The sequence below is a fragment of the Alnus glutinosa genome, chromosome 5 (genome assembly GCF_958979055.1).
Source record: "Alnus glutinosa chromosome 5, dhAlnGlut1.1, whole genome shotgun sequence".
NCBI lineage: Eukaryota > Viridiplantae > Streptophyta > Magnoliopsida > Fagales > Betulaceae > Alnus > Alnus glutinosa.
This window is the reverse complement of record NC_084890.1, coordinates 14904478-15024254: the sequence shown is the minus strand read 5'-3', so window position 1 is coordinate 15024254 and position 119777 is coordinate 14904478. Positions and strand designations below refer to the sequence as shown.

The following is a 119777-nucleotide window of genomic DNA, read 5'->3' as shown; positions in this document are numbered from 1 at the left end:
CACGTCCGGACACTGTCCAGCATTTCAGAATATTCCAGTGTTCAGTTCGAATACGGAAAGGAGTTATAACAAAGACCGTCGAAACGCTTGGCCAAGCCATCCGGACGTGGACCTGATAAGGATATAAATTGCGCTGTTTCTGAAAGGCGATCACAGAAGATAGTCTGGACATGGCTAACTTCCGTCTGGACGCTCGACAGCTAGAGTATGAATTTCAGCAGATTTTGGTTTTTTGCAAGCCTATAAATAGAGGGCCCTAGGCATGTAAATTGTATGAATTCTGTATCAAATTTCATAGTGCTTAGAGAGGGTGTTTAGGGAGAATCGAAGATCCGCTAGCTCTCAAGCCCTTATCGGTGTGTGCTCAATAGTTCGTGTGAAGTCTCTCTTAGGGATCGACCCTAAGGTAAAGGAATCCATTGAAGACACCTTTAAGTAGGAGACTTGGTTGGGAAGCTTTCACGATGGGCTTCATGTCAGAGTTAAAGGTATGACTACTGCATAAGGATATATGAGTATGAGTGTCTTGCAACTAGCTTTGTTTTTAGTATAGTGGATATCTTGGGTTTGGCTGCCCCGGAGTGGTTTTTCTCTTCATAGAGTTTCCACTTCGTTAACAAATATCTTGTCTTCTTTATATTCTACATTTAAGATATTTTGTTACACACAAACACACACACTTGTGTTAGTTTGTGATTGGCCTCATTCTGTGTTTGGACAAAATCACTTGTTTGTAAAGATGCTTTTATCAGGGATTCCACACTATTCAGAGTGATGTCAGAAGATTCTACACGATTTTCAAGACATAAGTTTTTTTCAGAGTCAGCCGTCCGGACGATCATGCCATCCCGACCGGACGCCCATCTGTCCACTATTCCATCCATCCGGACAACATGCCATACCGTCCAGACGCCAGTTAGACCAAGAATCATCCGTACGGACGACGTGCATTTTCCGTCCGAACCTCTACTGTAGCGAGAAGCTACTGTTCCAGCCTGTATCCATCCAGACGTCTCAGCAGCCCATCTGGACACCTCTCAATGATCGATCAGCTTCAGATTCTTTCCAAATTCAGAATAAGGGAAGATTGATATACCCGTCCGGACGATGTGGTTTCCTGTCCGGACGCGCTCATATATAAGGTAAGAATCGTAATTCAAATATCACCGTCCAGACGTCAGTCAGCCTTGGTCTAGACGCGCGTGCAACTAATATGGAAATTGTCGATTCGACTTCAACCGTTCGGACGCCTGCCCCTTATGGTCTGGAGACGCGCATAGTAGATATGGAAATTGCGTGTTAAAGTTCAGCCGTCCAGATGCTCATCCCCTATGGTCCGGACGCGCGAACCCTTATATGGAAGTTACTTGCAGCGGACATGCTACCGTCCGGACGACAGTGTCTCATTGTCCGGACGCGGCTCTTAAACATGAAAGATTTTCAGCGAAATTCTTAGAAAATCCTGTCGCATTGTTGTCCGTCCGGACGGTCCAGGTTCACCGTCCGGACGGCGTCCGTACATATTACAGCAGTCACCCATTCTGAACCTTAGCCTATAAATAGAGGCCCTTGGGCAATGAGAACTGCAAGAATTCGGTATTGAATTCCACAAGTGCTCAGAGAAGTTATTTTGAAGATTGTTGAGCTGATTTAGTTTCCTTTGAAGCCATTACAAGTGTGTTGTTGCTGCACTACAATTGAAGTCTATCTTAGGGGTTGGCTCTAAGGTAAAGGATTCCATTGAAGACCCCTTCTGGTAGGAGACCTTGTTGGGAAGCGTTTGTGTTGGGTTACACGTTAGAGAGCAAGGTACGACCATTGCATTGGGTCTTTGTCTTCTGAATAGTGGATATCTTGGGTTTGGCTGCCTCAGAGTGGTTTTTCTCTTAATTGAGTTTCCACTTCGTCAACAAAAATCTCTGTGTCATTTAATTTCCGCATTATTATTTTTTTTGACACTTTGTGCACACACTTGCTATTTATTTTAGAATTCAATATTTATTTTCAATTTATATTCCACATATTGATATTTTGTTACACGTTACACACACGATTAAATTAGAAGTCTCTTTATTTTTCAACAGAGCTATGAATGCCATATGCCTAACACTTTCACCATTAGAATTCTCAAGAATTTCTAATTGTAAAACTGCTCAGGAAGCATGGGAGATCCTAGAAACTACATATGAAGGAACTAAATTGGTTAAATCTGCTAAACTTCAAATGTTAGTTTCTCAATTTGAAAGAATTAGGATATTGGAAGATGAGACATTTATTGAGTTTTATGACAAAATAAAAGATATTCGTAATTCTATGATTAATCTTGAAAAGAAGGCTTCATATGCTAAACTCATCAAGAAAATTTTGCGATCTCTTCTTGAAAGATTCAGGATCAAAGTAACTACCATTGAAGAGAGGAGAGACCTTGACACTATGAAAATTGCAGAGCTCGTTGGCTCTCTGCAGACCTATGAATTTTCTTTGCCTCAACATAAAAAAAACAAGTCCATTGCTCTCAAAACTATTATAAAAGAGACAAATGACTCATCTGATGAGGAATCAATGGATGAAGAAAACCTGGCCTTGATTGTTAGGAAGTTAAATAGGCTTTTCAAAAGGGAAAAGAACCTTCATGGCATCCAATGCCATGAGTGTAGGGGCTATGGTCACATTCAGGCTAAATGTGCAAATTTACAAGGTAATGCTTTCAATGTTACTTTACGTGATGAATCTGACAGTAATAAGATTGATGAGACTTATGGAAAAGACTTAAATTTCTTAGCTTTTGTTGTTTCATATGACAGTCCTTATGAGCCCAATAATTATTATTCTAAAAATAGTGACTCAAAAGAAAAAATGAGCTTCAGATCGTCGATCTACAATAAGTTGTTTGTGAAATATTCTGAATTGAGAGATCTAAACAAATAGTATGTGAAAAGGATTAATGATTGTGAAACTGAAAGAAGCAAATTGATTGAAAATGTAAGTTTCTAGAAGATGAATTGAGTGAATCAAAGAGTAATTTGAAAAAAATTTCTAATGATAAGCTTGTTGAAATGCTAAATGATTAGAAGTGTTCTTCTTACAAATCTGGCTTAGGCTTTGATAAATTTGCTGCATCTTCTTCACATGATGCTTCTACTTCTAGAACTGTCTTTGTTAAGCCTGAAATATCTGAGACTCATGTTGCTTGTTTGGATAAAGGTAAAAATGTCATTGTTCATAACCATGTAAAAGTTGAATTTAAAATACCTGTCAAGAAGCATTCTAAGTCTAGATGCATTCCTACTTGTCATCACTATAGTATCATTGGTCATACTCGACCACAGTGTCTTCAGATTCACTCTCAAAGACCTTGGACTAAAAAGAATGATCCTAAGAAAGGTAAAGCTGGTGCAAGGCCTTCCCTGTCTAAATTTGTTCCTCCATATAAGAGACAACCTTCTCAAAGGTTTGTCCGTACTTGCCATCATTGTGGCTTAATTGGTCATAACCGATCTAACTGTTTCTCGCTGAAATCCCATAAGCATAAGAATGATAATCTTCATCTTAGGAATAATTATAAGGGTTTGTGCAATATGATGAGGGTTGTTTTGACTAGATTAGATAAGTTGGACAAGGGTCACAACACTGCTACTAGGATCATTGTTCTTGTTTATCCTAGAACATGTCAGGTTCTATGCATTGCATCTTGTTGATATTGCCTTAGTGTTTTGCATATGCTTTGCATCCAGTCTTGAGTATCTCTTGTGTTGATCTTAGTTTCTTTATCTCTTTGCTTCTAATGGTTTGATCATGTTTAAGAGAACAGCTAGCAGGTCTAACATTGTTTTTAGAGGTATTCTAATAATGTCCAAGCTAGTGATGAGGTGAAAGAAAAAGTACGTTAGGTGGCTACTTTTCTATTTTGATTGGGTTTTAGGTGATATTAAATCTCTTGATGGAGGCAGGTTTGAGCTTCTTAAGGAAAACCCTTATTGGTTGTGACATGTCCTAAACATGTCGTCTCACATGCTAAGAATAGACTTCATTGTACTTGTCAGTCTTAATCTCTAAGCATGTTCTTTTTTCTTTTTTATAAAAAAAGAAAAAAAGAAAAAAAAAAGGAGATACAGATAGTTTATTTTTTGGGTTAAATACAATTCACCCCCCCCCCCCCCCCCCAAAAGTTGTCACTCATTTTCAATTTGGCTACTAAAGTTTGAAATTTGCAATGTGCCCACCTAAAGTTTCCAAAATTTTCAATTTAGCCATTGTCTGTTTTGACCGTCAAACCATACGGAATTTTGACTATGTACGTGTCACGTGACTTTTTTTACACAAATATGTCTGTTTTACCCTCACTCCAAAACGACGTTGTTTTTCCTTTTAAGGGGTGAGTTGAAAATTCTAGAAACTTTGTGGGGGCATATTACAAATTTATATATATATATATATATATATAAAATGGGGTGGCTTGGCCACCCGCTGCCCTTGGGGGAGGTCGTGGCCACCCTTAGGGGTTGCCGGGGGTGGTGCGCGGCCACCCCCAAGTGCCGAGGTGGCCTTTGGGCCACCCAAAAGGTCTTTTAGGGGTGGCCTAAAGGCCACCTCAATCCCCTGGGGGAGGCCACAACCACCCTTAGAGGTTGTCGGGGGTGGCGCGTGGCCATGCCAAGGTGCCAAGGGTGGTCGTGTGCCACCCCCAGCGGTGGGGGGTGGCCTTTGGGCCACTCCTAGAACCCTTTTAGGGGTTGCCCGAAGGTCACCCCCAATCCCTAGGGGGGCACATTGCAAATTTTTAAACTTTGGTAGTTAAATTGAAAATGGGTGACAACTTTGGGGGGGGGGGGGTAAATTGTATTTAACCTTATTTTTTTATTATTATTATTTTGACAGCTTATCAAATATCTCATGCCTTTTTTAACTGATATCTTAGTCTCTGTGCTTTGTTGAAATATCTTTACATATATATTTGAGATGATTTAGTTTGATATCTGCTTAATTTTTCTGCTACATCTGAAGGTTGATAGTTCATTCCTCTCATGCTATTGCTTTTATGCACTATCAAAGCTCCCTTAAGATTATTATTACTATTATTATTTTCTGGTTATAATCTGGATATCCTTTTTAGAGAATTTTTAGTGTGTTAGTCAAATTGACCAACTCGCTAGTTGAACCTAGAACCTAAAAATTCTAGCATTCTTTCTGGGTTACAACACCAAGAATGAAAGCAATAAATTCTCAGGAAAATATGGATATAAAAAGTCCACTGCTGAATATTATCTGAAAAGTTTCTTACACTTGTCCCTATAGAAAAAGTTAGTGACCAAATCATTGCAAAAATAGACTGTCACTAACGAACTAAGTAAAAGAAAAGTGTTGTTTCTTAGGTGGAGTGTATCAGATGAGGGTGACTAGTCCCTAGTAAAATAGAATTTGACTTTTGACTTGTAATACTTTATATTTTCTTGTCAGACAGTTCAATTGCTATTACCAAATTGGTGTTCTATTTGCTTTTTGGCTAGCTTTCACACATTACACGCATGACATGAGTTGAGTGAATCCTTTGGGTTTGGCTTATTGCAGAGAAACTTTGCTCATGGTTACTTACATCTCATATATATGTTTGGTTATTTTTCCTTGCTATTTGACTGTCTTCTCAGTTTTAAATACATGCATGTTTTGGGGGCTCTCATTGAAAAATTTCTTCTTTTTTTTTCCCTTAAAAAAAATGGTTAAACACCTTATTGGTACTTGTAGTTTGGAAACTTTATTTTTTGCCCCTGTGCTTTCATTCGTATCATAAATAATACCTGTGGTTTGGGAAACGACAGAATTGGTACCTCCGTTAGTTTTTCCGTCCAAAAGCTAACAGTTTACCACATCAGCACCACATAACACCCCTAAGACCATGACAAATGTCCCGCTTGCCACGTCAGATGACACATATGCGTCCTGTCAACCCACTAGACGAGAATCACCGAACTGAAATACGAGGGAAATTTATTTTTATAATTTTGAAAGTTTTTTCCTTACTTGCCAATTTCTTTACCCACAGTATTTATATCGGAGCCCTAATTTCCACAGATTGTCGATCTTCCCTCACCCAAACTCTCACATATCAACTCGGCCGAATCTTTGCATCTTCTCTTTGCAACTCGGCCGGATTTTCCCACTTTATCTCCGCTGGACCTACACAAGTCGGAGTCTGAAACTACTCACTCTTGCCAGTTGGAAGCTGATTTTTCAGAACCTAATCTACTCTCTCGACCCTATGACTGAAGATCGAACCCTAAATCAAAGGTATTTTCTGGAGCACCATATTTTGAACAAAGTATACAGCTTTTGCAAAACAAACTTCACCCAAGAAGTTTTATATAGCTTTTGCTTGATTTTTGGTTATTGGGCAAAGTATTGGGTTCAGAGAAATAAACACTTTTTGATGTTTAGGAAAATAATACAATTGGGGTAGGGCCTTCTAGCACATGTTTTTCGTCATTTGTTGGGCAAAGAAAAAAGTCCCCACTTTTGTATGTTCAAAAACCAGTTCCGTTTGCCCCCTTTGGTTTTACACATGCACATGTCTTTGTCTTTTTTTATTGCAAATGTCTTTTTCTTTGTCTTTGTCTTTGTCTATTACAGTTCTGTTTTGGGGTCAGACATCATGTGTTGCTGTCCACAAAAGATATAAAATGAAATTCCCTCGATTTTTCAACAAAATTCTAGCTTAGTGCACATTGAATATCTAGATTTTGGTTGAACTATTTTTTAAGACATCATTAACTTTATGAAAGGTCCCTAATATCATGTGATTAATTAAATAGACTAAGTTGAAAAAAATTCTTCTAACTTAATTTAGAGGAAAACTGAAGCAATCTATTACCATTCAATTATGTTGATCATTATTTAAAAAAAAAAAAAAAAAAAATTATGTTGATCATTGGCCACAAGCCTCCAACAATATCTTTTTAATCTTCATTTGCTTAGGTTCTTTTCTTAAATTTTAGATTGTGCATCCTTGTTAATAAAGTATTTGGGGGTAATCATTGTCTTCTTGGAAGTTCACAGTCTCTTTTTCATTGAAAGGGTAGGTTCATATTTGTGCTATGTGGGGTTGACTGTCTGGTTGTTAAAAATTCATTTTGTTTTATCTTACAATGAGCTTGAACAAGCCAATAATGTGGTCCCTAATATCATGGTGCAGTATTTCTAACTTCTTTTAGCTTCTCATGAATGGAAGTCCTAGACATTATATATGCATATGGTCCAACGAATAATAGGATAGTACAAATAGAAAATTCATATAGCTATCATGGGACAATCTAAGAGCACAACACTTATCAACACACAGTAACACTTAGCAACACTTATCAGCACACAGTAAGGGTCAACCATTATCAACACTGTACTTTGTGCATTGTGTGCATTGTATTCTAGTTATGAGTTTGACTATTCTCTTTGTTTACTAAAATGGTGCAGAAATGGATGATCAACTTTTTGATCTCATAATTTACCACCATGGGTCACTGAGTGAACCCAGGATGGCATATGTTGGAGGAGGCATTATGACAATAGAGAATGTGGATACAGACCAGTGGTGCTTTTGGCACTTGACCAATATGGAAATTTACTTGGGATACAAGTACAATGATATTCCTACGCTGTACTTGTAATGTCCGGGACATTATCTAATAATTAAAGTATAAAATTTGTGTAAATAATTGATAGAAGTTAATTTAGTGTCATTAAAAATGCAAGAGAATATTTTTAAAGTCCAAAGAAAAGAAAAGAAAATAGAAGAATAGAAAGTAATATAACAGAAAGAAAATAAGAACATACAAAATAGTAGGAAATAAATAATTGGTAAATAAAGTGACAAATTAACTAAACAAAAGAAAGAGTAAATAATAAAAAAAAAAAATGGGGGCGGAGAATATGATATAATAGAAAGATTAAACAAAATGAATGTAGTGCAATGATGGCTGTCGGCCAATATGGGAAAGAGGAGAAGAGTTAGGTGTAAAATAATCAAACTAAAATGACAAAAGAAATGTGAAAGAAATTAGGTGAAGAATAGTCAAAGTATAAGACAAGGGAGATAAAAAGCAAAACTGGATGGCTAAAGAAATCATGGCTGAACGACCATTTTGAACAAAAAGGCCGGATGGCCTTTGATGTTACACCCCTGGCGCATTATCAAGAGGCATGCATCTGGACGGAATACTGCACCGTCCGGATGGCTCTGCATTATATGCGGTAGAGAGCCTTTCTTCTCGGCATTTCCCGGAATCCAAAAGCTCTCTCTTGATTTCTCTTTGGTTTTTCACGCAAATTGATCCACAAAGATCCAACCATCCAAACTAAAATCCGATTTCGGAAACGTGATCTACGAGGCCCGATCTACGTTTCTACCGATCTTTTTGGGGTAAATCGCTAAACTTGTATTTTTGAGATTTTTGGTTAAATCTTGAGAAATATGAGTTTAATCTAGTGTTTTATTTAGGTGTTGGGTTATTTGGAGCTTGCAAAGATCCCCCAAACACTGGACATTGTTTGGGTAAGTTTCTTAGAACCCTAATTTATGGGTATTTAGTTTAATTGGTGTCTTGTGGATTTAACCCTATGATTTTCTTATGAGTTAATGTTATTTTAAATACGTTAGTGTTTATGTTAGTGGGTTAATATTTATTATGATTAGGTTAGTGAGTATGATTTGAGAGTTATTGTTATTGTGGTTAGACAACATTATTATATTATGGGTTAGTGAAAATAAATTTTGAGAGTGTTTAATAGGGGTATATGTTAGAATGTGGTTTTGGTGTCTAACCCTAAACTAATGTTTTGGATTAGTGGGATTGTAGTTAAATTAGTAAATAAGGTTTACGGATGTGTGTTTGGAACCCTTAAAATATTATGGGTTTTTCAACGGTTTAGCCTTGAGTGATTCAAGCACTAATTAGAGTGTTAAATTATTTAGAGTGCTAAATGGTGCAATGTGTTATTCCATAGTGATGCATTGCAAGGTGATGCCTAGGAAACCTAGTGCTTAAATCCACGCAATCAAGGTGAGTATTCTACTCACTAAGAAATATTATTTTCATATATTAATGAATTGCAAAATATATATGTTGTTTTATAAATTCGAACCAACTAAATGTTGAATATATCTGTTTAAAATGATTTTACTACTTTCGAGTATGTTGAACTTATCAATGATATTTTGAATAATTGTATATTGTATGTGGAGTGTGGAATGAATTGTGTGATTGGGTGCTGTGGTTGGGAATTTTGAATATTGTAATTGGTGTTTGAAATTTGGTGTTGTGACATGTTTGTGGATTTTGGGGATGTTATCACAAATTCTTTTGGAACATATTGTATTGGGGCGTGGTTACATAATCTTAGGGAATACTCGAGCCAGGGGCTCTACAACTTGAGTCCGGGACTCGGATTCTTGAGTCAGGGACCCTGCAACTCGAGCCTGGGGCTCTTCGGTGATTTGAGTCAGGGACTCAGTTTTTTGAGCCAGGGGCTTTGGGGACATTGCATATGCATACATGTATCATGGTCTGTTTGTGTGTGCTGTTTTTATGATATGTATATTTCTATCAACTAGTTGCATGATTTAAAGGCATTAAGCTTTAATTTACTTCAATGTCTACGCTACCAGTTTGGGTGATGTAAGTGTCCTTTGGTAGGTAGGTGGCATGTCATTTGTTCTTCAGTAAAGACGTGCTTGCATATTAGATTTTCACTCTAGTGCTCGCATGATTGACTGTTGTTCAAAGGCACGAAGCTGTAATGCTCTTGACACAAAGTTACTTACATTTGGCAATGCTGGATCTTTGTATTGCTGAGTAAGATGCCATTGATTTGTGCTTTGATGTACTTAGTTATTTACGCTACTGGATGGGGTATCATAGTGTTTTGGGAGCAGGTAGTAGGATTACCGTTGGTTCATCAACAAGACGTTCTTGTATATTAGGGTCTTACCCTAATACTTGCATGATCAACTATTGTATCGTTGGCATGAAGTCGTATTGCCCTGAGGCATGTAGTTATCATGTTTGGCAACATTGGGTCTTTGTACATTTGAGCCACCAATTACAAAAGAATTATAGTAGGTAAGGATGTATGTAGTTGTTTCTAACAACAGAACTTTTATGTATAATCTCAGCTGTGTAGTATGCTTTAAATGTTTCTGTTAGTTTTATTAGTCTCATTCTGTGTATGGACAAAAACACTTGTATGTAAAAGATGCTGTAAACAGGGATTCCACTATTTAGAGTGATGTCAGAAGATTCTGCCTGTAAGTCAGAAGAATTCAAGTTCCCTATCAGCCGTCCGGACGATCGAGCCATCCCGTCCGGACGCCCATCTGTTCCAACCATCTGGACGATATGCCATACCGTCCGGATCCTATACTGTATCGAGAAGCTTCTGTACCAGCTTGCATACGTCCGGACGTCTCAGCAGCCCGTCCGGACGACCTTCAGTGATCGACCAGCTTCAGATTATTTCCAAGTTCAGAATAAGGGAAGATCGATACATCCGTCTGGACAATGTTGGTGTCCCGTTCGGACGCGCATCTCCATAAGGCAAGAATCGCAATTCAAATATCACGGTCCGGACGTCAGTCAGCCTTGGTCTGGACGCGCGTGCAACTAATATGGAATTGTTGATTCGACTTCAACCGTCCCGGCGCATGGTCCGGACGCGCGCATAACTGATATGGAAATTGCGTGTTGAAGAATTGCCGTCCGGACGTGCGAAGCCTTATATGGAAATTACTTGCAGCGGACGTGCGACCGTTCGGACGTTAGTGTCTCACCGTCCGAACGTTAGTGTCTCACCGTCCGGACGCGGCTCTTAAACAGGAAAGATTTTCAGCTAAATTTTTGGAAAATCCTGTTGCACAGTTGTCCGTCCGGACGGCTCAGGTTCACCGTTCGGATGGTGTCCGTACATATTACAGCAGTCACCCATTCTACACCTCAGCCTATAAATAGAGGCCCCTGGGCATTGAGAACTGCAAGAATTCGGTATTGAATTCCACAAGAGCTCAAAGAAGTTCAAGATCCATCTGAAGCCGTTACAAGTGTGCTGCGCTACATCTGAAGTCTATCTTAGAGGTCGGCTCTAAGGTAAAGGATTCCATTGAAGACCCCTTCAGGTAGGAGACCTGGTTGGGAGGCGTTCGTGTTGGGTTACACGTTAGAGAGCATGATACGACCACTACATCAGGGATATGTGAGTGTTACTGCTTTGTATCTAGCTTTGTCTTCTGAATAGTGGATATCCTGGTTTTGGCTGCCCCGGAGTGGTTTTTCTCTTAATTGAGTTTCCACTTCGTCAACAAAATATTTGTCTCCTTTAATTCCGCATTTCATATTTTGTTGCACACACTTTACACACACTTGTCTTATTTTAGAAGTCAATTTCGATTTTCAATTGGTATCAGAGCTTGGTACACTCTGAGAAGATTAATTTCTTGAGTGTCATTTAGTTTTGACTTCTATTTGCTACTATGTCTCAAACTCTTAATTCTGTTCCTACCTTCGATGGTACGAACTATGGCTATTAGAAAGCTCGGATGCGGTTCTTTTTAAAATCTATTGACTGTTGGAGTATTGTTGAAACTGGTTGGACTAAACCAGAGGATACAACCCTCGAGACAGTCCCTTTGAAAAATGCCCGACTTTCCAATGATAAAGCCCTCCATGCTCTATGCCAAGCACTTTCTCCTTCTGAATTCGCCAAAATTTCAAACTGCGAATCAACCAAAGAAGCATGGAAAATATTGGAAACAACATATGAAGGCACGAAACTTGTTAAATCTGCCAAACTTCAAATGTTGATTTCAAGATATGAAGAAATTAAGATGTTGGAAGAAGAGACCTTTGGAGAGTTTTACTCCAAGATGAGTGACCTGAGGAACTCCATGGTGAGTCTTGGGACACCTATCTTAGATGTAAAATTCATCCGAAAGATTCTAAGATCTTTGCCTGGGCGTTTCAGAATCAAGGTGACCACCATTGAAGAAAGCAAGGATCTTGAGGAGATGAAGATTGAAGAGCTGGTGGGATCTCTTCAAACATATGAGCTGTCTCTGCCCCCAGTCAAGAAGTTGAAGACCATTGCTCTAAAGACTTCCAAGAAGAAGGTAGAAGCATCATCTGAAGATGACTCTGAGGATGAAGAAAAGGATGTGGCTATGTTAGCCAAAAATTTCAGAAGACTGATGAAGGATGATCGGTTTAAGAAGTTTTCTGAAAGAGTAAAGAAATCTCCCAGAGAAGCTAAACTTGAGGAAGAAGATAAGAAAGATCCCAGAGGACCCAGATGTTTTGAATGCTCAGGCTTTGGGCATATCTAGGCCGATTGCGGGAATCTTAAAAAGGGCAAGGGGAAAGCATACAATGTGACTCTCAGTGATGAGTCAGAAGAAGAAGCTCCAGAGTCTGAAAAATTTCTGGCCTTTGTAGCCCCACATGTTGAAGAAGAAGACTCGTATTACTCGGAGCATAGCGATAATGAGGAAGAGCTCAAGGAGGCCTACAAGACACTCTACATAGAGTATGAGAAGCTGAGGGAAGGCCGAAAGCAACACCTTAATGATCTGAATAGTTTGCAGACCGAGAAGAGTTCATTGCTGCTTGAAGTACAAGAGCTCGAGGAAAAGCTACTAGAGACGCAGCTCCAGCTAGAGAGAGTCACTGTTGAGAAGTTGACTCGTATGCTGTCTATCCAGAAGAGCCCAAATGACAAGACTGGCCTCGGGTATGTAGCTCCCTCTTCTGATGTTCCTTCTTCCTCAAAGACTGTGTTTGTGAAACCTACAGTCCTAGAGCCTCCTCCCACTATTGAAGATAAAAAGAAGGAAAAGGTCAACGATGATGGTCTAGGCACTCAGGAGCCTCATTCCATCAGAAGACCTCCCATTTGCCATCAGTGTGGTCTCAGTGGGCATGTTTGCCCTCAGTGCTCCCTCCTGAAAGCACAAAAGGCCAAAGCCAAGACAGAAGTGCCCAAACAAGCTCGTTATGGCACTAGACATGTAGTACAGCATCAGACTCCATGGCATCAGGCATCTTACCAAGCACCATGGGGACAAGCACCAAGGCATCAGTATCAAGCCCCTTGGTCTCATGCTCCTCAGCATCAGCGGCCTCAGTAGTGGTTTGTACCAGCCAATCATAGTGGCACCTACAAGAGCAAACCCAAGCAGTTTAGAAGGCCTCAGAAGATGAAAGAACAGCAATACTCAAGTGAGCCTCCTATCTGGATGCAGAACATGATGGGTGGATGATGCAGTCCTGCCAGCAACCACCCACTAGAAGGCAGGCTTGGGTCGAGAAGGACAATCACCCCATGAGGGGGAACCGACGCACCTAGCAGATTCGGGTGTTTATGCCTAGGATTTGGTTCCTAATCCTATGGCATCAGGTTTGATTGCTTATCTTAACTTGATACATCTTTATATCCAATCTAGGAACCAGTTGTGTTTGCCCCCTATGTCTCTTGAGAGAACTTTCCAGGTATTTCTTTTAACCTTTTTCTCTTCAATTTTTTTTTAAAATTGTTAGAATGTTGGTTTCTTTAGGAATATTTGTGTCTATAAAGAGCTTAGATCTGCCATATTGGGTTTATTTGTGTTGATGTTTTTAGGACTAAATTTTGATTTTTATGATCTTATTGTTAAGCAAGTTCTTTAAACTGCTATTACTCTGTCCAATTTTTACCTAACAAGAATATTTTTTTTGGATTATTTGTTTTTGGCAAAATTCTTGTTGGCTCTTTTGCAGCATCATGTCTGCAATCAGTTCCCAGTGAAGGGTTCGACAGAGGACAGAGGAAGAAAGAAGTGCAGTCCAAGCCAAAATTATGGACCGCAATGTCATTGCTGAGCGGAATGTGGTCCGTGCCGACATCATGGTGCCTCCATTGGATAGTATCTATGAAACTATCCAGACCTATCACTGGGGCTACCTCTACATTTGTGCCTGCATTGTTCTCACCATGCTGGTCAGGCTGTTTATGCCAATATGGAGGTAGGTTCAAGATGATGACCGTGGGGTGGTACTACAGTCCACTGTTGATGGCCACATTATCACTGTTGATCCCCAGATCATCAGTCACTTCACTGGGGTACTTGTTCTTGATTTACCCGGCAGTCCATACAATGAGGTGGTGCTACCTCCCTCCCTAGATGAGCTTCGAGAGTTCTTCCATGCCGTTCCACAAGGAGAAGAGCGTGCTACCACCATCCGGATCGGCGCATTGTCTCCCTCTCATCGCTTACTGGCCAAGATAGTGCAACACAACCTATGGCCAGTTGCCAGGCACAGTGATCTGACTTTGAAGAAGGCCCAGTTTGTGTATGCCATTCACCTCCGCTTGCCATTCTGCCTGTGCAATCATATTATGATTGTGATGTTGGAGGCTCGTGATGAGCATCATACCTGTCTCCCATTTGGCTGCCTGCTCACTCAGATCATTCTTCAGTCCGGCATCATCATTACTGGAGAGCCCAAGATGAAGATTCAGTAGCCCATTAGCAAACAGACATTGATGAAGTCAAATGCACAGCTGCGGAGAGAGGATTCTGATGATGACATGCCTGCCGCCATGCCAGTTGCTTTTCTAGACATGGCTTCATCCTCTCATACCGTCCCGCCGTCTGAGCCAGAGGTCAATGTTTCTCAGATTATGGAGGCCCTTGCTGCCCTTCAGGGGGGATGAGCAATATGCAGGTGACTATGTCCACCATGCAGCAGTCCATCACGTCTATGCAGCTGGAAGTGAGGTCCATCAACAAGCGGGTGGAGCAGACCCATTTGGACATTTAGGAGTGCCTCCAAGCCCATCATCCGGATAGCAGTGATGATGAGGCTGTAGCTCCTAGGACTGCACGTCGAGCTCCCAGGACTACACCTATGGCAGAGGATGTTTGAGTTTCCCTCTGTTTTATTTTACTTGTTGTTTCTTTTTGAGACTTTTTGGTTTATTTTTATGTTGTTCTGTTAAACACTTGGATTTGTATTACTCTGTTTACCCGGGTCCTTCTGAGACCATTAGGGGGAGTAATTTTTATTTTTTTATTTTATTACTCTGTTTTACCCTTTGTCCCTTTGTGACAAAAAGGGGGAGTAATTTTTGATTTCGACCGGGAATGTATTTCCAAACCGGTCAAGTGTTTTTTGTCCTAGAATGGCCAAAGGGGGAGTTTGTTAGTTTTATTGGCCTCATTCTGTGTATGGACAAAAACACTTGTGTGTAAAAGATGCTGTAAAGAGGGATTCCACTATTCAGAGTGATGTTAGAAGATTCTGCCTGCAAGTCAGAAGAATTCAAGTTCCCTGTCAGCCGTCCAGACGATCGAGCCATCCCGTCTGGACGCCCATCTGTTCCAGCCGTCCGGACGACCTTCAGTGATCGACCAGCTTCAGATTCTTTCCAAGTTCAGAATAAGGGAAGATCGATACATCCATCCGGACGATGTTGGTGTCCAGTCCGGACGCGCGTCTCCATAAGGCAAGAATCGCAATTCAAATATCATGGTCCGGACTTCAGTCAGCCTTGGTCCGGACACGCGTGCAACTAATATGGAAATTGTCGATTCGACTTCAACCATCGGGACGCCTGCCCTTCATGGTTCGGACGCGCGCATAACTGATATGGAGATTGCGTGTTGAAGAATTGCTGTCCGGACGTTCATCCCCCTTGGTCCGGACGCGCGAAGCCTTATATGGAAATTACTTGCAGTGGACGTGCGACCGTCCGGACGTCAGTGTCTCACCGTCAGGACGTGGCTCTTAAACAGATTTTCAGCGAAATTTTCGAAAAATCCTGTCGCACAGTTGTCCGTCCGGACGGCTCAGGTTCACCGTCCGGATGGCGTCCGTACATATGACAGCAGTTGACCATTCTGCACCTCAGCCTATAAATAGAGGCCCCTGGGCATTGAGAACTGCAAGAATTCGGTATTGAATTTTGCAAGAGCTCAGAGAAGTTCAAGATCCCTCTGAAGCCGTTACAAGTGTGCTGCGCTACATCTGAAGTCTACAAGTACAATGAAGAGGTCAATGAAGAGATACATGATCTTACTAATAACCATGATTTCATGACTATGCTCAGAGGGCTACTAGATGGTTGCAACAAGAAGCTACATCCATTTGTGGGCTGATGAGTGCCAAATATTGCAAATGTGGACCCTTTAATTTGTATTTACTAAACCTTTAGTTTTGTTATTTTCTAATGTTTTTGGTTAGTTTTGGTATTTTAGTATTTTGCAGGTCATCGAGAGAAAACAATAGCTTTAAGGTGAAAGAAAACACACTTTGAGAAGGCCTAGATGATGTGGTTATGCTTAACTAAATCAAGGAGGTGACTAAATTGGAATTTCTCTAATTAGAGTCAAAATTGGATTGGACTAAATTTTAGATTCTGCATATGTCATAGTATTTGGCCATAACTTTCAGCTCAAGTATCAGATTAAGATGAATCTGTTAGTTTGTAATTGGCCACATTCTGTTGGACAATTCTTTGTAAAGATGCTTTTTATCAGGGATTCCGCTATTCAGAAGTGTCTCCAGAAGATTGTGCACAGTTTGCAAGTCAAAAATTTTGGTTCCCTGCTAGCCATCCGGACGACGTGTCATCCTGTCCAGACGCCCAACTGTCCAATGCATCAGCCGTCCGGACAACATGTCAAATCGTCCGGACGCCCATCAGACTAAAGCTTCATCCATCTGGACGACGTGGATTCCCGTCGGGACCTTCCTCTGTGTCGAGAAGCTTCGAACTGCTCCAGCTTGCATCCGTCCAGACGATTCAGCAGCTCGTCCAGAGGATCCTCATTGTTCGAATCAAGCCTCATGATTTCTTTCCAAAACACAAATATGGGATGATTGCTGCAACCGTCCGGACGACATAGATTCCCATCCAGACGCGCTCATCCATAAGGCAAGTATCGCAATTCAAATCCAGACGTCCGGAAGCCAGTTAGCATGGTTCGAACGCGCATGCATCAAATATGGAAATTACGTGCAACAGATCAGCCGTCCGGAAGACCATCTTCCTGGTCTGGACGCGCGAAGCCTCTATATGGAAATTACTTGCAGCGAACATGCGATCGTCCGGACGACAGGGCATCACCGTCCGGGTGCGGCTCTCAAAAGGGAATGATCTTTAGCGAAATTTTTGGAATTTCGGTCGCACAGTTGTCCATCCGGAAGGCGCCCAGTTTTAATCATCTAGACGCTCATTTGACCTGTCAGCCTAGAAATAGAGGCCCCTATGCTTGAGAACAGCAAGAATTCGGTATTGAAATCCACTAGTGCTTAGAGAGCTATATTGTGAGTTTATTGAGCTGAGTTGATCTCTCTGAAGTCGTTGTTGTGTGTGCTGTTGCTGCGCTTTACTTGAAGTCTATTTTAGGGGTTGGCCTTAAGGTAAAGGATTCCATTGAAAACCCCTTCAGGTAGGAGACCTGGTTGGGAGGCGTTCGTGTTGGGTTACACGTTAGAGAGCAAGGTACGACCACTGCATCAAGGGTATGTGAGTGTTACTACTTTGTATCTAGTCTTGTCTTCTGAATAGTGGATATCCTAGGTTTCGCTGCCCTGGAGTGATTTTTCTCATATTGAGTTTTCCACTTCGTTAACAAAAATTCTTGTGTTATTTATTTTCTGCATTGTTATTTTGCTAGCACTTTGTGCACATACTTGCTTTATATTAGAAGTCAATTTGTATTTTTCAGAATCAACTGGCGTTGGAAAGCTAACTCAAAATAATATAAATAATTGTGAAATAGGATTTTCCTAATTCGGACGGCTACTATGCCAAGAGTGTCCTGCAATATAAGAACGCAAATCTGGACGAATTCTATTCCGATTTATACTATGATTGCTTATAAATTTGACTAGGAGATTGAAGTCCGATTTTTCTAGAAATTTTAAGGCTTTTAGGGTTTGTTTTCTCTCTATAAATTGGCATCTAAGCCTCAATAAGAGGGAGGAGTTAGAGACCATAAATATTTTCTTTTTAGTTTAGTTTTTCTTTAGGGTAGGTATTCTTTTCAATAATCATGTGTAGCTAGATTTTCAACTAAGGTTGAGAATGAAGCCTCACCATTGAAGAGCAACAATATTTTCATGTAAGTTTATACTATTCGATTTTATGAGTTTTTGATTTCTAATTGTTCTACTTCAATTCAATTCTAGAGATGATTCTTGGATATCTATTGTGATTTACGGATACATGTGATGATTTGAGATAATTTCATTTAATTGATTCCTTGGGTTTTTATTTATCAAAACGTTGGATATTCATTGTGTTTTGTTCTACGGATACATTTGATGATTTGGTTTAAACCAGATATCTTTTGTGATTTGTGTAAAGAACGGATTCATTGAATGATTTAATGATTTTTTGAAGCATAAAATTTGTATGGTGAGAACTTCGGATGTGTATTAATGAATATGAGAATATGTTGCTATGATTTGGTAGGTGTGGATTTCAAAACCTTAGTATCTTTTGTTTTGTTTTATTTTATTTATGTTTTTCTTTTATTTATCAAAATCAAACCTTTTTTGGAACTAGGTTAAGATTTAATTAGTTTAGAAATAAATTTTGTTTTCAAAAACACAATTCTCTGTGGGATCGACCTCGCACTTGCAATCCATTAACTGCAAACGATTTGTGCACTTGCGAGTACAATTAAAATTCACATCATGGACCATGAAGCAGAAGTACCGGTTGAACCAGTTCCTATTGAAGTGGTCCAGTCAATGCTGCTTTTATCTCAGTCTCATTCAGAGGTTGAGATAAACAATGACGAGAATGTCTTATAGCAGCAAGCAGTGCAGCCAGGGCAGTAGTGCAACCACCACATCAGCAACCCCAGTAGCCACCATGACAGCCACCTGATGAGAAGGAGGAGGATGAGGAAGCCTTTGAGTTGAGTGATTTTGAAGTAACGGACTATGAGGAAGAGGACATCTTTGTAGGTAAAGATAACGATGTTATACGCAAAGCTAGGGAGGATACAAACAAATGGTTTCGCATGTGGGATAAAGTGGGGACATCAAATATTGGAGTTGATGACATAAATAACCCAGATGAGGAGTCTTATGACAATGACAACTTTGAAAGTTTAGACACTAAAGAAGAAGACAGTGAAGGGTCACCTAAATGAGCTAGGAGGAGATACTCAGAATGGAAGCCCAAGCGGGACTTGAAAGACAAAGTGGAGTTGAAAGTAGGGTTGAATTTTTCCAACCCCACTGAATTTAAGGAAGCGTTACAACTATTTGCGGTGTAGAATCCCTTCGATTATAAGTATATGCACAACGAGAAAAAGTGGGTCTCCGCCTTTTGCAAGAGAAAATGTGGATGGAAAATACATGCGTCTTGGTCGAATTGTAAAAAATGTTTCCAGATCAAGACTTTCAATGCAGAGCATAACTGTGGCAGCCACTGCCATAACAAGAGGGCAACAATCAAGTGGGCTGCACATCGATATGTGGACACTTTTCGGGACCAGAGAGATTTTAAAGCCAAAGCGTTGAAGGAAATGATAAAAATGGATTACAATGTTGAGCTGCCACTAGGGGTGTAAACGAGGTGAGCTACTCGTGAGCTTATTCGAGATCGGCTCGAATAAACTCGACTCGTGCTCGAATCGATTATTAAATGAGCTACTCGTGAACATGAAATTAGGCTCGATTATTAAACGATGCAAACTCATATAAACTCATCTCAACTCGATTAAAGCTTGTGAACCCGCTCGTATGAGGATCGATTCGTTTATTAAGGCACGACTCATGTGTGTGTGTGTGTATATATATATATATATATTGTAGCAAATAACAATGGTCAATATATATTAAGTAATAATAAATAATTGGTTATATGTATATTAAATAGTAAAAGTGAATAAAAACAATACTTAATCTATTAATCATATGATCTAATTAAATTCAGATACTTAATTTGCCAGTCATATTATTCATGTAATATAATAGCTTTATATAATCATATAATAATATAACATTGTGCCATATGACATATAATCACTATATCAGTTAAATATGATTATATGTTCAAGTATTATCATTAGATACTTAAGAAACATTAGATCACGTGATTCAAAATATAAGATCATATAATCAAATGATAATACTTAGATCGTATAATCATATGATATATGTACTATCAATACATAGTTATGAATTATGATAATTATGACTCATAATGATCATACTTATCACAGATAATCTCATAAGTCATATAATATGATTCATATATACATATACATATACAGCTTAAGCTATAAGTATACAAATTCATACTAATAAAATGATTGGGTATCTAGCTAATTAGTTACAAAGATTAAGTATGATTTAAAATTCTAAGCATCTCACCATTCTTAATCATACTTAAATACAATGGTTAGCTATATAGATTACATATGTAAGTATGAATTCACATTAATCATATGATATAATGACAATTTCAAAACTTAATAACATTATTCATATACAATAACAATGATTATGGTTATGATTATGATTAATTGAAATCACCAATGTATTAATTATAACCACGAATAAAGTATTGTCATTATAATTTATATCATATGATTTTTATGATTATATATATTATGATTATAATTTAGACCCCATTATCATATAATCTAACATTGTGTTATATAATCATTAAATAATATGATCTAAGTATTATCATTAGATTAAAAAAGAAAAGTATCATTAGATACATAGGACCATATAATATTATATAATAATTATCATTGTTAATGTTATTAACTTAATATATGTTAGTTAATATTTATATTGACTATTTTTACAATTTTCTATCATTAGCTACTTAAGAATCGTTTGATCACATGATTTAAGTTATAAGATGAAATGATAATATAAAAATAATTTTTTTTTTTTTTCTTTTTTTGTTTTTTTTTTTTTTTTTTTTTTTTTTTTTTTTTTTTTTTTTGAGATTATACGATACAATCATTAGATATGTATTAAGTATGTAAGGGTGCGTTTGGAATTGCGATTTCGTAGATAATAAGTGCGATTTTAAACCAAATCGCAAAACATAAATCGTTTGGGAACTGCATTTTTAAAAATTGCGATTTGAAATCGTAGAAAATATGTTTTTTCAAATCGCAGGCAAGATGATGTTTTTTTGAAAACGCAGAATTTTAAAGGCTAATTTGCGATTTTAAAGGCTAAACTACGATTTTGCCAAATGCTTAACTGCGTTTTTAAAAATCATTTTTTCAAATCGCACATTTTAAAATCGTTATTTTAAATCGCACTTTTTGAAATCACAAACCCAAACAGACCCTAAGTATATAGAATAAGTATCTAAGTATATAAATGAAGTGATAAGGATTAGAATCACCAATATGTTAATTATAATCACAAATTAAGTATTATCATAAATATTATTAGTAGAATTTAAATCATATGATTATATGTATTATCATTGAAATTTAGATCACATGATCATATGATTTAACATTGTGCTATATAATCATTAGATCATATGATCTCAATATTATCATTAGACCAAAAGAAAGTATTATTATTAGATACATATGACCATATGATTATATAATAATTATCATTGTTAATGTTATTAACTTAGTATATGTTAGTTAATTTTATATGGACTACTATTACAATTTTTCTTATCATTAATTATTTAGGAATCCTTAAATCATATGATTTAAGATCTAAGCTAAAATGATAATACATTTTTGTTCGAAATCATATGATAATATTTAGATCATATTATATGATAAATCCAGCACATTTAGGCCCACATAGAAACAGAACTAAACTTAGAAAATAGGTGTAATTAAAATGTCATGACAATTTAATGTGATTAAGTATTTGCTGTCAATTACAAGAAAGAATTAATGATAATTCAATAAAAATGCACTATTAAGATGCATAGTTTAGAAACAATTTGCTTTCTTGAACTACGGAAATGTCATAACATTCAACAACTTTATATACTTTTCTTTGGAAAAAGAATTAAATATATATTTTTGAGCTTAATAATAATCAATTCATTAACAGAAATTCCTCGTAGATGCCAAAGTGGGTAATTATTAAGCTAAAGTTTGAAACCTAAAAATTTTGTTTATTAGAAGAAAATGGTTTGACTTGGAAAAGAAAAAAAAATTGAATTCACAATGCAGGCCCATCGTTACTCTTCTTTTTTAATTTATTTATTTTTAATAATCATTACTCAACTTTCATGCCACCATCATTACTCTACCCTCTCTTGATTTGAATAGACTAAATAGTTATTGCTATACTTTCACCGTGTCAGACAAAGCAAGTGAAAATATTCAAATTTGATTTTGGTGCAGGTTTTTGATAGGACACGAATGACTTTCCACGGTTGATTAAAACTTTTCTTTTTTTCTAATCCATGTGGACCGTCGATCTAGTGAAGCGGGGTACAGCTATAAAGGCAGGAAAATGCATAGCTGCTTCTACGTCCATGAAATGTCTACATGATGACTTGATCCAACGGTGCACATTGAGTCATCATCTCGAACATTTTAATTGAAGGTCAATATTGCATCGATGACTGATGTGGCTTCGATTTCTCCAAACGACTTAACACAAGTGAATTTTATATGAGTTGGGATGCTGGAACGCGCAAAAAAATCGTGTGAGGTGGATGTCCAATGGGCTCGACGTAGTGGGAAGTGATGAACGACTGGATTTGTTTGGCAAATCTGGTCTTACAAAACAACGGCCTTGAATGAATTCAGTAAGCCCACGTGGACAAGTCTTTCACCCTTATGCGTTGCACTAAAAAGAAGCTGCCTTTCAACCCAAACATGGACTTTATTTTCTCGCTTGGTTTTCTTTCATACTTTATTTTTCTCAAAGCTACCAGACCCTTCTTTGTTTCTCCCATTCTCACCATTTTCTCACACATGGTAACAACTCTTCATTTGCAAGTTACAATGTCTCTGACACTGCCTTCTTTCTTATTCTGAACATTGTACATCACTATCTACAGTACACAACCATGACTATGCCCACAACTCTATTTCTTATTCACAGTGTAATGTCAGTTACACGCCCCTGGGCTTGTGGTGCGCAACGAACTGTGCTTTTTATGGGGTTGACAGTGGCCATACGTAGGAGTGCTCTGTGTGCTCGGTGTTATCCAGTGGACTGAGGAGGAGCTGCAGTCGTGCGGTGCTGATCTACAAGCCGAGCTCAAGCCGAGTACTCGAGCTCGAGCTCAGCCAAAATGATCGAGCTCGAGCTCGGCCAAAATGATCGAGCTCGATCTCGATCTCGCACAGGGATTTCACCATGACGAGCCGAGCTCGAACACATATTGGAGGCTCATGTCAAGCTCGAGCCAGACAAAAAAAAAAAAGGAGATCGGCTCGTTTACACCCCTAGCTGCCACCGTACGAAGAAAATGGCAATTGACATTCTGGATGGAAGAGATGGTGAGCAGTATAAGCACACCAAAGAGTATGCCAATGCATTACTATAGTGGAATTTGGGTTGCTCAACATACATTCAGAGGGATGGAGTGTTCTTCCAAGAGATGTATGTTTCGTTGGTAGCTTGTAAGCAAGGCTTCTTGGCCGGATGTAGGCCAATGATATGTGTGGATGCATGTTTTATGAAGGGAAAATGGGGTGTCCAATTGCATACAGACATTTCCCCGGATGAAAATGATGATATTTACCCGATTGCATATGCGATATGCGAGACCAAGACGAGGGACACATGGGCATGGTTCTTGAGAATATTTTTGGATGATATTGGGTATCAACGTGAGCACATGTGGTCATTCATGTCCGACAGACACAAGGTAATATTTAATGCAATTGTCTTATGATCATTTACATATTACCAACATTATTTTAATGTCATTTTTGCTAAAACAGGGGCTGCTCGATGCTCTGGATGATTTGAAGCCTAGCCTAGAGCACATATATTGTGTGAAGCATTTGCATGCAAATTTCAAGAGCAAAGGATTTAAGGGAAAATAGTTCAAGGATGCAATGTGGGATGCAGCTAGGGCACCCAACGAGATACAAATCAAGTACTACCTCTCTGAGATTAGAGGTATGGACGAAAGAGCATACACTTACCTTGAGAAAGTAGACCCAAAGATGTGGTCATGACATGCATTCAGAATCAGCAGCTACAGTGACATCTTAAACAACATTACTGAGAGTTTTAATGCATGGGTGTAGGAAGCAAGAGACAAACTGATTCTGACTTGCATGAAGACCATAAGGCAGCAAGTAATGAATCGGTTCGATCAGAAAAGGGTTGGAGCAGCAACTTCAACAAATATCATTTGCCTTAAGATCGTGAAAAAGTTAGAGAGAAACAAGAAAGAGGCTAATGACTGATGTTAGTTTTTGTGTTGGATGCATTCTGTTGGACAAAATCACTTCTATGTAATGTTGCTGCTTTCATAGGGATGATGTTTTATTCAGAGTTTACACTTCAGTTATAAGCTTCAAGAAGACTCTGTGCAGAATTCAAATCAGTCAGTTCAGGTCCTTTGCATCCGTCCGGACGACGTGGTCTTCCGTCCGGACCCTCATATGTCAAAGCATCATCTGTCCGGACGACGAGAGAACTCTTCGTCCCGACGCCCATCAGTGTCTAGAAACTTCGAATTGTTCAAGATTGCATCTGTCCGGACGTAATGGCAAACCGTCCGGCCGCTATTCAATGTTCGAGAAGAATTCGGCGTTCAAGTGCATCCATCCGGACGACGTGGCAATACATTCCGGACGCCATTCAATGTTCGACAAGTAATAGGGTTTTTGTCTCAGACACATATATGGGAAGCCAGCTACAACCGTCCGGACAATGTGTACTCCCGTCCGGACACTAACCTTGATAAAGCAAGTTGTGCAGAAGAAGTTCAACCGTCCGGACATCAGACTCCATGGTTCGGACCCTCAAACCTTATTATGGAAATTGCGCGTAGCGAAAGTGCAACCGTCCGGATGCTAGGGCAACACCGTCCAATATTTTGATCTTAACTTTCTACTCAAATATCAGATTGGGACGAAATTGGCGTCATTGGAAAGCTAACAAAAAATGATGCAAATTGGTAGTCCAGACGGCCACTAGAAACATTCAGACAGCCCTCCGTCCAGACGGAAAGGTAGTAGCGTTCGGAAGGCCCTGCCAAAAATGAGAATTTTTCAAAATTGCTTTTCAGACACAAAAATAGTTGCTCGTCCGGATGCCCAAGTCTGCTGTCTGGACGTGTATGCCAGAGACTTCGATTCTAACTAGAACTAGGGCTTCTAAAGCCTATAAATAAGAGGCTCTAGGCATTTATTTTGTATAGAATTCGGTGGTGACTTCCTTATAGCTTAGAGATGGTGTTTAGGGAAATATTGAAGATCTGCTAACTCTCTAGCTTTTGCCAGTGTGCGATTTGATCAGTTGTGAAGTCTACCGTAGGGGTTGGCCCTAAGGTAAAGGATTCCATTGAAGACCCCTTTCAGGTAGGAGACCTGGTTGGGAGGCGTTCGTACTGGGTTACACGTTAGAGTTCAACGTACGACCACTGCATTAGGGGTATGTGAGTGCTACTGCTTTGTAACTAGCTTTGTCTTCTGAATAATGGATATCCTAGGTTTGGCTGCCTCGGAGTGGTTTTTCTCTTAATTGAGTTTCCACTTCGTCAACAAAATATTTGTCTCCTTTAATTTCCACATTTTAATATTTTGTTGCACACTGTTCACACACATTTGTTAAATTAGAAGTCATTTAATTTTTCAATTGGTATTAGAGCAGGTACACTCCGTTTAAATGATTTAATTCCTGAGTGTGATCCTTATCTCTTTGTGACTTCTATTTTTTTATTACACCTTTTATCATGGATTTCTCTCAGTTATCTAAAGAAAATTATGATATTGAGCTCTCCAAAGTTTTTGCTAAATTTGATAAAATTGTTTCTCAAAAAGAGCTAAAAAATGTGAAGCAATAAAACTTTGATTGTTCAGTTATCTGAATCACATGCTTTGATTGACTATTTGAAATCTGAGAATACCATGCTATTTAACATTATTAATACACTTGAGAATAAATTAAAGGAATCTGAAAATCTCTTGAAAAAATTCTCAAGTGATAATTTGAAAAGCATGTTGTGTATTCATTCAGATATTTCTAACAAGCTTGATTTCTGCTGATTTAAGTACTTCTACTTCACATGCTTCTGATTCTGAATTAGATTCTGTTAATATTAAGCCTGTGATAGTAGATGCAGCTTGTTCTGAAAATTCTTGCTTAAATAACTATGTGAAGCCTAACTCCAAGGATTCGGGAACACAAGGTAAGTTTGTTCCTATTTGTCATCATTGTGGGAAGGTTGGTCATATTAGACCAAAGTGTTATCTGTTAAAATCCCACGGACCTTGGAAGAAGCAGGAGGATTCCAGAAAAAGGCTTTCTTGAGAAAACCTCTTCAGATAAATATGTTCCACCCCATAGGAGGCGTATATCTCAAAGAGGTAAGGACTTTGTTATTTGTGAAAATGCTAATCTTAAATTTGCAGAGCCCTTCAAGAAGCATTTCAGCAAACAAAGTCAACTTACCTACTATCATTGTGGTGTCTTTGGACATATTAGGCCACACTGTCCTCAGATATGACATCAGCAGCCTCGAATTAGTAAAACAGAGTAAAAGACAAGTCTAGCTCTAAACCTTCCAAGCCTCATCATGCTTTTCGGCAACAACGGCATTATCCTCAAAAGGATTCTCCCTCATGCCATCACTGTGGTAAGTATGGCCACATCAAAGCCGAATGCTTCAAAGTGAAGCCTCACAAGCCCAAGAAGAATCAGACCAATGAAGGGCTTGTCAACATGATGAAGAATGTCCTAGTCAGACTGATCAATTGGGACATGACTCACACCCCTACCTCACAGGTAGAGAAGGTATGGGTAAGGAAGGATGAGACCATTCACCCCTTGAGGGGGAGTTGACTCACCTAGTAGGTGATGTCTCCCATGCCTAGGATTTTGGTTCCTATATCCTAGTGCATGTCAGATATTTTTTGGGGATGACAGTTAAAGCACGTCGGGCGGCTGCTTTTCTGTCTTGGTATTTCTAAACCTCTCTCATTGAGGACAGGTTTGAATTTACCTTACATGCTGGGCCTAGATGTTATTTCCTTTTCCATCAGCATGTTCTTGTTGTTTTTCTGTCTCATTTTTCAACCAAAAAATAAAAAATAAAAATTGGGGGCGGAATTTTATTTTTTTTCTCTTGATAGCTTTTCAGATATTGCATGTGTTTTTTCCTGATATCTCAGTTCATTGTGTATTGATTAAATATGCTTATATATGATTGAGAGTTTATCCATGATATCTGCTAAGTTTTCCTGTTGCATCTTAATGATAGATAGTTACTTTCCTCATGCGATGAAAATGTGCACTATCCAAGGCTCTCCTAAGGTACATCATTTTCTTCTCTGACTTCTTGCTTCTGAAAATTCTAATGAGAGAGATGTTTTTGATTAGATGGTCAAATTGATCAAAATACTAGTTGAACCTAAAACCTAAAAATTCTGGCACTCTCTAGGTTGCAGCATCAAAAGAATCAAGCAGTTACTATTATGAATTTTGTACTTATATTCACTACTTCTGTGCTGAAATAATTCTTGTCCTTCATGGTGCAAGTAAAATTTTAGCTTATCCTTCATGGTACAAGTAAAACAATTAGGTGCTAGGCCCTAGTAATTAATAAGGTTTGACTTTTGACTGATCTTTCATTGATTTTATCTCTTGTCTAGAAAATCTAGTTGCTTTTTGTCATATCAGTTAAATTCATACCTTTTGGGAAAAGTCTTCACACACACACACACACACACGCATTGCATGAGTTGAGTAATCTATTTAAAATTCCTATCTGCAGGAAAATTTGTGCTTATTGAATACTTAACTCTCATTTATATCTTTGCATATTTTTGCAATGCTATTTGACTGTTTTATCAGTTTATTATACATGCGTGTTCTGAAGCTAACTTTAGGAAAAAATATTTTTCTGCAAATTTTTCTCCAGTTTCAGATTTTCAGTGTGAAGCGTCCAGACGGACCTATTCTTACGTCCGGACGAGTGCAATCTTGCTGTACGCTGTCCTAGCAGTAGCCGCTCGGATGGTTAAGTGACATGTCCGGACGGGATCTCTAGAGGAATATGTCGTCTAGCACCTCCTAGCACAATATCTGACAGATGGATCCTTTGGAAAACTGACCGTTGTTGAAGTCGGATGTTCAAATTCCAAACGTCTCAGGATTAAGATGAGCTTTTTCCCCTAACTCATGCAGAGCTTTCCGTAGCATTCCCTCAGATCTTTATCAGTTAGAAGTTCAGTGGTGAATCTCCTCATTTATCTTGCAGACAAGTTGCTTAGAGGGTGTCAATCTACGGATAACCAGTTTCAAGCTTTGCAAAACAAGAGATTGAAGGTTTTTAGTCCATAGTTCCCGGCTTCCTGAGCTAGAAGCCAAAGTAGTACAAATCCAGCTTTTTATATAGATTTCTGTCCATTACTTTATTTCAGTCGATCAGCAGGATTTGGTACTTGGAGGATTTTTGTTCCTCTCTTTTAGGCGACTTGCAGACTCTTCTTTATTTTCCTATTGTTTTGGATTTTAGAACGTTTTTGTCTGTGGATATTATTACTGTGTTTACCTTTGTCCTTCAGAGACACTTAGGGGGAGTAATTTTTGTATAGTTTTTCTTCTTACTCTGTTTTACCCTTTGTCCTTTTGTGACAAAAAAGGGGGGAGTAATTTTTGATTGGACCGTGATTGTATTTTTAACCGGTCAAGTGATTTTTGTCCCAGAATGGCCAAAGGCGGAGTTTGATAGTTTTTGTGTTGGTTGCATTCTGTTGGACAAAATCACTTCTATGTAATGTTGCTGCTTTCACAGGGATGCTGTTTTATTCAAAGTCTACACTTCAGTTATGAGCTTCAAGAAGACTCTGTGCAGAATTCAAATTAGTCAATTCAGTTCCTTTGTATCTGTCCGGACGACGTGGTCTTCCTTCCGGATGCTCATTTGTCAAAGCATCATCCGTCTGGACGACGAGAACTTTCCGTCTGGACGACCATCAATGTCTAGAAACTTTGAACTGTTCAAGATTGCATCTGTCTGGACGTAATGGAAAACTGTTCGGCTGCTATTCAGAGTTCAAGAAGAATCCAGTGTTCAAGTGCATCCGTTCGGACAACGTGGCAATATTGTCCGGACTCCATTCAGTTTTCGACAAGTAATAGGGTTTCTGTCTCAGATACAGATATGGGAAGACAGTTGCAACCGTCTTGACGATGTGTTTTCCAGTCCAAACGCTATCCTTGATAAGGCAAGTCATGCAGAAAATGTTCAATCGTCCGGATGTCAAACTCCATGGTCCGGACGCTCAGACCTTACTATGGAAATTGCTTGCAGCGGAAATGCAACCGTCCAGACGCTAGGGCAACACCGTCCGGACACCCTCTGATATTTTGATCATAACTTTCTACTCAAATATCGGATTGAGATGAAATTAGTGTCATTAGAAAGCTAACAAAAAATAATGCAAATTGATAGTTTGGTCGGCCACTAGAAACGTTCGGAAGGCCCTATATCCAGATGGAAAGATAGTAGCATCCAGACGGCCTTGCCAAAATTCGAGAATTTTTCAGAATTGCTTTTCAGACACTGAAATAGTTGCTTGTCCGGACGCCCAAGTCTGCCGTCCGAACGCGCGTACCAGAGACTCTGATTCTGACTAGAATTAGGGCTTCTAATGCCTATAAATAAGAAGCTCTAGGTATGCATTTTGTACAAAATTTGGTGGTGAATTCCTTATAGCTTAGAGAGGGTGTTTAGGGAGATATTGAAGATTTGCTAGCTCTCTAGCTTTTGCCAGTGTGTGATTTGATCAGCTGTGAAGTCTATCTTAGGGGTTGGCCCTAAGGTAAATGATTCCATTGAAGACCCCTTCAGGTAGGAGACCTGGTTGGGAGGCGTTTGTGTTGGGTTATTACACGTTAGAGTTCAAGGTACGACTATTGCATCAAGTGTATGTGAGTGCTACTGCTTTGTAAATAGCTTTGTCTTCTGAATAATGGATATCCTGGGTTTGGCTGCCCCGGAGTGGTTTTTCTCTTAATTAAGTGTCCTCTTCGTCAACAAAAATATTTTTCTCTTTTAATTTCCGCATTTAATATTTTGTTGTACACTGTTCACACACACTTGTTAAATTAGAAGTCATTTAATTTTTCAACCAAAAATAAATAATGACTTCTAAATTACCAAGTGTATGTTCGTGTGCAACAAAATGTCTTAAATGTGGAAAATAAAAGAGACAAGATATTTGTTGACGAAGTGAAAACTCTGTGAAGATAAAAATCACTCCGGGGCAGCCAAACCTAGGATATCCACTATACAGAAGACAAAGCTAGTTACAAGACACTTGTACTCACATACCTCTAATGCAGTAGTCATACCTTTAACTCTAACACGAAACCCATTGTGAACGCTTCCCAACCAAGTCTTCTACTTGAAGGGGTCTTTAATGGAATCTTTTACCTTAGGGTCAACCCCTAAGATAGACTTCACACGAAACAAAGAGCACACACTGGCAACGGCTAGAGAGCTAGTGGATCTTCAATTCTCCCTAAACACCCTCTCTAAGCACTATGGAATTCTATACTGAATTCATATAAATAACAAGCCTAGAGCCATCTATTTACAGGCTTCAAAAAATCTAATTCTAGACGAATTCAGACTTTGGCTATGGAGCGTCCGGACGGTCTTCTGTAACCACCTTTCCAGAATAGTGCAATTCTTCCCAAAGCAGGACCACGTCCGGATGGCTTGGCTGAGTGTCCGGACGGTCTTCATGGTCACTCCTTTCCGCATCCGTAAAGGGAACCAAGAATATTCTAGAATGCTAGGTAGCGCCCGGCGTGTTGCCACGTATCCCAGACGTCTTACAAAAACTTCCCAAACAGTGTCGACTAAAACCTAACTCTATGTAGAACTTGGAATAGGTTGACCTAGCTTCCGAACGGTGTTGCTCTGATGTCCGAACGTCTTCAATGCTGAAGCTTCTAGACACTACGGGGTGTCTGGATGCCTTCAAAGGCCCGTCTGGATGGTTGCACAAGAACCGGTTGATTTGACTTGGAAATTGCATGGAATCTTCATTGACATCTTCTAGAAACTTGTGACCAATTACATGGCTTGGAATGAGCACTACCCATATAACTTGAAGATTTTGAATAAAACCGATAATCCTGTTAAAAAGAAACCGTTACATAAAGTGTTTTTCTCAACCAGAATGTTGCCAAATATAAAATACTAACAAACTCCCCATTTGGCCATTATGGGACAAAAATCACTTGACCGGTTTGGAAATACATTCCTGGTCCAAAAATAAAAAATACTCTCCCTTTTTGTCTTAAAGGGACAAAGGGTAAACAGAGTATTCAGAGAAAAACCATAACCAAACATTTCCAAAGAAACAAACAAAGGAAGATAACAAGGTTAGGGCTTCAACAAGAATTCAGCACACATATGTATCTAAACCTTAGAAAACAGTTAGATAGCTTGTCAAAAATACACAAACATATAAAGAAAAGTCAAGTAATCAATGAGCATAAATTTCCCCGCAGATAGAAATTTTTCAATTGTCAACTTAACTCATGCAATGCATATGTGTGTGAAGACTTTCTCAATAAGGTATGATCTTCGCTGATATAATTTAAAGTAACTAAATTTTCTAAATAAGAGAGAAATTCATAGTTAGATCAATCAAAAGTCAAACCTTATCTTACTAAGGCCTAGACACCCTCATCTGATACTCTCCCCTAAGAAGCAGCACTAATTTTCTTTTTACTTGCACCATGAAGGACAAGATATAAAGCTGAGTTAACACAGAAGCAATGAATTTATTCATATAACAATGAGCTCAGAAGTATAACTGCTTGTTTCTTTTTGGTGCTGCAACCTAGAGAGGAAGCCAAAATTTCTGGGGCTAGGTTCAACTAGCGAGTTGATCAATTTGACTATCTTAGCAACAAAAAAAAAAATCTCTTAGAAGAATTTTCAGAAGTAGAAAATTAGAGATAAAAAATGTACCTTAGGAGCCTTGGATAGTGGACATTTTCATCATATGAGAAAAACAACTATCTAATACAGATGCAGTAGGAAAACTTAGCACAAATTAGACTTAGAATCTCAATAGTATGTAGGCATACTCTATCAAAGCACAAATAACTGAGATAACAGATAAAGATCCATGAGATAGCTAAAAGACTAAGAAGAAAAACCTTGCATCTTACCCCCCCCCCCCCCCTTTTTGTTAAAAAAAGAAAAAAAGAAAAAAAAAATCAACATGCATAAAAGGAAAAGAAAAGACAATCAGTCCAAGTATGTAGGGTAAAGGCAAACCTGAGCTCAGGGAGAGAGGTTTACCTATACCAAGACAGAAAAGCAGTCGCTCGACGTGCTTTGTCTGTCATCCCTATGAAATACCTGCAGAAATTTCTCAAGACAACAAGAGAATCTATATAGGGATAGACAAAATGGTTCCATAAAAAATATGCAAAGCATGCACTGGATATGACAATATAAAAGATGCAATGCAAGTGTAACAGACATCCACAAGGATTTAGGAACCACAATTCTAGGCATGTGTGACCTCACCTACTAGGTGGGTCCGCTTCCTCTTGGGAAGTGAGTGTGCCTATCCTATCCTCCATCCTTCAGTTGCAGTTCCATATATCTGGTCAAGCTTTGCATAAAATAGCCAGCAATGGGCAATTCTTCTTAGGATGGATCCTTTTTAGGCATCTGTGGCTTTTCCTCATGATGCTGAGTTTTGTTCTTCTTTTGCAACCAATCATGTTTTACAGGAACAAACCTTTGCTGTTGTCGCTGATGCCTTGGAGCAAGATATCTTGCATGAGGTCCAGAATTTCTAGGTGGGTCCTTCTGAGGCTGAGGACCCCTGGGTCTGACATGACTATTAACTCCACATTGGTGACATATGGGAGTTTTGTGCACTGGTAGAGCATACCTTGATAGTTTCCTCTGAGCCTGATGCTTCCTAGAAGGTCTGGTGCTAGTAGAATCTTTCTTTGGCAACTCCTTCTTCACTTTAGACCTCTGAACAAGTACGTGTGGCCACTTGGGTCGGATGTGGCCACTCAACCCACAGTGATGGTAAATAGGGACAAACTTTTGAGTGGGTTGTCTCGCATGTGGAGGAACATATTTTGTCTTGGAATGTTCTTCAACATCTTTTTCGTTCTTAGGAGCATAATTCTTATTCCAAGTTCTTGGGAATTTTAACTAGCCACAATTTGGTCTAATATGTCCCACCATCCCACAATGATGACATGTAGGTAGGCTTCTCTCTTTAGAATGCTTAGCTTTCGTAGGTGTAGTATTATCATTCTCACAAGAAACCATAATAGCCTTACCTTTGTCATTCTAAAGCTTTGAACCTAATGACTTTACAAACACAGTTCTGGAAGTAGAAGCAATGTTGAAGGAATCAGTAGCTACATACCCGAGACCAGTTTTGTTAGATGAGCACTTTTGACCTGTCAACATCTGAGCTAGCTTGTTGTCTGAGAACTTCTCCAACTGTAACTGTGCATCCATCAGTTTATCTTCCAAGTCCGTGATCTTCTGAAGTAATGTGTCTCTTTCTGTCTTCATAGTGTTCATCTTCATCACCTTCTTCTGATGACTCTCTCAGCTTCATGAGTTCCATGTACAAGACAAAATATTCCTCTTTTAGTTTTTTGTCACTGTGCTCAATGTAGTGAAGATCATCCTGGTCTTCATGTGGAGCCACACTGGCTAGAAAATTCTCAGGAGATTCTTCTTCTTTCTCAGACTCATCACTGAGAGTTGCAATGTAGGCCTTCCCTTTAGCTTGCTTAAGATTTGCACATTCAGTTCTCATGTGCCGAAAGCCGGAGCACTCACAACATCTATGACCTCTAGGATCCTCCTTTTTTTCTTCTGGCTCGTCTTCACTGGGAGTTTCCCTCAGTCCTTCGATGAATTTATTAGTCTTCATCAATTTATTGATCCTGTCGGCAATCATGGCTAATTCATATTCTTCTTCATTGTCTGAGTCTTCATCAGAGGAGACTCTGCTTTTAGTCGTTTTGAAGGCCATCCCCTTTGCTTTCTTGACTGGGGGTAGGGAATACTCATAAGTTTGAAGAGATTCCACCAACTCTTCAATCTTCATAGAATCTAAGTCCTTGCTTTCTTCAATGGAAGTCACTTTGATCCTGAAATGCTCTAGCAAAGACCTTAGAATCTTTTTGATAAGTTTTAAATCAGAGACCCTCTTCCCAAGACTCACCATCGAGTTTCTCAAGTCGTTGATCCTGGTGTAAAACTCACTGAATGTCTCATTCTCTAACATCTTAATTTTTTCAAATCTAGAGATCAACATCTGGAGCTTGGCAGATTTAACAAGTTTGGTGCCCTCATATGTTGTTTCTAAGATTTTCTGTGCTTCTTTAGCGGATTCACAATTTGAAATTCTTGCGAATTCAATTGGGGAAAGCGCTTGACATAGAGCATGGAGGGCTTTATCATTGGAAAGTCGTGCACTATTTTGAGCAACAGATAGTTTGGCAGTTGTAGCCTTTTGTTTAATCCAACTAGTTTCTACAATTTGCCAAACATCAATCGATTTTAAAAAGAAGCACATACAAGCTTTCCAATACCCATAATTCGTGCCACCAAAGGCAGGAATGCAATGAAGAGATTGAGACATTATAAAAATTAAAAAAAATTAAAAAAAAATAGAAGTAAAAAAGATCACACTTAAGAAATAAATCTTAAACAGAGTGTACCAAGCTTTGATACCAATTGAAAATAAATAATGACTTCTAAATTACCAAGTGTGTGTTCGTTTGCAGCAAAATATCTTAAATGCGGAAAATAAAAGAGACAAGATATTTGTTGACGAAGTGAAAACTCTGTAAAGAGAAAAACCACTCCGGGGCAGCAAAACTCAGGATATCCACTATATCGAAGACAAAGCTACTTATAAGACAGTCATACTCCCATACCTCTGATACAGTAGTCATACCTTTAACTCTAACATAAAGCCCATCGTGAATGCTTCCCAACCAAGTCTCTTACTTTAAGGGGTCTTCAATGAAATCCTTTACCTTAGGACTTACCCCTAAGATAGACTTCACACGAAACAAAGAGCACACACTGGCAACGGCTAGAGAGCTAGCGGATCTTCAATTCTCCCTAAACACCCTCTCTAAGCACTATGGAATTCTAGACTGAATTCATACAAATAACAAGCCTAGAGCCATTTATTTATAGGCTTCAGAAAACCTAATTCTAGACAAATTCAAACTCTTGTTGTGGAGCGTCCAGACAGTAACTTACCCTCGTCCAGACGGTCTTCTGTGACCGTCTTTCTAGAATAGCACAATTCTTCCCAAAGCAGGACCACGTCCGGACGGCTTGGCCAAGCATCCAGACGGTCTTCACTGTCACTCCTTTTCACGTTCGTAAAGGGAACCTAGAATATTCTGGAATGTTGGGTACCGTCCAGACGTGTTGCCACGTCGTCTGGACGTCTTGCAGAAACTTCCCAAACAGTGTCAACTGAAATCCAACTCTGCGTAGAACTTGGAGTTGCTTGACCTAGCGTCTGAACGGTGTTGCTCTGACGTCCAGATGTCTTCAACACTGAAGCTTCTAGACATTGCGGGGCGTTCGGACGCCTTCTAAGGCCCGTCTGGACGGTTGCACAGGAACCGGTTGATCTGACTTGAAAATTGTATGGAATCTTCATGGACATCTTTTAGAAACTTATGACCAATCACATGGCTTGAAATGAGCACTGTCCATATAACTTGAAGACTCTGAATAAAACCGATAATCCTGTTAAAAAGCAACCGTTACATAAAGTGTTTTTGTCAACCAGAATGTTGACAAATACAAAACACTAATAATGACTACATATGTCACTGGAGCAATGAATTGCAATTTGAGGTTGACCATAGCCATGAGGCTCGGAGGGTAGTGAATCTGGAAACATGAACATGTGGATGTGGTTTTTGGTATTTTAACGGTATTCCCTGCCCGCATGCAATCACAGTCATATACCGAAATAAACAATACCCTGAGAGTTATGTTAGTAAATGGTACTTAATGGAGCCATACAGACTGTCCAATGCCTCCGGTATTAATACCATGCCAGAACCTAATGAGTAGCCTGTTGACCATGATGTGGATCCTATAGAGCCACCTATACCAAAGAAACAATGCGGTAGGCAAAGAAAACTGAGAAAAAAAGGACCTGAGGAGAATGCGCTAGATGAGAGTGTTAAGGTAACTCGCAAGGGGTATGATATACGCTGTGGAAACTGTGGTGAAAAAGGCCACAATGCAGGAGTTGTTGCCAACCAGAAAATCCAAATAGGAAGAAGTATGCGAAAAGGGTTAGGAAGCTGAAGCCAACTGTTGTAAGTTTCTTTTTTTCCTTATGGAATAACCATAATTTGATTTACAATAGAATGTTAACATTTGGGTCAATTTGATGTGTTTGTTTATATTATGTGGCAGGGAGGACCCTCTGAGACGGTGTCGCCCCCTAGAACAACCGAAAATATAGACATGGTTGGTTAGTAATCGAGGGAAATCCCACATAGTACAAGCAAACCGATAAGATGAAGATCAATGTGGGTCTCTGATCTATACATGGGGAAATGGTGAGCTTCTCATAAAGTTTGTAATGGACCTGATGTCCTTTTAATTTTCCTTTAATGCCTTTTATTAATTAGTTGATGGTGTTGCAGCTTGGGAGATCACAACCAACGGAACAAAGTAAAAGTGCCAACCAGCAGGATGTGGAAGTTAATACACAATCCTGAGAAGATGTGTAATGTAATGTGTTTGAGACATTAACATTGGGTCACTTTTTTGTTCATGAAGTGGCCACTTTTTGATGTATAGACAGGGCCCTTATTATTGTCAATGTTTTTCATCATCTTTGTTGTTCATGAAGTGGTTAAGTCAATTGATGTAACTTTCGATGTATAGATAGGGTTGGATGGATGTAAATTCTTAAACAGAGTAATTTTTTATGTATAGATTGGGTTGGATGATTTGGTCTTTTTTTTTTCTTTTTTCTTTTTTTCTTTTTTTATGAAGGGTTGAATTGTTACACATGTTATTTTGTGTTGCAAAAAATTGGTACTTAATGGAGTTTTGTGTTTTGGTCATTTTTTGTTTATGAAGGGTTACATTTTGATACAAACCAAGCATACCAAACACACCAAACATTGATTGTGTACAAATGTACCATTTATGAAACAATTATAAAACTAAGGTACCATTTGTGATACAATTATAAAACCAATGTACCATTTGTGATATTTATTAAAACCACAGGCAAAACATTAAATTTATTTTGTGGTTTATTTTGGGTTATATCAGTTGGCCACACATATTATTTTGTGTTGAGAATTGTTACACGTGTTATTTTGTGTTTTGGTCATTTTTGTTTATGAAGGGTTGAATTGTTGTCAACTGGTTATTTTGATACATAACAGGCATATTTGATACACAACAGTTGTACAAGTTATTTTGATACAAACCAGGCATACCAAACACACCAAACATTGATTGTGTGTGACAACCCTTTTTTTTTTTTTCTTTTTTTTTTTTTGTATAAAACATTTATAAAACATAAAAAGGTCATCACAATGGCACGACTACGTGTCGCTCAGCCAACATACGTACATGCTCCAAATCATGTACCTGATATTTAGAGTAATATCTAACAGGGGAATAATTATAACACTAAAACTCATAACAGAAAGCGTATCTAAAAATACATGTGGTCCATACAAAAGAGCCATATATCTGTCTAATTGTTTAAGGCTTACAATTATCCACTAATACAAAAGAATGGCTACACAAAAGAATATGTGACACCTATGTCACTAGCCATATACAAAATACCCCAAAAGAGTGAACTCCATAGTCCAACTCATTATGATTGTCGCGGTGTGCTTCAATCGTAATATCCCAAATACGCAGCTACGAGGTCCTCCTCTAAGTCAGGTGTGCCTGCAGTCAAAGGGACATCATCTATACGGTTGTGGGGGTTTGCCACATCTATATAGGTAAAATGATGAGTTCACCGCCTCAGTACATAATACCGAGACCTCAGCGATATTAAACTAACTGAGTTTTTGCAAAGAACCGACTTTTTCCTTTCTAGTCTCGCGTATAACAGCTACCAATTTATAAACTTTTGTTTGAAAACTCCCATAGTTGATATAGCGAACACCGACTATCAGAAAATATTTAAAACATACAATGAAGTTGGACTCATACGTAGATGTTCCAATGGCTTGGATGCAACCACGTATACACCCACTTACAATAAAACTTTTATGTTGGTAGCTCAAATGCACAAAGATCTAATGTTATTAACTATGATATCACCGTGCCTCAGGGCATTACAACTTCATGTCTATGGCACATAGTTGTCCATGCGGTTACTAGAGTACAACTCTGATATCCAAGCACTTCTTACTGATGTACCACGACAATCCATCTACCTACTCCCAAGTCACACTGATATCGTAACCAATAGCGTCACAACCAAGTACACCAAGCTTAAAACATGCCATCTCGCTCTTTAGTACAAGCTTACTATCATTTTCCGAATATGATTAAAACCGAATCCTAGGGCATTACAACTTCATGTCTATGACAATCCATTTACCTACTCCCAGGACACTATATTACTCATACCGAACAATGACAATACCCTTGTACGTCCAAGCTCAATGTTCTTAAATCATGCAACTAGATGATATCAATATACATAAGCTCTTTTCCATTAAAAATCTTAGGCATATTAATACGTCTAGCATAAAAACTACAATATTCTATAATATTCTATATCATGAAAACATCACACAATTTAAATCATGCTATATATGCTATGCATGCTGATATGCTACTGTTAAACTGCTGAACTGAACTGTTACTGGGCTGCTATTGTGTTACTGCTGGGTTACTGTATGCTTTATGCTCTATGCTACATGCTCTGTGCTTGACAAGTAAATATTGCCTTACTGTATCATCCTGATAAATCATTTTGCTAAACAATTCAATACTTCATCCAAATCATGCAACACACAATACTAGATTCTGAAACTATCATTGATATATTTGAACATACTCTAAAGTACTCAAATCGAGCAAAACAAATATATTCAACATACAGTTGGTTTGGATTTATAAAACAACATATATATTTTGTAATCCTATAATATATAAAAATAACAGTTTTTCAGTGAGTAAAATATCACATGACTGCTTATACCCAACACTAACAAGTCCTAGGTTCAATCCACAAAGTGCCGCTGTACATAATATATTGCATCCATTTAGTTTCTATCAAATAATTACACTAATTTTCACTTTGAATTGCTTACTGACTATTTTACCCATCAATTGCCTAAACTCATACTTAGCAATATTCCTAGGCTTATAAATAAAACTCCAAATTTATACAAATTACCAACATTAAAACCTAACCCCACAAATATTTATTTTTTACAAAACCCATGGTTAATTTGGGGTTAATCATCACTATCACCACAATTAGCCCATAAATTAACAATCTAATTTTAAATAATTACAAACCTCAAATTAATTTAATCCATCAAATTAGGGTTTCCCTAAACTTAACCCCAATAACAATATTATTAACTCAATGGCCTTTACTAAGGGTTAATCTCATAAAATCTCACAAATATCAAATACCCAAAAATTAAGGCTTGAGGAAAAGCTTACCCAAATTCACCAAACCTCAACCCAAAGTTTGGGTTGCCTCAAGTAAGCTCCAATAAGCTCAAATACCTAAAGAATATAGAGGATTAAACTCATATTTAGGATTTTACCCAAAAATCACAAAATTGTGAGTTTAGTGTTTTACCTTAAAACAATCGGTAAGAACGTAGATCCGAGTGCAAGAATCATGTTTCCGAAAACGGATTGAAGATTCGACCGTTTGATCTTCGTAGATCACAATTTTTCTTCTTGTGGGACTAAGAGCTCACTCCTCCTTTCTTTTTCCTTTTCTTTTCTGTTCTATCCAAGAGAGGCGATCTGCCTCTTTTCTTTTCTTCCTGAGGGACGCACATCTGTGCGCCACCTCACTTTTTTTTTTTCTTTAATAAAGAGGCAGACGCCTCTTTTAGATGAAGGGTCTTACAACCTTTCATTTCTTTTTAAGGCATGCGTCTCACCTTATTTATTATTATTTTTTATTTCTTATTTTCTTTACGTAATTTCTATCCTCTTTCTTTTTCTTTTCTTTTTTTTTTTCTAATTCTTTTCTTTTTTTTAGACTTTAAAAATATTCTGTTGTATTTTATTTTCTTGGCTACAATTTACAAGTCTATAGGATCAAAATAAAACATTTTGTTTTATTTTGCCACACCAAGTAGACTTATTTTTATTTTTGTCCTAATAAACCCATTAAATATTTTCTAGGACATTACATTGTGTACAAAAGTACCATTTGTTGTACAATTACAAAACTAAGGTACCATTTGTGGTACAATTATAAAACCAATGTACCATTTGTGGTATTTATTAAAACCATAGGGGTCAAAACATTAAATTTATTTTGTGGGTTATTTAGGGTTATATCAGTTGGCCACACATATTATTTTGTGTTGAGAATTGTTATACATGTTATATTGTGTTTTGGTCATTTTTTGTTTATGAAGGATTGAATTGTTGTCAATAGGTTATTTTGATATACAACAGACATATGTCAAACTACAAGCCATTTAATAAGTCCAAGGTAAAACATGGAATTAATAAACCCACAGGGGGGGTTCAAAGTTACATAATTCACATACAACCATAGGGGGCAAACACATAAAATTAATAAAGCCACAGGGGGAGTTCAAAGTTACATAATTCACATATCTATGTCAAACTACATGTCATTTACTAAGTCCAACCATAGCAACCAACAACATTGTATACCATGACAACAACAAAGTATACATGAAAAATTTCTCCCTTGCCCGTCATTTTCCTTCTTTAGACACTTGATGATTTCCATGTGTTTATCATCCCCCTTCTACAATTGCTTAACCCTTTCCATGCAACTGTCATTTTCATTCTCCAACTCTTTAATCCTTGCCATGCATCTGCCATTCTCATCCTCCAAGTCATTAACCTTCTTCGTAATCTCAGCTAAGACCTCCATAGCCCTTGCACAAGTTGGTTTGTCTAGCCATCTTAAAACTCGGCTTACAACTTTTGTCTATATGTTGAAGTATATCAAAGCAGTCAGTAAGAAGACACTCAAATTATCTACTGGAAGTACTTCGATCATAAAACTACTCACTTTTGGATCATAGGTGGTGCAGCCCCAAAATCTTCTTCTAGGGTTTTCCGTAATCCAAGATGTCTTCAATGGTGCAGGTAAATCGCAAAAACAAACATAGGACATCTCAACATAGCCCACCGGCGAAGATCTAGATGATGACTTCGTTAGATTCAAAAAACCAAAAAAAAAAAAATTTAAATTAGATCCAACCGAAACAAAATGTCAACAAATTTTTTTAAAAAATAAAATAAAATGATCTAAATCCAACCTTGTCTAAACCACGGAAAACTTCATTCCCTTTCGAATCTCGTAGGTGACTTGATTTCATCTCGTGAGGGAGTTTAGATGGAATAATTGGCCTGATCTGCTTTAAATTTGGGATTTGGTTTGGGGAGAAACGGTCGTTTGGAGCTAGTTAGGGTTCGACGATTTTTGCCATTTTGGGGGAATGTCGACTGAAGAACAGCTAATCGGCCTGATCTGCTAAAGATTCTGTGTTTGGTTTGGGGAGAAATGGTCGGCTGGAGTTGGGGTTAGGGTTCGATCATTATCGGGATTTTGGTTGCTAAGAGGCGAGGAAGACGCTTGATTTTGGTTTACGTGGATTTTTGGTAAATTATATGAAATTGATTCAACACTTAGGATTAATGACGTGGTAAGCGTAACAGGTGTCGCAGTCTTAGGGTTGTTATGTGGCGCTGATGTGGCAAGCCATTAGTTTTTGGACGGAAAAACTAAAAGAGGTATCAATTCCGTCTTTTCCCAAACCACAGGTATCATCTGTGATACAAATGAAAACACAGGGGACAAAAAATAAAGTTTCCAAACTACAGGTACCAATAAGGTGTTTTACCCTTTAAAAAAAAAAAAAAAATTGTTTGTGGTGTGCCTGGATGGCTGTTTAGTGTGTTAGTTTTTGTTTAAATTGCCCCTCCCTTTCATTGCTTTGTTGTTATTGTGTTGTTTTTCTTGGATATTGGATCATACATTGAGTGGGAGAATTTTATTTTATTTTATTTTATTTTTTATTTTTAAAAAAAATCTATTCAATTCTGCATATCATGTGTTCTATTATTCATGGTGTTGCATTTCATGCATGGGTCATTGTTTTGGTTTGTTTTTATTGTTGGCTTCTGTGTTTGATCATTCTTTTGGAACCCTTTGTTATTTCGTGACAAAAGGGAGGAGAATGTTTGAATTACTTTGATAGGGGAAGTAATTACTTTGATGATTTTTGATGTTGTACATTCAATGACCCATCTTTATGTTAATCTGAGTTTTACTACTTCAAATCTCTATGCGTTTAATAATTTGTTCATATTTCAGAGAACAAGTTAGACTCAGAATTTCATATAAATTTATGTTGGGCTTTGGGTTTTAATTGTTTTTTACTTGAGCTTTTTATTGTAATTGGGTTTTTTCACCGAATTGCCAAATGGGCAGTTTGTTGGGTTTTTAGTATTGGCAAATTCGGTGTCAAAACTTATTTGTTTTATTCAAGAAATGAAAGAGTCAAGTGAGAAGAATATTGCAGAATATTAATTAAGAAAGGAAATAGCCAAATAAGAAGAATATTGTAAAATATTAATCATGAAAGGAAAGAGCTGACTAAGGAGAGTATTACAGAATATTAATCAAGAAAGGAAAGAGCAGTGATCTGGAAAATATTCTACATAATTATTTGTTCCTAAATTTTCAAATTTTCTTCAAGATGTTCGGACAGCTAGAAGCCGTGTTTGGACATGATTGACAGTAAGTCTATGTTCTCAACATGTCCGGACATCCCAGCGTACGCAAGTCACAATAAAGTCTTGTTCTCTCACATGTCCGGACAGCCCAGTGAATGCAACTTCCAGAAAGAACCTGTTCTACAAGATGTTCGGACACTCAATACAAGATAGCGAACACAGAAAGGTTTTTCTTGCAGATGTCTGGACACTAGGGCAACATGTCCAGACACGCTTCACAGAAAGTTTACTTTCTGATATATGTCCGGACATGTGATAGACATGTCCAGACACCGCCGCCTAGGAAACTGTTCCTAACTTATTTTAGGATTTCCATAGCCTATTTAAAGGGGCTCCTAGGCAGTGTTTCTTTAAGAATTCCAGTAGAGATTCCATTGTGCTAAGAGAAGGATTATTAGGCATAAATAGTTATATGTATCTCTTTTAAAGTGTTTCATGTATTTGGCGTTCAACCATTGAAGTCTGACTGGAAAGGAGCTCTAGTTAAGGAAGATCAATTGAAGAATTCTTCAGACGGGTCTGGGGGAGAGGCAGACAAGTAGACGCTTATTAGAACTTAAGAGAGTGACTACTGTAAATGGTTGTGGGTACGAACTTCTTGTAATTAGCTATTTCTTCTGATAATTGATTTCCTGAGTTTGGCTACCCCAAAATGGTTTTTCTCTTTAATGCAAAGAGTTTCCACTTCGTAACCAAATATCTGTGTTATTTATCTTTACTGCTTTGCATATTTGGTAATCTGTTTGGTTAAGGTTGCATAGGAGTCTATATTTATTATTAGAAATATTTTAGACAAAACATATCTGCCCATAAGAGATGAATCGTGAGGATGAGCCCAAGATAGGCTGTCATCATGCTCAAGATTTGACTACCAAATCTTAGGGGTAAAGCTTCGAGATCGGATTGTGCAGAGTCCAGATAAGAGAGGTTGAGAGAAAGCCTACAAATAATGAGGCTTAGAGAGATTTGTGAGAGAAAGGCAGATCAACTCGCATTGAACGTGGGGTGTGGGTGGTTGAGAGCATTAAACTCTTTGAGTCTGTTGAGATCTATTTGAGAAACTGAAGAGGCAAAGAGTCAAACTATGTTGAACTAGCTGAACTATGCGTGAAATATATATATATATATATATATATGAAAAGCCTCAATCCATTTAGGGATATGCATCCCATGCGATCCAAGCCACACAATCAAGAGTTTGGCTTTTCAAGAACTATTTGAGAAACGGAAGAGGCAATTAAGACTCCTAAAGAACAAGCATGATTCGCGTGAAAAAGAATTGATTCTGCCTTAACTCCTTGAGCAACGTGTGGGGTATGGTGCAAGATGAAATTTAGTTTACCAAGTGGTAATTAGTCTAAATATATGTTGCCAAATGCCAATCAATTACATGATTGAAAATTATAAGTCCTGTGGACTGTTCTACTTCTACATCCTTTGGAAGAAGTTGAAACTTGTGAAAGTTAGAAAGGCTTGTCTTCTAAAATAGATACTTATATGTTGCTATAATTTTATTTACTTATCAACTTATACATTACTATATAAATTAATGTGTGTGTGTGTGTATCTATATATATGAACGAGCACATTGAGCCAAGTTGCTTCTACGAGCTTTGTTCAAGAGCTTACCTCGAGTAGAGCCGAGTATCAACATGTTCAACTCATTTATTAAACTAGCTTAGCAAAATGTTCAGGCTCTATTTAAGTAAATGAACCGATCTCAAGCCAAGCTAATTTGAGAATGTTCACGAGTAGCTTTGCTCACTTACAGTCCTAAGACTAACAATTTTTGGCATGACAAACTCAACATAAATTCAATACAAAATTAAAAAGTTAGAATTAGGGGTTTGACTTATTTAATAAAATGGACTGAGTTATGATTGACCTAGCCTTATATCCATACATTGACATGATTTGAACTTGACACACAAACACGAATTAACACCATACGTAGAGGTGGCCATATAGGGGTTTTGTTTTGTTTGTTTAATAACTAATTCAATAACACGTTATGGAGTGGATTTACATGACAATCTTTCCATCAATAATGAGAAAGAAAACCTTAATAAATCCCCAAAATATTGGTCTTAATTTCATAAAATTGAGAATTTGGGTGTTAATATCAAAACAAGGTAAAAGACCAAAATTAGAGACATAATAATTTTCGTTTGAGAAAAAAGAAAAAGGGGGTCCGTTTATTTAATAAGCGGGTAACGATCCAAATGGGAAGTGAGTTCTCTCGCTCATCAGGCCATATCTTTTGTCCTTACTTCAAAATCCATCATCCATGGCTGCAATAGCTTCCTTTTCTCTACTGCGGTACTCTCTCTCTCTCTCTCTCTCTCTCAATTTTATTTCTAATGCAAAAAGCAATGTGATGTATGGGTTTGGTTTGGTTGGTTGGAAGCACAGAAGCTTTGCCGCAACCACTGCAAGAGCTTTTCTGACTGTGAAGCCTCCCTCCACCGTCTCTTCCGCTTGTCTCCTTCCTCTTCGCTCTCGCAGGTATTATCATTCATGCACTCTTCTCTTATTATAAACGTATGTGGGATTTTTGTTATTCTCATTCTCCAACTGGGTCTGCATTCTCTTGTAGTCGTTTTTTCTAAATTGTAAAAATATTCACGCAAAGGAGCTCTCTTTTATATGATTCGTACATATTCACGCCAGGTTTCGGTTTTCTTCTGGGGTCTGATTGCTTCAAGGAATTGAAGTTATGGAATAGAATGACTGTTGTATCCCAATTCTCTTGGGATTGGAATTATAACAGAATTATGATTCTAATCGTTTGGATGGGACAAAATCAGATTACGGAAGCGAAAATTTGATTCAATTCACATCTGAATTCTCTGAATGTGTATATTTTCTCCCTTTATGGCTTGATTAATAATAAAGGAATTATTTGTACATAGCGATTCCCCAGATGGAAATCTTTCTTCTTCGGAAATGTGTGCGCAATAAAAGAGCATATTTAGCTAGCAGTCCTGAAAAACCAACGATTTCTCCCCACCCAGGCATAATTGCTGTTTTGGACAATTTGCATGTTTAAGATATATCTCATACATACTTATCAAAAAAAAAAAAAAAAAAAAAAAGATATATCTCATACCCACAACCACATTGCAATTTCTCCAATATGGGCGCACTCCTCATTTTGAAGTGTCTATGTTACATTATGACAGTGCAGCATGTTGCATTTCTTGACCATGGTTTGAATCAGACAAGTTACTTTCTTGGTGTTTAAAGCATCTAACATGTTTCTATATGAATGTTCTATTACTTTTGTGAAAAGGGTTGTATATTTCACATGTAAGAAGGATCTGCTGGTTGATGCTGAGCCATTCCAATCTCAAAATTGATTGTTTACATTGATGTTGTAGTTAATGTGTTATTCTGGCTCTTTATTCCATAAAATAGACAACCGGTGTTGTGCATCATCAGAAAAGGAAACTATCTTCTCAATCTTTATTCCTGAACAAACCTTAAATGGAACTTGAAGCTATTTTTTTTTTTTTTTTTTTTTAAAAAAAAAGGCCTGATTGTGGGCAAGTTGTTGCACCTGAAGAGCAGATCATTCTAATTGTTGCAAAGACCCCTGAGTTGAGGATCTAGTCTGAGGGGGACAATCAAATGCCTTACATGATGGACAAGAGCAATGCATCTGCCATTTCTAATCTTGAGATCAAATAAAATGGTTAGCTATTTTGGTTGGACACAATTAATCGAGTTAAATTACCTGTAATACGGATAGCTTTTTTAATTTTTAGTGTTACTCTGCTGAAATTTACAGTATTCTTAGAGAAGTATATTGAAACAGATACTTCTGCATTAGCTGCTCAAAATCCAAGTCTTCTATTGGTTTTATTACAATAAATGATAGTTTATTTCACTGGTCTGAAGCGGTGGAGATGAAATCTGAATTGTCTAAGTGGGTAATCTTATCTTGAAGAGATACTTTGAATTTGTGTTTGTAAATTAAATAGCTATCAACATTTATTCTAAGGATTTCCCTAGCTCTGTATACTTTGAATTTGAGTCTAAAATTTTTATTTTTCCTGTGGTTCTAACAACTATTGCGATTGGTATAAATGTCTCTAAAATCTTGTTTACTTATTATTGGCCTATGTTTTCTAGATTGCAGTTTAATGCTAGTGCTACAAACAATGAAGAGGCTGCTGCCAGAGAATCTGCAGCCAATGCTGACAGTGGAGCTCCAACCATGTACCATCCCTTGTGACATAGTAACACTGGTTTGATCTCGCATTGAAGTCATAGCATGCCATTTCTGTCTTTTTCATGAATTTTGGTAGTCAAGATTTGAAATTTATTGGCATATAAAAATATTTATAGGTAATAATGTGTTTGTGTGTGCGTGCATGTGTATCTAGGAGATGCTCAAAAGATTGAGAGAGTTGTAGAATTTGCAGTGGGACTCTGTTACAATGTACAAATGGATGGACAATTTTTTCAGATATATTATAAATCATTTATGATGAAGAAAGTCTTTGAGGAAATAGTCCATGTACACAAGTATTTTTTAAGTTTGAAATGCCAAGAAAATAAAAAGTGTTTTTTTTTCCCTCCAAATAACATTTAAACATAGGATAAGACTTGAGCATCCAAGAATATTTCACTTTAACCGTAGAAAAACCTCAGCATCTACTATGATAACATGAAGGACTTTGGAGCACCTACCACGATAAGATCAAAGACTTGGGATCAGGACAAAGTGTCAATTTAGTGAAGAAGTTCCTGAATTTTGTCTTATATCAATTAAACCATAACTACATTGTTATTTTCATAAAAATCTGTTTACTTGTCTTAGAAGTTATTAAAACGGTTCAAAGATACTAAATTTTTTTAGATTATCTACACTTGAATGAAGTCAATAAAGTCAGGCCAAAAAGAAGAAATATGAAGTTAATTAAGGGAATGAGCAGAATCTCATTTATACTATAACATGTAACACTGTGTATTGGATCATAATTGGTGCAAAATATGCAGGAGTATGAGTTTCTTCCTTTCTTTCAGATTTGACAAGATCATAGCTAAGGAAATCCCTTCAAGCATTGTTTATGAGGATGATAAGGTCCTAGCATTTCGGGACATCAATCCAGAGGCTCCTGTGCATGTTTTAGTCGTTCCAAAGTTTAGGGATGGATTGACACAGCTTGGGAAGGTCATTGTTTTGTCTTTTTATTCTGTTTCTACATTTGTGAGCATCAGCGACCTTCAGATGGGTGCAGTAAATCTTTCTTTCCTGAGATTTCTGTCTGGTTATGTGTGATTGTACTCTCTGTGATATCAGACTTAGATCTTCTGCCATAATTCACCTTTCCAATACAGCAAAGGTTTCCTATTGGAAAATGCAGATTACTGGTTTAATTCCATGTTATGCACCACCATCTTCTTCCCGAGTGTATATGACTCTATATCTGTATCCTAGGTATAGCTAATGATTGAAGTATCAGTATGCTCCATTGCTTAATAGATAGTATGACCTATCTGTATTAAGGATTGAATATATTTGACCTTATATTAGCCAAGTGCCTAATAAGGCCTGCTCTGATGGTTAACCACTTTGACAACTGAAAGAGGGGTATTCATAGATTATTAGCTTATCTATAGGTTTCTACTTCTGGTTCTGGATATTTATATAAGACAAATTAAAACTACGATTTCAGAGCTGTTAGATCTGGTTTTATAAAGCAAAATTGTCAAATCCTTTACTTTTTCTTCTCTTTCAGTAAAGAAAGATTGTGACTATATGCTCTTACATCTTTTCATGTAAATAGTAAAATAAATGTCATTGCGTCTTTAAAACTGTAGTTCAATGTGTCAATACATGGGATTGTCATAGCACTCATTGGACAAAATTTCCATGGTATTTGCTGATTATGTTGTAAAGACATCACAAATTATGCAGTCTGGGCAAAAGCTCAGACTGCATAAACTTGTCTACAAGTCCAACATAACTTGTGTTAAAGCAAATATGCTAACAATTGCAATTCCAAAATTAATTTAAGAAATTCTAGAATAAGTGCATATGCTTTCTTTTTGTTAGTATGCGATTGAATATTTCTGTCAAAATTCCGTCTATACATATTTATGAGTCAATCCTGGAAGCAAATCTTAACCAGAGTTTTGTGAACTTTTTTTTCTTCTAGGCTATTAACATTCATTGTGTTGCCTAAATTTTGAATCCATCTATTTTTTAGGTCAGCAATTCTGAGATCTTAGTGTTGCACTTCATATTTAATTTAAATAACAAGACCCGCCATGATAATTGCATAAGACCATTACCAATTACAGGCTTGTTTTGCTTTGAAATGTTGTAATGGAGGCTGCTGCCCTATTGCCTTCTTCTTCTTTACCTCTATGGCATTTCTTGTCCGTTAAAAGGAGTTCATGGAATATCAACTAGGGTTCTAATTTAATGTCATGAGGTATAGTGAAGAAGTCACTCCTATCTTCTTCTGAGTGCTATTTTTTTATTTATAATATTACTTTGACGTTGATTTCTATATTGTCAGTCTGAAGCAAGGCATGGGGAGATTCTGGGGCAGCTTCTCTATGCTGCGAAAATAGTGGCGGAGAAAGAAGGTATCCTTGATGGGTTTCGCGTTGTCATAAACAGTGGTCCGGATGCCTGTAAGCTATAACCCCAATCTGTATAGTTTCTCTCTACATCTCCTTTTAAGTTGTGCAATGCATAATTATCTTTGTGCTCTCTCTCTCTCTCTCTCTATAACCCCAGGTCAATCTGTTTATCATCTCCACTTGCATGTCTTGGGTGGGAGACAGATGAAATGGCCGCCTGGTTGAAGATTTGAAAAGCTTCCATGTTAAAACTTCAGATTCGTTCCATGCTTCTCTGGGTGACCTCACAACCTTAGAAGATCTGGACCTAAAAACTAGAAGAGTTAATAAATAGAGGGTTTTCATTAAGGACTATGTACTGCCCGTCTATATGGCCCTAATAGAATTGAATGGGAAAAATGGTCTTGAGTAGCCTGCCACTAGTTGGGACATGAGGCTTTGTTGAGTTGGATATATTGTGCTTTAAAGCATTTTTAAGTTTATTCTTTATTTTATCTTTTCTAATTGAATAAGGAAAAATGGTTATAGAGGAGGATCATTTCTACTCCTTATTCAAAAGGAAGAAGAATTGGATAATCCTACAAACGAAAAAGGGGTGGACTCTCCAACAATAGACCCAAAACAAACTAAAACAGTGCGGAAATAATTACAAAGGGTAAAAAATTGGCCAAACAAATAACCCGATCTTCTCAAGGGGTCGCATAAGGCGGTTCCAGGAACTAAAAAGGTATAGATTAAGGCAAGCTTATTTGTACTTCCACTTTCGAACAACAACAACAACAACCACTTCCACTTTCGAACAACAACAACAACAACCACTAGAAGGAGACTAAAGTGGTAAAAAAACTGTTAAGAGTCTGAATCTAGGACTGCAGAAAAGAGAGGCACTAATACAAATTTAAATATAAGAGTTTCCCCTAAAAAGAGACAATAACCCAAGTAACATAAAAATAAATAAATAAATAAAAAGCAGCAAAAAACCCAAAACAAAGCAAGAACCGGGATTGGTGGAGCGAAGAAAAGCACCGGCGCAAGAGGTCCACATGCCAGCATGAGAGATCCACGTGCCGGAGTGGAGCGTGAGAGACGCTCGCGTGGGTGGCAAAACAAGACGCGATTGGTGACGTTGGGAAGCTAGAGCGCGATGAGAGCAGTGGAGTGGCGCGTGGGATGCCAAGGCTATCGGAGGAATGTAGATCTAGCTTTGAAAAAACCAAATTTAAGAGCTTCGAAACCGGCCACCAATGCGAGGGAGAAACCAGCGAACGTGGAGGAGGAAGAGAGTAGTACAGTGGAAAAGCCAAGACCTCGAGGTTGCGTAGTCGAGCAGAATAAGTCTACGAAACAACGGATAAAACCTCATAAGAGGTGAGAATTGAAGAGTTAGGGAAACCTCTAGGTAGAAAGCAACATAAGCAAAAATATTCATAAAGGAATGAAGACAGGAAGAAGAGAGGAGGGAAGAGATGAGGTCCTTCCCTCCTCCATGAGCCGCCTGAAACAAAGACGAAAGAAAATTAGTAAGGAGAGAGAACAGAGTATTTTGAAAGACAAGCAAATTTGACTCACTTAAGTTTATTCCCTCGTGTAATTTACAATCTAGGGATGCTTCAGGGAGTAAGCACAAGCAGGAATCTGCTTCCAATGGCTCATAGGATGCTCTGAATCCGTTTGCTTGGTTTGAGGCATTGTGGTTGACAGTATAACCTCTCATTTTTAGTAAGTTAATGAAAAAGAAAACCTTGTGATCATGAAGTTCTTGGTCCTTTTTGTGCATGTGAGCTTACAATAAGCGGGTAAATGCTGCCATTTTACCTGTTGCACAATAATTATGTGTTTTTTTTTTTGTGCCAACATAAATATAAAAAATGAGGAACAGCAACCATGGCCCTGTTGGTTGCTTAGTTTGTATAGTGATCGTTAGTTTTCTCTTTGCCACTTAAATTTGTGTCCATTAACAATGATATTATATATCCAGCAGCCTCGCCTACCTTGACGTGGATGCCAATGAAATCACGATACATGCTCCTCGTCTGTGATTAGGGTTACCGAGTCAAAAACTCAATCTTTGTGCTGAAGAGTTGACAGATTCCATCGGTTTTGAGGATGATGAAACCTCCTAGAATGTAGATGCTGTAAAATCCATCCATTGCTTGTTATTCTGATGAGAAAACTTTCTGGTTCTTCTTTCTTGTCAGTAATCCTACTTATGTGTCTACCAAGGTTTCAACACACACACACACACACACACACACACACACATATATATATATATATATATATATATATAATAGTAATTGTATGAAAAATTCTTGAGTAAACACGCAATTTGAAAATATTCAATTTTTTTTTTTAAAAAAAAAAAAAAAAATTAACTGCTTGAGTTTTTGCTTATTGAAATAGATTCCTCTGTGAGTTTTCTGTCCAAGTTTTCTATAGACCGTTAGTGTAACATCCCGAGAAATTAATTAACTGGTAATTAACTTCATGGTTCGTTTCACAGACTCAAGGATCTCTGCTCCATGAAAAAGATAATACTACGCAGCGGAAACTTAAAATATTTAATTAACATTAATTACAACTAGAGCATCTACCAAAAGTTGTTACATGAACTAAAATACACTATACGTATTATCAATAAAAAAGATCAAAACGAAACTTTAATACACAATCAAGCCTAAAATGCTAAACCTATAACATAACCCAAAAGTACTAATTATCATGAGTGGCCTTCAAAATCCTGCAATCAGTTCTCAAGTATAATAAAATTGGTATCACTACGCCAAATGGCCGCATTAGCCTCGAGATCCAACTCGAATCCAACATCTAAAGGTAGTCCAACTATAAAACAACACATGTTTCATATGTGAAAAAGACCTAAGTATAAGCCCACGACTTAGTGAGTAATAATACACATTGTGACAGGTTATTATGTAACAAACTCAGTTAATTATAAATCACATACAAAAATGAAATGTTACAGTTTATCATTTGACAATGTCATCATGGATGCAATTTAGATACAATATATGTTGTAATAAGATAATCATGTCATAGCTCAGCATCATATGGTCTACCTAGCATATTAACCATTTTCCGGCAAGGTTGGCGCTATCCTGATGGACCTGTAATACAACACCAGTGCCTCAGATATGTACACTACTATCATATACTAGCAGTCCAACAAAGTTGGCCTATGCTATATATCAGCAAAGTCATAGCTGTGACCCACATTCAAGCATGATGCACTAGTCATAAAAACAATCATTGGATCCAAGGCTAAATATAAAAATACATATTTGACCATAGGGTTAACCTGTATAGTATGCCCATAACCGTTATTCTGCATATACTGGTGTACCATGCCATATGATGCAATTTAATATTCACCATCTTTACATGCATACTTTTTTATAAACTCAGCATTCCCATTATCTTATTATTTATCACTCATTTTCACAAATAGAGTTCACAATAATCAAAAGTGTATTTGACGTAAGTTGTAAACATGCATGTTTGGTATACAAAATAATCATGCTATGTGGGAAAAATAATAATAAGTATTCGTGTGAGTTTTTTACTCACTTGTATCGTAGGGCTCCTCCGTAAAGTTCTTTTAGGGCTCCACAACCTCAAAATCTGAGAAAAACATGTCATTAGTCATAATCCCGAGTTAAAACTAATTCCACGCTCTAATAAGGTAGATATTTTGCCTGACCCAAGAACATTTGGAACTCAAGGATTGAATGTTCGAGATATGATCGATGCTCCAACGTTCGAAACATGAGGAACGATGAAGTATGAGGATCGAACGTTCGGCCAGGGAGATCGAACTTTTGTTCCTGGTAGAAACTTTAGTTTTGAACCCAAACTTAACCAAACTACTCTAAGCAAATCCTACGGTCTTAACAATACTATTAATACGGTCCTAAGCCATAATAACTCGTCATGCAAGAATTACCACATTTAAAACATCAAAACGCTAAACCTAAAACTAAACTAGCATGAAGGTCATTATAATGGCAAGAGGATTAAACCTACGGTTAAAAGCCACAAAAACAAATTGACAGCATAAGGACTATAAAATAAACAAGTTTAAGCTAAAATGATTATCTCCTTAGAGCAAGAATGCCTTCCTCTCAAGCACTCCCATACACTCTCACTAGAGTAACATAGGCTCAAAGGGGCGGAAATACATAAAATAAATGAAGGGGGTAGGGTATATATAGGGATGAAATCATAGAGAATAAGAATGAATTGATTCCATTTGTCAAACGTTCGGTCTACAAGGTCAAACGTTTGTGTACTATTTATGGTTACACGAACGTTTGTTGTACGATTCAATCGTTCGACATACACACCAAAGGCGTGAGATGTACCTTCTGACACCCAATACACTATGTCATTGAACGTTCAAGATAGGAAAAACGATCGTTTGTGATCGATCGTTCAGTGTGCATGGCAAACTTTTGGATTTCCAACATTGAACGTTCGAAATTAAGGTTTGACTTGAACGTTCGGCTATCCCACTTCAAATGTTCGACCATGAACAAAAGTAAACATGAATCCTAACGTAACATAGAAGAATAAGAATGGGGTAATTACATTTTCCCCCCATCAACTACCAGCCATTGTCAACATGCCCCTATTAACTGACACCTCGACCAAAAGAGAGCATCCAACTACCAACTTTACACACTTTGCCCCCTTCCGTCAAGGAATTCCGTTAACTTGGACGGAATATTCCATTTTTTGGCGTTAATTTTGGTTTAAAGACCAAAATGCCCTCTAACAGTAATTAATAAAAAAAATATTAAAATTAATATGTTTAAAAAAGTTGAGGGCATTTATGTCTTTTTACGAATTAAACTGACGGAAGGGGGCAAAGTGTGTAAAGTTGGTAGTTGAATGATCTCTTTTGGTCGAGGTGTCAGTTCATGGGGGCATGTTGACAATGGCTGGTAGTTGATGGGGAAAAAGGATAATTACCCCAATAAGAAATATAAACAATAATGTAAAAACAATTACCCATGATGATCCAAAATCATCACAAGGACAATTTAATAGTGACGACAGTTTATATCTCTTTAGTTAATTCTTTTTATAAGCTTATAGGATCCATAATCAACTTAATAAAATCAAGGAATAACTTCACAAAAGGGTATCGAACTATATGCCGTTTTGAGAAAAAGATATTGAACTATCAAACATCTCAAACTAATATATTAAGTTTCCAACGTCTCATGTAAAGGTACTCCGTTATCGAACTATACGCCGTTTTGCGAAAAAGGTACTGAACTATCAAACATCTCAAACTAGTGTATCTAAGTTACCAAACGTCTCACGTAAGGGTACTTCGTTAGGATTTGCTGTTAATCCTGCAAAAATTCCTAAAATACTTTTTTTTTAGCCAAAAAAAAAAAAAAGCAAAGATATGCTAGGATTTAGATTTTTGTCAGAATTTAACAGAATTTGCAAAAATACCCATACTTGAATATTTGAAAATTTTTATAAAAATTTTTCAAAAACTAAACACATGGTTATTTTAGAAATTTTTGCAAGATTTAACAGCAAATTCTAACGGAGTACCCTTAAATGAGACATTTGGAAACTTAGATACACTAGTTTGAGACGTTTGATAGTTCAGTACCCTTTTCTCAAAACGGCGTATAATTCAATACCCTTTTATGAAGTTATCCATAAAATCAAAGAACAAATCTAAATATCAAAGAAAGAACATAAGTGTACTATAGGTTATTCTCTCGAAAGCTTTTCTTTTTGAAATCATATCGTTAGAGTTTTGAACTCTAAATAGTAAAGTAACACAAAATGCTTCTTTGAGAACACCTATGGAGCACTTTTACGTACAAAATACGTATCAAATTATTTTTAGAAGAAAACCTCGACTTTCACTCCAAAGTGGCCGAATATGTGCTTGGATAAGAGGAGCAGTTTTTTTATCACTAAACTACTAGGTTAGGCCGTGTAAAGGCAATAGAGAAACACATCCTATCCTTCTTATGATTGTTGGACAGTAGCTAGGAAGCAAGGCAGAATGTTTTTACTAAAAAAGGAATAAGCTGGACAAGAAGGGTGGAAGAGAAAAGCAAGGAGAACTTGCATGGATATTGACTAGCCTTTGTAAAAATGAAAGTCCTAAGCTTGGTATGATATTTATAGAATTAAAATCAAGCTGAATGGAGAGCAAAACACATGGCCAGCTGCTAGAAAAAGTAAGAAAAGGAAGCTTCCTCCTTTGAAAGTTTAGGCAAGGCTACCAAAAAGTCTCTATAACTAGGAGTCCAAACCAGCATAGTTGCCCGCCATGCATGGGTCATTTAATTAATTTTGTAGATTATTCGACAATTAGATCATTTAAGATCTCGATTTTTGGTAAAAAAGTCAACTTTCACCGAATTGAACGGACTTAAGTGACAACTATTTATTTACTAAATTGAGTTTATATATTCCTAAAAACATATTTGTCATGTCCAAATTTAGAAATAAATCGTTAATCAAAAAGTGTCATTTGGCGACCAAATAATCAAACTTAAGTCTAAAAAGTCAACTAGTGAACTTTTCACGAAATTTCATTATATAATAAATATTTTAATTGTGAGTATAACAGGCTTTGATTTGACTTAATCTAAGTTCGTTTGACCTATTTTGGTCGAATCAAAATTTTAAGCTCAAAAATCAACTTAGGTCGACAAAGGCAAAGACATCTCTAAAAACAACTTTAAAAGCTTATTAACATTGTTTTCTTAAAAATATTAATAAGTTCTATAGTGAATATAAGAACTTTCAATTTCCCCGGCTTTACATGCATAATAGATGAAAAAAAAATAAAATTGTGATTTGAGTGGTAATGTGGAAGCTGGGTAAGGAAGAATCGTTCCTATACCAATTGTAAGGGATTTACTTTATCAGTGTTGTTTTTAGGGTAATATCCATTGGTTTTTTATTTTTTATTTTTTTTAATAGAAATTGATCCAATGACTTAGGCACCCAATAATATATATATATATTAAAGAGATCTTTGTTTTTTATTATATTTTGTAATGAATAAAATTATTAATTATAAAAAGATTAACGGCAAAAAATAATTTCAAATGCCAAAAGATCAATAATTTTTGTTAAAAATGTTTTACGGTGAACTATTTTACGTCCGACATCAAAACAAAGTCTTGATGTAATTGGAATGAACATTTGACTACGTGGGCCAACGCCACTCCCACACTCTCTATTACACTTTTCCTGTTTTGACACGAAAATCATTATTAAATTTTGAATTCAATGATAATTTTTAGGGTTAAATACCCCAGAGGTATCTGAGTTTTACGTAATTTTAAATTTAGTACCTCAGTTTCATTTCGTATCACAAGTAGTACCTGAATTTGGAAGAAAAAAACCCTAGGTAGTACCTGTCAGATTTCTCGTCCAAATTTCAACTTCTCGCCACGTGTCAACCGCTGAGGTTGACACGTGGCACTACATAAAAAAAAATTAAAAATTAAAAATTACAAAATTAAAAAAATGATTAAAATTAAAAAAAAATGAAAAAAAAAGAGGGGTGGCAGAGCCACCCCCCTTGGCCACCATGGGGGTGGCCGGCCACCCCCTTGGCCGGTCTGGAAATAAAATAATTTGAAGGGTTTTGGCCCTAGGGGGTGGCCGGACTGGGGGTGGCCAAACCACCCCCGTGGCCCTAGGGGGTGGTTCGGCCACCCCCTAGGGCCAAAACCCTTCAAATTTTTTTTTTTTTTTTTTTTTTTTTTTTTTTTTTCAACTGTGGGGTGGCCGAATAGGGGGTGGTTCGGCCACCCCAGACCGGCCAGACCGGCCAAGGGGGTGGCTGGGCCACCTCCTTGGCCAAAATGGGGGTGGCCGGCCACCCCCATGGTGGCCAAGGGGGGTGGCTCAGCCACCCCTCTTTTTTTTTTTTTTTTTTTTTTTCTTTTTTTTTTTTTTTAATTTTAATCATTTTTTTAATTTTGTAATTTTTAATTTTTTTATGTGGTGCCACGTGTCAACCTCAGCGGTTGACACGTGGCGAGAAGTTGAAATTTAGACGAGAAATCTGACAGGTACTACCTAGGGTTTTTTTCTTCCAAATTCAGGTACTACCTGTGATACGAAATGAAACTGAGGTACTAAATTTAAAAACACGTAAAATTCAGGTACCTCTAGAGTATTTAACCCTAATTTTTATTGTCGTGTGAAGGAGAAGGAGTGGGAGTAAGTGTAATAGCATTTCTCAAATGAGATGGATGAGATATTCATCAAGCCAATATGGCTACAAGCAATACATAAAGATACAAAATGAATGAAACAAACTCAGCTTACTCATTGACGCAATAAAAAACAGTAGAGGTGGTATAAAAGAATAAATGATTATAGAGATCTTTTTTATTCTCTACAATGTACAAATGAATTATAAATCTGAGTATTAGTATAATTTACTAGATGCCGAGTCTCTTATTCAATAACAAAGAACAAGAATCTACAACATCTGCGACAATTGACAAAGCTCTAGTACCCCCAAAGGAAAAGTGGGGGAAGGAAAGATGGGTATTATCACAACTATTCGGATTCGAGCCAAACTTTGCTTCAAGCATTCCTCAGTCTTTCATGGAAACAGCAGAGAATCCTCCAGGCTGGCATCACCTGTTTTCTAGGTATATGTTCCAAAATCATCGACTAAAGTAGCTTCATAAGGTGGTGTCTGTCCCACTCTGGTTCGAACAAACGCAAGAGCAGTCTGGCTCAGTTTGTTCCCTCCTGACAAGCCGCTTTTCCCGATTAATCATCAATTTGATTAAGGGTAGCTTCTGCGAGACTTGGCGCCAGATTTCGTTCACCGTTCCATTTGGCTGTCCATATTCAAAGTAATGTTTCACCTGAATCACATATTTTAGATTAACAATATTAGACTTGGTAATCTTACATTACCTGTGAATTTTGATCACTCAACAGATAAAGTGAACCTAAAAATAGAATATCCCTTTCCACCAAACATCGCGACGACTTAAAGTTCATCATAATACCCATCTCTTTTACACAAACAACAGTAACCAAAAGCTTGTTTCCTTCTAATAAGATTATCAATATTCAGATATTCTGCAGCATAGTAGTCAAGCAAAGAGAGTAACCAATGCTCTTCATCCCTTTCCAATTAACTGCTGACAAAGGGAAACCTAAAACCACATAAAAAGGGGACACATCAAACCAAATCTTAGTTGACAAATTATCCCCCCATACCATCCGATCTATCCAAATAGTTAGCCACCATCGCTATGTACAAAGTTCAAAAATTCTTCTCTTCAACATCTATACAGTCCCTTCACATCATCAAAAAATTCTCCTGCTCCTATCCTTCCTAATAAACCACAAGGATCACAATAGAATGCTCAAGGCGAATATCACTGCTATGCATAGAGAACATAGTTAAAAGTATGAGTACACCGGGGTTTGGTTAGTCAACCCAAGAAAAGCACTGTTAAAAATGAGTAGGAATGGCTTTTTTTTTTCCCAAAAAAAGAAAAAAAGAAGCTAAATCGCACCTCAAGAAGAAGTTCCTTTCCTAATACGTGCTACAAGAATCCTTGTGTAAGCAATGTGGCTAGGACTGATTCAAAACTGTATCAAAAAGTAAAATATAACTAAGCTCCATATTAGTACATGTTTCATGATTACATATGTTCCATTATTTTAAGTGTCATTATTTTTCCATAATCACAAAATAATAATAATAATAATAATTATTATTATTATTATTATAGGTTAGCAAAGAAGTTTATAAAAAGCGTAAATGCGCCCTTAAGCATACAGGAAGTATACAAAAAGGACACCAAAACAGGAAAAAATAAGGAAGAGAGGAAAAACACCCACAAAACCTAAATAGTGGAGGAAACCCAAACACCCCAACATAAGTAGCCCACAAAACCCCGAGACTATTACATCACAGCAGAGGCCCTCTTGCCTTATCCTTGGCATCATAATTAATCGCGCACTCTAAATTCTTCACCTCACAACTTTCTTTAAACTTAGAAGTGAAGATTGAAGCCTTTTGATGCTGCTCCACACAAAATTCTTAAAATAAATCCAGAACATCTTCACAATCTCATGCAATAAACACATTCTAATACTTAGTAGAATAATAGCTTTACCTAGCTTTCAATTTTTCGCTCCTTTTCTTTTTCTTTAATATATTAATTTTTGCTACTTATCTTTGTCTATTACAAAACATTAATTCCTTACTAGATTAGACTGGGCTTTATAAATGATTTTAGAGAATTCTAATTGAAGTGATAGCACAGATGTGACTAACATTTGTCCTGGGTCGTTACACGGACAATGGTCTTACATAAGATCTCTTATTTTCTATTTATCAGTCATTTTCAATTGAATAACTAAATAAACATTAGTTTAGTAATACTTATAAAAAAAAACACAGTTTAGTAACCGAATGTGCAATCATTAACAACACATTTAAAAACCCTAAATTCCTTGTTTTGTCATTAAAAGGTTTTAAAAGAGTCTAGAGTTCTTTCAAATAAAAAGCTAAAAAAACAAAATAACTAAAAAAGGATTCAATTCAAGGGGGTTGAGTGTATTCTTCTTCATGTATTCTATCATGCAATACACTCATTTCAAATACACCTATAATACACGTATTGTAATGGACAAAAAGTGAATTATATTGTAAGATACTAACTTATGCTAGCACTAACATGAATACACGAGTAACACAAAAAAGATGCTTACAACAATGATTAAATACATAAAGCTCAGGTTAAAACCAATGCATAGAGGAAGACCATATGCAATAAATAAAAAAGGGAAAATGGAAAATAAGCAAAAAACGCAATATTGTACACAAAAAATATGCAAATTACTAACCTCTTTCAGCTCTCTCTGATATTCCAGAATACTCTCACTGGTTACTGATCTCAGTGTTGAAATTAAGAATCCAGGTTTAAGAGCAGAGGCGGTATCTACAAATATTGCAATCTTTCTATAGTCTATAACATCTTCAAAAGGCAATTCAATTTTGTCACTGACTATCACTGGAACACACAAGCTAACTATAGAATCAAAGAGTCGGCAGGCTGATGGAGTATCACCAGCAGGGTTTAAACAGAATTTAGATGTATGCATCCCCCGTGTGGCAGCACGTCGATTCTCTCTGGATTGTGTTCCATGTCTTACTATGACATCCTCTTCATTTTCAAGTAGTTGGAAAAGCAAATCACGAATTTTTCCTCCCTGCAAACGCAAAAGAGGCCCCCAATAGAAAATATTGGATCAGAAAGATAAAGTGTGTTAAACAATGATTCTCACTCATTAAAAACTCTTAAAAACCTAGCATATGCATATAATGGTATCAGAGTATAACATGTCCCAGAAATATAGATAACTACAAATCAAGCCAATTATCCAGATTACAGTGAGAAAGAAAGAGGTGACAGTTGAGAGGTGAAAACAGTCAATACAGGGTTTTCTAAACGACAGAGGTTCTTTCTTTCTTTTTCTTTTTTTTTTTCTTTTTTTTTTTGAGTGAACGACACTTAGGGTTAGGTTAGGGTTCACCTCTAAAGATGTATATATATTGAAGTGGGGGTCGGGGTTAGGTTTGGTTGGTTTTCCAACCCTATAAAACTGGGTTCCGATGCAACCCTATTTTTTACCTGACCCTAACAAAAACAGACCGAGTTTGGTCAGTTTCAGTCTGGTGCAGTTGGGCAGGTCAGGTCTTTTGCTTTTACAAACAGCCCTAGTTGTAGGTTACTGAATAACATCCATACTCAATTTGCATTTTTTCCTTCAGTTATACCTTCTTAAGAATCTTGAGCCCCATCGGTCATGAAAATCGCACTTACCTTGCTGAAAAATAACAGAGACCATACATGAAATTAAGTAACTCTCATTTTTAACATTTGATTCAAGTAGATTCAACTCCACCACCTACACTTTTTTGATAAGTAATATAAACCAATCTCATTGAAAGTGTAAGGCGCCCATTAGTACGCTGAGAGTATACAAAAGAAACACCTAAGTAGAAAGAGAAAAACAATCAAGATGACATGATAGGAAAGAAGTGCAAATTTCTCTTCATATGATCAAGATTTGATTTACATGTATTTCTCTGTGTTTGGGATTTTACAATAGACGTTTAATTCTGTAGTAAATGAGCTATGTAGAATGCCATTTCTAAACCTCTGTTTAATTCTATAATATCAATCTGAATCATGAATATTTATGCAACCACAGAACATCTACAAAAGACTACTCCTAACCACTTCCAGTGAAATAAAACGCAGGCTGAAGTTTGTCTCCAACTTCTCTTCAGTTCCTTCCACTTCCACCCTGCTTAAAACATGGGAAGCACCTCCATTTATTTATTCAAATTCTCTGCTATTTACTTCCCATTACTTCTTTTAATCCAAAGACTATAAGAGAATTTCTTGAGAAAAAGATTTGATTACAAGACGAGCACACAACCAGTAGTAATACCTTGCAAAATACAATTGTAAAAGCGCTTTTAACCCTTAAAAGTGGGCTTTCTCACTTTTTCAAGATAATCATGTTTCTACTTATTAGCCATTTTCAAAAAGTAAGGTTCCCTAATAAATTTAGGACCTTTGAGTTTTAAAACCAGACGGTTAACAATCAACAGTATTGAACTCCTGGAAAGATAAAATAACATTAGTTAAAAAAGAAAATTGTTAAGCCATCGTTTTCATGGGTGCAATCTTAAATCTTTCTTTGCACCTAGAAGACTCAATCCATCTCTTAAGGAAAGAAGGGGTAAAAATGGAAGAGGCAAGTTCTTTGCTTTTTACATAACAAAGTGAAGCGGTTACATTACGCAAGGAAGGATGGGAGCATGTGACACCCCGGACCCATATTGGGAAGATGAGTAGCACACATAAAGAGTAAGTAGTTTATAAGAGATGCTCATGGGTACTAAGTCTCACATTGTTTACTTACTAGGTGATTTTGGACTTTATACAAGTGATTCTGGGGAAATTCCAAATTGAATAATTCTTTCGGAGTGATAACGCATATGTGACTAGCGATTTTTCATGGGTCGTTATAAATGATAATCAGAGCCACCTAGTGATACTAGGTGGTACTGTCAGCACCTCATGACGTGGCCCTGATGAGAGAGTCAGAGGTTGAAAGGGGGAGATTGTGACACTCCGGTCCCATATTGAAACGATAAGTAGCCCACATAGAGAATGAGTGATTTATAAGACATGCTCATGGGTGGTAAGTTCCACATTGCTTACTTCCTAGGTGAAACAGAGCTTTATAAATGATTTTAGGGAAGTTTCAAATTAACTAGTCATTTTGAGATGACAGAGCAAATGTGGCTAGTGCTTTGCCTTGGATTGTTACAAAACCCAACTTATAGCCTTATACTACCTCTTAATCTATTGGTGATTCCAGTGGAAGTACACATCTAACCCATGTCAGTGTTGTGCCACGGGTTATAAACTCTCCTTGAGGAAGAATTCTAGCCTCATTTCTCTTATCATGTATAGATATGAATAAAACAAACAAGACATCCTTTGAGATCTAGGTATTCTCCCATATATGAATACACAATCTTTTAGATTTGGAGTTAACCATGCAGGAGATACATGAGAGGGCTGCGTCAGATTGGAAGTCCCATATCAACTAACTATCTGAACATAAAAATAATTAAAAAATTTTATAGTATTTCCTCCTGTTTCTGCTTTTTTAGAAAACAAAAAATGTATAAAGTGTGCACTTTCACAAAGTTTAAAACTAATATATATACTAATATACCTACATTTACCCTTTGAAAAACCAACAAAGAGCAAAACAGATTACACATATTCAAATGTCTTACACTCCCATTGCGGCATCACTCACCAACTTATTACTTATTATGACACATCATCTCGGGCATAAGATAATCAAGTGAAAGTAAAGTGCAAAAGAACATTCCAAACATACCCACAGCGAAAATATTCGCAAGCAACATTTCAAGTATACTACAAAATCAACAGCAACAATCTTAACAAACACTCTTAAACAGTAAGCTAATCAATTTTGCATTACCTCTTTGCGATATCGAGCACCCATGAAGAACAACGTCGTCTTCCGTTTGTCGACGCCCAGATCGCCGTTATAAGTACTGATCCGGTGCGAGTACGGCAAGATCAGGTCCTTGACCAGCGACGCCTGGTCCATCTTCAACCGCCCGAAATCCGAAACCAACAAAATGCTGTTCTTAATCCTATCGATCGCTCTGTACAAAGCGTTTGGGTCCTGGGCTATGATCACGTGGTCCCGCCCATTGTTCTTCTTCCAATACTCCTGTTCCTCCAGCCAATCCACCAAGGCATCCTGATTCTCCTCGTCGCTGTACAGAGCCCGGGCCCGGTCCTGAGATGGCCGGGCCGGGTTTACGATCAGGCTCAAGGACGAGAAGTACGGCACATAGAACAGGTCCGCTTCGTCAGGGTCCAGAACTCTGACGACGGGCGATCCGACACGCTCCGATTCGGGTCGGATCAGATCCGAGAACAAGTACCACTCCGCCATGTGCTGGTGGCCAGGGTACTTGAGCAGCGTCACGTCGTCAACGGGTCGACCACCACGGGCCATGGAATGATGCTCGATGACGCCGTGCGTGAACCTCCTGGGCAGATCGTAGAGGTAGACTTTCAAACGCGGAGCTGATTTTCCTGGGAAGTTTTGCATATTTTCCCGAGAAAATTCGCCTCGTCGAGACAATTCATCGATGGAAGCGGAATTCGCGTAGTTGAAGGGGAGAGTGGTCTTGGAGGAAAAGGAGGAGAAAGAGTTGGCGGGGCTGAGGAAGGTGTTGAGCAAGGCGTAGACGATGAGGATGATGAGGATGGTGGCTAGGGTTTGCTTCAACAGCGACGATTTCCGCGCCATTCCGGAAATGAGGGTTAGGGTTTGGGTTTGCGTTTGCGTTTGGTTTTGGAAGGCATTGGAAGAGGAGAGAGGAGGTGGTGAAGTGGGTTTGGATCGCTTGGCATGGGGTCGTCCGCTCATGGTTTGGGGTACACGATACTAGCGTGCGCCTGAGGTGGAGGGTACTAACATGCGCTTGGGGCGGAGGGTACGAATTTATTGCCTTATTTGGAAGTGGCTTTGAGCAAAAAGATGGAAGTGGAGGATTGATTTTAGGAAACTTGTATAATGAATATAAAAGAAATTTTGATTTAGATGTACAAAATAATTGATCATAAAAGAATAAAAACGTGGGGGAGATTGTCAGATTCTAATGAATTCCCTTAATTGTTGATTGATGTTTGTGGGGATATGGGAATTTTGTGCAATAGAATGAGATAACAACCGTATTAATAGCGATTCAGTACAGAGAAATAAAAGTTTGATGGTAATTTAGTTAATTTTATAGAAAAGGAAGCTAACAGTATTAATAGCAATTCAGTGCAGAGAACAGCTTTAATTAATTGATTACTGATATTAATCAAATGTAGTTGCACACCATATTTGCGTGAGGGGTGGGTTTTTTTTTTTTTTTTTTTTAATTATTTGAAAATCTTTCACCTCTCCTTTCTATTTAGGAATTTTTTTTTAATGATTAAAAAGTATGATTGATGTGATATAAAGTTGAAATAATTTATATAAAAAAAAAAATTGTATTGTAGTGAGATTTTTTATTTAAAAAGTAATAAAAAATTATTGATGTGATATAAAAAGTGAAAAAGTTAAGAATATTTTGAAGTTGATGTTTTTTTGGGAGAAATAAAAATAAGGAAAGGGGAGAGGAAAGTAAATTTCAAACGAGGCTAAGTGTTTTTGCGATCATAACCTTAAAGTTCAAAAACTTTCAAAGTATATCCCCATATTTTAGTTCTTTTTAATTTTCATCTTCTTCTTTTTTTGCTTTTTTAAATACCCAAAGTGCCTTCCCTTTGAAATAGAAAAAAAAATGGTGATCTTAAAAATAAATAAAGATTTAACAATTGGTAGTGGGTAATGAAAAGATGAAGACTAATTATGATATTGATTTTTTATCCCAAATTTTTGTAAGAATTTCATCAAAAGAGAATAGAAGTGATATAAAAGAGTGGTTGAGAGAGGTAGCCCACCTCTAGACGTGAATGACTTCTTGATCGACTCCAGCTTGTTTCAGCTAGATGGAGCAGCCTCGTAGCTGATTTATTTCTTCCCTTTAGTGTATGAAACAATAGTTTATTTTGTCTTGTTTTATTTTGACTGTGGGATGGCAACTTTTACTTTCTTTTTTGCTGTGTTTGCAAATTTAGATGATTTTAATTGGGTTATGACATTTTCATTTATAATTTTTTTCTTTTTATAAAACTGAAATTTCGAGGACGAAATTTTTGTAAGGAGAGTATAATGTAATATCAAAAAAACAAAAAACATAACAAGTAACTAAATCTCATATATATATATATATATGAAAATCATCCTCATTTGTTGGGTTTAGGATTCTTGTACTAAACTAACATAGAGAGGCCCAAAATTCTTCAAATTATCTTACTACTATTAGATATGTTACCTGGACAAAGTAATATATTATTTTCATTCAAGTTGTTTATTAAACAAATCAAACTCGAATTGAACTTATACAAATCAAGCATAAACAACTCAATTAATTTATTGTCCTAATTTTTAAATGGAAAAAGCTTCGCTTTATATATATATATATATAGAGGCATTTTTATAATCATATCTTTATAGTTTAAAAATTTGTAATGTCATTATTCCATGTTTTAGTACCTTTTAATTATACCCTTACTGTTTGAGTTTTGGGTTAAAGTAAAAGGTAAACATGTGAAATATTTCTTATACTCATGTAAAACTTATAAAAATACAAAATTATTCTAATTAAACTAATAATATTTTTTTTTTTTAAATGAAACCCTCGGTTAAGTAACTCATTGATTTTTTTATTTTATTTTATTTTATTTTTAAACAAAGGTATTTTGGTGTTTTCCATTAAAATTTAATAAAAAGATTCTAATAAAATGGTATAATTAAAAAAAGCTAAAATATAAATTACCGACATTACAAATTCTTATAATTTATTGCAAAAGTTCGTACACTTTAAGGAAAGCAAAGTTCACATTTTGTTTTTTTGTTTAAAGGTAATTAACTACTTTTTTTTCTTTTTTGGGATGAATTAGGTACCTAACGTTTTCACAATCAAGCCAGACAACGAAGGACCTCCTTCTCAAGGGACCCAAATATTTTAAATACCTCCTCGAAATAAGAAGCAATCCACCTCCGTCTCTGTCCTTTCCACTGCACGTTGTGTACGTGGGCGCCACCGACACTATCCTCAGAGCCAGAACCACCATGCTCTTCAAAACCTTGCGGAAAATCCCAGAGTTGAGCAACATGTCATTACCAGAAGATGAACAAGGAGCGGAAGGCATGGCTACAGAACCAGAACATCACCGCCGTCCTCTTCTTCGTCCTCTTTATCTACGTCTTTTTCCACACTATTCCCTCGGCCTCAACCCCCTCGCACACCGTTTCCGTTCCCAGTAGCTCAAATCCCTCCCGCGTGAAAATTTACCTCTATCCTCTCCCGAGAAAGTTCACGAACGGCGTCGTCGAGCGCTACTGGAGGGCACGGGGGATCTTCGACGTGGCAAACCTCAAGTACCCGAGTCACCAACACTCTGCCGAGTGGCACTTGCTCCTGGACTTGACCAGAGATGAAAGAGACCGGGTCGGGTCACCTGTCATGCGGGTCTCGAATCCCGAAGAGGCGGATTTGTTTTACGTGCCGTTCTTCTCATCGTTGAGCTGGGTCGCGAGCAAGATCCGTTCTCTAAACGGGTCAGTTCGGTCCACGAAGCCGTGGGACGCGGAAGCTCAGGAGGAGTTGGTGGCATGGTTGGAGGAGAAGGAGCACTGGAGGAGGAGCCAGGGGAGGGACCATGTAGTGATGTGCCAGAACCCGAATGCGCTGTGGCGGGTGAAGGATCGGATCAAGAACGCAGTGTGGGTGGTGTCGGATTCCAGGCGGGTCAGACCGCACCACTTGTCGTTGGCCAAGGACGTGGTCGTGCCGTACTCGCATCGGGTTAGCACGTACCATGGAGGTATCGGTGTTGAGAAGCGGAAAACGTTGTTGTTCTTCGTGGGCAATCGGTATCGCCCAGGGGTAACTGTTTCTATTTAGTTTTTAATTTTTAATTTCTTTTTCATATTCTATTTAGTTAATTAATCTTATTGGTGTTTTTTGTTTTTATGATTATTGCATTGTTTTTAATTTATTGTTCATTAGATGTTTATTATTGTTTAATATGTGCTTTTATTTGATTCCTAGTTAGGGACCGGGAGAACAATGAAATGAATAGTAGGGTGTAAAGTCAGCTTGTAATCGGGTACCAATCGGTAAATGGCTAACCGGTCAATTAGTTTAGTATCCGGTTAAAAATAACCAGTAACTAACCCTACCAAAGCGTTTGCTGATTTTTAGAAAATATTGAAAGCAGTTTTAGAAAATATTGAAACCGGTTAAATATATTTATTTATTTAAATAAATTAAAATAGTAAAATTTAGAATTTTACACTTTTACTTTCATTCTAACTTAGGCCAACATATTGAGCTATAAAAGGTTGAAATGGTTTTTTAAAATCTAAAAAAAGTCTAAATTAAGCTCAAAAAGTATGCCCATTACCTAAATTAGACCCAAAAGACTCAATCTTTTAAAATTTTGGTTGCCAGTTCAGATAACTAGGTACTAACCGGTGACTGCCGGTTATTAAATAACCGGTTAACCGGCTACGCAGTTACTGGAGCCAGTTGTCGATTTTGGCCAACCGGCTACCCTAGTAACGGTTATCGATTTTAGCCAATAATCGGTAACCGTAACCGGGTTTTTGCCCCCTAATGAATAGTCTAATTCAGTTTATTTATTTGCTTAATTATTTCAGGATAAGAACTTTTGTTTTTAAGGTAACTAGGAGAAATCCTCTAATCACGTTCGAACACTAAAATTATAGGCCTGTTGATAAAATTTTGAAAAGTGTAAGTTTTTTGTTTCGAAAATAGTTTTAAAGAAAATGTGAGAATTGAGAATTGATTTGGTGGAGGTATATTTGAAAAATGTGTATGTGGTTTACAAAAGAAAAAAGAAAAGTTGTTTAGTAAAATTTTGAGAAGGGTTTTGGGTTTTGGAAAAACAATTAAAAAATACTTTTAGAAAATAAAAAAATTTAAAAAGTGCAAAAAATTGCAACTGCCACAGTGGTGGTGAAGCAGCTGCTGCCGGCTACAGATTTGGCGGCTATATTCAAGTCGCTTCGAAAAGTATTTGTTTTTAAAAGTGTTTTGGGTTTTTTTAAATATTTTTTGTAGTTTGCTTTGAAAAGTATGTTAGGTAAGACCATATCTAAATATCGGTTCGATTAACTAACATTTGAAAAGAGTTTTCAACATTTAAAAAGTGAAAAATATGAAGACTTCTAATTTTACCGTGTCTATGTTAATAATGTGTAACAAAATATCAAAGTGCGGAATTTAAATAAGATAGATATTTTGTTAACGAAGTGAAAACTCAATTAAGAGAAAAATTACTCCGGGACAGCCAAACCCAGGAATTCTAACATTCAGAAGACAAAGCTAGTAACAAAGTAGTAACACTCACATACCCCGATGCAACGATCGTACTTTGCACTCTAAGGTATACCTCTACACGAACGCTTCCCAATCAGGTCTCCTATCTGAAGGGGTCTTCAATAGATTCCTTTAACTTATGGCTTCTTCCTAAGCTAGACTTCACACAATCAAAATCACACACCGGGTAACTCTTAGAGAGCTAGCAAATTTACACAATTTCTACCTAAACACATACTCTAAGCTCTAGAGAATTCAATACCGAATTCTATGAATAATACGTGCCTAGATTCCTCTATTTATAGGCTTCAAAAGACCTAAATTGACACTAATTTGAATTTCTCGAGGCGGCGTCTGGACCGAGGCATAGAGCATCTGGACGGTGAATTGTGCAACCGCCTTTCTATAACGCGCTTCATGCGTTTCCTATCAAGGCGCATTTAGACAATGTTGCCCTAGCATCCGGACGATGTTGCCCTATCGTCCAGACGGCTGCAAGCTGTCTTCTCAATCCGTGTCTGTAAAGGAGTATGGATTCTTCTCGAACTTTGAAAAGCGTTTGAATGGTGTTGCCCTGACATCTAAACGGATGTACGCTGAGCTGTCAAAATCTTCTCGACACAAGAGGGCGTCCGGACGCTTCATTGGACCGTCTGAATGGGAACAAGGGATCTGACTTTTGCTGAGTTGGAAACTTCGCAGAATCTTCCTAGAACTCTGAAATTGCCTTCTTGAAGCTTGTGACACTGAAACTTGTCATAATAAGGCCATTTCCATATTATATTAGAGAAATAATCTCTGACTATTTAATGATTTTGAAATAATAGGGTATCCATGTTAAAACAGCAACATTACATGATAGTGATCTTCTCCCCCATTTTTTTTTTTTTTTATATGTTAAAAGAAAAAAAGACAGAAAAACAACAAAGACATGCTTATAGAGAAAAGAAATAACTTCTAATCCTAGGATGTAAGGTAAGAGCAGAGCTGACCTTAGGGAGAGAGGTTTGGAATTATCAAGACAAAAAAACAGCCGCTCGACGTGCTTTTTCTGTCATCCCCAATCAATACCTGTAAAAGTTTCTCAAGACAACAAGAGAAAATATGAGAATAGAATAACTGGTTCCTCAAAACAATGCGAGGCATGAATAAGATATGACATGATAATGCAATGCAAACGTACCTGACATGCACTAGGATTTAAGAACCAAAATCCTAGGCATTGTGAGACTGCACCTCTACTAGGCGAGTCCACTCCCCCTTAAGGGGTGACTGTTCTCATCCTTCCTTACCCATACCTTATATACCTGGAGAAATGCTAGACATCCAAACACTTTTTTTAAAAAAAAAAAAATTGGTTCCAACTTGATGTGTCACAATTCCATGAGATCTATCATTTTGAGAAATGTGCCACAATCTCTTAGGATTGTGACACATCAGGTTGGAACTAAATTTTGAAAAAAAGTGTTGGGATGTCAAACATTTCTCATTTACCTGAGAGGCAAGGTTGTAAGCCATGTCCAAATTGTTCAGTCTGACTAGGACACTCTTCATCATGTTGACAAGTTCTTCATAGATCAAATTCTTCTTAGGCTTGTGAGGCTTCACTCTGAAGCATTCAACCTTGGTATGACCATACTTACCACAATGACGGCATATGGGAGAACCCCTTTTAGAACATTGCCGTTTTTGCCGAAAAGCATGAAGAGGCATGGAAGGTTTAGAGCTAGACTTACCTATCTTTGGCTCTTGTTTCTTGATCCGAGGCTTCTGATGCCGGATCTGATGACAGTGTGGCCTAATGTGTCCTATGACACCACAATGATGGCAGGTAGGTTGACTTCGTTTGCTGAAATGCTTATTGACAGGCTCTGCAATTTTAAGGTTAGCATTCTTATACAAAACAAAGTTCTTAGCTTCTTGAGATAATTGTCTCCTATGGGGCTAGACATATTTATCAGAAGAAGCTTTCGCACTATTGTCCTTTTTAAGAGCAACCTGCTTACTCTAAGGCTTGTGGGATTTCAACGTATAACAATTTGGTCTAATATGACCAATCTTCTCACAATAAGGACAAATAGGAACAAACTTACCTTGTGTTCCTGATTCCTTGGACTTAGGCTTGACACCGTCAATTAAGCAAGAACTTTTAGAATTATCTAAACAAGTTGTATCTACTATCACAGGCTTAATAACAATAGAATCTAATTCAAAATTAGAAGCATGTGAAGTAGAAGCACTCAAATCATCAATAATTGAGTCAACCTTATTAGAATTATCTGTATGAATACAAAACAAGCTTTTTAAATTATCACTAGAGAATTTTTTTTAAGAGATCTTCAGATTCTTTTAATTTAGTCTTAAGTGTATTAATAGTGTTAAACAACATGATATTCTCAGATTTCAAAGAGTCAATCAAAGCATGTGATTCATACAATTTAATGATTAAAGACTCTTTTTCTTGCTTAACCTTTTTGAGCTCTTTATTGTAATTTTTAGAAATTTTACTCAATTTAAGAAAATCCTCAAGAAGCTCATTATCAGAATTCTCTTCAGATAACCTAGAAGAATTCATGATAAAAGAAATCAACAAAAATATGGATCATACTCAGGAAATTAATCCAAACACGAATGTACCCACTCTAATACCAATTGAAAAATATAAAGACTTCTAATTTTACAGTGTGTGTGTGAACAATGTGTAACAAAATATCAAAGTATGAAATTTAAATAAGACAGATATTTTGTTAACGAAGTGGAAACTCAAATAAGAGAAAAACCACTACAGGGTAGCCAAACCCAGGAATTTCACTATTCAAAAGACAAAGCTAGTAACAAAGCAGTAACACTCACATACCCGGATGCAGCGATCGTACCTTGCACTTTGACGTGTACCTATACACGAACGCTTCCCAACTAAATCTCTAACCTGAAGGGGTCTTCAATGGATTCCTTTAGCTTAGGGCTCCTCTCTAAGCTAGACTTCACATGATCAATATCACACACCTGGCAACTCTTAGAGAGCTAGTAGATTTACACAATTTCTACCTAAACATCATCTCTAAGCTCTAGAGAATTCAATACTGAATTCTGTGAATAATACATGCATATAGGCCTCTATTTATTGCCTTTAGAAGACCTAAATCAACATTGATTCAGATTTCTCTAAGCGGCGTCCGCACGGAGGCATAGAGCGTTCGGACGGTGAACTGTGCAACCGCCTTTCCATAATGCGCTTCACGCGTTTCCTTATCAAGGCCGCGTCCGAACGATGTTGTCCTAGCGTCCAGACGGTTGCAAGATGTCTTCCCAATCCTTGTCTGTAAAGGAGTCTGGATTCTTTTCAAACTTTGAAGAGCGTCTAGACGATGTTGCCCTGACATCTAGACGGATGCACGCTGAGAAGTCAGAATCTTCTCGACACAGGAAGGCGTCCAGATGCTTCACTGGACCGTCCTGTTAATAAAATATTGACTTTTAATTTAACCAAGTGCGTGTGTTTGTGTGCAAACAAATATCTTAAATGTGGAATTTAAATAAGACAAGATATTTGTTACGAAGTAGAAACTCTGCGCAGAGAAAAACCACTCTGGGGCAGCCAAACTTAGGAAATTCACTATAAAAAAACAAAGCTAGTTACAAGACACTCGTACTCACATACCCTTATACAGTAGTCATATTTTTAACTCTAACACAAAGCCCATCGTGAATGCTTCCCAACTAGACCTTCCACCTGAAAGGGTTTTTGATGAATTCCTTTACCTTAGGGTCAATCCCTAAGATAGACTTCACACGAACAGTTGAGCACACACCGACAATGGCTTGAGAGCTAGCGGATCTTCGATTCTCCCTAAACACCCTCTCAAAGTACTATAGAATTCACTGTCGAATTCTGTATCAAACACAAGCCTAGGGCCCTCTATTTATAGGCTTACAAGAAACCTAAAACTGCTGAGATTCGGGCTCTGGTTGGCGAGCGTCCGGACGGAAGTTAACCACATCCGGACGGTTTTCTACGATATCCTTTTAGAAACAGCATAATTCTATCTTTATCAGGTTCACGTCTAGACGGCTTGACCAAGCGTCCAGACAGTCTTCGCTAAAATCCTTTCTGCGTTCGAACGGAATTCTGGAATATTCTAAAATACTGGACATCGTCCTGACGGCTTGTAGAGACTTTCCAAATAGTGTCGACTTCTGAAATCCAACTCCTTGTTGAATACTGATTGACCTAGCGTCCGGACGGTGTTGCTCTGACGTCCGGACGTCTTTATCGTTATCTGCTGGACATTGAGGGGCGTTCGGACGCCTTCAAAGGCCCGTCCAGACGGTTGCACAGGAACCGGCTGTTTTGTCTTGGATTTTACAAGGACTTTTCATGGACATCTTCTAGAAACTTGTGACCATACACATGGCATGAAATGAGACACTGTCCATATTACTTGAAGATTCTGAATAGAACCGGTAATCCTGTTAAAACGCAACCGTTACATAAAGTGTTTTTGTCATCCATAATGTAGCCAACATAAATACTAACACATCCAACTGGGAACAAGGGATCCGACTTTTGCTGAGTTGAAAACTTCGCGGAATCTTCCTATAACTTTGAAATTGCCTTCTTAAAACTTGTGATAATGAAACTTATCATAATAAGGCCCTTTCCATGTTAGAGAAATAATCTCTGAATATTTAATGATTCTGAAATAATACGGTATCACTGTTAAGACAACAACATTACATGATAGTGATTTTGTCAACAGAATGCAACCAATAAAATTAACAAAAAGGGTTTTACAAAATTTTGCCAAGATTCTGTTGATCCCACTTAAACCTGATCACTTAAGTTGTCCTTCACCCAACCAATAAAAACTTGTTCGATTCAAAATGCTTCAATTTTTTTCCCTCTCTTTTTGAATAGTTTGGTTTGAATTCTATTCACTCGTGTAAATTTTTGAGGTAACACCTCGGTCTCATACTAGGAAGATGAGTAACCCACATAGAGTTAGTGGTTTATAAGAGACATTCATGGGTGCTAAGTTCAACATTACTTACTTACTATGTGAAACTGAGCTTTATAAGTGATTCAAGGGAAGCTTCAAATTGACTAATCCTTTTAGGGTGATAGCGTATACCTGGCTAGTGCTTTTCTCTGGGTTGTTACAAATAGTATCAAAGCCAAGCACCATGTCTCAGGTTCGAGTCATGGATTAGGCGACCTATGGAATAGAGTTAGCCGTTGTGGACATCGAATTTAGAAGCATGGTGGTATGTTACGATCATAAGCGTATTACATGGCTTAAGTGTAATCTTAACCATGTGTATATAATCTCTTGGGCACTCTTCCCTTACAAGTCAGTTGTTATGGGTGAGTTGAACCCAAGGTTTGCATAATTTGATATCAAAGTCAGGTTGTAATGCCATGTGGTACTGTTAGCACTGCATGACGTGGCCCTGACGAGGACGTCAGGGGTTTAAGGGAAGAGTTTGTAACACTTGGTTCCATATTGGGAAGATGAGTAGCCTACATAGAGAGAGTGGTCGATAAGAGACATTTATGGGTGCTAAATTCCACATTGCTTACTTACCAGGTGAAACTGGTTTTATAAATGATTCTAGGAAAGTTTCAAATTGACTACTCCTATTGGAGTGATAACGCAAATGTGATTAGCCCTTTTCCCTGAGTCGTTACAGTTAGAGTTGGCCAATCAGGGTGAATTAGGCTTACAAGTTGTGTTAGAGTATAACTTCATTTAATAAGGATTTTGATGAGTTTTTTTTTTATTATTATTATTCTAAAAAGTAGGTTTATCATTAATTAGATGTCATTTATCTTATCTTATTGTAAGTGTCTATTTTAAGACTCCAGAATATTAATAAAATTATTATGGAATTTCTATTTGATGACATATGTTGTTATGAGGCCTAGGATTCCTTTAAGAACCTACCATAAACTATGTATATACAATAACTGTACAACTCTATTCATACTTACATTTTATTGTTACATTGTTTTGTACAATCCAAAACTATGTATGGAGAGTGTCTCCTATGGGATTGTGGCACAAACCCATACTTTTGTGCCCTCCAATGAGAGAGTGACAAGTCAGCTTGGAACAACTTAAGAAAAATAAACAAAAACACCAGATTATTGCAAATGTGAAGAAATTTTTTGTCTTTTACTATAGCTGCCGCCTAAGCCATTGCACCGCCCAGCTCGGGCCACACCACCACCGCCTAGCCCCGACCACGCCGCCATAGTCCAGCTCCGACCACGCTACCATTGCCTAGCCCGACCACACTGCTGAGGAGGAAGGATCCTTGCACAAAAAGGATCCTTCAAGCGTAGGAAGTTCCTGCGCTTGATACTTCCTGTGCAGGAAAGGATCCCCTTCCAGCAGGAAAGGATCCTTGCTCCTCATTTTTTTTTCAAAAAATTTACGCCCATTAATTTAGGCAGGAAATGTGGCTACTGGCAAGTGATATACATAGAATATGGACTTCAACTCACCAACCTAAGAAAAATGTTCAAAATTGATTGGTACATTAAATCATAAACCATATTTTAAGAACTTACCGGTGGAGGAACAATGGCGGAACTAGTGGAGGAGTAGCGGTTGTTCTGTCGGAGTAGCGACATTCCGTGGCATTGATCCGGGCTAGGCGGTGGCAGCGAGGTCAGAGCTCGGAGATGGTAGCGTGGCCTGGGCTAGGTGGCATGGTGGCTCAGGCGGTACCGACAGTCAAAGATTTTTTTTGTGAAATAAACCTAAAACCACACGAGTGAAAGTAAAGAGTAAAATATTTTTTTTTTCTTCAAATTTGCAATAATCTGATGTTTTGGTTTTTTTTTTTTTTTTTTAAGTTGTTCCAAGCTGACTTGTCACTCTCTTATTGGAGGGCACAAAAGTATGGGTTTGTGCCACAACCCCATAGAAGTTATTCTCCTATCTATATACAATAGATACTACTACTACTAACACAACCCAAACCTGATTAATCCATCTGTTAAAGCTTTGTTTGAATTTTTAACCGTTTGGTCCACCTCAAGCTCTAAGAGTAGAAATCTAATCTGTTAGGCTCTCTTAAGTCTCTCGCCTCAATAACTATAAAATTTGTACAATTTTTCAAGTGGAATTTTGAGTCCACAGTTCAATATGTAAGTTCAATCAATCATGCTGTGCATACTTGAGCCTCTTTAAAAATTTTCCTCTTTCTTGTTAATGCAAGGAAAATCATTTTTACTAAATATAAAAAATGAGTGAGAAACTTTTATATTTTTATAAACTTCCCAAACATGAAAATATTGTAAACAAATACATTATATTGTTATTGAACTAGTCTTTTCTTTAACTTGTGCCAAACTTCCTACCCCGTTTAACTAAAGGTGTTGAATGTCCTCCCTCATTCAACCAAAAGGTCGAGCATGCCACTTTGCTCAACTAGGGCTTTGCATATTAACCGCATAAGAATTAGGTTTGTTGAGTACACCACCATGTTCAACTCTGGGCAACAAATGATTAACCCCAATTGGGTACGTTGAGCGTATTTGTGATGCCCTGTATAAAAAGCAACGTTTTTACAAATTTAAGATAAGAAAGATTAACCCTTTAATTCATTTCACAAAAATTTATACAAAAGTGCTTTTATTTATTTTGAGTCCCTCCGAACATTCTCCTTGTTTCTTGGAATAAACCCTTGTAACGCCTCGAATTTTGAACAAGCAAAACCGGAAGCGAAAACCTCTGAATTCCACATAATGCTACTACATTAGAGATATAACCTCCCAATGATTTTTTTTTTTTATTTTTTATTTTTTTAACACTAGGAATGAACTATATAACACTTGTGACCTGACTAAATTACTTCATAATTATATAAACAAAAAGCATTTGTTTTAATAAACAAGACATAGAAGATGTACCAAATATGTGCCACAGATCACCAAATACACACATAATTAAACATTGTCAATAATACACATTAAAAGCAAACACATAAAAACAAACATAAAGATAAGCCTTGCTCTCCCAGAGTCAAGTGTTAAGATCCGTACAAATGGTTCAAAAACCATAAAAACTGGCAAAAGTATATTTGCCTTCAATCTCAATTCCTGCATCATGATCTATATAAAGATGACATTATCATATTTACGTAACAAACAAGTGAGTCCCCCGGTTCCCATAAAATAAAGATAAAACATAGAAAAGCGATAATGGAAGAAATAGTAGAATAGATAATGAATGTGTTGAGTATGCAGCATTGTGACTGATTAGTTTGTGTTTTATTATAATCTTTCTCCAGACCTCTCGTTCATAAGCTAAATACCAACCCGTCTTTAGCATCCATTATGTCCCTCCCACTTATAAAGTTGACCTATTTTTAGGCTAGTAGCTTGCAACATTCCAATTTACTGGTAGCACATAGTTCCCCAGTTTGTTTATTTTTATTAGTCAGTACTGATTGCACACAGCCTCCCCAACTCTTTTATTAACATATTCTTTATTATTGTAGCAGAATATGTATTTCAAGTAGATGATGAATAAATCGACAAACAATTATAGTAATGAAACACGGAGTTATTTCTCAGTAAGTACTTCCATACTTACTGTTCACATTTTATAAACCATGGTAAAATAACACAACCAACAATATAGTTATTAAAACCATTATCATGACTTAGTAAGTACATCCATACTTAGGACTGAGCAAAAACCACACATCCCCTCATCGACCCGCATGAACCGCACTGCCCCTCATCGCCCCTACCGGTTTTTATGTTGATATTTGCGGGCACGGGTTAGATTTTTGCCAAACCGTGCGGGGAAGGGAGGGGCACGGGTTTAGGATTTTTTCAACACCGGATCCTCACACTGCCCCACACCGCATTGCATAAACCTAAAACACCTAAAAATAAAAAACCCTAACCCCCTTGTCCGGCGACTCTGGCTGTCCCTCACGAGTCACCCTTTCTTCATCTTCATTAGTAATACTAGCTTTGGATTCTTTGGCTCTAAGGAGGACTGGAGGAGGATAGGCCTGGACAACGGCTGAGATTTGCGAAGAGATCAAAAGAAGATGAAACCTGAAAGTTTGAAACGATGAAAGTGAAACACATTGAAACCTGAAACTTTGAAAGGAAAAGAAAGAGACGAAGCCACGTGGGTAATCTAAAGGCTGAGATACATTTTCTCAACAAAAAAAAACGAAGGTTGAGATACATTTCAAAGTGTTTTACAAGCAGGCTACAACTGTTAACAACTCACCCATTCCAAACGATGCATTTGGTCGTTTGATAAATCATTAAATCAGGCCGTATATTGATACGGTGTGTTTAGGAAAGGGTGGAAATAAATAAGTAAAGAACAAATTGAGAAAAACTCCCACGGGCCACGCATACGGTGTGTTTAGGCTGGCTCTTGGTCTCTCCCTAGAATCTTCTTTTATTTTCCTCATCTTCTTAGTCCATCTCTCTATAGACATTGGCTCTTGGTCTTTCTCACTCACTCCTCCACTTCTTCTTCTTCTTCTTCTTCTTCTTCTTCTTCTGGTTCTTCAGTTATTCTAGGGTTTACGGAATGGCGACCATGGAGAGCGACGGGCATGGCATCACCTTTCCGACTAGTCGATTGCGATTGCGTCCTCCGTTCCTTGTCGGACCATAGGTTGCTGTTTCTTTGTTGCTTAAATTTCTCTATGTTTTGTTTGGTTCATGAGAAAATTGTTGATTTGTTTGGTTGCTTGCTTGTTTCTGAGAAAACCTACCCCACCTCGTACAACCCGCACCCCCCGCCCCGCATCACCCCGCACCGCACGAATCTTCATTTTCTGTGTTGTTTACAAGTCCATTTTAAGGAACCCGCAGGGGTGCAGGGCGGGGCCAAAAAGGGGGGAAAACCGCCTTCCCCCACCCCCTTCGCCCCATGCTCACCCCTATCCATACTTACTCTTTTCTCAGATGAAGTCCCCGACTTCAATACTGCAAACATTCTATAGACACAATATTTCATAAATCTGTAGAATCATCAAACAATATAGTCAAACATCAAATAGAATATTTTTCAGAGACCCTCATTTCTTTATTTGTATTTACCATCATTTTTTACTCACTCTATTTATAACTACCTCATCTATTTGTCTTTACTTCATTTGTCCATAGTCCATAACATCAGTTTGTCTATAAGTTCTTCATTTGTCAACTATCTCATTAGTTCATTCTATCCATTACCTTTTTAGTCATTCTGAGACATTCTTTAAGATAACCTTAAAACTTGGGCTCATAATTAGTGACAAGGCTAAGACAAATAGCACCAAATATGAATATTTAGGATTAAGATATACCTTAAGGATATATATATATATATATATATATATATATATATATATATATATATATATATATATATAAGTAAGAAAGATTTATTATTAAAAAGCATAAGGGGCCCTTAAGTACACAGGAAGTATACATAGAAGCAGCCAAAGCATACCATAAAAAGAAAAAACAAACCCTCAAAAAAACCAAAAATACTCAAACTCGAACCCTCAAGAAGTGATCCCCGCTACCGCATGTGAGCCTTCCTTTTCCTAGGCCGAGAGGATGCACTTGCATCGCCGTAGTTGATGGAGCTTACCAAATTCATGATCTCCCTCCTGCCTTTGGACTTTGAGCGTGCAATCTTAGTGACCGGGAAAAAGTCCTCTTCAATGGCATCCATAAATGCCAAGGACGGATCCTCCCCCTCAACACTATCCATCTCCCAATCCAAAGGGTACGTATAATCACCAGCCTTCCCATCCCAAATCTCGTCATCTTGCTCCCATACAACTATCTCCCATTACAGATCAAACCCAACTGGCCACTCCTGTGATTGGGACAAACCATTTGCTCTAACTACATTGCCCTCCCGGAGCGAAGATGCCACGACCGACTCTACAAGTGAGGAATGAGGAGTTGAGACTTTCACAGCCGGGCTCGGGTTGAGAAACCCCCTACAAAGAAAATCCTTCTTCACAGAAGATATACAACTGTGTGGTACCAAACACCTGGGTTTATCGTACAGAAGATATACAACTATTTTAAGATGGAGCTATGGAACCTAACTTACACCGACTCTCGAGGAACAAGCAATATACGATTGAGCATCTTTAATTATGTAGAAAACATTACCTAGCTTGGGAAATGTCCTTGATATCAAGATCGAGAATTCCTAGGACCTTGAGGACAAGGTCCATCCAAAGGGGTGAGGAATGTTACGGATGGAGTTAAGGCTAGTAAGCTTTGAAGTTGTGTTAGAGTAGAATTTCATTTAATAAGGATTCATGGGTATTTTCAGATTAGTTTTATCACTTTAGAATTTAGATGAGCTTTATCATTATTATTTTAAAAGTACCTTTGTCATTAGTTGGGTGTCATTTATCTTATCTCATTGTAAGTTTTTATTTAAAGACTCCAAAATGTTAATAAAATTATGTTGGGATTTCGATTTGACATTAACATATGTTGTTAGGAATCTCAGTTTTCCTATAAGAACTTATCCTAAACTATCTTGTTACACTTTTAGAAATTAGAGCACGTAAAAATCTCATACTTATCCTTAACCCCGGCCCCCTCTCTCTCTCATGTATGCTAGCTCTGTGCCGCGTTACCTTTTTTTTAGACCATAGGCAACCTAATATTTCACCTATTCTTCTTGTTGTTTAAAGGCATTACTATGTGAGGTGTGAAAGCCTGGTGGGACTTGGTCTTGAGATTTTTGTTATGAAGCTCACCAAGGAAGTCAACAGAACATATATAAGCCAATACCACTATGTACTGTTCATCAGAGTTACTGCTACGTTTCCTTTGGTATGAGTAATATGGTTAGAGAAATGCTACGTGTACTTCTAAGTACTTGCTTTGATGTGGTAGTGAAAATCACCATTGATGTGAAATATAGAAATTTACCCGTCCCAAATTTAATGGTGTTTTTCACTATCACATTAAAGATCGAGTAAACACTTGAATATACATACATATATATATGTATGTATGTATATATATATATATACATGTATATATATATATATATATACATGTATATATATATATATATATACATGTATATATATATATATATATATACATGTACATATATATATATGTACATATACATATGTACATATATATATATGTACATATATATATATATGTATATATATATATATATGTATATATATATATATGTACATATATATATATATATATAAATATATATATGTACAGATATGTATATATATATATATATATGTATATATTATACATATATATATATATATATACATATCTGTACATATATATATATATATATATATATCTATGTATGTGTGTAGCATGTCTCATATGGTTATAGGTCGAAATGACACCTATACCTTATTAACCGACAACTTTTTGGTTCTAGCTCTAGCTTTCTTTGGCTAACGGTCTTGTGCTGTTCATCGATTGCAGATCATCACTTGTTAAACTTAAGTAATAGCTTGGTTGTCAAGCCTTAGTGTTTACGAGCCATTTGACTCTGAGTTATAGTTTGTTAAGTGCAGATGTTTTGTTTTAAAAGCAGTGTTGTCTTGACTAAGATTTGTACTCTAGTGGTCTTAGCAAATGACTTTGTGTTTATAGGTAGGCAAAGTCCGTGAGTTGCTTTTTCAAACACTTGAAAATGAAGAAGATGTCATAATAAAGTATGGAGCACCATCACGAAATAATCAGCTTTTAGCTTCACAAGGGATGCACTCATCCAAGTTCTGCTTACATCCTGCTGGTTCAACGCCGGCATCATGTCGACTTTTTGATGCTATACATAGCTTGTGTATCCCAGTAATAGTCAGTGACAATATTGAATTGCCCTTTGAAGATGTCATTGACTACAGAAAGATTGCAATATTTGTACAATCCACCTACGCTGTAAAGCAGGGATTTTTAGTTATGATGTTGAGAAATGTAACCACCGAGAGGATTCTGGAGTACCAGCGGGAGCTGAAGTTGGTAAGTTCTATTTTGCATAGTTTTCCAAAACTTACTTCAAGATAATTAAGGATACTTAAATACTTTAGCAACTATATTTCTCCATGAAAATTCACAAGATACAAGAATGCGATTTGTAGGAAAATAAATATTCTAGCCAATACAAATTTTATCATTTGATAACAACAAGATTAAAGAACAAGAAGAAGACTACAATTGACCAATCTGATTTTCACATGTAATATATTCTCTAAGATTTACATAAGTAACTGGCTAAATGATCCTATGAAATAAGCAATGTCTCTAGCGTAGTCATGAATTTTCGGAAGCTTCTTACGTTCCCCCTCCCTCTGTCCATCCTCCTTTTTCTTTTGTGTTGAAACCTCCATAGCTAGAGCCTACATGTTCTTTATGCATTGAAATTTTCCATTTTAGGTTTCCTAAATTCAAATGGGAGAGATTTGTTAGTTTATTCACTAACTTATTTATTTATTTTTAATAATGTATAATGATATAGTGATTAGAGTGCACAATTTACAACACTTGCCTTAGGTTAGTTCTTCTCAATGTTGTTAATGTGATTCAGGTGAGACGATACTTTGACTATAAAGATCGAAATGGACCAGTAAATGAAATTTGGCGCCAAGTATTGCAGAAGCTTCCATTGATTAAACTGATGATAAATCGTGACAAAAGGCTTGCCATGATGCATGTGATTGAACCAGACTACTCTTGTATCTGTTCAAACAAAACTGGGGTTACTATGGCCACCGTATGATGCCATCTTTGACAATCATTCAAAAACTTCATACCTGCGTAGTATCGGTGTATTTTATTTATTTTTATTTATTTACATTACTGAAGTGGATGGCTTTACTTTCTTTCTTATGTAGAAAAACGATGAATGTCCACTATATAATATATACTTTTTCCTTTGAAGCTGGAGGTGCATGTGAAATTGTAATTGCTTCCATTGACGGGATTTTACATCTTTGGGTTTCCTTCCGCACGCTTTTCTTTATGTGGATATGTTTTCATTCACTTCTCTCTCTCTCTTTCTCTCTCTTTGTGTGGGGGGTTTCTTTTTTTCCTCACTAAAACTATGATATAACATATCAGAACAACATTTAACATTGAATCTTAAGCTAATGAGTATGGCACTAGCTAATGTCCACTATATAATATATACTTTTTCCTCTGAGGCTGGAGGTACATGTGAAATTGTGATCGCTTCCATTGACGGGCTTTTACATCTTTTGGTTTCCTTCCACATGCTATTCTTTCTGTGGATCTGTTTTCCTTCACTTTCTCTCATCTCTTTTCTTTCTGTGGATCTGTTTTCCTTCTCTCTCTCTCTCTCTCTCTCTCTCTTGGGTTTCTTTTTTTCCTTAGGAAAAGTATGATATAACATATTAGAACAACACTTAACCTTGAAGCTTAAGCTAATAAGCATGGACCTAATTTTCTTATATTAACTGCTCACACATGATGTCTTTTCAATATGATGATTTTTTTTCACACAACGTTTACCAACAATCTTGTCCCTCACATGTTCAAAAGACTTCCCAAAATTGTTTATCTCCTCGACAATGGTATTGGAACTCATGGTTGGGCAAGGTTAGTGTTGAACTTAGCGTATGTATGTTGTAGACTCCTACGAGATCCTTGATATTCATTTATGACATCTTTCCACATGCTTTTGTTTCGGTGGTTACGTTTCCCTTCATTTCTTTCTTTCTCTCTCTTTCTTAAGGAGATAAATATATTAGAAGATTTTTTCAGTGAGTCTATGATATAACATATTAGAATAACACTCAACATGCTAATGTGTATGGATTAAATTTTTTATGTTAACCACTCACACTTATGAGATATTTCCAATACGAGACTTAATTCTTATTCATACATATGTTTATCAATACTCTTCCCCCTCGCATGTTCAAAAGACTTTCCAAAGTTTTTTTTTATCTCCTCAACAATGGTATCAAAATTGATGGTTATGCAGAGTTAGGTTAGTGTTGAACATAGCCTTTGTATAGTAGACTTTGGATTGAGTGGTATTCCAATGTGTTACATTTTGGTCTCACTAAAGACTTTAAGTTGTTTGTCCCCTAAACTCTCTCTCTCTCTCCCCCATTTTCATATATACTTTCTTCTAACTTTGTCAATAACAAATTTAATGCCTGAAAAGTTGACAGTTTGTAATTGAATATAAATGGTAGAGACTAAAAGGATCACATTCATACTAATTCTTTTACTTTTTTTTTTTTCTTTTTTTTTGATGAATCACTTTGTATTAACAAAGAAACAAAGAAATACTATACTCTCCAGCAACCAAGCTGAAACAGCAGATGCTATGACAAAACATCTAACATCAAAACAATCTATACCCCAATTACTACGAATCTCTACATTCACATAATTCTTTTTAAATTTCTCCTTCTGTAACACCCAGTATTTTAAGATATTAAATAAAATATCTTAAAATATGATTTAAGACCTAATAATAAGGCAAAAGAATAAATATGAATATTTATGGAAAAAAAAAATTCATTTATCTTAAGCGTTTATAGTTTCAGTTTAATAAAAGTTCAAATAGACCTTAAACTTTGGAATAATGAAAATAGGGTCAAACAAACTCCCTTTTGGTCGATTCAAAAGCCAAAACGCTCGTCTCGAAGCCCTTTAGCTACCCTCCGAATTTGATAATTTTTGGACTCTGTTTAGGCTACAAAAGCACCCACGAAAAATACTATCTCTGATTTAGACAAAATTTAGCATAAATAATTTGTGGGCCCACTTTATTTATATAAAAACCCAACCCAGCCTCCATACACGTTGATACTGTCCAGGTTAATTACGAAGAGAATCAAGGCAATTAGTTAGAATCAAACTACTCATCTGTGAGAGATAGAAACTAATCATGATATTCTGAGAATCTCGACGACTTTGAGATCCTCGGGTCATCTTACTCAGCACATCTACCATCTGTAGACTTCCCCAACCGTCGATCAAATGCAACCAAGACAGATCCTAACCATTGAAGCTACTATAAAAGGAGAGCAGCCCCCGTCATTCTTCACGCATCACTCTTCTTCTCCCTTCTCCAGTTGTTTCTTTCATGGCAGCAAAAGGAAAAGTCCTCTCCTCCCCTGTGTTTCCACGACCAGCAGCAACTCCCTCATCTTTCTTTTGGAAGCAAAGTAACAACAGCTCATCTCCCTTTTAAACCAATAAACAGCAAGAAGAGAACTCACAAACTCTTCTCTTGCTCCCTTTGTCTTTCTCCCAGAAACCAGAAAATCTCTCCATCTCCCTTCAGCTTAGAAACAGAAAAGAAGGAGAGGAAAAGTTCTCTCTTCTCTGGGGTCCTAGGCTAAAAGAAAAGGAACATCAAAACAAGAAGAAAGGAGGAAGCTCTCTCTGTAAGTCTTCTCTCACTCTAAAAAACTCTCTATTTGAACTCTCTTCTCTTCCACTCTCTTGGGTTTACTTGAAAAAAAGAAAAGGAAAAGTAAAAGAGAAAAACGAAGAAGAAAGAGGGTGATAAGGAAAAGAAAAGATAAGAAAAAGGAGAAAGAAAGAAGAGTTTTCTAGAAGCTAGGTGGGTCTCTAGGTCAACATTAGAAAAGGAACAAAAAGTAACGAAAAAGAAAAGAGAAAAATATAAAAGAAAAGGGGTGCAGTGATTCGGCCTCTTTTTATGAATTTTGGTAAGTTTTAATTAAGTTTGGTCTTATGCTTTATAAATGTTTTGATTTATGAGTTACTGGACTATTTATAAGTAAAATAGACATTTAATGTTTTAATGTTGGTTTTAAAATAGGGTTTTCAAAGCGGAGCATTTAATTAATAAATATGCCATTGTGATGCTCGAGTGAAAAGTCACTATTTTAAAAAGTCCCGTTACGCCGCCCAAATATTTTAAAGTATTTTAGGCGTTCTTAATACTAATGCCGTTATTTTGCCTGGATTTTATAAGAATAAAACAAGGTTATTATTTTATTCACTTGTTTTGAAACATAAAGCTCATTATTTATATTTGGTAAGCTATTATGTTTATTTGATATAAAAATAAATATATATACTTTTTAATGTTAAAGCTTTTATAATGCCATTTTAACTAAAATTTGTATTTTGGTTGTTATTTATAAATGCTATTATAATGCCCGCATGAAATATGTGGCACTATAATTAATCTAGTTTATATGCTGTTATAATGTCGAAACGACATTATATTATTTAGAGATCAAAAGCGATAAAAGGAATATTATGTTTAAAGGCCTCAATAAATACCGTAATAAGATCTGCATAAAAGATTAGTAATGAAATGTAATTGGACAAATTGTATATGTGGAGATAATATTTAAATAGGAAATTATATTAAGGATTAAAGTTCAGAAATTAGAATAGGATTAAAATGTATTTTTAGTGAATTATATTAATTCACTATTTGCTTGTATTATATATGTATATATTGCAGTGATTATATCTGAAAATTTGAATTGACTTTTAAAAGTAAAGTGTGTGCATAAGTGTCAACAAAAATTAAAGCACAACGGAAAGTAAATGACACAGATATTTTTGTTGATGAAGTGGAAACTCAGTTAAGAGAAAAACCACTCCGGGGCAGCCAAACCCAGGAATTCCACTATTCAGAAGACAAAGCTAGATAGAAGACAGTAACACTCACATGTACCGATGCAGTGGTCGTACCTTGATCTCTGACGTGTAACCCAACACGAACGCTTCCCAACCAGGTTCACCTACCTGAAGGGGTCTTCAATGAAACTCCTTACCTTAGAGCCGACCTCTAAGATAGACTTCGGTTTGCAGCACAGCACACTTGAAAAACGGCTTCAGAGGAGATATCATGTCTCTGAGCTCTAATGGAATTCACACCGAATTCTTGCAGCTCTAAGTGCCCAAGGACCCCTATTTATAGGTTGGGGGTCAGAATGGGCGTCAGGCAAATTTTGCCTGGGAGCCGTCCGGACGGTGGACCATGGCCGTCCGAACGGACAACTGTGAGACAGGATTTTTCAAAATTTTCGCGGAGAAATCTTTCCTGTAAAAGAACATCGTTCGGACGGGATGGCTCGATCGTCCGGACGGACGCACGTCCGCTACAAGTAATTTCCAAATAGGCTTCGCACGTTTGGACCATGGGGCAGGAGTGTCTGGACTGCTAAACTTCAACACGCAATTTCCATATCTGATGCGCGTGGGTCCGGACCATGAGAGGGAGACGTCCGAACGATTGAAGTCGAATTGGCAGTTACCATATACGATGCACCAGTGTCCGGACCACAGCTCTCAGATGTCCGGACGGTTCATTTTGAACTGCGACTCTTGCCTTATGGAGATACGCGTCCGGACGGGATACACATCGTCCGGACGGTTGATTGATCTTCCCTTTCTTGAAACTTGGAAAGAATCAGTGATCCGTTCGAGAACTGATAGGCGTCCGGACGTGCTGCTGAAACGTCCGGACGGAGCAAGTTTGCACAGAAGCTTCTCGATACGATGTAGGTGTCCGGACGGAAGAAACACGTCGTCCGGATAGATGATGCTTGTCTGTCTAATGTCTGGACGGAATGACACGTCGTCCGGACGGATGGATCAGTAGACAGATGGGTGTCCGGACGGGATGACACATCGTCCGGACGGCTGACAGGGAACTTTGAAATTCTTCTGACTTTACTCTGAAAAGTGGAATCCCTATTTGCCTCATCATTACACATAAGTGATTTTGCCCAAACACAAAATAAGGCCAAAATACTAACAATATCTGTGAACGCTTTCCTGAAGCTAGAAGAATTACTGTGAGTATTTATTACTCATTGAGGATGATATGTGGTGTTTAGTCTTTAGCAATGTAGTGATTGCTGTTTTATTTAATTGTATGCATGATATTTGGCATTTAATATGTTTAACATGTTTTGGTTGAAGTTATGTATATGATGTTTGCATGAATATATTGTAGTATGATATGAGTTTGTTAATAAAAAGACTGGAGGTTTAGGTACCAAGGCTTCAGTGAATTGAGGAGACCAACGGATAAACAAAAGTTTAGGTGCCAATGCATCAATACACTGATATGATCGACGAATAAACCAAAGGTTGAAGGATTAATAGTGAGATAAGGTAAGTAAGTAGAGTTATGGCTTTGGCATTGGAAGTATGGTTATGGTAATAGGGTTATGGTTCCAGCAATGGAGGTATAGCTCCAGTATGGGAAGTATGGTTCCAATAATGGAGGTATGGCTCCAGTAAATGAGGTATGGCTCAGTATTTAGTGGTAACATATGGCACTAATAATGTGATAAGTAGAGATATGACTTTGAATAGTAAAAGAACGAGCATGATTGTATGTGGATATAACTGTCATCATTTGGATGCATTGTATATTGTTAGATAAATTAGTGTGTCACTATGTGGTTGAGAACAATTGACTCACTCGACCACAACATGAGATTGTGGTGTTAACCACAATCACATGCAAGTTTTTGCAGGAATAAATGAAGCAGCTTAAAGACGAGACTTTTAGCGTATAATCATTATTTGGAGAAAACAGTAGTTACGTATTTATTAAGTGCCACATGTGGCACATATTGTATTATTTTGGAATGTAATTATTATATCAGAAAAAAAGGTTATTATTTTTAAGGTTATTCAGTCAACTCTGATGTGTAATTGTTAAAGACAAATTATATTCCGCTACTAATTTATAACTCTAATGAGTTAGTAATGTTACGTGGAAATCAAAAAAATTTTCACTTACGCTTTTTATAAAAGCGGGGCGTTACACCTTCGGCCCCTAAATCTATTTCTCACTTCCCATACCATTTCTTAAAGCAGTTTGTCCTCAGCTTTAGGTTGATACCCATGTATAATAGCATTGCTCTGCCTTCGTAAGTGGCACTCCAAGCTAGCTTACAAACATTAGCTTTCAAGCTTTTGTTCCTCCATTCTTTTACCCCTCAACGCATAATTTCTTCCCAAACAATAGGAGGATCTAGGACTAAACATTTCTTCATTATTTCTCTCCAATTTTTATTTTTATTTATTGCCAAAACCACATTTAAAAAGCAAATGATCTCTCCACTCAATAATGTTTTTTTAGAATACGCATTTAACCTCTCATTTGTAGTCCCAATTCATCAATCTATCTCATATAGTCAAATCATTTCTAACAGCTAGCAATAACAGAAAAGCTTGTTTAGGAATTACGAATGAAAACCAAATCAAATTCCACCAATCCACTCTTGGCCTCTGGTATAGCATATTTTCTTCAAGATCACCCAAATATCATTATCACTTTCTCATATTTTTACAAATGGAAACTTACTTTGAATGCTTACTTAAGTTATTTGTAATACCCAAAAAATAATAAAATAAAAACAAGAAGTAACTCACCGCTATAAATCCCATTTCTAAAATAATTTTTCCTAAAAATCAAAACAAATAAATAAATCTAACCCCCGCCCAAACGTTCGAAGCGTATTTGGAACGTTTGATATGGAACCCTGCTCAAACATTCAAAGTGGACCCCTGACTATTCAGACAAACCCTAAGACCGTTGGACCAATAGTACACCGAACATTCGACCATGCCATGCATCCTGACTTGCCAGGATCGCCATCTCCAACTCCACTTCAAAAGTGATGGCAATAACTCCTGCCTAGGCCGACTAGCATACATCCCACTGGATGCTTGGTACTCCCTTAATTAGCTACCCAAATAGTGCCGAATATGCTCAGCTACTAAATCGCCATCTCGACTTCCAAGGTAACGACAAGAACTTTTGCCTGGGTCAACTAGGATACATCACTCAAGGCACGAGCGATACTCCCTTACTCGGCTACCCAAACAGTGCCATGTATTCCCACCTACTAAATCGTCATCTCTAAGTCAAATGGAGCGACAAGAACTCCCGCCAAGCGCGAGTGGTACTCCCTTTATCAACTGCCCAAACAGTTCAGGGTATGCCCACCTACTAACTCGCTATCTCCACTTAAAAGGTAATGGCAAGAACAGCAAGAACTGCCGCCTGAGCCGACTAGGGTACATCCCACCGGGTGCGAGCGGTACTCCCTTACTCGGCTACGCAAATAGTGTCAGGTATACCCACCTACTAAATCGCCATCTCCATTTCAAAAGTAACGGCAGGAACTTTTGCCCGGGCTGACTATGGTACATCCTATAGGGCGCGAGCAGTACTCCCTTACTTGGCTATCCAAACAGTGCACGAGTATGCCCACCTACTCATATCCATCTTCAGATTATATGTGCTATGTATCCTTTGGGTCTGCTTGCATCAAATGTGCAAACTTTTCTCCCAACTCGAAAAATGACATTAATTTTTACTCTTTACTTTTTCCACAGGAATGTTCACTCTTTACTTTTGCGACATAATGGCCCATGCTTCGCCCCTATATTTTATGCTTTATCTCCATTTTATTTATGTTTTAGCTCCATATGACTTATGTTTTGTCTCCTTGTTGCTTAGGCTCTTTCACAAACATTACGTATGTTTTGTCTCAAAATTCCTAACATCATATTCTCACACCTTGAAATGTTGTAGCCATAGCAAATTTCTTAATAGTTAGCACAAAACCAATCCTAAACACACACGTACAAATCTGACACAACGGAAGGAGCCAATGGCCATGCTGTATCAAAACTAACAACCAGTGAGGAAGCACAAAACAACCACAAAAGAAGTACACGCTCAGATGCACTCAAGAAACCAACATTATATTTAACAAATTTTGTTTACAGGTTTTTGGGGATTGGTTACAAAACCCGAAGGGCATTTTACCCGAAGGTCCCACTCTCAAAAGCTGAAGGGCATTGCACTCGGAGTTCCCCCCTCCAAAGTCGAAGGGCACTCTGCCGAAGGTTCCCTTTCAAAAGCCAAAGGGCACACTGCTCGAAAACATGCGGTCTTTTGCTTGGCACAGTGTAAGACGGAACTTAGGGTGGCATTGCCTTGAATCCAACTCCGAGAGGTTCACCTCCCGATAATAACCTAGGGTGTGGGATTTGCAAACCTTGAAGCCATTCTTGAATCCATATAGCAAACACCGGTCTGTAGCCCTTGGCAACTGATTCAATTCAGCCTTAAAAATTCGATAGCTCTAGTATGTCTATTCTATGCCTACACAAGCCTTGTCGGCATGTTTATATTTCATTGTTGCTTAAGATCTGGTAGCAAAACAACTTAATTTCTATTGGCCTACACAAGTAGCCCAAGGGAATGTGGGACTACTGGAATGGAGGCTACTATTTTCAACTTAAATTCCTATTGACCTACACAAGTAGGCCAAGGGAATGGGGGACTATTGGAATGGAGGCTACTATTTTTAACTTAATTCCCATTGGCCTGCACAAGTAGCCCAAGGGAATAAGGGACTACTGGAATGGAGGCTTATATCCTCCACTGGCCCGATAAACAGCCCACCCAATATCGATATGGCCCAACCATAATTTTTGAGTCACATAGGATCCCTCATACCCAACAAACACCTGACTTGAGATACACACACGTCACCAAAGAGGCAATAAATCTCAAGATTATGAGGACACAAATCACTCTCCTAAAGAAGGAATGGAATGTCCACCAAAAGAAATCACCTAAAATACTTCACTAAAGGCAATGATATTCATAAAGATGGTAAATGCAAAAGGAAACTCCCAACGTGATCAAAGACCCAATCAGCCACTAAATCAGCAATGCTCGCCTTGCACATGCATCCAATCAAGCCAAGACCACACTTATGTAAGGTTAGCCAAAGGCTAGACCAAGGTATGCTCTCACACCCTAATCTTTATCTATTTTCTCATTTTCACTTTCATAGTCTTACTAACTTAAGCATTGGAGGTGGTGCCGCTACCACCCCTCCCCTTTTGGCAGTGCACCACTCTTCTGACGACCTTTTTTTTTTTTTTTTTTTTTTTTTTTTTCCTTTTTTATACCAAATAAAATCACCATAGTGGCATGACAATTAATCATTAAGCCAACATCAACCTAATACATTTCGTAACATATGCATAACATATTAGAGATAAACTTGTAGCAACAGAACTAAATTTATTAACTTAAAAGTGTAAATACAACATCATAGCCATGCATCTATCTATCTGTTTAAGGCTTAAATAAAATATTATTATCATCAAAAAATGGCTATGCAAAATAAGTGTCACTTGCGACATAAGCCATACACAAAATGTCTATACAAAATATGGATTGTCCATAGTCCGACCCACATACAACTAATACGATGAGCCTCAGTCGTAGTATCCCAAATATAATGCCACTGGGTCCTCATCAACATCAGCGGTACCTGCAATCAAAGAATCAACATCTACATGATCGTGGTTGTAATCACATTCATATAAGTGAAAGTATGAATTCACCAACTCAGTAGTATAAAACACACTGGGTTTTTCACAATGAGCCAACCATTATAATTCTACCATATGTTTACAATAACGACTACTTATAGATTGATTATTTTGTATAAAAGAATTCTTAGCAGATAGAGTAAACCATGGCGTTTGATTCATAAATCAAATGATCTACATAATACACATCATTTCATAAATATCATGTGGCTCAGATATTTTTGTATACAAGCTTTCTAAACCTTTGGGGAAATACAGGCATACATGAATATCTAAAGAAATAGTTGACACTAAGTCTCGGCCTTATGCGCATACAAGTCATCTGAACCTTTAGGGAATTCCAATATATTCATACTCCCAAACATTCCATCATAGGAATACAATGGATATAACATTATGGCATTACACACATACAGTTACTCCGAACCTTTGGGGAATACAAGTATAAGTGCACTTCCAACATTAAATCACAGGGAAAACATTCGACGTAGTATCTCGGCTATATACGCATGCATTTCTTCCAAACCTTTGGGAATACATTCATATGTACACTCTAAAACTTTACATCTCAACAAATCAAATCATTGTTATAACTCGGCCGTACATGTATACATAACATTCTGAATCTTTGGGGAACTCATGTTATACATGCACTCCAAATATATAACATCCCAACAAGTTTAATCAACGTCATAACTCGGTCATACATGCATACATGACATTCTGAACCTTGGGGAACTCATGTTATACATGCACTCCAAATACACGACATTTCATAGAACGCATATGCAATCTAGCCCAATATCACTATATATATGTTCCCGTCCCATACCAAAATATATGTATACGAATACGTCTATCATGAAATCCTTTTCTAAAACATGGCACACATCATCATGCTATGTATGTTCGTTTTCTGTTTTCTTGGTTTCTCTGCCTGCAGAGCTACAACCCCAGGACTTATTTATGATTCCATGAAGTCGTATACACACTGGTCTTACACTTGTTCTGCCATGGTGATCTTTCTACCATGCTCTTAACATTCAGCATTCATGACTTTGCTATGCTAGTGCTCCAACATTATATGTGTTATGTATTTATGCTCACACTTACACCAATCATCTCATCTCATCTCATGCTTTTTGTTAGTTTTTGTGTTGGCTACATTCTGTTGGACAAAATCACTATCATGTACTATTGATGATTTCACAGGGATGCCGTATCAGTTCAGAGTCTTCAAATATTCAGAGTTTATTTCTCTAATATGGAAATGGCCTTATTACGACAAGATTAGTGTCACAAGCTTCAAGAAAGAATTTTCGGACTCCAAGAAGACTCTACAAAGTCTACAGCTCAGTAAAAGTCAAATCCCAAGTTTATCGTCCGAATTGCCTAGTGGAACGCTTGGACATTTATCAGTTAGTAACATAAATAATGATGCTTTTAATCAGGGGTTCAATCAGTTTTCAGAAGTCTTCTTCAGACATATGTTTCTAGAAGAATCTGCACAGTCTACAAGTTAGTGAATCAGATCCATTGCAGCCGTTTGGACGATGTGATATTTCGTCCGGACGCCCAACTGTCCAAAGCATCATTCGTCCGGACAACGAGAACTTTCCGTCCGGACCTTCGTCTGTGTCGAAAAGCTTTGACCTATTCCAGCTTGCATCTGTTTGGACGTTTCAGCAGCACGTCCGGATGCCACTCAGTGTTCGATCAACTATAGGATTTCTTTCCAAAACACAGATATGGGAAGACAGCTGCAACCGTTCGGACGATGTGGATTCCCGTCCGGACGAGCTCATCCATAAGGCAAGTCGCGCATTTACAATTCAAACGTCCGGACGACGATCTTCATGTTCCGGATGTGCGAGCTTCATATATGGAAATTGCGTGCATCAGATTCACCGTCCGAACGACAAGGCTACACCATCCGGACGCGGCTCAATTTAGGAAAGAATTTCTACAAAATTTGGAAAGCCGATCGCACAGTTGTCCGTCCGGACGTCTTATGTCTACCATCCGGACGACACCTAGGTATTTCAAGCCAGACACTCATTTAAACCTGCAACCTATAAATAGAGGCCCCTAAGCTTGAGAATGGTAAGAATTCAATATTGAATTCCATAGTGCTTAGAGACTTATATTTTAGAGTTGTTGTGCTGAGTTGATCTCTCTCAAGCCTTTGCCGTTGTGTGCTATTGCTGCGCTGATTTGAAGTCTATCTTAGGGGTTGGCCCTAAGGTAAAGGATTCCATTGTAGACTCCTTCAGGTAGGAGACCTGGTTGGGAGGCGTTCGTGTTGGGTTACACATCAGAGTTCAAGGTACGACCACTGCATCAGTGGTATGTGAGTACTACTGTTTTGTAACTAGCTTTGTTTTCTGAATAGTGGATATCCTGGGTTTGGCTGTCTCGGAGTGGTTTTTCTCTTAATTGAGTTTCCACTTCGTCAACAAAATATTTATCCCCTTTAAATTCCGCATTTAATATTTTGTTGCACACTGTTCACACACAAAGTTAATTAGAAATCCAATAATCTTCACTTTTCATAAACTTTCATCAATGCATGCATTTCTTAAATTCCCATAAATCACAAAAAACACTACTCAATTCACATGTACTCAGTCATAACTAAAATCTCATAAATCTCATCAAATCATCACTTTAACATATTAAAAGAAATTCACATGCATATATTATACTAAAAAAAATATTGGCTCGAGATTATCAAATCATAATATTTTCTTGGCATAAAACACAACAAAGTTCTCAGTGAGTAAAATACTCACTTTGGCTGCTTGTTATTTGGCTTAAAGATGGATTCTGAAAAATATAAATGACTTCTAAATTACGGTGTGTGTGTGTGTGTGGTGTGCAATGTGTAACAAAATATCAAAAGTATAGAATTTAAAAGAGACAAATATTTTGTTAACGAAGTGGAAACTCAATTAAGAGAAAAACCACTTTGGGGCAACCAAACCCAAGATATCCACTATTCAGAAGATGAAGCTAGTAACAAAGCAGTAACACTCACATACCCTATGCAGTGATCGTACCTTGCACTCTGACACATAACTCAACGTGAACGCCTCCCAACCAAGTCACCTACTTGAAGGGGTCTTCAATGGATTCCTTTACCTTAGGGCTTCTCCCTAAGATAGACTTCACAGAAACAAGTCACACACTTGACAACCCTTAGAGAGCTGGCACTCACTTTCCATCCGGACATTTCTCTTGGCCTTTCGGATGATCAAGTTGTAGCATTTTTTATTGACTTTCCAATGACACCAATTTCATCTCAATCCGATACTTTACCAAAAAGTTATGATAAAAATACTGAGACGTGTGCAGAATCTTCCTCGAAACCGAAAATTGCCGTCGTGTGCAAAATCTTCTTGGAAATTGGAAATTGCCTTCTTGATGCTTGTAATACTGATACTTGTCATATTAAGGCCTTTTCCATATGAAGACTCTGAATAAAATGGCAACCCTGTATAAAGCAACAACCTGACATGACAATGATTTGTTAACAGAATGTAGCCAATAAAACTAATAGATTTCAAACGAAAGCCTTGCAATGTACCATTGCATTATCACATTTCATTACACATTAATACTAACACAACATTTCTAACCCTAAATCCTCCACTTAGCTCTTGAATTGCTCAAAAACTAAACCAATTGAAAACCCATAGAATTTCTAGTGTTCCATTTGGCAACCCATAAACTAAAAATAATAAACCGTAAGATTATCTTCGAGTCAGACACACAAATTGCTAATTTCACAACATTTAGAAAAATCTAGGGTTTAGGGATTTTACCTTGATTTCTCCAAAAAATAAAACCCGATGCTTGGAAGTTGTTTAGAATACTCCAAAATACACATAACCTAGAGAAAATTGAAAGATTAGACTCAAACTCTCAAAAATCAACACAAAATCTAGAGGAACTAAGATTTTCGGATTCACCTCAAACCAATTAGTGAAAAACATAGATCTTGCTTTGAGGATCATGTTTCCAATGTCAAATTTGAGTTTGGAAGCTTCAATCTACTACAATCAAGGATTTTGGGTCAAAAACCTAAGAAAATGGGAGAGAAAACGTGTGAGAGAGAAATCGGAGAAAATGAGCAGAAATGAGCTCGTTGATGTTTTAAAACGCTGCCTATCCAGACACAAAAATGATATGTTCGAACATGTGTATGTGAAATCATAGATATAAACTTTTTGGAAGGCCCATCTAGACATGAAAATGGTATGTCCGAACAAGTCTAGAAACCAGGATTTACTAGAAGTCCAATCCACAAGCCCATCCGGGCACAACAGCGGACATAGGGTTTTTGCCAAGTCCGTCCAGACACACATTTTAATCCGTTCGAACGCGCTACACAGAAACTCTCCTCTGAATGTTTTCTGAGTGTTTTTCCCATATTTTTTTCCTAATTTCTTCCTTAATTAGTCTAATTCATGTTTTTAAGACCTAATTAATTTCTTGAACATTACAACTCTAACATTAGGCTGTTTTGCACAAATCCTGGATCGAGGACTAGGTGTGGGTACTTACTATTAATTTTTTGGCATTAACAAACTCTTTTGGGCTTTTAATTCTTTTATGATTTTGGATGGCTTAAATTAGATAAAAGACTTCAAATCAAAACAAAATTAATAAACCAAAATAGAGGAAGAATAAACAAGAGAACAAAGCATTATGTTTCATCAGAGGTAATAGCTAAAAAAAATAAAAATAGAAATGATAAAGTATATTGATAAATATTAGTTGGCTGAAAAATTAAAGTACCTAACTGTAAAATAAAGTGGAGACTCTTGATTGTAATGATGTGAATTTTAATTGTGCTCACAAGTGCACGGATTGTTTGCAATAAAGGGTTTTGCAAGTTCGAGGTCCATCCCACAGAGAATTGCGTTCTTGAAAACAATTTTATATCTAAATCAATTAAATCCTAACCTAGTTCTGAAAAGGCTTGAATTTTGGTAAATAAAAGAAAACATAAATAAAATAAAATAAAATAAAACAAAAGAAAAGGTACTGAGGTTTTAGAATCCACACCCACCGAATCATAACAACATACTCCATGTTCATTAATATTAATCCAAAGTTCTAACAATTAAAATCTTAAGTATGCTTTACTATGCTTCAAACAGTTAATCAAAACCATCCCATGTATCCATTCTTTACGCAAATCACAAAAGAAATACAATTTAAATCAAATCATCAAGTGTATCTGTAAATCACAGCAAGATATCAAATTTAAATCAAAACATTAATTGTATCCGTAGAATAAATCACAAGGGATATCCAATTGTTTTATAAATAAAAACTAAGCAATCAATTATGTGAAATTATTTGAAATCATCAAATGTATCCTTGAATCACAAAAAATGTCCAAGAATCATTCCACACATTGAAAAGAAGTAAAAAATTGGAAAAATTAAACCAAATAAAATCAGATAATAAAGACTTACATGGAAGTATTGTTGTTCTTCATTGATGAGGCTTCATCCTCAACCTTATTTGATAAATTAGCTACATATGAATATGAAAAATAAAACCTAACCTAAAGAAAACTAAACTAAAAAGAGAAAATCTTTCTAGTCTCCAGCTCCTCCTTCTTTTCTTGAGGCTTAACAGTCTATTTATAGGGAGCAAACAAACCCTAGAAGCCCTAGAGATCCCATAAAAATTGTACTTTAATCTCCTAGTCAAAATAGGAAGCAATCCTAGTACAAATCGGAATAGGATTCGTTCAGATTTGCGTTCTTATATTGTAGAACACGTTTGGCATAGCAGATGTCCGAATTAGAAAATCTTATTTCACAATGATTTGTAGTATTTTAAGTTAGCTTTCCAACACCACTAGTTTCACCTTAATCTGATACTTGAGAGGAAATACTATGACATGTGTAGAATCTGAATTTTAATCTGAAAAATAAAATAATGACTTCTAAATAACCAAGTGTGTGTTTGTGTGCAACAAAATATCTTAAATGCGGAATTTAAAGAAGAAAAGATATTTGTTGACGAAGTGGAAACTTTGTGAAGAGAAAAACCACTCTGGGGCAGCCAAACCCAGGATATCTACTATACTGAAAACAAAGCTAGTTACAAGACACTTGTACTCACATACCCTTATACAGTAGTCATACCTTTAACTCTGGCACGAAGCCTATCGTGAACGCTTCCCAACCAAGTCTCCTACTTGAAGGAGTCTTCAATGAATTCTTTTACCTTAGGGCCGATCCCTAAGATAGACTTTACACGAACAAGGAACACACATCGGCAACGGCTTGAGAGCTAGCAGATCTTCAATTCTCCTTAAACACCCTCTCAAAGCTAAGAGAATTCAATACCGAATTTGGTACAAAACACATGCCTAGAGGCCTCTATTTATAGGCTTCAAAAAACCTAATTCTACTCAAAATCAGAGTCCACTGGGCGGCATCTAGACGGCAAGCAAAGGGCATCCGGACAGTCAACTGTTTCCATGTCTGAAAAGGAATTCCAAAAATTCTCGAATTTCTGGCGGGCCTTCCGGATGCTACTCTCTTTCTGTCCGGACGGCCCATCTATCTGAAGTTTCTATTGGCCGTTTGGACATTTAAATTGTATAATTTTTTCTTATCTTTCCAACGACACCAATTTTGTCTCAATCCGATACTTGAGCAGAGAGTTATGATGAAATCACTGAGACATGTGCAGAAATCTTTCTGGAAACGAAAAGCGTCCAGACGATGTTGCCCTTCCGTCAGGACGGTTGTTGTTGCCCGATTCGTGTCTGAACATGAAATCCAATTTCTACTCAGATTCTGAATAGCTTGACCTAGCGTCCAGACGTTCTTCAATACTGAAGCTTCAAGACACTGCGGGGCGTCCGGAAGCCTTCAAAGGCCCGTCCGGATGGTGTCTTAGGAATCAACTGTTTTGACTTGAAAATTGCATGCAATCTTTATGGACATCTTCTTAGAAACTTGTGACCATACACATGACATGAAATGAGACACTGTCCATATTAATTGAAGACTCTGAATAGAACCGATAATCCTGTTAAAAAGCAACGGTTACATAAAGTGTTTTTGTCAACTAGAATGTTGCCAATATAAAATACTAACATAATCCAATCTGATTTTGACTCCAATTAGAGAAATTCCAATTTAATCCTTTCACTGATTTCGTTAAACATAACCACATCATTTAGGTCTTCTCAAAGTGTGCTTTCTTCCAAGGTTTGCATTTTTCACCTGAAAGCTGCCGTTTTCCTTTAAAAACTTACAAAACACTAAAAACACAAATCTAACACAAAATATTAGATTAAGATACATCTAAAGAATTAACTAATGTAAATTAAGGGGTTCAAATATGCAATATTTTGCACTCATCATGTAATGCCCAAGAAAATAAACCATTTAAAAATTATATTACAATTATATATATATATAATACAACCGTAGAAGAAATAAATGTTCTAATCGATGGCGATCGATCCTTGTTGGGGAAATTATCATCCCCTAGGCAAATGGGCCTATATTCGAACCCGGGCCCAGTTGATCTTGCTGGCCCAACTTGACCCGCTCAGTCACTAAGATTTAACAAAATCCTATAATATCTTGAAGGCTATATTTGGAACACATGGGATAAGATACATGATTAAAATATCCTATGAAGAGTAAGTGTCCTACTCTCCCACTCTCCCACTCAACCTCTATCTCATCCCACTAAGGGTCCCACTTAGCCATGACATGAAGGTGGAACAATGCGGTTGATAATATGTGCCTATAAATAGGCTGCTACCCCAGGTACAAAATATACTCTGAATATATACTGAAAATATACAAAAACTCTCGACTCTTAATACTCTCCAAAATGACCCATTGACTTAGGCATTGGAGAGGGGACGTCGGGAGACCCCCCTTTGACGCATCGTTTGTTATTCCTTGCAGATTACAAAGAACAAGGCGAATCAAAGATCCACACGTCACCAAATAGAAAACTGTTCTAACGATCCTCAAGATTGGTGATCGATCCACATCAGTGATCGATCCTCAAGTTGGCGATTGATGTGAGTTTAAAAGAGTACTCGCAAGTGCACGAATCGTTTGCAATATAGTGTGTGCAAGTACGAGGTCGAATCCACAGGGAAATGGTCAAAAGTTAGTGTTTTGCTTAATCAACCTTATTCTAACCTAGTTCCAAGAGTTTGAGGGTTAAACATGCACCAAAAATGCTAAGTTAAAGAGGAAGAAATGAAATATGTAAAAAGGGACTAAGGCTAAGGAATTCACCAAACCAAATCCAACAATTCACACTCTTGGTTTCTTCTTGAACACCTAAAGAACATTAAGCTTAGGGTGTCATTCAAGTTTCTCAACCAAAAACCTTAGAACCATTAAATGAATCCAACTCAAAGATAAATCACAAAGAGTACCCATTTGAAATCAAATCATCCATTGTATCCATTCAAAGAATAAATCACAATGGATATCATCTTTCAAACCGATGAAACAATGTATCCATCGGTTGAAACACATCAAATGTCCTATTTCTACCACCAACCACATTCATTGCAAAAGATAAAGCATTAAATAAATGGAACTTGAACAACATAATGATATAACATTAAATGTACAAGTAGTACTACAAGAGTGTGAGTGTCATCAATGGAGAGGTTTCATCCTCAACCTTAGTTGAGAGTTCTAGCCTCCCATGACTATGAACACCACAAAAACTTGAAGAACAAACATGAAAAATAGAAGAAAAGCTTTACAAAGACAAATGTCTAAAGAAAAGAGCTACTGAAATAAACTATAAAATGCACGAGATTAAACCTAGCTACTGTTCTCTGAAATTTCTGGCCAACAAGGAGGCATGGCTATGGCTTTATAGAAGGAAATTAGGATTAGAAACCAATGTAAAATGACTCCTCTACCCTCTCTAGGGTTCCTCTCTTGCTAGAGACAACCAAGGTCACGAAACCAGCGTGTTCTCCTGCAAAAATCAGAGGGAGAAATGCTTTTTGTCAAGGAGAAGCCCCTGATTGGGTGTTCTAGTGCACGTCTGCAAAAGTCAGTTCTGGGAAATTTCGATCGATCGACCTCTGGAAAAATTTCGATCAATCGACTTTTCAGGACTTCCGAATTTCCAAGCATTTTCTCATGAAATTTGCCATTCCTCTCTTATTGACCTACAAAACACAAAAACTAACCAAAACATCAGAAAACAACAAGGCCAAAGGTCTAACTGTTAGTATTTTGGCCTCATTCTGTGTTTTGGACAAAATCACTTGTGTGTAAAGATGCTTCACAGGGATTCTACTATTCAGAAGTGCTTCAGAGTCAGAAGATTTTCAGTTCCCTGTCAGCTGTCCAGACGATTGAGCCATCCCATTTGGACGCCCATCTGTCACTATTCCATCCGTCCGGACGACGTGTCATACCGTTCAGACTTCAGACAGACCAAGCATCATCCGTCTGGACGACGTGTCTCTCCGTCCGGACCCTCCACTGTTTCGAGAAGGTTCTATCCAGCTTGCATCTGTCCAGACGTTTCAGCAGCACGACCAGACGCCTCTCAGTACTCGAACAGTCTTAGATTATTTCCAAGTTCCAATAAAGGGAAGATTGATCAACCATCCGGACGATGTGGTATCCCGTCCAGACGCACGTCTCCTTAAGGCAAGAATCGCAATTCAAATATCAACGTCTGGATGTCTGACAGCTGTAGTCCGGACGCGAGTTCATCAAAGAAGGAAATTGCCGATTCGACTTCAACCGTCCGGACGACTGCCTATCATGGTCCGGACACGCGCACATCAGATATGGAAATTGAGTGTTGAATTTCAACCGTCAGGACGCTCATCCCCCATGGTCCGGACGTGTGAAGCCTTATAAGGAAATTACTTGCAGTGGACGTGCGACCGTCTGGACGATATGCCATCCCGTCCGGATGAGGATCTTAAATAGGAAAGATTTTCCCGCGAAATTTTCGAAAAAATCTTGTCGCACAGTTGTCCGTCCGGAAGGCCCATGTCCACCGCCAGGATGGCGCCCAGGTATATTTTGCCTGACGCTCATTTGAGCCCCCAGCCTATAAATAGAGGCCTCTGGGCATTGAGAACTGCAAGAATTCGGTATTGAATTCCACAAGAGCTCAGAGAAGTTCAAGATCCCTCTAAAGCCGTTTCAAGTGTGCTGCGTTACAACTGAAGTCTATCTTTGAGGTCGGCTCTAAGGTAAGAATTCCATTGAAGACCCTTTCAGGTAGGAGACCTGGTTGGAAAGCGTTCGTGTTGGGTTACACGTCAGAGAGCAAGGTACGACCACTGCATCGGTACATGTGAGTGTTATTATCTTGTATCTAGCTTCGTCTTCTGAATAGTGGAATTCCTGGGTTTGGCTGCCCCGGAGTGGTTTTTGTCTTAGTTGAGTTTCCACTTCGTCAACAAAAACTGTGTCTTTTATTTTCCCCTGTGCTTAATTTTTTGTTGACACTTGTTGCACACACTTTATTTTTATAAGTCAATTTCAATTTTCAATTGGTATCAGAGCTTGGTACACTCTGAAAAGATTAAATTCTTGAGTGTCATTTATTTTTGACTTCTATTTGCTACTATGTCTCAAACTCTTAATTATGTTCCTACCTTCGATGGTACGAACTATGGCTATTGGAAAGCTCGGATGCGATTCTTTTTAAAATCTATTGACTGTTGGAATATTATTGAAACTGGTTGGACTAAACCAGAGTATACAACACTCGAGATAGTTCCTCTGAAAAACGCCCGACTTTCCAATGATAAAGCCCTCTATGCTCTATGCCAAGCACTTTCTCCTTCTGAATTTGCCAAAATTTCAAATTGCGAATCAGCCAAAGAAGCATGGAAAATCTTGGAAACAACATATGAAGGCACGAAACTTGTTAAATCTGCCAAACTTCAAATGTTGATTTCAAGATTTGAAGAAATTAAGATGTTGGAAGAAGAGACCTTTGGAGAGTTTTACTCCAAGATGAGTGACCTGAGGAACTCCATGGTGAGTCTTGGGAAACCTATCTCGGATGTAAAACTCATCCGAAAGATTCTAAGATCTTTGCCTGAGTGTTTCAGAATCAAGGTGACCACCATTGAAGAAAGCAAGGATCTTGAGGAGATGAAGATTGAAGAACTGGTGGGATCTCTTCAAACATTTGAGCTGTCTCTGCCCCCGGTCAAGAAGTTGAAGACCATTGCTCTAAAGGCTTCCAAGAAGAAGGTAGAAGCATCATCTGAAGATGACTCTGAGGATGAAGAAAAGATTGTGGCTATGTTAGCCAAAAATTTCAGAAGACTAATGAAAGATGATCGGTTCAAGAAGAAGTTTTCTGAAAGAGTAAAGAAATCTCCCAGAGAATCTGAACCTGAGGAAGAAGATAAGAAAGATCCTAGAGGACCCCGATGTTTTGAATGCTCAGGCTTTGGGCATATCCGGGCCGATTACGAGAATCTTAGAAAGGGCAAGGGGAAAGCATACAATGTGACTCTCAGTGATGAGTCATAAGAAGAAGCTCCAGAGTCTGAAAAATTTCTGGCCTTTGTAGCCCCACATGTTGAAGAAGAAGACTCATATTACTCGGAGCATAGCAATAATGAGGAAGAGCTCAAGGAGGCCTACAAGACACTCTACATAGAGTATGAGAAGCTGAGGGAAGGCCGAAAGCAGCACCTGAATGATCTGAACAGTTTACAGACCGAGAAGTGTTCATTGCTGCTCAGAGTACAAGAGCTCGAGGAAAAGCTACTAGAGATGCAGCTTCAGCTAGAAAGAGTTATTGATGAGAAGCTGACTCGTATGCTGTCCATCCAGAAGAGCCCAACTGACAAGACTGGTCTTGGGTATGTAGCTCCCTCTTCCTCAAAGACTATGTTTGTGAAGCCTACAGTCTCAGAACCTCCTCCCACTATTGAAGATAAAGGGAAGGACAAGTTCAATGATGATGTTCTAGGCACTCAGGAGCCTCATTCCATCAGAAGACCTCCTATATGCCACCACTGCGGTTTAAGTGGGCATGTTCCTCCTTAGTGCTCCCTCCTGAAAGCACAGAAGGCCAAAGCCAAGAAAGAAGTGCCCAGACAAGCTCATTATGGACTAGACCTGTGGCTCAGCATCAGACTCCATGGCATCAAGCACCTTATCAAGCACCATGGAGACAAGCACCAAGGCATCAAGCACATCAAGCACCTTGGTCTCATGTTCCTTGGATCCAGGCATCTCAGCATCAGCGGCCTCAGCAGCGGTTTGTACCGGCCAAGCACCTTAGAAGGCCACAGAAGGTGGAAGCTGATCAACACCACAATGAGCCACCTATCTGGATGTAGAATATGATGGAGTGGATGATGACGTCATACCAACAACCACCCACAAGAAGGCAGACTTGGATCAAGAAGGACCATCACCCCATGAGGGGGAACAGACGCACCTAGCAGGTTCAGGTGTTCATGGCTAGGATTTGGTTCCTAATCCTATGGCATCAGGTTTGATTGCTTATTTTGCTGTTATATTTGCAATCTAGGAACCAGTGGTGTTTTTATTTTTGCCCCCTAGTTTGGTTTGGAGATTGTTGCAGGTGGTTATTGGGGAAGACAGAAAAAGCAGGTCGAGCGACTGTTTTTTCTGTACTGGCATCATCAGGTTTGATTTTGCCTTGCATATGATGTTTTTCCATATTGCATGTTTTTTTTAATATAAAAAAAAAATGGGAAGAATTTACAGGATAATTTTTTCCTTGGCTTATCAGATCATTGCATGTATTTTCTCTTTATATCTCAATTCCTTGGGTATTAATTTATTTTTTTTAGATATAATTGAGAATTTCTGACTATAATTTGCCAAGTGTTTTTCCTGTATATGCAAAAATTGGATAGCTTCTTTTCTCATGCAATGAAAAGTGTGCACTATCCACAGCTCCCCTATAAGGTACATCTTTCTTTCTCTGACTTTTTGTTTCTAGAAATTCTGGATAAGAGAATAAGTTTTTGATAAGATGACCAAATTGACCACATGCTAGTTGAACCTAGCACCTATAAACTATGGCATTCCCTTTAGTATTGCAGCACTGTAAGAAAGAAGCAGTTAATCATGTGATTTCTGTGTTTTTGAGTATATATTCACTGCTTATGAGCTACATTTGCTGTATGCCTTGCCCTCTACGTGCAAGTAAAACATTTACGTTGTCCTTCATGGTACAAGTAAATCATTTAGGTGCTGCATCTCAGGGGGAGTGTATCAGATGAGGGTGGCTAGGCCCTAGTAAGTTATAAGGTTTGACTTTTGGCTTATCTTCCAGTTATTTTCTCTCTTGTCTAGAAAATCTGGTTACTCTATGTCATGTCATCAAAAGTCTTACCTTGATGGTTTCTATCTTCGCACACACACGCATTGCATGAGTTGAGGTGACTAGTTGAATTTTGCATGTGCAAGAACTTATTTGTGCTAATTGATTTCTCAACTCTCTTTTATATCTCTACTTAGTATTGATATGCTATTTGATTGTGTTATCAGTGGTTTATACATGCGTGTTCCGAAACTGACTTTGAAAAATTTGATTTCTGTGAATTTTTCTCAATTTTTCTGTTGTTTCAGTGTGAAGCGTCCAGACGGTCTCTATTGACTTCCGGAGGGATTAGTGGTCCGGACGGTACTCTTTTGGAGTCCGGACTGGAATGGAGCCCAATCGTCCGGATGGGACTTGTTTGAATCCGGACGCTTGCGGCACCACCGAGCGGACAGTTAGTAAAACCGTCCGGACGGACGCGACCTGTCCGCATGTTCCCAATGCAGCGCGCGTCCGGACAACGTAAATGCTCCGTCCAGACGGGGACCCCACAGAGGCTATATATACCTCAGTTGACCTCATTTTCTTCTCCATACCCCACACAATCTCTTCTTTTTGGCATTTTGTAAGTGAGTGTTTTTGGAGTTATTGGAGTAATTTCATCCTTGTCTTTTGTGCATTCTTACTCCATTTTTCTAGCCTCTCTCCTTTTTTTTTTTTTTAATTTTGGAATTATGTGATGCATATTTACTTTATTGGGAGTACTTGTGATGATGTTTTTAGGACTAATATTGTGATACACTCTGCTTATATTTTTGCAAAAAGTCATTTTCACTGTTGTTATTCTGCCCAATATTTTTCACAATCTAACAAGAAAATTATTTTGGATTTTTGCTGCAAATCTTGTTGGTTTCTTGTGCAGAATTATGTCAGCAGGCAGTCCACCTCGCAGGGTCCGTCAGAGGACTATGGAAGATAGAGCTGCAATCCAGGCCAAGATTATGACCGTACTGTCATTGTTGAGCGGAACGTCATTCGATCCGATATCATGGTGCCACCACTGGACAACATTCTTGACATTATCCAGACGTACAATTGGGGATATCTCCATAATTGTGCATGTGTGGTGTAAACCAGACTAGTGAAGCTCTTCTACGCCAACCTGGAAGTGGTACAGAACGATGATCGTGGAGTGGTGCTTCAATCCTCCGTGGCAGGTCACATTATCACTGTTGATCCCCAGGTCATCAGTCACATCATCCGAGTCCCAGTGCTCGAGATTTCAGCCAGCCCATACAATGAGGTGGTGCTTCCTCCTTCCCTGGATGATCTCAAGGAATACTTCCATGCCATTCCCCACGGCGAGGAGCGCTTTACCTCCATCAGAATTGGCGCCTTGTCTCCCTCCCACCGCATGCTGGCCAAGATCATTCAGTAGAACATCTAGCCTGTTGTTCGGCGCAGTGATCTAATCCTGAAACGGGCCCAGTTCATCTATGCAGTCCACCTCCGCTTGCCCTTCTGCCTGTGCAAGCACATTCTAGGTGTTATGACAGAGGCTCGTGATGAGGGAAATGCCGGTCTCCCGTTTGGCTACCTGATCACTCAGATTATTCTTCAGTTAGGAGTCGATGTCACTAGCGAACCGAAGATGAAGATCCTGCAGCCCATCAGCAAGCAAACACTGATGAAGTCCAATGCGCAGCTGCGGAGGGATGAGTCCGATGATGAGGTGCCCATAGTTGCTGCCATGCCTATTGGATTTCTAGATATGGCTTCATCCTCCTAGACCATCCCGCCCTCTGAGCCGGAGGTCAACTATTCCCAGATCATGGAGGCCCTTGCTGCCATTCATGGGGGGATGAGCAATATACAGGTGTCCATGTCCTCCATGCAAAAGACCATCACTTCTATGCAGCTAGAAGTGCATTCCATCAACCTGCGAGTAGAGCAGAACCAGCTGGACCTTTAGGAGTGCCTGAAGTTTCATCATCCTAGCAGCAGTGATGATGAGGATGATGCTGATCGGACTCTACCATTGCCTGAGGATGTTTGATTCCCTCGTATTTTTGTTGTCTTTTTGTTTTGTTGTTTAAAACTTTTGTCTGTAAAACTAGTTGACTTATATTACTCTGTTTACCCGAGTCCTTCTGAGACTGTTAGGGGGAGTAATTTCTATGACAATTAGTTTTTATTACTCTGTTTTACCCTTTGTCCCTTTGTGACAAAAAGGGGGATTAATTTTTATTTTTGGACCGGGAATGTATTTCCAAACCGGTCAAGTGATTTTTGTCCCAAAATGGCCAAAGGGGGAGTTTGTTAGTATTTTGGCCTCATTCTGTGTTTTGGACAAAATCACTTGTGTGTAAAGATGCTTCACAGGGATTCTACTATTTAGAAGTGCTTCAGAGTCAGAAGATTTTCAGTTCCCTGTCAGCCGTCCGGACGATTGAGCCATCCCGTTCGAACGCCCATCTGTCACTGTTCCATCCGTCCAGACGACGTGACATACCGTCCGGACTCCAGACAGACCAAGCATCATCCGTCCGGACGACGTGTCTCTCCGTCCGGACCCTCCACTGTGTCAAGAAGGTTCTATCCAGCTTGCATCCGTCCGGAAGTTTCAGCAGCACGTCCGGACGCCTCTCAGTACTCGAACAGTCTCAAATTCTTTCCAAGTTCCAATAAAGGGAAGATCGATCAACCGTCCGGATGATGTGGTATCTCGTCCGGACGCGTGTCTCCTTAAGGCAAGAATCGCAATTCAAATATCACTGTCCGGACGTCTGACAGCTGTGGTCCGGACGCGCACACATCAGATATGGAAATTGCGTGTTGAAGTTCAACTGTTCGGGCGTTCATCCCCTATGGTCTGGACGCGCGAAGCCTTATAAGGAAATTACTTGCAGCGGACGTGCAACCGTCCAGACGATGTGCCATCCTGTCTGGACGAGGCTCTTAAATAGGAAAGATTTCCCCGCAAAATTTTCGAAAAAATCTTGTCGCACAGTTGTCCGTCCGGACGGCTCATGTCCACCGTCTGGACGGCGCCCAGGTATATTTTGCCTGACGCTTATTTGAGCCCCCAGCCTATAAATAGAGGCCCTGGACATTGAGAACTGCAAGAATTCGGTATTGAATTCCACAAGAGCTCAGAGAAGTTCAAGATCCCTTCGAAGCCGTTTCAAGTGTGCTGCGCTACAACTGAAGTCTATCTTAGAGGTCGGCTCTAAGGTAAGGATTCCATTGAAGACCCCTTCAGGTAGGAGACCTGGTTGGGAAGCGTTCGTGTTGGGTTACACGTCAGAAAGCAAGGTACGACCACTGCATCGATACATGTGAGTGTTACTATCTTGTATCTAGCTTCGTTTTCTAAATAGTGGAATTCCTGGGTTTGGCTGCCCCGGAGTGGTTTTTCTCTTAGTTGAGTTTCCACTTCGTCAACAAAAACTGTGTCTTTTATTTTCCGCTGTGCTTAATTTTTTGTTGATACTTGTTGCACACACTTTATTTTTAGAAGTCAATTTCAATTTTCACTAACTAATGCAAATCAAAGGGTCCAAATACACAATATTTGGCACTCATCAGCGATCAATCCACATTGGAGATCGATCCCCAATATATGGCGATCGATCGACATAGCATTGCAGAGTGCAAAAGTATGTAACACCTGTGTTCCGACTTTTGGCAAAAAAATGATTGCCAAATGAAATTTTCCTCCTCCATGCACGAACCCAGTTTGTGGGTGTTTAGTTTCTAAATAACATAAAGACTAAACCAAACTAATTAGAAAAAGGTCTTACTGCATTCTCCCCAGCCATCGATCACAAACCACTTGGATGAGATCCAAGCCATTAAAGCCTCTATATATAGAAGCCATGTATTGATCGTTTCTCATTCCTCAGAAAAAATAAAGCTCTCTGTGACTCTTTATTCTTGGTCCTTTTCTGCAAAAAACCAGAGGAAAGTCCTCTCAAAACTTTCCCTCTCCCATTCGGTTGGTACCCTGGAAATAGAGAACAAAACCAGAAAATTCTCCTATGTTCTTCTCTCGGCTTTGTGAAGAAGAAACACTCTCTTCCCCTCTATTTCTCCTAAGCTAGAAACCAAAAACAGGAAAAGAACCATTCTTCCCTTCTCTCTGTATCTCTCGGTTAGAACCTCAAAGAAAAGGAAAAAGATAAACTCTCTGTTTCTCTCACGGGTTGCATCTTTTTTAAAAGGAAAACAAAAAATTTCCTTTTCTCTCTCAGTAAGCACTGTCTCTCTCTTGTTTAGTTTATGTTCGTTTAAGAAAAAGTGAAATCTCACTCTGTCTCTCTCTCACACTCGGCCAGCTTATTGTTTTTAAAGAAAAACACAAAAGCTTTCAACTCTCACTCACCCTTTCGGCCAGTTGGTGTGCTGTGTGTGGGGTGCATCAAACCAGTCCACTTTCTAGAAGCTCTTGGTAAAGCCTCTACAACTCTATTTATAGTTTTTACAATTTAAATTATTTGGTTTAAATATATGTGCTTGAGATACGTTTTTAAAAGGGATATATTTATTGTGACAACGATGCTTTTGAAAATATTTTTAGCATTAGCTATACTAATGCCATTACTTTGCCCAAATTTTATAGGATTATAATAAGAATTATTTATATTTATGTCATTGTGATGTCCATTTGTTTTTAAAATATAAAACCCATTATTTATATTAATGGAGTCTGAAAAATAAAGTGACTTCTAATTTAACGTGCGTATGTGTAATGTGTAACAAAATATCAAAATACGGAATTTAAAAGAGACAGACATTTTGTTAGTGAAGTGAAAACTCAACTAAGAGAAAAACTACTCTGGGACAGCCAAACCCTGGATATCCACTATTCAGAAGACAAAGCTAGTTACAAAGCAGTAGCACTCACATACCCTTATGCAGTGGTCGTACCTTAAACTCTGATGCATAACCCAATGCGAACGCCTCCCAACCAAGTCACCTTCTTGAATGGGTCTTCAATGGAATCCTTTACCTTATGGCTCTTCCCTAAGATAGACTTCACTCGAATACAACAACAACGCCTAAAATAAACATTCTAAGAACTATGGAATTCAATACCAAATTTTTACAAATTACATGCCTAGAGGCCTCTATTTATAGGCTACAGAAGACCTAAATCGAGTCTGAATCAATTTTCTCTAGGTGGCGTTAGGAAGGCCAACTATGCAACTGGCTTTTCAAATTCGTTGAAATTCTTTCCTTAGCCACGTCCGGACGGTTGCACTTCTGCTGCACGTAATTTTCATAATAAGGACTGAGCGTCCGGATAGTGAAGACTGATGTATAGACGGTTGTAAATCTTCTGCACGTCTTGCCTTATCAAGGATAGCGTCCGGACGGTTGCAGTTATCTTTCCATATCTGTGTTTGGAAAGAAAATCCTTTTGCTTGTCGAACATTGAAGGGCATCCAGACGTGTTGCTGAGACGTCTGAACGGATGCAATCTGGAACAACTCGAAGCTTCTGGACACAAATGGGAGTCCGGATGGAAAGATCTTGTCGTCCGGATGGATGTTGCTTGACTGATGAGCGTCCGGACAGAATACCACGTCGTCCGAACGGATGCAAGGGACTTAAACTTCACTGTCTTGAATTCTGCACAAAGTCTTCTTGAAGCACATAACTGAAGTGTAGACTCTGAATATAATAGTATCCCTGATTAATAAGCAACATTATATAGAAGTGATTTTGTCCAACAGAATGCAGGAAATCACAAACTAACAGAGTCATTATATCTGTTTTATACACAATATATATTGATAAGCATTGAATGTTGCACATTCAAGCCCTTTAACTTGCATATGTTAATTCCTCAGCATTGTTATTTGTTTGATTTTGTGTTGTTTTATTGTTTTCAGGTTTTAAATAAAGATGCAATTAATTCTATTGATTTTGGGCTTAAAGCACACTTTGAGAAGATCTAGAAGATATGTTTAAGCTTAACCAATTATAATAGAAGATTTATATGATGTGGTTAAGTTTAATCAAATCAAGGGAATGATTAAATCGAAATTTCTCCAATAAGAGTCAAAATCGAATTGGATTCAAATTTGGATTCTGCAAATGTCTCAGTATTTTGATTATAACTTACTGCTCAGATCTCAGATTGCAATAAAATTTGTGGCGTTGGAAAGCTTATAAAAAATACAACAAATATGTCTGAAATGACTTTTCCCAAATTCAAATTTTTACTATGCTAAAATCACCCCGCAATAAAAGACTTCAAATCTGGAGGAATTTGGAATCCTTTTAATACTTCGATTGAATTTTCAATCTCTGACTTGGACTAGGAGACTAAGTTCCAATTTTTCTTGAATTTATAGGGCCCTTTAACTTGCATATGTTAGTTCCTTAGCATTGTTATTTGTTTGATTTTGTGTTGTTTTATTGTTTTTAGGTTTTAAATAAATATGCAATTAATTCCATTAATTTTGGGCTTAAAGCAAACTTTGAGAAGACCTAGAAGATATGTTTAAGCTTAACCAATCATAATAGAAGACCTATATGATGTAGTTAAGTTTAATCAAATCAAGGAAATGATTAAATCGGAATTTCTCCAATAAGAGTCAAAATTGGATTGGATTCAAATTTGGATTCTGCACATGTCTCAGTGTTTTCATCCTAACTTACTGTTCAGATCTCAGATTGTAATGAAATTTGTAGTGTTAGAAATATTATACAAAATGCAACAAATATGTCCAAAATCGATTTTCCCAAATTCGGAAATTTACTATGCTAAAATCTCCCCGTAATAAAAGACCACAAATCTGGACGAATTTGGAATCTTTTTCCTACTTGGATTGAATTTTCAATCTTCTACTTGGACTAGGAGACTAAGTTCCAATTTTTATTGGATTTATAGTGCTTTTAGGACTCTCCTAATCTATATAAATAGGTCTCTAAACATTGAAGAAAGACAAACTGCTACCTAGAGCAAATTCAGAGAAAAACTTCTTGAAGGCTTGAAGAGTTGAGAAGTAATCATGGTAGAAGGCCATTGCAGCACCGTCATGAGCAGCTAAAAACCATTGTAAGGTATTGATGTAGCCTGTCCAAGCACAATGGTTTGACTATATTTTACTTTAGAGAATTTTTAGTTTATGCATGTTGGTTGTATAATTATGAGAATTGCTACAATTTGATATTGTTCTACATCTTTTAATGCAATTGTTCTTCAATTCATAATCAATATTGGTAGAATTCTTCTATTGTTTTAGAAAGTTTTTTACCTTTATTGAACTCAATCATTCTTATTTTTTGTGATTATTAGAATGATGATTATACAACGGGTTTAATTGACATATCAAGAGGATTAGATAGGCCATGCCTAGGGAAGACGGATCGTACTACACCCTAATTTAGTGTAATTTAGGTAGACAATCTGTGCCAGCCGGAGATGGGTTATACTATTCCATTGATTATATGTATCCTATTAAAGACGTAGCTAATCCATACCTAGGGAAGACTGTAACGCCCCGCCTTTTATAAAAAGGCGTAAGTGAAAATTTCGATTTTCACGTGACATTACGACATCATCAGAGTTATAAATTGGTAGCGGAATATATTTTTTTAATAACACACCAGAGCTTCTAACAAAAATACTTCAAAATATATATAAAGAGTGTAATTAAATAATTACACATTAAAATAGTATTTGTGCCACATATGGCACGGATAATTTACAAACATTATAATCATAGCATCATTAATACATACCAACAAAAATATAAATATTGTTCACCGAATATAATAATAAGGGATAAATATATTTTAGCCCCCCAAACTACCATCCTTTCTCCGGATGTCCCCCCAAACTACCAATGCTTAGATTCTGGCCTCCCAAACTACTACTTTCTGATTTTTTGGCCCCATCCGTCCATTTATGCCGTCAATTTTAAACAGAAATCCGAAAATGCCCCTCCTACACTTTGAGATTTTCACGAGTAAAGGATGGGTATTTTCGGGTTTTTGGTCAATTTCTGTTAGAATTGACGGCATAAATAGACGGATGGGGCCAAAAAATCAGAAAGTGGTAGTTTGGGGGGCCAGAATCTAAGCATTGGTAGTTTGGGGGGCCATCCAGAGAAAGGGTGGTAGTTTGGGGGGTTAAAATATATTTAACCCTAACAATAATAATGGACTAGACATAGTAGTCCACAAAAATGAGAGGCATCCTAGCCTCAGACACTGCTACCAAGATCACCTAAAGGTCTGGACAATCTTGATACTCCTCTTCTTCATAACCTGTATTAATATATAATATAGAGAGAAATAATAATACAAAAATACCTAGTGAGTCCATTGTTTTTAATAATGATATGATTGCTGATTTATTAGAAAGAAAGAACACAATGCAATGACATAATAAAATGACAGTTTTATATGCAGAGTCTTATTTATTTAAATAACCATTTTCTTCTAGCATTCACCTTATAGAGACGTAACTCTAACAAATAGATTCAAGGAGACATCACTCCAGTATATAAAATCTAAGAGATGTAACTCTAGTCTAACGTATTATAGGAGACGTTACTCCCGTTTAGCGAATGATAGGAGACGTCACTCCTCTAATAATTTATTATCTTTTTGACACAGGTAGACGTCACTCCCTGGTCCGTAGGCAGACGTCACTCCCTACTCTATTTTTTATTAATATTTTTGGCTCAGGCAGACGTCACTCCCAACTCTTTTATAATTAAATTCATTAATTAAAATAACAAAATATGAAAATTCCACATGCGCAAACAATTAAATAAAGCAAAAATCATAACATTATGGAAATTCAGCATCGCCCTCAGTGAGTAAGAAATACTCACCGTTCTCTGCTACAAAGAGAGATCCACAGGAATAATGACTGCACAGTTATAAAATAATTCCAATTTTATATTCTATAAAATTGAGCATAATAACGACATTAATATTAATAATGCCTAATACTACTTTTAAGATATTATAGCGTCGTAACGGCGCTTTATAAATAAATATTTTTATCTTATTTCAAATCAATCTAACCACACATATATATTTTTAATATATAAATATATATCTATAGGTATACAATTCGGTATATATATATATATATATATTATTCTCATCATGCAATCAGTTATATGTATATATTTATTAAACATACTGGCACATGAATATAAAATAACCTTCAAGTTATATATATAAAAGGCCTGCATACAATTACACACACACACACACACGTATGCCTCCTTTATATTTATCCATTTCTTTTACTTATTCCTTTCTTATCTTGTCTTTTGTCTTCTTTTCTTTACTTACACAACCTGCCACACACATACACATAAAGAAGAAAACAGAGAGTTGAGGGAGAGACTTACGGTGAGAGAGTTTAAGGCTTGGGTTCCACGTGTAAAGCCAAGAGGGAGGGGAAGAGGAGGAGAGATTCTGCAACTTAAAAGAGAAGGTGCTGGGTTTTCTACTGCTGGTCTGCACCGAGGAAGAGAAAAGAATAGATCTTCTTTTCTCTGTTTTGCTGCTGATTTTCTGATTTAAAAGGAAGAAGATTGATTGCTACTGCGAGAGATTAGAGAAAGGAGAAGAGAAGAGAACTTGGGTGAGTTTTTGCAGAAATTACAGAGAAACAGAGACATTTGAGAGAAGGAAGAGATGTGCGATTGTAGGGGGTTTGCATCTCTTCTTATAGAAGCTTTGGACGGTTGAGATCAATCTCGGATCAAACCATCCATGGTTGAAGATGCTGCACGTATTCGGTGAAGAAGGCAGCACGTTGTTGATGAGCTAAGGGAGTGAGCTGGGCATGCCGTGCGTGAAAAGGGGTCTGTACTTAGCTTGGACGGCTGGATTTCTGCCGGGTAGCTCTTGATCAAAGGTTGGGGTAATGGCAAGTGTCCTATGAGCTGATTCGTAGGTGGAAGAAAATCTGCAATTGATAAGATTCTCGTATCTCCAACGGACGAGTGATTAGGTTCTAACTAATTGTCTTGATTCTCTTTGTAATTAAACCGGGCAGTATTAGCGTGTATGGAGGCTGGGCTGGGTTCACATGGGCTGGGCTGGGTTTTTATATAAATAAAATGGGCCTATAAATATTAATTACTGTTGGAGGGCATTTTGGTCTTTAAACCAAAATTAACGCCCAAAAATGGAATATTCCGTCCAAGTTAACGGAATTCCTTGATGGAAGGGGGCAAAGTGTGTAAAGTTGGTAGTTGGATGCTCTCTTTTGGTCGAGGTGTCAGTTCATGGGGGCATGTTGACAATGGCTGGTAGTTGATGGGGGGAAAAGGTAATTACCCCAATGTCCAATTTTCGTCCAAATCAGGATATCATTTTTCATGGGTATTTTCACATACTAAACGAAGTCTTAAAATTATGAAATTTGAAGGGTAGCTAGAGGACTTCAAGACGAGTGTTCTGGATTTTGAATCGACCAAAACGGAGTTTGTTTGACCTTGTTTTCGTTATTCCAAAGTTTAAGGTCCGTTTGAGTTTTTATCAATTTAAAACTATAAATGCTTCTAAATGAATATTTATTTTCATAAATATTCATATTTATTCTTTTATTTTATTATTAGGTCTTAAATCATATTTTAAGATATTTTATTCAATATCTTAAAATATGGGGTATTACAAAGACGGATCGTACCGCATCCTAGTGGTTAGGTTGACGGTCCGTGCCAACCGAAGATGGATTATACTTATTCTTTTATATGGTAACTTCTTGTTTATTTATAGCATGCATAGAATGAATTTCTCTAATTAAATATCATTAACCATTGATGTGCGGATAGTGGTGAAGTCAATACTCTACTTTTTCTCTCTCTTATGTTTCAATTCTCTTTTACGTTTATTTTATGCACTTTAGTTAATCACAAATTTAACAATCTTTTCTTTCGTTATTTTTAATCTTCATAAACTTGATAACAATACCCCTGCAGTCCTTGAGGTTCGACACCATCTCTATATCCTTATCCTACAAGGATTCGTTCTATTGCGAGTAGTTATTTATTATTGATATATTTTGGTAAACAAAAGTCCACATCAATTTTTGGCGCCGTTGCCGGGGATTGCTTAACGGTTACGTTATTAAGATTTAAAGATTAAATCTAGCTTCATTATTTTCTATTTCTTTTTATTTTTATTTTTACTCTAGATTTTCATTTCTAATTTTGCTTTTAGTTTTTCTTTTCCTTTTCCCCCTCAGTTTTCCTCGTTGACCGCCATCATCATCTACAGTAGCTAAATTCCAGCATTCCTACAGGCTGTTTGTGAGTTTTTTTTTTTCTTTCTATTTTTATCTTTATTTTGTTTTGTTGTATGCTGGGTCGTCGTTCTCTATCATTGCGTTTATTTTGTTTTTGTCTTGGATTTTGCAAGGACTCTTCATGTACATCTTTAAGCAGCTTGTGATTAGTTATTGTCTTTGATTTGATCATTATCTGAATACATGAAGATTCTGAATTGAAAACTAACCATCCTCTTAAAACGCAACCATTACATAAAGTGTTTTTGTCAACCAAAATGTTGCCAATATAAAATACTAACACTCTTATCCCTCAAGTTTATGTCCTTAGCATCAATGAAATATTCAACATTTTGGAGCTCAAAAATAGAAAGTGATCTCCGAAGATTTATAAGTTTTACTAGCTGTTGCATGCAAGATTTGCAATTTTTGCTTATGATAAATGTAGATAATGTCTGAAGACATTTTAGTCTACCCAGATGTCTTAGCATCTCCTTCATCCAGTAAGTTTCAATAATATCAAGATGATGAAAATTAATGAGTTGATGCATATCTCTTAGCAAGGCTACAAGATCCGTACCCTTAATAAATTCAATGTTTGCAAATTGCACAACTTACATATGGAATTAGACAACCTTTTAATCTTAGTGTAAGAAAGGTCAAAAAATGTATTTATATAATTTTACCAATTGAATTTGGGAACTGAGTTATGTCCCCACAGTGAGATAGAATAAGCAGATGAAGCATCTAATCATTGGTAAGGAAAATTTGGTTCCTAATGACCACACAAGGTTCATAAAGAAATTTATTTCTACGAAAGTGCGCTACCTCTTAGCCCTACAAAGGGCCTCAAACTTCTTAATACAAAACTTTTCGCAATAATACGATCAATGGCAAGTCTTGCTTAGAATTTCACGTGAACAATCATCTTCATGGCATAAAGTGAAATGTTTATATATAAATTTTACCAAATCCCTGACAAGATCATTCATTATATATTTATCACGATTAGATTGTTGGAATAATGATCTTGATGCAAGAGCAAGGAAGTAATCATCACTAACTTCTTCTTTTGTTTTGTTTTTGGGTTGCGGCAAAAAACCTTCCACTATCCATAATAAGACTAATTTATAGTTTTTGAAAGTATAATCATTTGGGAATATGAAGAAGGGATGCCTGTCTTCTCAATTGATAAATCCTATAATTCACTTCTCAATACCTTATCCCATTCATTAACATCTAATTTAGACCACAAGAGAGCCCTAATCACCTTGATTGCTAAAGGTAGGCCTTTGCACTTTTCTACAATTCGTCTTCCTATTTCTTCTAGTTATGAATATGCATCAAAGTTACCATCATGGAAAGCATATTTTGCAAATAGTGGCCAACAATCTCCTTTTGATCACTCCATTATATGATGAGTTGTACCAGCGTGCATGACTCTTGCAACCTCAGAATCACGTGTTGTTACGATGACCTTACTTCCTTGTGTCCTATATTTGAAAGCATTACTTAAGATCTCCCATTTGGAGGTCGAATGTTCGGTGCTGAGCAGAAACCCGTTTCCAAATAAAAAAACTAGCAAAACTTGTTTTAGGCAAGTCTTAAGGTCTTAACATGATCCCAAACAAAGTCCTAAGCCACAATAATGAACCCATGCAGGAAAAGATATGTCCAACATTATCAATACGCTAATCCATCGTTAAGCTAGTGTTAAGGCCAACAAAACCATCTAGAGGCTTTAACCTACAAGCTTATGCTATGAAAACAAACGAACAACATAACAAAATCAAATTAAACGAGTTGGGCTAGGAAAGTTACCTCCTTAGAAGGACAAAGGGCCAAGAACACTCATTCTCCACCAAGGCACTCCTTCACACTTTCTTAAGAAGAAAAATGACTGGAAGGGGCAGAGGTAAGGTGAAAGGGCGATGAGGAGGAGTATTTATAGAACCCTAAGGGCCTGAGGATAAAGATAAAGTGTTTTTCAAAGTACTGCCACTTGTCGAATGTGCGTAGTGTACCTTCAAATGTTCGGTTGACTGTTGGACCAACGGTCCTAGGGTTTTGATCGAATGTTTTGCTGTTTGATTTAACATTCGGTGTACTCTTTGACACATGGTCTAATCGTCTGGGTTATGCTAATCAACAGACATAAGGTCGAACATTCGACACTTAGGGTTTGCTCGAACGTTCGACTACCCCACTTTGAATGTTCGACTGAAACTAAAGTCAAGATTTTCTCTTTGAACAAACTTTAAATGATCCTTATTAAACCCATTAGCCCATCCAATGCTCACTTAACCCTTATTAATAATCGGGGTATTACATTT

The 119777-nt window shown here is 37.5% G+C and overlaps 3 protein-coding genes and 1 long non-coding RNA gene across 4 annotated transcripts; 2 read left to right on the top strand and 2 right to left on the bottom strand.

Annotated features, from left to right (window-relative positions):
• Positions 1–37885: 37885 nt before the first annotated feature.
• On the bottom strand, positions 37886–40261 carry LOC133867728 (uncharacterized). Its single transcript, XR_009900153.1, has 3 exons — positions 40052–40261; positions 39910–39975; positions 37886–38166 (listed from the first exon to the last, which is right to left on the bottom strand). It is a non-coding gene; the product is annotated as an uncharacterized LOC133867728 (long non-coding RNA).
• Positions 40262–45391: 5130 nt separating this feature from the next.
• Positions 45392–50301, top strand: LOC133868688 (14 kDa zinc-binding protein). The gene is made up of 6 exons (XM_062305663.1): positions 45392–45531; positions 45625–45717; positions 47347–47433; positions 48244–48391; positions 49746–49863; positions 49970–50301. The coding sequence occupies exons 1-6, from the start codon at positions 45500–45502 to the stop codon at positions 50035–50037; spliced, it is 546 nt and encodes a 181-aa protein (XP_062161647.1). The 5' UTR covers positions 45392–45499; the 3' UTR covers positions 50038–50301.
• Positions 50302–58161: 7860 nt separating this feature from the next.
• LOC133868521 (probable arabinosyltransferase ARAD1) lies at positions 58162–65006 on the bottom strand. Its single transcript, XM_062305435.1, has 3 exons — positions 63907–65006; positions 60715–61080; positions 58162–58712 (listed from the first exon to the last, which is right to left on the bottom strand). The coding sequence occupies exons 1-3, from the start codon at positions 64870–64872 to the stop codon at positions 58524–58526; spliced, it is 1521 nt and encodes a 506-aa protein (XP_062161419.1). The 5' UTR covers positions 64873–65006; the 3' UTR covers positions 58162–58523.
• A 2103-nt stretch (positions 65007–67109) lies between these two features.
• Positions 67110–83381, top strand: LOC133869494 (probable arabinosyltransferase ARAD1). The gene is made up of 3 exons (XM_062306519.1): positions 67110–67987; positions 82098–82463; positions 83029–83381. Exons 1-3 carry the CDS (start codon positions 67229–67231, stop codon positions 83218–83220), a joined length of 1317 nt encoding a protein of 438 aa, XP_062162503.1. The 5' UTR covers positions 67110–67228; the 3' UTR covers positions 83221–83381.
• Positions 83382–119777: the final 36396 nt, after the last annotated feature.

What these genes read in the sequence shown, in the direction of transcription:
- LOC133868688 (XM_062305663.1), top strand. Translation starts at nt 45,500, where the DNA reads ATGGCTGCAATAGCTTCCTTTTCTCTACTGCG. An exon ending in CTTCCTCTTCGCTCTCGCAG is followed by an intron (nt 45,718 to 47,346) that starts GTATTATCATTC and finishes TATGTTTTCTAG; the next exon opens with ATTGCAGTTTAATGCTAGTG. An exon ending in AAACAGTGGTCCGGATGCCT is followed by an intron (nt 49,864 to 49,969) that starts GTAAGCTATAAC and finishes CTATAACCCCAG; the next exon opens with GTCAATCTGTTTATCATCTC.
- LOC133868521 (XM_062305435.1), bottom strand. Translation starts at nt 64,872, where the DNA reads ATGAGCGGACGACCCCATGCCAAGCGATCCAAACCCACTTCACCACCT. An exon ending in GTGCTCGATATCGCAAAGAG is followed by an intron (nt 61,081 to 63,906) that starts GTAATGCAAAAT and finishes TTGCGTTTGCAG; the next exon opens with GGAGGAAAAATTCGTGATTT. An exon ending in ATCAGAGAGAGCTGAAAGAG is followed by an intron (nt 58,713 to 60,714) that starts GTTAGTAATTTG and finishes TATGTGATTCAG; the next exon opens with GTGAAACATTACTTTGAATA.
- LOC133869494 (XM_062306519.1), top strand. Translation starts at nt 67,229, where the DNA reads ATGAACAAGGAGCGGAAGGCATGGCTACAGAACCAGAACATCACCGCC. An exon ending in GCAATCGGTATCGCCCAGGG is followed by an intron (nt 67,988 to 82,097) that starts GTAACTGTTTCT and finishes TTGTGTTTATAG; the next exon opens with GTAGGCAAAGTCCGTGAGTT. An exon ending in ACCAGCGGGAGCTGAAGTTG is followed by an intron (nt 82,464 to 83,028) that starts GTAAGTTCTATT and finishes AATGTGATTCAG; the next exon opens with GTGAGACGATACTTTGACTA.